Genomic DNA, 144,179 nt, shown 5'->3' with positions numbered 1-144,179 from the left:
AAAGTCAAACAGTTCCTCCTAGCTAACCGTATGTTTTTATGGTAGCTTGATTGAGCGGCTAAGTACACTTTCTTACTACCCTCAGTACGTGATTTCCTCAATTTTTTCTCCAGCTTTCTGCACCCCAGTTTCTCTGTTCTAAGCTGTTCTGAGTACCATACCTCTTGTTTTGCTCTGGGGTACTGTTTATGTAGTTTCAGAGGAGCCAGCAAATTAAGTGCCTCTACAAGAGAGTTGTTAAACTTAAATATTGCGGACAGCGTATTGTCTGTTACTGATATGACAGGTTTCTTCCACACTCTCTGTAACTCCTCTGCTGTTACCTTATGCCATTGGTGACGTAAGACTGGTGGGAGAGGGGCCTTATGGAGGGGCTTATCCAGACCTATCAGGGAAAAGTCGACCAAAAAATGGTCAGACCAGTTCACGTGAGTTGCAGGACAACACCGGATTTTGGAAAAGTTAGAAAAGACCAAGTCCAAAGTGTGACCCCCCTATATGTGTGGGGCCATTATTCTGTATCATAAGCCCTAAAGAAGATAGACCGGAAAGCAGGGATGTAGTATCGGGGTGTGTGGGAATATCCACATGAGTGTTAAAATCACCCAGGAGGATGAAATCTTCATTTGCCTTAAAATGAGGAGCCAGGAATTCCATGAGAGAAAGAGTAAAACCTGAATAAGGTCCGGGAGGGCGATAGACCAAAGCTCCCTTCCAGTAATTTTTAGAGGCTGAGTTGATCTTAAAAATCATGATTTCCATCGATAAACAACTCCTTTGCTCAAGCACGGAAATCTTCAGATCTTCTCTATATATAATAGTTATGCCACCCCCTACTTTGTCAGGGCGGTCCTGTTTTAAAATGTTATATCCCACAGGAACCCCCAACATTATTGCTGGGACTGTATGTGGTTTCAACCAGGTTTCCGTTAAAAACAGATATCTGGTTTTGCCGAATGGACAAGGTCCAAAAGTTCAACATAATGTTTGGGCAGGGAACGGATATTCAAAAGAAAGCTCTTCAGGCCGCAAGGTGGTATGACTTCCCTGGTAGTTCTGCCAGTGGAGATAGTAGTATGTGTGGTCTGAAAACGACAGTTGTAACAGGAGAAAGGGCCTTCCAGACATGGCCAAGGGCTCAGAACACATCTCGGCAGCGAGACTATCTGAAGATCTTTCAGTGCTCGGGCTGTATATCTAATAACATGTACCTTATCCATAGCTTGGTCCTTTTGGGTAGAGTCCATAGCCCCTAGCCCCGTCCTGTCGCGGACGGGCGCAGACGGGCCACTCTTTGGCTACTCTTCGGCGTAGCTTCGGCTACCCTGCGCCTTTACTAACCTAGTTACATTTTGAATCTTCACCTTGCCTGTTCGGCCAAATGGCTACTATTCCCCTATCATAATATCAGATAAGTTTGAAACCAAATGCTTCTCTGCAATTCATTTAACTATCTATTCATGAGGTATCAGGGGTAGAAGGGGAAAAATTAAGGAATCTTCCTTAAAGAAATGTCTTGGGCCTGATTACGATGAAGGCGGGCCTACTGCCATCCCACAACGTCAGCGGGAGTGAGTACTCCACCAAGCTCCAGGCCTTCCTGCCCACCTTATTAAGATGTTCCTGAAGGGCTGGCGGTCTCTTGGTGGCGGCGGCATGACGGAGTCACGTTTCGCTGCTAGAAACAAGCCAAAAGTCTTTATTGCATTCACTACATTGGAGTAGTCACAGACAAGCCTACTTCAGAATATGGCGACAACAGAGTTGCTGACCAACATGGCAGGGAGAGACAGCGCTAGAAGGTCCTGGAGTGGCGGGCAACAAGGATTTTGAGGTGGCATTGAGAAAATTGCAATTTCTTTAGCTCCTTCACTACCTTTCCACCGACTCAAGCACGGCGGTGACCACACCAGGAAAGGCGTTGCTGAAAGGCAGATCACAATTTTCAAGGCGAGAAGCATGACAGTACTCCCTCCATGACCTGCCTCTGGCTTTCCCACCATCGATGCAGGCGCAGGAGTATCGGTGGAGGTGGCGGCACTGCAGCGGTCTTGTAGCAGAGTTCCCACTAAATTACAAAACAGGCGGTCGTCCTCCGAAAAACCGACGGCGAGAATCATCCTGCCTACATTGTAATCAAAGAAAAAACAAAGGGGATGATGGACGGAGTGTTGAACATTGCAAGCAGTCACCCCCAGTCAACTGATCTGGGTTTAATCCATCATCATTCTTTAGCTCACTCCACCACCCCAGTTCAGACATAGCATATGCAAATCAGTCTGACCCTGTGCCTCATGGGAACAGTCCACCCTGAACTGCCAAGCCATGTCTTCCCTGGACCGGAAACAAGCATCCTGAGACTGGTTTCTGGCTACATTGTAATCAGGCCCTTAGTCTGTATTAGTTGAAGCGGGTAAGTGGTCATAGCAGTTCCCTCTTGTTAGAAATTGGGTCTCTAGTTGGCAGAGGTTTGCACCCAGTCCAAGTAGGGACCACAATCCTAGTCAGGGTAAGTCACAACACAATCTTTAATTACCCTGTGCGCACCCTCTTGTAGCTTGGCACATAGCATGGTAGGATTCACAGAAGGTAGAGTCCAGCAGCACCAGCCGAACTGCAGGAAGTCTTTTGTGTCCCTGAGACTTCAGAAAAAGGAGGTAAGCTAACAAAGGCAATGTGTAAAGTACTTATGCAATAACCTATACAACAGCACAGTAAATACACCACAAAAGACTCCACAGTTTAGAAAAGTAGAGAATATTAATCTGAGTAAAACAAGACTAAAATGATCAAAATCCATCAAGTAGAAGTCAAGATATTGAGTTTTGTAGAAATAAATGCAATGAAGCGCTTAGAAGCAGGTAATGCTAAAAAGGTTACTTCAGGTTGCAAGGGACTGTTGCAAATCCAAAGGGCAGGCCGACATCAATGGAGAGCGGGACGGCTACAGGGACCTACTTGGGGCCGCTGAACACAGTACCTTGGATCCTGGATGCAGTCTGCACGGTGAGGCTTTGCACCATCTGGCGTCAGTTCTGAGAGGCTGTGCGGCGAAGCTTTGTGAGCCTTCGCGTCATCTGGCGTTGGTTCCGAGAGCTGTCAGCTGTGCAGTGAGACTTTTGAGGCTTTGCATTGCTTCACGTTGGATTTGGCAGAAACTCAGCTGCAGAACCCATTTGGAGGGACACCTCAGGCAATGGTAGGACTCACAGAAGTCAGAGTCGAGCAGCACCAGCAGAACTCCAGGAAGTCTTTTGTATCCCTGAGACTTCAGAAACAGGAGGCGAGCTAACAAGCCCTTGGAGATCACTTTGGATGGAACGCAGAGTCCAGCTCTACTTCCAGCAGAGTCAGGGAGCAACAGGTAGCAGGGCAACAAGCCGAATAGCAGTCCTTTCAGAAAAGCAGTCCAGTTCAGTCAGTTGAGGAGCCTTGCAGTCCACTGACAGAGGTTCAGTTCAAGATCCAGAAGTGTCTGTTTTGATGGGCTCTGAGACCCAATACTTATACCCAAATGGGCTTCAATGTGAGGGAAACTTGAAAGAGTGGTTTTGAAGTGCACCTGTACCACTTTCAACTCAGCCCTCGCTTCAGACTAACAGCGTGGGGTTATCAGTCCTTTCTGTGGGGTCAGGCCACTACCCTTTGAAGTGCCAGCATGAGCCCCTTCCTCCCATCTGCCCAGGAAGACCCATCGAAATGCAGATGAATGCACATGGGTGCTAAATCACACCCAGCCCTTCCTGTTTCTGTGGCTGTCTAGAAGGATTGCACACACATGTATTAGAGCAGGCTGTAATGCACACAAAGCAGTAAGAGCAGAGAAACTTCTGAAATAGTAAATCTAAATCTGACTTTACTAGTAATGAGGATTCATCACTACCAAGATATTTAACATGAAAAAGCTACTCCTTTCTGATAAGGAATTACAGCTTAAAGGTATTTTAAGAAAGTCCCAATGCTAGCCTATGAGAGGAGAGGGCCTCACAGCAGTGAAAAACGAATTTAGCTGTTTGTCACTACCAGGACCGGTAAAACATTAAAGTACATGTCCTTCCTTTTAATTACATAGCACCCTGCCATTTGGGTTACCAAGGGCCTACCCTAGGGGTGACATAAGTAATAAAATGGGAGTTTAAGGCGTGGTAAGTAGTTTTAAATGCCAAGTTGAAGTGGCAGTAAACTACACACACAGGCCCTGCAATGGCGGCCTGAGGCACGATTAAGGGGCTTCTTATGTGGCTGACATCATCAGTGCTGCAGACACACTAGTGGCATTTCATTTATAGGCCCTGGTCACATGTAGTGCACTTTACAAGGGACTTATAGGTAAATTATATATGCCAATTGGGTTTGTGCCAATGTTACCATGTTTAATGGAGAGAGAACACGCACTTTAGCACTGGTTAGCAGTGGTAAAGTGAACAGTCCTAAAGCCAGCAAAAATGAGTACAGAAAAATGGAGAGAGGCAGGTAAAAAGTTGGGGAAAGACCAGACGTAGGGGCCCATTAGGATGTCGGGCGGATTGCCCCCGCCAGGCTGGCGGTGGCTACCGCCCGCCTGGCTGGGGCAATCCGCCCGACATCCGCATTCGAAAGCCCCCGCCATATTAGTATGGCGGACGGACCTCGGCGGACAGAAAGACCATCCGCCGCTTTTCCGCCCCGGTCGCCTTGCGGCCGGGGCGGAAAAGGATTAATATGGTGGCGGTGTCTATTAGACACCGCCAGCCATAATACAATGGTCTTAGGGAGATGCCTTTCCGTGGCGGGGATGCCACCACGGAAAGGCTTGCGGTCTTCACTCTGGGGGCCCCCTGCGGGCGCCCAGAGTGAAGGAGAGGTGCGGGTGCACACGGGGGGGTACCTGTGGTACCCCCCTGCATTTGCATTAACAAAGCGGCAGGCACCACGCGGTGCCTGCCGCTTTGTTTATGCAAATGTAAAAGTGCATTTTTAGCATTGTGGCGGGCGGTGCTAAGAGCACCGCCCGCCACAATGCTAAAAATACAGGATGCACCCGCCACAGTGGCGGAAGCATCCTAATACCCCCCGCGGGACCCCCGCCCTTATGGTGGGCGGTCCCGATTACCGATGCCGCCCGCCATCCTAATGGACCCCTAAGTCTTTCAGGTCTAACCCCTATTTTTCAATTCTCTTAGATTTGTCTCTTTGAAGTAATATTTCAAGGTTTTCTATTCCCACCTGCAAAAAGCTTTCCTAAAACTTTGAGTCAAATGTAATCTCCATGAGATGCACATTTGAAATGAGCAAATCAGATTAATGTGCCTCATTATGTGTCATATTCATATCACCACTGTGTATTACACCTATTCTACCTGCAACCTGTCCAATCTCACACACCCCATGAGAGTATTCAGTGGTATAAGAAGTGCTATCGCTTTTGTAAATTCAGTTGTGTAAACTGTGTAATCACTTACCAAACGTTTACATGTTCAATTAGGAGGATTAGGAAATATCACTCTGCCTATAGGACAGCATGCCACTCCTTAATCGCTTACAGCACAGCCACTTACAGTTTCTTTGGTTGAGATCCATTCAAGTATTCCACCCATCACTTTTTGTGCTACATGAGTCTTAGGGCCTGATTACGACTTTGGCGATGCAGCACCGGGTCTGCCCCGCTGCCATACCACCTAAGACGTGGTGGGGCTGCCTGCCAGATATGGAGTTTCCTCCTGTCTGATGGGCTTTTTTTTGCATTCCTACAGCGGTGCCTCTAAAAACGGTCTTCGCAATGGGAACGCCAACAACACCGCAGCTGTCCCACCTAGCATATGGATGCCTCTACACCGCCACAACACCACCTAGTAACGGCGGTTCCCTGGTGGCTGCGGCAGGGCTGTGGCGGTCCCACCACCCATCTCATAATAAGGGGATTGGGAGACCACCACTACCGCACCCCGCGAGTCCGGCGGTCCATGTGTGGTAAATAAATAAATAATACCCTATTTTTGAATGTATAAATGAATAACAGATAGCTCAATAAATAAGAGTCAAAATTCGAGGTAGTAGGAGTTTCGCAGGTTTATTACAGCATAAAGGACAGGAACAGGACAACCTGCATAGGAATAGGATGGCAGGGCCCAGCAGCGCTGCCGGGGTCAGGATCGGGACAAGGGAAAGGATGACTTTTTTAATAACAGTGCATGAGCATATATACATAACGCAAACACATAGCATTACATTGCAATAGGCGTAGCAGTGGGTGGAGCAAAAAGGCGTGACGTGTAGCAGTCGCGAAAGATAAGGGTGAAAAGAGGTGTAACGGGGCGTATACATAGACATGTGATGCAAACGTAACAGAATATGTCATGAATGGGGCGGAAACCATGGAGGGGGCTACCTGAGGAGCCGGGACCTCTAACCTGATGGTGCGCGCAAACTGGCAATGACGTGTTACTAGGAGAAGCTGGGGGCTATGAACTCTGTGCTAGGAGCAGAGACTGAAGTCTGGAGAGTCAGGGCGACATGTACCTAAGCAGTATCTAGTATCTGATGTTTAGAGAACATGTTGATATAAACATAAGAGAACATGTTGATATAAACTAGAAGTCAGGAGGGGAAAGGCTAACTTGATTCTAAGACTGGACCATGCATTATTCTACATATAGTGCGTGATGAAGAATATGAAATGACCATTAAATACAGTATTTCTCTTACATGGAGCCGGAAAGGCTAGACAATGACGGAAACTATTGATGCGGTTCAGTAGCTTAGGAATGCAGAGAAGGAGGACTGAACTGATAACTGGAACTATAACATACTTTTGGCAGACTCAGAGGCAGAGCCAGGCTGAACCGGGCACGGCGTGGCAGGAAGTAAGTGAAGGGTCGAGGATACAGGTGGGGGCTGTATCGCTCCTCAGCGAAGTTTCAAGAGACAGGAGCTGAATCTGGTGTCCAGGCCCTTTTGAGACCTAGAAACGGGGACTTTATAATGGAATAACGTGCACACTGAGAAACGTGGCAACGTAGCTTTACATAGACCTGATATTCGTAGTATTCACGAGAACTGGAAACTGGCATACTAGAGGTGGACACAACTATAATTGCGTCTTGAATCGAACATGGGGAATACATATGCATATTAATCATGCACACATAACATATGATGGAGGAGGCGTAGGGACACAGAACATGGCAAAATTTACTTTTCCACATTCCCTCCTTGTCACTACGTTTCCATCAGGAAACATCAATATTCATGATACCATCTATCATTTCATACAGTATCATTTGCTCGTCTCGAATTATCCTGGAACGGGATTTAGAACGGGGCTTGGGACTAGGAATACAAGAGGTAGCACAAATGCCGCAAATCGCAGGGCCACATTGTATACAGAGGCAGCAGCTGAATATGATCGCTACTGCAATACCTAGAAAGGACAAGACTTTCCATCCCCAGGCGGAAATTATATTCCAGAACCAACCGGACCATGTCCAGGTGCCTGGATCTTGGTGTATCAGATGGGCAATTTTATGGAGTCTGGTTATAGCTGAATAAACAGACGGCGCGTTATTTGGAATGAAAATGCAGCAACTAGATCCGATGACTCTACAGGCCCCGCCCCTATCGGCCAGTATGACGTCAAGGACGAGACGATTCTGTAAAACGACAAATCTCATAGCAGATTGCTCTTCTGTTAAGTTACCTAGAGCAGAGGCAGTCTCATTTACCACAGCTTCAAGAGTTCTTGTTAACCTACGGATTAGCTTACTATTCTGGATAGGTCCTATAAAGAAGAAGAAACCTCTATTGAAATCTGTATACTGTTCTAGGGCAGTTTCAGTATAATCGACAATGGGGGACTTCCTTCTATGTCTAATGTGTACTAGATGTGTATTTCTATGATAATCAGGTGGGGCTAGGAAAACTGGTGGCAGTAGGAAGGCAATGTAGCAGGTTCCCTCCCAATCGAGGGGCAGACGAACATATGCAGTTTGACCACAAATAAAATAAGAATGACGTGAAGCTTTGAAGATAGATTTCCCACTGTCACTATACTTGACAATAGTAGTACAATCACTATGTCCTACATGTACGGAACCATTATTTCGGACACATAATTCGCCTTTGACTGGTAGTACTGAAATAGCAGGTAGGTCTGGAGTAGAATCAGACTGGACATTCAGGACCATGAAATTCGACGAATAATTACCTAAATTATACACTTCATTTTCTAGATCTAAACCTGTTCTGTGGGGGAGACCTTGCTTGTCTGGGAAACATGTACTGTTAAGAAAAGACATATCTGTTGAGGATGACGTTAACGTGGACCATGCTCCACACGAACCATTATGTGAAAATGGATAAGGAAAAAGTGGCAGAACTCCCTTCGGTATCTGGAAAGGGGGGAGTCGACCACACACCCAACAATTAGTGGCATTGCTGGTCTGATGTGAGTAATGTAACATGCGGATAAAGGAATTATTTCGCATAGCGAGGCGGTAAGAGAGTTCATGAGGAGGCAGATCACTAAACATATGCTCTACTGTAGCATTAGAAGACATATTTACATGAGGAACTGGAAGATACAGGTAAAATGCATAACTGGTGCAGGAAATCATAATGCTGAGAAATAATATGAAACATAGAAAAATGATACATCGGATTGAGTTTTGACTAACTCTCTCACTATGGGGGTCTATTTTATACATGTCAGAAACAGTCTAACCGTTTCACCTAGGGGAAGACTTAGACAATCAAACTGGCTGACTTATTTTACTAGACCTTAACTTGAGTTTATACTCCTGTTGCGGAGTTTTCTCTAACAGGGGAGGGTTTGTAGCAATGTCTTTTGCGGGACAGTCCTTGAGAACAATATTTTGGCAATCCTTCAAATCCTGGGAAATGTTCTTTAAGACGGGTTTCAGTCTATTAAACTGTTTTACATGAGAAAGGTGCACCCAGCCTTTGCGACCTTCCAACTTCACGGCTGTACGGGTGGTGAGGAGGACCTGTCGGGGCTCTTTCCAGCGAGGCTCCAGCGGACTTGATCTGTCAAAATTCCTCACCATCACCATGGATCCTGGAACGATTTCATGCGGTGCCACCTCGGTATTGTCTGGAAATGCGGCGGCAACCTGTGAACGACATGAGTTGAGGGCAGACATCAAGGAAGCTAGGTAATCTGTCAGCATATTACTTGAAACATCGGTAATACTTCGGGGTCTAGGAGTACCCCACATGTTAGGGGGGCAGCCGAAAACGACCTCATACGGGGACAGACCTGATCTGGAATGTGCGACCATGCGCATATAAAATAAAGCGACTGGTAGAGCTACCAGCCAGTCCACACCTTTCTCTTTACATACTTTGGCGATTCGGATTTTCAGAGTCTGGTTATGTCTCTCTACGAGACCGGCTGCTTCAGGATGGCGTACACAATGAAACTTCCACTGGTACCCCAACAAAAGGGAAACATGCTTCATGAGTTCAGATGAGAATGGCTGACCGTTATCAGAATATACGACTCTAGGGAGTCCATAACGAGGGAAAAACTCACGAACCAACTGCTTGGCAGTGGTCGCGGCTGTGTAATCTGGGACTGGATATGCTTCTGTCCACCTGGACAAAGCGCATACAACTACAAGGACATACTTGAAACCTCGACATCGCTCCATCTGAATATAATCCATCTGGAGGACTTCAAAAGGGTGGTCAGGGGGCTGGAATCCACCTTGTTCCACCGGGACACTTTTACCTGGATTAAACTGACAACATATCATACAGGTACGGACTTTCTGCTTGGCTGCAGCTCGTAAATGTTTGTTGAACCAGATATTCTGGATACTGTCTAACATAGCTTTTTCTCCTAAATGTGCTGGACTATGTGCGGTATTAATAATGACTTGAACCATAGAGTCGGGGAGAAACCATGTGGCTCTACCCTTCGTTAACCATCCTTGATCTGTCTGGACCCCTCCTTGTTCGGACCATTTCTTGATTTCTTCGGGAGTAGCGTGTAACTGGATATCTATGACATCTTGTGTAGGGTCCTTAACTGTCATACATGTAGTCGGATCTGGAGTATGTGTCATGTTAACTGGAATGTCTGGAGTCTGTGCTGTAAGCTTGGCTGTGCGATCTGCTAGATCGTTACCTTGGGAAATAATGTCAGTAACTTTCGTATGTGCTTTGCACTTCATGATAGCGATAGATGTCGGTAAATGTATGGCATCTAACAGAGCTTGAATAAGGAGACCATGCTGAATCTTGGTTCCATGAGAAGTCATGAAACCTCTCTCCTGCCAGAGCACTCCGAAGTCGTGTACGACTCCAAATGCGTAGCGTGAATCTGTGTAAACATTAACTTTCAAGTTCTTGGCGTGTATGCAGGCTTGTGTCAGAGCAACTAGCTCTGCTGCTTGAGCGGACAGGGTGTCAATACGGTGTGTTTCAATAACTTCGGTGTCAGTAGTCACTGCATACGCGGCGACTAGTTCTCCTGTACTTGTTCTCATACATGAACCATCCACATAAAGTGTCAGGTCGGGGTCTGGTAACGGATTATCTGTCAGATCTTGTCTTGGCTTTGTCGTAATGTTAACTACTTCCACGCAATCATGTGTGGCTGGATTTGAATTAACTGATGGTAACAGTGTAGCAGGGTTCAGGATGTTGCAGCGTCTGATTTCTATGTGTGGCTGGAACAGTGTCAATTCATAACCTGTTAAACGTGCAATTGTCAAGTGCTGAGTTTGTGTTCGGTTTAACAGAACTTCCACGGAATGTGGAACTTGTACTGTCAAGGTATGTCCTAAGACTATGGAATCACTTTGCCTGATAGCTAGTGCTGTGGCTGCAACTGACTTGAGGCACGCAGGCAGAGCCTGGGCTACAGGATCTAATGTGCTCGAAAAATAAGCACAGGGCTTGTATTGTCCTGCTTGATCTTGTGTGAGAACAGATAATGCTGTACCTTCACGTTCAGTGACGAAAAGTGTAAAAGGCTTACTGTAGTTCGGTGTCGCTAGAACTGGAGCTTGGCATAGGGCTTTCTTTAACTCATTGAAACTAAGTGTATGTTCAGATGTCCAAGGGAGGACAGTCGATACGGCTGCCTCCTGTGTCGTTAACTGTATCAGTGGCTTGGCTAGAAATGCATACTGAGGAATCCATTGTCTGCAGTAAGAAGTGAGGCCGATAAAAGCACGTACCTCCTTCTGGGTCTTGGGCTGAGGAAGACTCGCTATTAACTGGATACGGTCTGGTGTCAACTGCCTACCCCTCTTGGACAGTAAGTGTCCTAAGTAGACCACTTGCTGGACACAGAATTGAAGCTTAGAAGGGGACACCTTGTGCCCCATCTCGGCTAGGAAATACAAGACTGTAAGGGATGCTTGCTCGCAAGCACGTTCAGAACGGGCTGTGATCAGGAGATCATCGACATACTGGAGCAGGGCAGTGTCAGTTGGCATGTGAATATTGTCTAGTTGTCTCTTGAGTGCTTGACTGTAAATACTAGGACTTTCTGTGAAACCTTGAGGAGCTCGTGTAAACATATAGCTCCTTCCATTTAAACAAAATCCGAAAAGGAACTGGCTGTCTGGATGAATAGGGACACTGAAAAACGCGTTCTTGAGGTCGATTATAGTAAAGAACGTGGCTTCGGAATCAATGGCTGTCAATAGGGAAGAGATATCTGGAACGACTGGGTACTGAGGAATAATACATTTATTAAGTTCTCGTAGGTCAATCACTAATCGATATACTGGGGGTGCATTTGGATCAGTACGTTTCATGACTGGAATGATCGGAGAATTACATACATTGGAGTCAGTTTCTACAACCACTCCTTGAGCCATGAGCTCGTCAATAATTTTGGATAAGGCTGCTACAGGCTCCCTATTCGGGCGCCATTATGTGGTAAATAAATAAATAATACCCTATTTTTGAATGTATAAATGAATAACAGATAGCTCAATAAATAAGAGTCAAAATTCGAGGTAGTAGGAGTTTCGCAGGTTTATTACAGCATAAAGGACAGGAACAGGACAACCTGCATAGGAATAGGATGGCAGGGCCCAGCAGCGCTGCCGGGGTCAGGATCGGGACAAGGGAAAGGATGACTTTTTTAATAACAGTGCATGAGCATATATACATAACGCAAACACATAGCATTACATTGCAATAGGCGTAGCAGTGGGTGGAGCAAAAAGGCGTGACGTGTAGCAGTCGCGAAAGATAAGGGTGAAAAGAGGTGTAACGGGGCGTATACATAGACATGTGATGCAAACGTAACAGAATATGTCATGAATGGGGCGGAAACCATGGAGGGGGCTACCTGAGGAGCCGGGACCTCTAACCTGATGGTGCGCGCAAACTGGCAATGACGTGTTACTAGGAGAAGCTGGGGGCTATGAACTCTGTGCTAGGAGCAGAGACTGAAGTCTGGAGAGTCAGGGCGACATGTACCTAAGCAGTATCTAGTATCTGATGTTTAGAGAACATGTTGATATAAACATAAGAGAACATGTTGATATAAACTAGAAGTCAGGAGGGGAAAGGCTAACTTGATTCTAAGACTGGACCATGCATTATTCTACATATAGTGCGTGATGAAGAATATGAAATGACCATTAAATACAGTATTTCTCTTACATGGAGCCGGAAAGGCTAGACAATGACGGAAACTATTGATGCGGTTCAGTAGCTTAGGAATGCAGAGAAGGAGGACTGAACTGATAACTGGAACTATAACATACTTTTGGCAGACTCAGAGGCAGAGCCAGGCTGAACCGGGCACGGCGTGGCAGGAAGTAAGTGAAGGGTCGAGGATACAGGTGGGGGCTGTATCGCTCCTCAGCGAAGTTTCAAGAGACAGGAGCTGAATCTGGTGTCCAGGCCCTTTTGAGGCCTAGAAACGGGGACTTTATAATGGAATAACGTGCACACTGAGAAACGTGGCAACGTAGCTTTACATAGACCTGATATTCGTAGTATTCACGAGAACTGGAAACTGGCATACTAGAGGTGGACACAACTATAATTGCGTCTTGAATCGAACATGGGGAATACATATGCATATTAATCATGCACACATAACATATGATGGAGGAGGCGTAGGGACACAGAACATGGCAAAATTTACTTTTCCACACATGGACTGTGAGACTCACAATTAAGCCTTTAGTGAATAGGAGGGGTATGCACAAACATTTGCCTTGAGCTAGATGCACTATATGTTTCAAGCAGGGCTGATACTGGTATGGGGTTAAACATTTTCCCATTCAGAATGGATGGGTCCAGCATGTCAGACTTATTTATGGTTAGTCCCCACCTGTAATGGCACAAACAAAAGACTGAAATGTGTCCCCGAGAGATCATCAGTGGCCGAGACTAATTCAACAATTCTACCCATAGTACATTGTGCAGCCAAGTGTGTCTAACTATAAAGGAGGGGTGTGGCTAGTTGTGGGACCTGAACTTACTGTGCTATAGGACTCAAGCTGCACTTTACTGCAGAGACACAAGAAGTTGAAACCATTCTAGAATTGTTTGTGCTTTTGCTTAAAGGGGCTGTGGCCTAGCAGTTCATGCTGGACTGTCTCTAGCGGTGCGAAGTCTAGAGGCTGAACCTGCTAAGAGGCTGTATGCTCGGTGTGTAAAAGATAGTATCCTGAGAATGCAGTTCTAGTCAAAGATAGAAAATATAGCTAGGACCCTCCGAGTTAGCGGTGGAAACCAGTTTTATAGAGAAAAGTTAATGGAAGAGATTGCATCACAAACAAGCATTTGCAATGCAATAGGTCTCGCAGCATTAAAGTTTGAGTTACTGGCATTGTAAATGACAATGCTTTGCATTAATTGTTTTTTTTAATTTGCAATTGGTATATAAACATTGTTTGTGAGTGGTTAGCTGTTGCTAACAGACACCCTCACAGACCTAGAGCACTGCACGGCTCATATAATCGAATATGCACTGAAATCGGAAGGCTGCAATGCTGATTGAATGCATAGGGCCCAGGGCCCATGCACACCTGATGTGCAGCCGAGGCCTACCTTACAGAGGGCCCCACAGAAATTAATCAGTGATGCCACAGGCCATGGTGCCAAGTAACCGGAGAGCAAACAATGTGTCACGTGAGTGGATGCCTGTCATCAGCTGTGGCCCAGCACCACACTGGCACGAAATACAGCACGCAGGCCTAGAATTCGGCATGGCCTCTTTTGAGAATCACTATGCATCCAATCAGCGGTGCTAAGAGGTACCTATGATTAAAGTCACAGGAAAGCAGCTTTGGCATGCCGGGGAAAAGCCCTATGAAGTTAAACTCACACTTTGTTTTGCTTTTTGCAGTTTTATATAGCACAAACTCGACCTGAAGGTGTTGCTAGGCACCGGGAGATTAAGTGACTTGCTCAGAATCACAGGATGTGGAGTCCAAGACCAGGCTCGAACCCGGTAACCCAGCTCCAAGGTCGGCAGCTCCGGCCGTTATGCCACATCCTGTTTGTTAGAACCGGGGTCTCTAGTTGGCAGGGGTATGCACCCTAGTCCAAGTAGGGACCACCGCTTCCGACCTGGTAGCTTGGCGCAGAGCAGCAAAGGCGTAACTTCAGAGGCAATGTGTAAAGTATTTGTGCAACACACGACGGCGATGACACAGTAAAAACACTCACAAAAGGAACACCACACCAGTTTTGTATAAGAATAAGAATTTCTTTATCTAAAAATTATGCGAGAACCAAAAGCAGGTAAATCCAGCTCCAGGCAAGATCAATAATAAAAAGGATTCCAGTTTCCAAGCAAGATCAATAACCAATAAGAATGAATCCAGTTCCCAGGCCTGATCAAATCACCAAAAGCTCATGTGTGCCAAGGGCTCCTGCTGGTAATGTCTTTCTCACAGTGTCCTTGGATGGCAAAAGTTCACTTGAGGTAGGTTCTTATGGTCAAAATTCACTGGGGGAAGGTTCTTAGGCAAAAGTTCCCTTGTAGCGTAATAAGTTTACCTCTCATAGAAATGATGCTCCCAGCCTAGGAAGTGCGGCTGCCCAGGTGCTGCTGGTAATGCTAAAAAATGCCCCAGTGTCAATTATCAAGTAACTATGCCCCCGTAGGCCGGTCATTGAAGGATGGTTCCCAGCCAAGCACAAAGCTCACACTCCAGGTACCCGGCCAACCCGCACCCCACCCCCTCGCAGTAGCCTGGTTGCACTGAGGCGTTACCTGGGGTGGTGGTTGCGGGCGCAGGTGCGAGGCTCCTCTCCCCCTGGGGCCTCGGGCTCAGCGGGCGCTGCACGGGTGGGGGTCACGGCCACACAGCGCTCCTTTAGCCCAGCGCTTAATAGTGCCTCCAAGTCCGGGGCAACGACGGAGCCTCCTGCCACACAGCGCTTCGCTTCTCAGCGCTACACAGCGCTCCGGTCCCAGTGGCGGTGACCTCAGGGCCAGTTTCAGTCGGCTTGCGCCAGAAGCAGAGGCAATCACAGAGCCCTCGGGAGGATCACGGGGCAAGCAGTGCTGAGGACAGGCACAGCGTTGCAGGGTAAATCTTGAGAGTGTTGTTGCTGTTCCAAAGGGGCAGTCTTTAAAACGCTGTGGTCCAAGGACAGGTAGTTTCCTTTAGCTTAAAAAGGGTGCAGTCCCAAAAAGGCAATCTTTAAAAGGTTGAAGACTCCTTAAAATGTGGTTCAAAGAAAAGTAGTTCCTTTGGGATGTTGTGGAGACACTCTGGTGGTGGTGTTGCAGTCTCCCATGCAGGGCAGGATCAGCAGACAGTAGGGCAGCTCAGCAGGTTGTGGGGCAGCAGTTCCTTGGAGCAGTCAGCCTCCTTCCCAGTGGCAATCCTCTTGCTCAGCAGTCCTCACTCCAGCAGGGATTCTTCCAGGTCCAGCAGTGTAACAAGAATGTGAGGCCAGGACCCTCCCTTATATATCTTTTTAGTCTAGGGGCTAGAAAGTGGTGGAAGTCTCTGGAAGGGTTTGGGGGGCAGGGGCTTCTGGAAGAGTCCAGGGAGTTCTGGTATGTTCCCTGCCTTCCCTGACCTAGCTGTCACAGTTGTGGTAAATAAATAAATAAATACCGGTACTATTTTTCTATGCATTAACTGAAAAGGATAGCTCAATAAATAAGAGGCAGAATCCGTGGTATCTGAGTCATACGGGCTTTAATCAGATGGCTCGAGCCAATGGACCATCGGGTTCCATCACCTGCAAAGGTTCAGGAAGGGAAAATCAGAAAAGAAGGGGACAGCTAATATCACATTAACATCATACAGTATATATAGTAAAACAGTACAATTGCATTGAATACAGTAGGCGTAACAAGTGACAAACGAAAGATAAGAACACATGGGCGTACAAAGAAGGCGTGCACAGGGCGTGCACGGAGACATGTGATATAAACGTCACAGAAGTGTCATTAATGGGTGGATATATGGAGGGGGCTACCTGGGCAGCTGGAACCTTTAACCTACTGGTGCGCGCAAACGGGTCATGACGTGTAACTGGGGAGAGCTGGGGGCTCTGACTTCTAGCACTAGAAGAGGAGACTAAAGTCTGGGATGTCAGGACGACATGTACCTATAGCATATCTGATATCTCGTGTTTGGAGTACATGTTGCTTGAATCTAAAAGTCATCAGGGCAAAGGCTACTTGTCACTAAGGCTGGTGCATGCATATATTTCTTTATGTATTGCGTGTGCTATGAATCTTCTATGGATACTAATTCAGTAATTCTCTTGCATGGAGACAGGAAGACTAGACTATAGATGAAGATGTTTATGCGGTTCGTTAGCTAGGAATGTGAAGCCGGGGAGCTGAACTGATAACTGTAAGCATAACATATTGTTGGCAGACAGGCAGGCAGGCCAGGCCGGGCACCGCGCTGCTTGGCAGGAAGTAAGTGAAGGGTCAGGGATGCGGGAGGGGCTGCATCGCTCCTCTGAGTGGTTTCAGGAGACTTGAGGCTTGAATCTGGTGTCCGGGCCCTGTGAGGCCTAGAAACGGGGACAACTCGATGATTTAACGTGCACAATGTAAAGACGTTGACAACATAGGCCTAGAAGCCTAATTCACGTTGCTTTCAGGGGAAACTGGATAACTGGCATACTAACGTTGGACACAACTACAAATGCGTCTTTATTCGGTCAAGGGGGTAAATATGCATATTAATCATGCACATATAACATATAATGGGGAACACGTAGGGACACATGACAGGGCAAAATTCAATTTTCCTCATTCCCTCCTTGTTCCCTACGTTTCCTTCAGGAAACATCAATTTTCATGATACCATCTATCTGTTCATACAGCATCATTTGCTCGTCTCTTATCTTCTGGGAATGGGACTTTGGACTTGGAATACAAGAGGTAGCGCACAAGCCGCAAATCGCAGGGCCACATTGTAAACAGAGACAGCAACTGAATATGATCATTACTACTATTCCTAGGAATGACAGTACTTTCCATCCCCAGGCAGATATTATATTCCAGAGCCAACCGGACCATGTCCAGGTGCCTGGATTCTGGTGTAGCTGATGGGCTATTTTATGAAGTCTTGTTATTGCTGAATATACAGACGGTGCGTTATTAGGAATGAAAATGCAACAACTAGATCCGATGACTCTACAAGCTCCGCCCCTATCGGCCAGTATGACGTCAAGAACAAGGCGGCTCTGAAGAACGACAAATCTCATAGCAGATTGCTCTTCTGTTAAGTTACCTAGAGCGGAAGTAGTCTCATTCACTACTGCTTGAAGGGTTCTGGTTAACCTACGTATTAGCTTACTATTCTGGATAGGTCCTATGAAGAAAAAGAAACCTTTATTGAAGTCTGTATACTGTTCTAATGCAGTTTCAGTTTGATCGACAATTGGGGACTCGATCTCCCTTCTATGTCTGACGTGTACTAGATGTGTATTTCTGTGATAATCGGATGGGGCTAGAAAAACTGGTGGCAGTAGGAAGGCAATGTAACATGTTCCATCCCAATCTAGGGGCAAACGTACAGATGCGGTCTGACCACATATAAAATACGAATGACGTGAGGCTTTGAAAGTAGATTTCCCACTGTCACTATACTCGACCACAGTAGTACAATCACTGTGTCCTCGATGTACTGAACCATTCTTTCGGACACATAACTCGCCTTTCACTGGTAGAACAGTAATAGCAGGTAAGTCTGGAGTAGTCTCGGACTGAACATTCAAAATCATGAAATTCGAGGAGTAATTACCTAGATCATATACTTCATTTTCTAGATCTAACCCTGTCCTATGGGAAAGACCTTCCTTGTCTGGGAAACATGTTCTATTCAGAAGGGACTTATCGTCTAAGGATGATGTTAACGTGAACCATGCTCCACACGAACCATTGTGTGAAAACGGATAGGGAAAGAGTGGCAGAACTCCCTTCGGTGTCTGGAAAGGGGGGAGTCGACCACACACCCAGCAATTAGTAGCATTGCTAGTCTGGTGTGAATAGTGTAACATACGTATAAAAGTATTGTTGCGCATGGCAAGTCGGTAGGATAACTCGTGAGGGGGTAGTTCACTAAAAGTGTGCTCTACTGTATCATTGGAGGAAAGATGTACATGTGAATCAATAGGAGGAAAAAATACATGTAAAACATAACTTATGCATGTAATCGTAAGACTCAGAAATAACATTAACAATAAAGTAACAATACATCTGCTGCGCAGATTCTTACAATAACGTATTTTCTTGGAGTTTCGTCTAACTCTCTCACTATGGGGGTCTATCTCATACATGTCAGGAACCTGTCTAACTGCTTCACCCGAGAGGGACTTAAACAATTAAACTGTCTGACTTGCTAGACCTTAATTTGAGTTTATACTCCTGCTGCGGAGTTTTCTCTAACAGGGGAAGTTTAGAGTCAGTATCGGGGCAGTCCTTGAGAAAAGTCTTTGGACGCAGTCCATGGAAACGCTTGATGTGGCTGGAGTGTAGCCAGCCCTTCCGGCCCTCCAGTTTCACGGCGGTCCTTGTGGTCATCAGAACAAGTTTCGGCTCTTTCCAGCGGGGCTCCAGCGGGCTTGAACGATCAAAATTCCTAACGAGGACGAGGTCGCCTGGAATGACCTCGTGCGGTTTCACTTGGGTGTTATCTGGAAAGGCAGCCGCGACCTGTGAACGACAAGAGAGTAGTGCAGACATCAAGGAAGCTAGGTAATCTGTCAGCATATTACTGTCAACATCGGTGATTTTACGTGGCATTGGTGTACCCCACATGTTCGGGGGACGACCAAATACAACTTCAAACGGTGACAGACCTGAACGGGAGTGAGCGACCATTCTCATATAGAAAAGGGCGACTGGCAAGGCTACCATCCAATCTACACCTTTCTCGGCACAGACCTTCGCAATACGTATTTTCAGAGTCTGATTGTGTCTCTCGACGAGGCCAGCTGCCTCGGGATGTCGCACACAGTGGAACTTCCACTGGTACCCAAACAGAAGAGATACTTGTTTCATGAGTTCGGATGAGAATGGCTGTCCGTTGTCTGAATACACGACCCTGGGCAAACCATAGCGTGGGAAGTACTCACGAACCAACTGCCTGGCAGTGGTCGCGGCAGTGTAATCTGGGACTGGATATGCTTCTGTCCATCTGGACAAAGCGCATACAACTACGAGGACATACTTGAAACCTCGGCATCGATCCATCTGAATATAATCCATCTGGAGGACTTCAAAAGGGTGGTCAGGAGGATGGAATGCACCTTGTTCCACCGGAACACCTTTACCTGGATTGAACTGACAACAGATCATGCAGGTACCCACTTTCTGCTTCGCTGCTGCTCGTAAATGCTTGTTAAACCAGAGGTTCTGGATGCTGTCTAACATGGCTTTTTCTCCTAAATGTGCTGGACTATGTGCGGTGTTAATAATGACTTGAACCATAGAGTCGGGGAGAAACCATGTGGCTTTTCCCTTCGTCAACCATCCCTGATCTGTCTGGACCCCTCCTTGTTCAGACCATTTCTTGATTTCGTCTGGCGTAGCATGTGTCTGTATGTCTAGTACGTCTTGTGTAGGGTCCTTAACTGTCATACAAATCGTCTGAACTGGAACATCTGTCTTTGCCGGGTTAACTGGAATGTCTGGAGTCTGAGCTGTAAGCTTGGCTGTTCGATCTGCTAGATCGTTACCTTGAGAAATGGTGTCAGTGGCTTTCGTATGTGCTTTGCACTTCATAATGGCAATGGCTGTCGGTAAATGTATGGCTTCTAACAGAGCTTGAATGAGGGGACCATGCTGAATCTTGGCTCCATGAGAGGTCATGAAACCTCTTTCTTGCCAGAGGACTCCAAAGTCGTGAACGACTCCGAATGCATAACGTGAATCTGTATATATGTTTACTTTCAGGTTCTTGGCTCGTATGCAGGCTTGGGTCAGAGCGATGAGCTCTGCTGCTTGAGCAGACAAGGTGTCAATACGATGTGTTTCTATAATTTCAGTTTCAGTAGTCACTGCATACGCGGCTACTAACTCTCCTGTACTTGTTCTCATACATGAACCATCCACGTAAAGTGTCAGGTCTGGATCAGGTAATGCAATGTCCGTCAAGTCTTGTCTTGGCTTTGTCATGATGTTAATAACTTCCACGCAGTCATGTGTGGCAGGATTTGATGTAATCGAAGGTAACAGTGTAGCAGGATTTAATATGTTGCAGCGTCTGATTTCTATGTGTGGCTGAAATAGTGTCAGTTCATATCCTATTAAACGTGCAATTGTCAAGTGCTGAGTCTGTGTTCGGTTTAAAAGAACTTCCACGGAGTGTGGAACCTGTACTGTCAGGGAGTGTCCTAACACTATGGAATCACTTTGTCTGATAGCTAGAGCTGTGGCTGCAACTGACTTGAGGCATGCAGGCAGAGTCTGGGCTACTGGATCTAATGTGCTAGAAAAATAAGCACAAGGCTTGTGTTGTCCTGCTTGATCTTGTGTGAGAACAGATAATGCTGTACCATCACGTTCAGTGACAAAAAGTGTAAAAGGCTTACTGTAGTTTGGTGTCGCTAACACAGGTGCATTACATAAAGCTTTCTTTAACTCATTAAAAACAAGTGTATGTTCCTGGGTCCAAGGGTGGACAGTCGATGTGGCTGCCTCCTGTGTTGTCAACTGTATCAGTGGTTTGGCTAGATATGCATACTGAGGAATCCATTGTCTGCAGTAAGAAGTGAGGCCGATAAAAGCTCGTACCTCCTTCTGTGTCTTGGGCTGTGGAAGATGTGCTATTAACTGGATACGGTCAGGTGTCAACTGTCTACCCCTCTTGGACAGTAAGTGTCCTAAGTATACCACTTGCTGGACACAGAATTGCAGTTTCGAAGGGGACACCTTGTGCCCCATTTCTGCCAGAAAATACAAGACTGTAAGTGACGCACGTTCGCAGTCACGTTCTGTACGGGCTGTGATCAATAGATCATCGACATACTGGAGCAGGGCAGTGTCAGTTGGCATGTGAATACTGTCTAGTTGTCTTTTAAGTGCTTGACTGTAAATACTAGGGCTTTCTGTGAAACCTTGAGGAGCACGTGTGAATTTATAGCTTCTTCCATTTAAACAGAATCCGAAAAGAAACTGGCTGTCTGGATGAATGGGGACACTAAAGAATGCGTTCTTGAGATCAATAACAGTAAAGAACGTAGCTTCAGAATCAATGGCAGTCAATAGGGAAGAGATATCTGGAACCACTGGGTACTGGGGTATGATACATTTATTAAGTTCTCGAAGGTCAATCACTAATCGATAAACTGGAGGTGCATTTGGGTCAGTACGTTTAAGAATTGGAATGATAGGAGAGTTACATACATTGGAGTCAGTTTCTACAACTACTCCTTGAGCAATGAGCTCGTCAATAATTTTCGATAAGGCTGCTACAGCCTCAGGTGGCAATTTGTACTGTCGGATTCGTGGTAATACAACACCTTGCTTCAGAGTGACACGATATGGTGTAATGTGCATACAACCTACATCAGTTGGACCTTGCGCCCATAAATGCTGTGGTACATTCAGTAATCTTGGATCAAAATCTCGTAATACATAATGACCTTTAAAATCACGTAAAAACAATCTCACTCCTTCCGGAGAACAGCAAATAACAGCTCCTAACTCTTTCAATGTTTTAATACCAAGTAAATTTTCAGGACATGATTTCGTAAGTAACAAGTCTGTAGTTCGGGACAATGGACCAACTTCTAGGGAAACTGGTTTCGATATTTCATTAACAATCGGCTTTCCTGAAAATCCCAGGGAAACATTTCTTGAGCCTGAGAGTGGAGCCCCTGGAACCTCGTCATGACTGATGGTAGTCCTACTTGCCCCTGTATCAATCAGAAACTTTCTGTCTTTCCCTAATACTTGACTGTGTACATAGGGACCCTCTTGATCTACAGGAATCTCGATGAGAGGCAAGCCAACCTCCCTCTCTAGGCTGTTTCATGAATACTGCTGATATTCTGGATAATCTGACTGTGCGTACTGGTACATCTGTTGTGTAACGTGTTGTGTGGCAGCTATAGGCTGCGGTACTGCAACTGTCTGTTGTGCATTCTGCGGTGGTTGCTGCAAATTTTGCGGAACATGTTCCTGTCTAGGAGGACGCGGTCTCTCTTTCGTCTTACCTATAGCTATGTTGTGTTTCAGAACTGCACATTCGTTTATATAATGACCTGGCTGTTTACAGTAATTGCATGTCCCTTTAACGGGAGCTGTAGAATGACTAGTTTGATTCGTACCCCTCTTCTGACTATCTGCTGGAACAGACTGTGCAATTAGTACTTTCATCTTCGTGTCTTTCATACGTCTCCTTTCGTGTTCTTGCTCTTCCCTAATTCGGTTCTGGTGATACTGTAGCATCTGTAGCATTTGGGACGGGGTATTAGCTTGCCATGTACTCTCGACTTTTAATACTCGATTTTTAACTTGTGGTAAAGAATTCTCAACTAGTTTGGTAACAAAAAGATGTGGATACGACTCACTACTTGTTTTCAAACCGCTATTAATAATGAAACATTTCTCAAATCTGGAATAAAAATCACTAGTGTCTTCGTCTTGTTTCTGTTTACAGGCTGAGATGGCATCCCAGTCTTCCTTTTTCGTGGCTAGTAATCTTGGCAAGACTTGTATTAATAGTTCGGGCAACTCTTTGGCTTTATCCCCAAGACCAGTACCTGGGACTCGTGTATTATCTTCGTTTTCTAACGCGGTCCAGTCAATCTTTTTCTCTCCCACCTCCCATTCTTTTTCTTTGAGTTTTTCATATATTCCCTCAGGCAACAGGACCTTTAACATTTTGATGATATCTGGATACGTGTATTCTCCCATACGGAGCATGTCTTTTAATTCACGGTGGAACCCTGCTGGATCTTTATCGTGACAGGGCACTAACTTTTTCATTTCTAGTAGTTCTATTTTCGTTATAGGGGTGTACACAAATGCTCGTTCGAGCGCACCCCCTGTTCCCTTAACAGGATGCACTTCTCGCAACGGATTCTGTCTGTCTATATAAAATGGGGGTGAAACAGGAACAAAGTGTGAAGTCAGGAACGTCCTGTATTTATGGCGTTGTTCTAAAATGACACTAATTAAATCGGTACCTAGACCTTTCCATCGGTTTAGGAGTAACTCGTTCAATACATTATATAAAGGACCTGGATCAGAATGCTGACTCTCGTACAGTGTAATGAGGTGCTGGATCATGTACATACCCCCCAGCCGCTGTTCGCCTGGGGGCAGTTTCAGAAACATTTGAGCCACTACTTCGTCTGAAAACGTGGTAGAATCACTAATCCATCGAACTGCTGATCGGGCTAGTTCTTGTTCATGCATGGTACTAAGCTCACTGTAACCTATTCGAAGTTTCAGAACTTTATCGGTAGCCTGGAATAATTGTTCAAGAGAACACTGTTCTGGTACGGGAGGAGGAAAAGCTTTCTTGTAGTCTATGCGTGTGTGTCTATCAGAAGGTCTCGTCCTACCTACATACGCTATTCTGGTGGGATTCTCGTTGTCTACCTCTTCGTCTGAAGAGTTGTTCTCTTTCTCGGCTACTCTCATTGCTTCCTCCTTTTCGTGTATACTTGTAATTTCTTTACGAATCTTTCTGTACATGGTTTCTATACAATTTTGTGTCCTGTGTTTTCCTTCTGCTATATTGTCACTCCATCTTGTCAGGACTTTCATATCTTCTTTGTTTTTATCAGGATAATCCTGTTCTCTTATTAAACAGTTTATTAAAAATTGCAAAATCATGCCTTGAGTCTCGACTTTCCTGTGTGCCATAGCTTTGTGAATACTTTCTGGTTTCTCCCCTGTACGAATGAAGTGATATATACTGTCTAAATGTTTTTCCATACCTGGTATGGTAACTAAAAAATTTGCAACTCGTCGTAAACGTACGGAATACAATATCATGCCATCTTCGCCTGGCACTGGGTCATATCTGCAATCAGTAAGATACTTTTTGAGGGCTTCGAACGTAGCCACTTTTGGCGTACGCTGTAACGCTGCATCTCTCAGCGTTAGTCGTTTTGTTTGAGGCGGGGTGATAGGAATACCTCCCCCTGCTCCTCCTGGACTAGAATCGCCAATTAATACTGAATGTGCGGCTGCTGGTAACGTGACTGGTAAAGCAGGTGTACGTAATGTGGGTTGGTCCTGGGGTACTGGCACATTAACGGGATTCCCGGGACCAACGACTGGAGGCACAGTAATTACATTATTAACAGGAGGTGGAAGTTGAACAGGCGGGGTAGGATTCGTATTAGCATATTCTGGGACCATGTCATCTAAATAGGAAGAAAGGAACATTTCTGCTGCGGTCGGTTTATGACGTAGCTTAGTCGGGACCAAGGGTGGCGGTAAATTACAGGGTGTTTCCGGGGTCGCCTTTGGCAAACCCTCGGCGAGAAGAGGATACATACCTTTAATAAGGGCATTTCTCTGTCTGTCTGATTGTTCTGCTCTAACTCATTCACCTTCTTCTAGTAATTCCCTTTCTTGGGCTTTTTCTGAGGATTCTCTACTTAGTTCTACTTTTCTGAACTCCTTTTCAGTTCTTTTATGTGATTCTTTACGCCACAATTCTATGGCGTCTTTCTGGGATTGTCTGGCTTTCTTTTTCCATAATGCTTCTTCTACTCTCATGATGCACTCGGCATCCCATGTTCCTGAAACAGGCCATCTATATTTCTCTTCGAGATCTTTGGTGTAGTCCACCCATAAATCTAGATACAGTATGGCATCTAGGCCATGCTTATGATACATGAAATGTCCAGGACTGTCCCTGGGAGGGACAGGAACTGATTCTTCGAGTAACCCTTTTCTGGTTTTTATCTGACGTAACTTAGAAAACAGCGGCATATTTGAACCGTACTTGAACTTGAACACAATACACAATGAACACAGTAATAAATAGCAAACAATCACTCATACCACGACATCAAGAACACATTAATAACAGTTCGAACAGATGCTACCTAATACATTGAAAACACAATACTTCGAAAACATAATACTGGAACTTCTCGAGAACAGACCTACTAGAATTACTGGATGCACTGCTAAAACAGTACAGAACATACCGGTCTCCTAAAGAGACACGTCATACCGTATCCACCTAAGTGAACACGTCGGACCGGATCTGTGTACCCAAACCCGTCGGACCGGGCACAAATTAATGAACCTGTCTAGATACGTTCCCAGCAACGGTACTCACCGGGAAGCAAAGCTGAAGGCCTCGGACTGGACTGCACTGCTACGACGTCTGGTTACTGCTACGCACTACGCATGCGCCTCGGGCTTCGGAAACAGGTGGGCCTCCGGATACCTCGGACCTTGCTCTCTCGGCTTGGGCTCTGGTCGGGACGATCCGCCTTCCTCACCGCCTCGTCTGGATGCCGGACCGCAGTCTCCGTCTCCTCCGTGGGCCTGAGGGAGACTTGAAGCAGAAATATCTGCACGTGCACAGTAGGGGTCCGTCACGGCTGTAGAAGGGTCAGGGGGCCTGCGTTACATCGCCGGCGCGTGGGGAAGGGGCTCGTCCCTGTTCGGGCGCCATTTATGTGGTAAATAAATAAATAAATACCGGTACTATTTTTCTATGCATTAACTGAAAAGGATAGCTCAATAAATAAGAGGCAGAATCCGTGGTATCTGAGTCATACGGGCTTTAATCAGATGGCTCGAGCCAATGGACCATCGGGTTCCATCACCTGCAAAGGTTCAGGAAGGGACAATCAGAAAAGAAGGGGACAGCTAATATCACATTAACATCATACAGTATATATAGTAAAACAGTACAATTGCATTGAATACAGTAGGCGTAACAAGTGACAAACGAAAGATAAGAACACATGGGCGTACAAAGAAGGCGTGCACAGGGCGTGCACGGAGACATGTGATATAAACGTCACAGAAGTGTCATAAATGGGTGGATACATGGAGGGGGCTACCTGGGCAGCTGGAACCTTTAACCTACTGGTGCGCGCAAACGGGTCATGACGTGTAACTGGGGAGAGCTGGGGGCTCTGACTTCTAGCACTAGAAGAGGAGACTAAAGTCTGGGATGTCAGGACGATATGTACCTATAGCATATCTGATATCTCGTGTTTGGAGTACATGTTGCTTGAATCTAAAAGTCATCAGGGCAAAGGCTACTTGTCACTAAGGCTGGTGCATGCATATATTTCTTTATGTATTGCGTGTGCTATGAATCTTCTATGGATACTAATTCAGTAATTCTCTTGCATGGAGACAGGAAGACTAGACTATAGATGAAGATGTTTATGCGGTTCGTTAGCTAGGAATGTGAAGCCGGGGAGCTGAACTGATAACTGTAAGCATAACATATTGTTGGCAGACAGGCAGGCAGGCCAGGCCGGGCACCGCGCTGCTTGGCAGGAAGTAAGTGAAGGGTCAGGGATGCGGGAGGGGCTGCATCGCTCCTCGGAGTGGTTTCAGGAGACTTGAGGCTTGAATCTGGTGTCCGGGCCCTGTGAGGCCTAGAAACGGGGACAACTCGATGATTTAACGTGCACAATGTAAAGACGTTGACAACATAGGCCTAGAAGCCTAATTCACGTTGCTTTCAGGGGAGACTGGATAACTGGCATACTAACGTTGGACACAACTACAAATGCGTCTTTATTCGGTCAAGGGGGTAAATATGCATATTAATCATGCACATATAACATATAATGGGGAACACGTAGGGACACATGACAGGGCAAAATTCAATTTTCCTCACAGTGACGAGAGACAGGCCGTTAAGGCTACAGTGGGCAGCCCATCACAGCTCATCCCAGGGAAGAAGGTGTGAATCACCACTCCCACCTCCCAACCCAGGCAGGCTATCAGTATGCAGAGGGGAGGGGGGAGTCTGCAGCCTAATCTAAGTGTAGGCAGGAAAAGGTCCCCTTTATAAAAGTGGGATCCCTAGCGAAGGAATGCCCAAACCCTATATATCATTGGAAAGGGTTCCCCGCCCCGAGTCCAACAAGACCAAACATGATAGACTTATTAGGTCCCTGTCAGAAGTTAGTCCATAAGGGGAGGTTCCCAATGTTAGCCTATGGAGGATTAAGCCTTACTGCGTTAGCAGTGGCTTGTGGCAGATATGCCAGCCTCACAAGGTTTTAGGGGAGAACACCCTCACCTCAGCACTGTTTAGCAGTGGTGAGGCGCCCAGAGTCCTAAGTCCAACAAAATATACAATAAAAATGGGAGGCAAAAAGGGCAAAAATTTAGGGGAGACCACCCTAAGGCTGACAGGTCTAACACGTGTCCCCCCCCAGCTGAGAGTGGGGAGAACTACCCAACCTCTAGGGAGTTCTCATCACTAAGGCGGAAAAACCTAGAGAGACCGTCAGCATTGGCGTGGTCTACTCCGGGTCTGTGTTCCACCCTGAAGCCAATCCCCTGTAGAGAAATGGACCACCTCAACAATTTGGGATTCTCGCCCCTCATTTGCATGAGCCACCTGAGGGGCCGGTGGTCAGTCTGAATCAGGAAGTGGGAGCCAAACAAGTATGGCCTCAGCTTCTTCACAGCCCAGACCACCGCAAATGCTTCCCTCTCTATCGCACTCCACCACTGTTCTCGGGGGAGTAGCCTCCTGGAGATGAAAGCAACTGGTTGGTCCCGTCCCTCCTCATTGAGTTGTGAAAGTACTGCCCCTATGCCATGCTCTGAGGCGTCCGTTTGGACAATGAACTCTCTGGAGAAGTCAGGGGCCCTGAGCACAGGAGCTGTGCACATGGCCTGCTTTAGAGAGTCAAAGGCTTTTTGGCAAGCCTCTGTCCAGATCACTTTCCTAGGGTGTTTCTTAGAGGTTAGCTCAGTCAAGGGGGCCACCATGGTGCCATAGCCCTTGACAAATCTGCGGTAGTAACCTGTGAGGCCCAGGAATGCCCTGACCTCAGTCTGTGTTTTGGGAGGCTCCCAGGCCAGGATGGTTTCTATCTTGGCCTGTAGGGGCTGCACCTTGCCCCCGCCTACCAAGTGTCCTACGTAGACTACCGACCCCTGCCCTATCTGGCATTTGCTAGCTTTTATAGTCAGGCCTGCCTGCTGCAGAGCCTGAAGCACATCCTGGAGGTGACCCAAATGGTCCTCCCAGCTGCTACTGAAGACAGCTATGTCGTTCAGGTAGGCAGCAGAGAAGTCCTCTAAACCGGAGGGGACCCGGTTCACCAGCCGCTGGAAGGTTGCAGGAGCGTTTTTCAGTCCAAAGGGCATCACTCTAAACTGGTAGTGGCCCTCTGGGGTGGAAAAAGCGGACCTCTCTTTAGCTCCATCTGTTAGGGCGATCTGCCAGTACCCTGAAGTGAGGTCAAAGGTACTCAGGTATCGGGCAGCCCCCAGCCTGTCAATGAGCTCATCCGCCCTCGGGATAGGATGAGCGTCAGTCTTGGTCACAGAGTTCAGTCCCCTGTAATCCACACAGAACCTAAGTTCTGGTGTGGTGCCCGGTGGGGCAGCTTTTGGTACCAGAACCACCGGACTGGACCAAGGGCTGTTGGAGGGCTCTATCACCCCCAACTCCAGCATCTTAGTGATCTCACTCTGGATGCTGGCCTTCACCTTATCTGACAACCTGTAAGACTTGGACTTGACAGGGGGGCTGTCTCCTGTGTCCACATCATGGGTACACAGGTGGGTAATCCCAGGGATAAGGGAGAACACTGAGGAGAACTGCCCCAGGACCTGGCGGAAGTCCCTCTGTTGCTCAGGAGTCAAGGATGGGGAGAGGACCACTCCCTCCACCGATCCATCCTTCTCTTTGGAAGTAAAGAGGTCCGGGAGAGGTTCACTTTCCTCTTCCTCGGCCCCATCAGTTACCATCAGTAAGGTAAGCTCAGACCTCTCATGGTGGGGTTTGAGGCGGTTAGCGTGTAGCACCCTGTGGGGCTGCCTGGGGGTCTTAAGGTCCACTAGGTAAGTGGCCTTGTCCTTCTTCTCCAATATCTCATAAGGGCCTGTCCAGCGATCCTGGAGGGCACTAAGCTCTCCAGGCTCCATGACCCACACCTTCTGACCAGGTTTTAGCTCCACAGGGTGAGAATTCTGGTCGTACCATTCCTTCATTACCGCCTGGCTGGCCTCTAAGTTGTCAGAAGCTTGTTTCCACAACTTAGCCATTTGGCTACGGAAGGCCAGCATGTAGCTCACTACATCCTGGGGAAGCCTCCTTGGAGTCTTCTCCCACCCATCCTTCACTAAACTGAGAGGTCCTCTAACAGGGTGACCGTACAAGAGCTCGAAGGGGCTGAAACCCACCCCCTTCTGCGGTACCTCCCTGTAGGAAAACAGCAAACAGGGCAAGAGGATGTCCCACATTTTCCTCAGGCCCTCAGGCAGACTCCTGATCATGCCCTTTAGGGTCTTGTTAAATCTCTCCACGAGACCATTGGTTTGTGGGTGGTAAGGGGTGGAGAACTTATAAGTAACCCCACACTCCTTCCACATGGCTTGCATGTAGGCAGACATAAAATTGGTACCCCTGTCGGACACCACCTCTTTGGGGAAACCCACTCTGGTAAAAATCCCCATCAGGGCCCGTGCCACTGCAGGTGCAGTGATGGTTCTCAGAGGAATAGCCTCTGGGTACCGGGTGGCGTGGTCCACCAGAACCAGGATAAACCTGTGACCAGAAGAAGTCGGTGGATCCATCGGCCCAACAATGTCGATGCCCACCCTCTCAAAGGGGGTGCTAACGACAGGTAGTGGTTCCAGGGGAGCCTTCAGCTTAGCCCCTATTTTCCCACTAGCTTGGCAGGTCAGACAGGTCCTGCAGAATGTATCTGAGGAGATCCTCATCTGCGGCCAATAAAAATGTGGGACAAGCCTAGCAAAGGTGTTGTCTTGGCCCAAGTGTCCTGCCAATGGGATCTCATGAGCCAATTCCAAAAGAAAGGCCCTGTAGCACTGGGGGACCACTAAGGCCCTTGATGACCCATGCACAGGAGCCTTGGGCTCACTGTAAAGGAGCCCATCCTCCCAGTAAACATGATACTTCGCGGAGGCATTGCCTGCTGCTTGGGCTTCGGCCTGTCGCCTCATGCCCTCAAGGGTAGGACACTCCTTCTGTGCCCGACAAAACTCCTCCCTGGTGGGCCCTCCTTCCACCTGCCACCCCGCAGGGGTAGGTAGGTCCCCCAAGGGAGCAACGTCCCCCTCCGTGGACTCCGGTGCGACCTCCTCAGGTGCCCCATCCATCTCACAGGGTGACTGCCCCGGGGTGGGCTTCCCACGCCCTCGGGCTCCTCCCTTCTTAGCAGCTGGCTGGGCCATTTTTCCAGGCTCTAGCCCTGGCTGACTCCCTTTCTGGGCAGCCATAGACCGTGTGGTAGCACAAATCCACTCCGGTAGCCCCAGCATCTCCATATGCGCTTTGAGCTCTACCTCCTTCCAGGCAGTATGCTCTAGGTCATTCCCTAACAGACAGTCCACTGGCATGGCAGGGCTCACAGCAACTCTTAAAAGGCCTGAAACCCCTCCCCACTCAAATGGAACCTGTGCTATGGGATAGTGACCCCCCCTGTTGTCAGCCATCACAACTGGATGGACTGCATCGGGAATTATTTGCTCTGGGGACACCAGCTGACTCCTTACCATAGTCATGCTGGCACCTGTGTCCCTCAGGGCCTCCACCCCCGACCATTGAGGGTGACCCACTGCCTATACTTGGTAGTATTTGAGGGCACATGGACCTTAGGAACCATCTCACTGCCTCCCAGAGACACTAGGACAAGCCCTGCCCCCTCACTCCCATCATCTAGGGACAGCTCCTCCCCAAGCGCTACACTAGCCACCCCGGGGTTTTTACCTCCAGTGGGCTGTGGTGCTCTCTTGCGACACTTGGGATCCCCCTTGTAGTGTCCAAGTTCACCACACTCGTAGCACCGGACAATTCTGGTCTGCTGACCTTTGTCAGGATAAGTGGGCTTCTGGTGGCCAGATTGGGGCTGGGACCCAGACCCTTTCCCTTGTGAATTATTTTGGGGGCCTTTGGAGAACTCTTTCTTTTTGTCTCCCCCCTCTTTCCTCTGGTGGGAACCCTGACCACCCCTTTGGGAGTCCCCCCCAGAACCCTTGTTGGACACCCTGGTACTGACCCAGGTGTCCGCCTCCTCCGCAAGCTTCCTAGGATTGGTCAACTTGCGGTCAACCAGGTGTTGGCGCAGCTCTGGAAAACATTTCTCTAGAAGGTGCTCTCTTAAAAACAAGTCATACAACCCTTCATAGTCATGCACATTGCTGCCCCTCACCCAACCATCTAAAGCTTTACTAGCGTAGTCCAGGAAGTCTACCCAGTTCTGTGTGGGAAGTTTGTGGCTATTCCTAAACCTCTGCCTATACCTCTCGGGGGTAAGACCGAACCTCTTAAGCAATGCAGCTTTCATGACAGAATAGTTAGTCTGGTCTTCCTTCTCTAGGTAAAGGAGGGTGTCCCTAACATCTGGCGGTAGGTACTTATACAAACCACCCCCCCAATAACTCTCTGATACCCCATGGGCTCTTAAAGACACCTCATAGGCGGCTAACCACTTATCAATATTATCCCCCACCTTAAAACTAGCCATCACATCTTTAGGCATAAAGACCATGGACTCACGTGAAGCTTCCATAGGTACGCTGCCACCATTCTTGTTGCTGTTGGCTCCTACTTCTAGGGCCCGGATTTCCAGTTCCTTCAGGCTGAGCTCATGGGCAAGTTCTTTTTCCCGCATAGCCAGTCGCTTGTTCTCGCGATCCTGCTCCATGGCCCACCTTTCTCTTTCCCGCTCTCTCTCCAGCTTGGCAAGCTCCAACTTGAGCTGTCTCTCCTCCCTCCTGTCCTCCAGGTCCTCTGAGGACAGGTTCTTCACTGACACACTACTGCCTGCCCTGGAAGGTACCCTTGTACCTGGTAACAAATTACCATTTCCCGCCAAGTGCAGTAGGTCAAGGTTTCCTGTGGCGTCGTGCTCTGGTCCTTGCCCGTCCCCATCTCCTTCTGGGTGGGCTGTTACCCATGCTCTCAAGGCTTTCTGAAGCTCTGTTTTCTTGGCGCTTCGCTTGAAGGGCACCCCTTTCTCCTCGCAGAATTCCTTGAGTTGTGCCACTGTGTAAACTTCCAGATTGGCCAGCTCGAATTCCATATTGCTAGGTAGGGCCTCAGACGTTTGTAGAGAGAACCAAATGGGACTTAGGCAAAAGGACTTTTAAAAAGAGCAGCAAAAATGCCAATTGGAGAGGGTAGACAAAAATTCAGTAGAGTCAGGTGTAGGGTTGCGGTGTACACTGCGTCGCTGCGTGGTGTTACACAAGCACAAGTCCTATCCCACCGCTCGATCACCAATGTTAGAACCGGGGTCTCTAGCTGGCAGGGGTATGCACCCTAGTCCAGGTAGGGACCACCGCTTCCGACCTGGTAGCTTGGCGCAGAGCAGCAAAGGCGTAACTTCAGAGGCAATGTGTAAAGTATTTGTGCAACACACGACGGCGATGACACAGTAAAAACACTCACAAAAGGAACACCACACCAGTTTTGTATAAGAATAAGAATTTCTTTATCTAAAAATTATGCGAGAACCAAAAGCAGGTAAATCCAGCTCCAGGCAAGATCAATAATAAAAAGGATTCCAGTTTCCAAGCAAGATCAATAACCAATAAGAATGAATCCAGTTCCCAGGCCTGATCAAATCGCCAAAAGCTCATGTGTGCCAAGTGCTCCTGCTGGTAATGTCTTTCTCACAGTGTCCTTGGATGGCAAAAGTTCACTTGAGGTAGGTTCTTATGGTCAAAATTCACTGGGGGAAGGTTCTTAGGCAAACGTTCCCTTGTAGCGTAATAAGTGTACCTCTCATAGAAATGATGCTCCCAGCCCAGGAAGTGCGCCTGCCCAGGCGCTGCTGGTAATGCTAAAAAATGCCCCAGTGTCAATTATCAAGTAATTATGCCCCCGTAGGCCGGTCATTGAAGGATGGTTCCCAGCCAAGCACAAAGCTCACACTCCAGGTACCCGGCCAACCCGCACCCCGCCCCCTCGCAGTAGCCTGGTTGCACTGAGGCGTTCTCAAACAATTAGTGCCTCGCCCATGTAGACATCCTTATTTAACGTAGACCGGGTAGGGATATAAATTCTCACTCCTACCTTGAATATGTCCAATAACATATAAAGTAAGGTCTGGATGTACTCTTTTCACTTAAAAACAATGCATCACACAGGACCAAATCATTCACCAACAGAAAAGTAGTGAAGAATAGAGAGAGTACCTCACGGTAGAACAACCCGAGGGGGTTCCCGGTCAATAATTCCCGGTTTACCCACTTCTCATCATCGGCGCCTCTCTCTATTTGTGAAAAAACAAACGTGCACTTGACAGAAAGATAGTGCAGACTTGAGAATAGTGAGAAAATATAACAAACAGACACAAATAGTGATTCAACAAAGAAGAGTGTCCACATACACGTCACGAAAACCCCAACAAACCACACCATAAACAAATAAGGTGAGTGGTGGTGCTTTGCTTGCTAGTACCGTTTTATTCTGATGCAGCAAAGCACTACCAAGTAAAATTGGTTATTTGTATACCAACACAGATTATCTCCTCAAGCCGACATGTTTCATCGCTCCTTCTTGTGGCGATTTCATCAGGGCAACTGAGGGGTTCGTTATTCTCAAGCTTTTCACTTTAAAAATGGACCTGTGTGAAACAAAAACACGCTCAGGGCGTGCTACCAATTCCTTATCCAAGGAATACTACTGATGCAGCAAGTCTCGACACACATTTTCAGACTATTTTACCTGGAGTGCGCTATGTCAGCACATACCAGCGTCACTCCTCAGGACACCGTGCCAATTGTCCACGTGTCCGTGACCGTGACCTGGACAATTCACAGTCACCTATGTAAGTTAAAAAGAAACAAAAGCAACATTTACAGCGTCCCCACAGATGTGTACATACAGATCATGTCTATCACCAACCAGGCATTCACGCCCTGTAATCTGAACACCAACCTATTCCGTTTCTATGGCTATGTCAATGCTGTATTGCGGTAAGGAAAACACACACAGCAGGCATCTCGCCCCTTGTTGTCAGAACCGTTCACCATCCCCCGCACTTTCATACAACTCACGTCGCATCTATTTTCGTGAGCTTCTCTGTACTCAAATATACCAGGAGTAATGTAGACCGAACTTCATCCCCACACATAAAGCCTTGCTCGCGGTAAATACCGCGTACGTGCCCAAGCTAGGAACACTTTGTCAAAGGATCTGTAGCGCGGTCTGCAGCCCCCGCACTCAATCATTCCAACACAACCACACTCTCACTTGTGCCGCGTCCCTCCGGCGCTTCCGACGGTCCACAACAGCGGACTGAATGCCGGGAAGGATATAAACAGCGAGGGCGGAACCCCGCCCCTCGCGCCTGTATATGGCGGCCATCTTGGAACGGGTTGGTTTACACTAAGTGCATATGCATTTCAATAACAAATCTGGCATCTTTAATGGCTACAGTTATTAAAGAGGTCGTAAAACTGTGCACAAAGGAAACCCAATCTGCACTGCACTGTGCATAAGATGGTAACTTGCAAAATGGAACTAGTGAACCACTAACCAATTGCAGAGCATGAAAGCACGAACACTAGGCAGGCTGAATGCAGACTACTTGCGTTAGGAAGGACACTAATATGTACATCTATATATGTGCCTGTAACTGTGTCACTACCCCAGCGGAAAAGACTGACACTTTCCATAGGAGGGCGGCCCAAGATGGAAGACTGCTATTCATAAAGTCTGGAATATCTATTACTGCAGTCCACGGCAATGTTACCGGGGGACTCGAGAATGAGGCAGGGGGCTATGACAGAGCCCTGTCAGCGCCTGCTGATCTTATTCCACTCGATATTTTCGTTGAGTCCCTCCCGATCTGCCCTTTCCAAATATATCCATTTGGCCTCTTTTTTCGCCAGGATGTTTTCTAAATTATACGAGTCGCCCACCACCTTTTCCAGGACAGTCCACCTCAGATCCCTCAGGTCATGTGACATGACATGTGAGAAGATTAGAATAAGATGCCCTTGCCACGTTTTGCCTTCAGGAGAGCTCCCAACCTACGGGATAAATTGGTTCACACACGTAACAGGGACGTTGTCAACACCAGCACTGTACCTACTGGACACTACCCCTGTGGAAACTGCTCGGTCTGTGGGCTCACAGAGGCAACCAAGACGGTTAATCTACGTGGTGGTAGGACATGGTTCCTCAATAGATTCAGCAACTGCAATACGACACATGTCATTTATAGATTGATGTGCAGTTGTGGTCTCTACTATATAGGCCTGACGACTCGGAAAATAAAAATACGTGTGCAGGAACATTTGAGCACCATCCGTGCCAAGAAGTTGACCACGCGTTTGGTGCAACACTTTAACACATCTGGACATGACCTGAGGGATCTGAGGTGGACTGTCCTGGAAAAGGTGGTGGGCGACTTGTATAATTTAGAAAACATCCTGGCGAAAAAAGAGGCCAAATGGATATATTTGGAAAGGGCAGATCGGGAGGGACTCAACGAAAATATCGAGTGGAATAAGATCAGCAGGCGCTGACAGGGCTCTGTCATAGCCCCCTGCCTCATTCTCGAGTCCCCCGGTAACACTGCCGTGGACTGCAGTAATAGATATTCCAGACTTTATGAATAGCAGTCTTCCATCTTGGGCCGCCCTCCTATGGAAAGTGTCAGTCTTTTCCGCTGGGGTAGTGACACAGTTACAGGCACATATATAGATGTACATATTAGTGTCCTTCCTAACGCAAGTAGTCTGCATTCAGCCTGCCTAGTGTTCGTGCTTTCATGCTCTGCAATTGGTTAGTGGTTCACTAGTTCCATTTTGCAAGTTACCATCTTATGCACAGTGCAGTGCAGATTGGGTTTCCTTTGTGCACAGTTTTACGACCTCTTTAATAACTGTAGCCATTAAAGATGCCAGATTTGTTATTGAAATGCATATGCACTTAGTGTAAACTAACCCGTTCCAAGATGGCCGCCATATACAGGCGCGAGGGGCGGGGTTCCGCCCTCGCTGTTTATATCCTTCCCGGCATTCAGTCCGCTGTTGTGGACCGTCGGAAGCGCCGGAGGGACGCGGCACAAGTGAGAGTGTGGTTGTGTTGGAATGATTGAGTGCGGGGACTGCAGACCGCGCTACAGATCCTTTGACAAAGTGTTCCTAGCTTGGGCACGAACGCGGTATTTACCGCGAGCAAGGCTTTATGTGTGGGGATGAAGTTCGGTCTACATTACTCCTGGTATATTTGAGTACAGAGAAGCTCACGAAAATAGATGCGACGTGAGTTGTATGAAAGTGCGGGGGATGGTGAACGGTTCTGACAACAAGGGGCGAGATGCCTGCTGTGTGTGTTTTCCTTACCGCAATACAGCATTGACATAGCCATAGAAACGGAATAGGTTGGTGTTCAGATTACAGGGCGTGAATGCCTGGTTGGTGATAGACATGATCTGTATGTACACATCTGTGGGGACGCTGTAAATGTTGCTTTTGTTTCTTTTTAACTTACATAGGTGACTGTGAATTGTCCAGGTCACGGTCACGGACACGTGGACAATTGGCACGGTGTCCTGAGGAGTGACGCTGGTATGTGCTGACATAGCGCACTCCAGGTAAAATAGTCTGAAAATGTGTGTCGAGACTTGCTGCATCAGTAGTATTCCTTGGATAAGGAATTGGTAGCACGCCCTGAGCGTGTTTTTGTTTCACACAGGTCCATTTTTAAAGTGAAAAGCTTGAGAATAACGAACCCCTCAGTTGCCCTGATGAAATCGCCACAAGAAGGAGCGATGAAACATGTCGGCTTGAGGAGATAATCTGTGTTGGTATACAAATAACCAATTTTACTTGGTAGTGCTTTGCTGCATCAGAATAAAACGGTACTAGCAAGCAAAGCACCACCACTCACCTTATTTGTTTATGGTGTGGTTTGTTGGGGTTTTCGTGACGTGTATGTGGACACTCTTCTTTGTTGAATCACTATTTGTGTCTGTTTGTTATATTTTCTCACTATTCTCAAGTCTGCACTATCTTTCTGTCAAGTGCACGTTTGTTTTTTCACAAATAGAGAGAGGCGCCGATGATGAGAAGTGGGTAAACCGGGAATTATTGACCGGGAACCCCCTCGGGTTGTTCTACCGTGAGGTACTCTCTCTATTCTTCACTACTTTTCTGTTGGTGAATGATTTGGTCCTGTGTGATGCATTGTTTTTAAGTGAAAAGAGTACATCCAGACCTTACTTTATATGTTATTGGACATATTCAAGGTAGGAGTGAGAATTTATATCCCTACCCGGTCTACGTTAAATAAGGATGTCTACATGGGCGAGGCACTAATTGTTTGAGGACTTTCTGAGTGGGGGGCTGCCTCGCACATCCCCATCCCCCTAAACCCCTCTTATTTATGTGCACTGAGGCGTTACCTGGGATGGTGGTTGCGGGCGCGGGTGCGAGGCTCCTCTCCCCCTGGGGCCTCGGGCTCAGCGGGCGCTGCACGGGTGGGGGTCACGGCCACACAGCGCTCCTTTAGCCCAGCGCTTAATAGTGCCTCCAACTCCGGGGCAACGACGGAGCCTCCTGCCACACAGCGCTTCGCTTCTCAGCACTACACAGCGCTCCGGTCCCAGTGGCGGTGACCTCAGGGCCAGTTTCAGTCGGCTTGCGCCAGAAGCAGAGGCAATCACAGAGCCCTCGGGAGGATCACGGGGCAAGCAATGCTGAGGACAGGCACAGCGTTGCAGGGCAAATCTTGAGAGTGTTGTTGCTGTTCCAAAGGGGCAGTCTTTAAAACGCTGTGGTCCAAGGACAGGTAGTTTCCTTTAGCTTAAAAAGGGTGCAGTCCCAAAAAGGCAATCTTTAAAATGTTGAAGACTCCTTAAAATGTGGTTCAAAGAAAAGTAGTTCCTTTGGGATGTTGTGGAGACACTCTGGTGGTGGTGTTGCAGTCTCCCATGCAGGGCAGGATCAGCAGACAGTAGGGCAGCTCAGCAGGTTGTGGGGCAGCAGTTCCTTGGAGCAGTCAGCCTCCTTCCCAGTGGCAATCCTCTTGCTCAGCCGTCCTCACTCCAGCAGGGATTCTTCCAGGTCCAGCAGTGTAACAAGAATGTGAGGCCAGGACCCTCCCATATATATCTTTTTAGTCTAGGGGCTAGAAAGTGGTGAAAGTCTCTGGAAGGGTCTGGGAGGCAGGGGCTTCTGGAAGAGTCCAGGGAGTTCTGGTATGTTCCCTGCCTTCCCTGACCTAGCTGTCACAGTGACGAGAGGCAGGCCGTTAAGGCTACAGTGGGCAGCCCATCACAGCTCATCCCAGGGAAGAAGGTGTGAATCACCACTCCCACCTCCCAACCCAGGCAGGCTATCAGTATGCAGAGGGGAGGGGGGAGTCTGCAGCCTAATCTAAGTGTAGGCAGGAAAAGGTCCCCTTTATAAAAGTGGGATCCCTAGCGAAGGAATGCCCAAACCCTATATATCATTGGAAAGGGTTCCCCGCCCCGAGTCCAACAAGACCAAACATGATAGACTTATTAGGTCCCTGTCAGAAGTTAGTCCATAAGGAGAGGTTCCCAATGTTAGCCTATGGAGGATTAAGCCTTACTGCATTAGCAATGGCTTGTGGCAGATATGCCAGCCTCACAAGGTTTTAGGGGAGAGCACCCTCACCTCAGCACTGTTTAGCAGTGGTGAGGCACCCAGAGTCCTAAGTCCAACAAAATATACGATAGAAATGGGAGGCAAAAAGGGCAAGAATTTAGGGGAGACCACCCTAAGGCTGACAGGTCTAACACTGTTTTTACTGCAGCGTCCACGCACACATTACAAGAAGCAACTAACTTCATGTACAAAACGCACATTGTATTTGGGAACGTGTGGGCTGGCGCCTTCGGCACTTACTTTTGTTGCCTCTGGTCTTCCTTTCTAGCTGCTGCTTCCACATCGGTCTGTTATTCCTCCTTTTAAGAGCCCCTGTTGGCGGCCGCTGTTACCATGACGAGGCCCTTCCCAGGGCCACGGGGTCGTTTGTCGGCGTGCTCAAGGACCACAGTGCGTGGACCAGACTTTCAACATGTGCTGATCTCTTCCTAGCCCCTTCTTCACTACATCGTCGTGCTGCCTGACCACACACATTCCCATCATGTCTGGCCGGTCATCATTTCATTTTAAATAGTGACATGTTCATATAGTGTCCTATGTTCCACTGGGTAAGCCTCTTTGTGAGACGCATACCATCTACGGGGCACGGTGGCTGGGATGCCACCACAGAAGCTTGGTCTCTTGGCGTGGACATCAATAGAGGGCATGGAGGGGGGGGGGCAGCTATTAAACCTGTCTAGTCCTGTGGTACTCCTGGCACTAGTCTCACTTAAAGGCCTGTTTACTCTCTGCATTTCACCCTCCGCCCCCATCTGTGAACAGAAAGGGTGAAGCTCTTCCAGGCCTAAGGGTGGGCATGGGGGTCAACCCTGTGATGTCATCGGTGGTGAAAGGTTTTTGATGGCGCTCCCGCCGCCCTTTGCGTCTCGGTGAATAGACTGCTCCGTCCTCTCGCAGAGGGAGCGCATCTCTGAGGCAGTGCAGTGAGGAGTCCTTAATCCAGGGCCGGGGCCGCAAGATGCGCGTAGAGATGGCATGTTCTAGGCGTCGGAGCACCCCTGTGTGGGGTGCAAGCACTTCCTGCTAGTCCCAGTGCCTGGCTCAGTCTTTCCGCCCTATCCTGGGGTGCCCTCTCTCTGAGGGGGAAGGATGGCGTCCGTGTGACAGGGACTCCAGTGCTAACATGGGAACGGGTCCACGCACCCTCTCACCACAGAGGATGTGCAGCTCTTACTCACGCCTCCATCAACATGCCGGCTCACCCTCCGTGCTGAGAACAGGTGCAGCTGCTGGGTCCCCACAGCCTCCCTCCCCGTGCCACAGCATGACCTGGCTCCTTACTGTACTCTTTGTTTGCACTGTCACGCATGTTCCCTCATACCTTTTTTCCCTTCAACCCCAGCTTCACAATTGGCCCAGAAGTGATCCTCTGTAGAGAGGCCAACACTTGAATGGGTGTGCCATCAGAAGTCCTGCGCATGCTTGAAGCATGAGGCCAGTTGGGGCTGTTGTAAATCCTGACTTGTCCCGTGTGCCTTCCCTAGGTGGATCCTAATTGAAGTCCTTGACCAGAAGATGTGTGTCCGTGGGTTAACCCCATTACTGCATTGAGGGATAAGCAAGTGATGTGCAGAGTGTGGATATTGCCCGGAGGGTTACTGTGTTATAGGACCGTACTGTCTGTGACCTGCTCTTACTCTGTCTCCGGGCGTTGTCCGCATTATAGAAACCCCTGTAATAAGTTAATAGAAGCGTGTGCCTCAGTGCCGGGTGTTCCAGCAGGTCCGGCCTGGTCCCGTCTGTGTGAACTCCGTCCCATAAAACAACCCGTACCTGCTGCGCCTTGGCACCTGTGCCCACCAAGAGAGCGGGTCGTTTATTTAGCACACACCTTGTTGCAGACTCCAGTCCCGCGTGGGACGGGTGGTGTTATGATCCACACCTGGGGCGCTGGGAATAGATCCCTTCCCTATAGTTCTCTGGCGAGAACGCGCTTCACGCGCTTCTAGCCGAGACCTAAAAAGGGCAATGAAGGGAAGGTTCCTCACACATTCTTTTACAGAGCATTCAGCTAGATGGCTACAGTTCTGATGATTTCTGCTTGTAGTCTGTTCTTCACTCTAGTGAAATACTTCATGTACTAGTCATGTGCTATTTCATGTGTGAGTGATGCTCTACTTTATATACATTTGCCTTTTCCCCTGCATCAATAAGGGTCAGGTTATATCCATTGTGGCCAGTAGGTTTTAGTCAGTGGCTGTTGTGATCCTGCCTGTGAGCTCTCTTGCATTTCCTAAGGGAATCAGAGGGGGATGGGTACATAGAATTTAGTCTAATAATTGCCTTCTGTGTTTCTTAGCATGTCATTGCATGATTCCCCTTTCATTCAATCAATCAAGGTTTGTAAAGCGCAGCTAATCACCCCCGAGGGCATCCAGGCCAGAGAGCCAGGCAGTTTGGGTGGCATCAAATGAATAGCCAGGTCTTGAGCCCCTTTCTGAATTCCTGTAGAGAGGGACAGGCCCAGAGATGGAAGGGGAGGCTGTTCTAGGACTTAGTGTTAGGAGAAGGAGCATTCTCCACTCCTCCTTTGTGGCACCTTTGCATGTGGTGGTAGCATGCTTTCCCGCCCCCCTGCTTCTTCTCATTACATTTAGGTGAGTTTGTATCATCTCTGGAAGTCTAACTGATCTGAGCTCAAAATGAGGATTTACAGGGTTAAACTGGGACAAAAAATAGGCCAAGGCACTGAAATAAAAGTGGCTCCTATTAGCGTATTATATATCTAAAAGTCCAGACAGATTAGGCTTATTTTTTGAATTTGCAAAGGCACACTGAATGCATTGGAAGCTCCTCTGTTAGAGCAGAGGAGCGTTCCCTCCCCCCACTGCGAGTGCCTCGAACATGAAAAATAAAATGGAAATAAAATGAATTTTTTTCCAGTTTATTTTTCATGCTGGCAGTTGAGTCTGAGGTGGGGCCATTGCCTCTGATTGGCAGCAGGGGAAGGAGTGGTGTGCACTTCAGTTTAAAGTGCCATTTCACTTTATCCAGCTGTCTTGCAATGGCCAGCCTGGCATGCACACTTTAAACCTCTCCAACCAAAGCTGTGATAGACAACTGTGTGGAAAGAAGGCACAGGCACCCAGTACTTGAAAGATTGCTGAGCCAGACCACTTTAATCCAATCCTGGTGCTTCTCTCGGGCTGCTTAATATCAGCAACATGACAGCAGAGTCTAGATTGGTCGAGGGGAGTTGGTTGAGGCTCTGGGAGCTTGTGGTGGAGCCAAGAACTGCCGAGATGTAGAGGAGCACTGAGGCAGTAGCTAAGTATACTTTTTATGTTATAATAAAAAGTAATTTTGTGTCACTGTGAGAAATTTGCACTGCCTTCAATCAATCAATCAATCAGGGGGTTGTAAAGCACAGCTACTCAACCCTGAGGGTCTCAAGGTGCTGTTGGGGGGAGGGGGAGGGTGTGCTGGTCTCTCTGGATTTAGGATCATTCAAAGAGCCAGGTCTTGAGGTCCTTGTTGAACTGGGTCAGTGACGCGGATTGCCTGAGGTGGGGGGGCAGGGTGTTCCAGGTCTTGGCGATGCAGTAGAAGAAAGAAATTCCACCGGTCCTGGTCTTGTGGATCCTGGGGACCGAGGCTAGGGTGAGTTGGGCGGAGCAGAGTTGTCTGGCGGGCACATGAATGAGAGGCTTTAGCTCAGGTGTGCTGGTCCAGCCTCAACTCCTTAGCTATCAATCGTGGACAGTTATAACCAGTGTTTAAAATGGACCAAGATTGAGAGCTTTGACGTTGAGACTAAGGGCACTGCTGGTTTTAAGCAGTGCCTGTCAGTGCATCAAAATATTCACCCCACCACTTAAATTTGTCCACAGCCTCCCCTGGCTGTATGGGTATTTTGCAAGGCATGGGAGATTGCATACTTTTGTGTTTGCTGCCGGCAATGCTTGTGGTAACCTGAAGTATATCAACAGTAACACGCATTTGCAATGCAATAGGTCTCGCATTTACGAGAGTTTGAGCTATTGGCATTATACATGCCAATAGCTTAACAGCGGCCAATCAGTTTAATAGCGACTGTGAACCTTTCCTTAGGCACTGCTCTTCTAAAGAATGGGCGCGGCCTTCAAGCATGTGAAAGTGCGGCATGGGGGCTTTGACAATCGAAAAAATATTTTCAATGCCATAGGTCTTGCATTTGCGAGAGTTTTAAGCTATTGGCATTTACAATGCCAATAGCTCAAACTCTTGTAAATGCGAGACGTTGGCATTGCATCGCCTGCAGTCCGTGCAGCTAACAGCGGTGGGGCGGTGGGGCCGGGTAAGAGGGGATTTCGAAGGATGTTGCTGAGGGGAAATGAAATAAATAATTCATTTTCCCTCTGCTTTGTCCCTCAAAATCTCCCTTTACCGGCCCCACCGCCCCACCGTTGTTACTTGCATGGACCGGGGTTGCATTGCATACAAGTGCTCGCTATTGTCCCCGCCGCTTTGAAAGTGAAAACATGCATGGCGAGCTGAATGTAAGGAAAGCATGTCGTGCCTGCAGTAGGGCAAAATCCTTTAAAGAAAATAGTGCTTACAGACGGACCAAAACATACCATGTCGCAACAGAAGTCAAAGGGCCAGTCGCCATGGGAGGTTTCAAATGAAATCATTTTGTCCACCATAGGCGTGGAAGGGTATACTCAGATGTGAGTCCCTTGCTCATTGCACCATCAGGATTCAAGCAAGCCGGGCCGACGACGGCTGAAATGCCAGAAACCGGTCCCCGGAAGCTTGTTTCCTTCCCAGTATAAGAATTGGCTTGGTAGTTTGGTTTGCCCTGTTCCCATCACGCACTGGGACAGGAACAGACTAATTTGCACGTAGCCAGGTTCTGAGCTGGGATGGTGCAGTGAGCTACAAAACGGTGATGGATCAAGTCCTGATCTTTGTACTGGGTAAGAGTGGTCTGCTTAATTCAGACACTCTGTTCATCACCACCCCCTTTTCTGAATCATTTTGTCCACCATAGGCGTGGAAGGGTATACTCAGATGTGAGTCCCTTGCTCATTGCACCATCAGGATTCAAGCAAGCCGGGCCGACGACGGCTGAAATGCCAGAACCGGTCCCCGGAAGCTTGTTTCCTTCCCAGTATAAGAATTGGCTTGGTAGTTTGGTTTGCCCTGTTCCCATCATGCACTGGGACAGGAACAGACTAATTTGCATGTAGCCAGGTTCTGAGCTGGGATGGTGCAGTGAGCTAAAAAACGGTGATGGATCAAGCCCTGATCTTTGGACTGGGTAAGAGTGGTCTGCTTAATTCAGACACTCTGTTCATCACCACCCCCTTTTCTGAATCAAATGAAAACAAGGCGGTACTAAGGAGGGACTAACAAGGCAATTAAGGAATCAGAAGTCAGCATTTACAATGGACAACGATACAAGCCAATGAAAAATATGGGCGGGGAGGGGGCGGGGCTTCAAATCCCTAACTCAATAAAGCATGGCTCACACCCGCCTAGCCATAAAACACGGCCCACAAACTGCTAAAAAAGGCCCACACTGTGATATTTCAAACCAGCCCACCGACCACTTCCTGCCTGCCCTATAGGCCAGTCCGACCCTGAGGATTTGTGGCAGGCAAGGTTCCATTTCCATCTGTTGCAGCTTCTTTTACAGGGGTCAGAGTCTGGGTCAACCTTGAGCTGCTCTTAGTCTGTGGTCGCAGGCTTTATTGCCCTTGACATGCCTGCTACAGTTTCTGTTAAAAGGGGTCAGCTGAAGTGGGCGTGCGTGCTGGGCGCATTGGTTTGTGGCGTGCTGTGGTATGATCGCAACTTTGCCGGCACTTTCATTTCGGAAAAGTGTTTTCTGGTTGAGTTTTTTTGCTTCTGCGGGTTTGCAGATCTATTTTGTTGTTGCCCAGCCTTGTTTTACTTTGATTACATGTTTTGGATTATTTCCTGTGCCTTGTTTGAGGCTCAATGGCATGGAATTGCATATTGGGTTAAATGTATGTGAGAATGCCTTTGTAAAAGTGCGATTTAGGTACAGAAGAACATGTCTGCATGTTATGCGTTTGAACGGGATTTTGGGTGTTTTGCATGTGGTTGTAAATTCACATTTCATTTTCTCAGTTGGGGGACTTCTCGTGGTTGTACTCCTGGCAACTGAGGTGTTAATCTCCAAACTTTTCCTCAGACTTGCTTTGCTGATTACTGCTAAGTATTTATTCCTCCATATATTCGCATTGTGATATCCGAAAACAAATGACGAATATACTCGGTTTTTTTTTTGGTTTTTTTTTACATCAATAAAGGGCATGTTTATTCAGTAAACTATCACTTAAATAAAAAAGTGCATAGAAAATAAACATGTTTTAAAACTCCTTTTTCTGTTGTTTTTACACCTATGTACAACTTATTATTTTTTTTTTCATTCAGTCTTTCCCATAGCTTTCACAATTGGTTTATAATGTTAACTTTTTTTTAAACTGTCACAAAGTTTTTCCTTTATTCCCATCAAGAGGGATTTAACACTGCTGGACCACAATGGGTTTCTTTGAATATACTCGTTTTTGCTCCACAGTGAACTTACTTTGTCACTGAGGCCTGCTTTACTCATTTGAGTCGTAAATGCCCGTGAATTTGAAGACTGTGTCCATCTGTAACGCAACAGGTGCTCATGTAAAGCGCTCTGATACCTTCGGGGCGAGTTCGCGCTATATAAAACTGTAAATAAAAAAAATAAAAAAGTGTTTTTGCATAAATGCTTAGGGACCCAGGGCCAAGATGTTGTAACCTGGAGGACAGAGTTCACCCCTGTATTCTTTTTTTCCCTTGGCCCGAGGATGAAAGATGCCATTTTGTGCCCAAGCACTTCTGCTGTTAAGCACTTACAAGCACGACACCGGGACTCATGATGTTTCTAACATTCCATCTCACTTTATTTGTGAGAACAGCCGAGGGGAGAAGGGACGGGAGGAATGTGTTTTAATTGTGTTATCTCTTTTTATAAGGAACAGAGAGCTTTGCACCGTCAATTTCAAACCTCTCCGGGCTCAATTACAGATTTATATGTGGAAAAATAGAAGTGATGTAACGCAAAAAAACAAACATTCAACGTTCCTTTAGGTCTAGGCTGAACTTAAAAAAATAAACCCTTTACCCTTTAACCAAGGATTGTAAGGACATCACACCACGTCATGTGAGTTACTTCTAGTGACTTAATTGTGCATTGCATACCTTAATTAGCCCACACAGTATTTTCCTTAGGACAAATGCCCTGATGCAAACACTACCTGCTTGGTAATAGCACACTTTATATGTATCGCATAATAAAGGCATAATGAGTAAAGCACGTCGGGGAAGCACCCCCGCCCACGGTGCAATTAATCGCTGCATTTTGTGGTTTTGATAAAAACAAAACTGAAATAGAGATGATTAATATGGGGGAAAATCCCAAAAAACAGTGGGACACTACTTTACGGAACCCATAAGCATTAAGCCATATGTATCAAGCAAATTCGCATTCGCAAAGGCCGAAATTCGCTGAATTTCGGCCTTTGTGAATGCGAATTTGCTAAATGGAATGTATTAAGCAAAATGTGGTGCAAAATAGGGAATCTCAAATTTTGCGATTCCTTAAATGCAATGTATGTAGCAAAAAAATTAGCAAAATGCCCTTAAGGAATCGCAAATTACCACCAACTTCTAGTTGGTGGTAAGTTGCCAATTCCTTGAAAAATGCACATTTTAGCATTTTTCAAAGTGCCATGTGACGCACATACATGCCCTTAGGGCATGTATGTGCGCCACATGTGCACCCATGCATATTTCAGGGGTGCAACCAGGGCCGGACTGGCTACCAGGCGGTTGTGTGTGCTGCCGAGCTGGGGGCTGATTTCGTTGATGGGGACCTGTGTGTGCTGAACAAAATTCGTTTTGCTTTTTTTATTTCAAAGCGCACGCAGGTCCCCATCAACGAAATAAGCCCCCACCGCAGAGAAATTAGCCCCTAGCTCGGCAGCACACAAAAACGCCCGGTAGCCAGTCCAGCCCTGGGTGCAACAGGGTGTCCTTTGGACACTCCTTCACCCTTGAAATTATTCTCAATTTACGAATCGCAATTAAGGAATTTTAAGTAATCGCAAAAAAAATGCGATTTTGTACATACATACCCATTTGCGATTCTCAAATAGCGATTTCTTAAAAATCGCTATTTGGAAATCGCAAATGGGTATCTTGATACATATGGCAAGTACATTTTCTACTGAAGTTTTACAAAAATGGCTTAAAACTTGATGCTTGAAGGGTTCAAAGTTTTTCTGTACTCACGCGCTTGCCATGTCTGTGCAACAGAAGCATCAATTTTCAGAAGTCTGATAAGATTTGCCAAGCCCTTGTTTCCTCCTGCACGGATATACCGTAACCGCCATTACAGTGACCCGACATGTTGCTTTAATTGCAGCTGGAGGAAGGCCGCCATTTTGTATTATAACGTTCCATAGCATAATTCTATGCCTACAAGACATAATTATGGTAAAGGAAGACACACTTGGGATGTCGGCTGGGGAAAAGCAGTACTTTGGAATTTCCACTTCAGACATCACTCATTACCAGGGCTATTTTGAGCTGCTTTCGGATTTAGCAGCACTGCCAGTCAGAGCCGCCATCTGTGATTAAAGTTTGAAAGACAGGAACAGAACGAGCTGTCAGACAACAGAATCCAGTCCCTCATTTGAGATAAAAAAATTCTGATGCGATCAAATGATGGAACATCATCATGAGCTATCATATCTTCTAAAAAAATGCGCATAAATGCGTACAAAATTCATCCTTTATCAGGCTTGTGCACTCACACTTAACTGGCAGTGATACTGCGTCTTTCCTCCTCCCAGATTAAATCAGTTTTCAAGCAGCTGGTAGATTGGGCAACTGAAGGCTGCCGTAAACCATGGAAATTTTCTTTTTTTAGCCTATAAGAATAAAACTCATTTTATCAGTATTATATTCCAGGCACAAATCATAAAAAACGTAAGTGGGAGAAATAACTAACATGAAGTGCACCATTTTCAATGACGTCACGGAAAATGACGTAATATAACATGGCATCACAACCCAGGGTGTCAATTTTTCAAGTCACATCAGTTTATTATTCTATATGTGCACCTAGGGAGGCCTCTGTGTAGTAACCTAGAAAGGGAATGGTTGATGCACTTCAATATTTAGTATTTTGTTTTTGCTTATGGCTTTAGACGTTATATCTTGGAATCAGCAACACACAAATATGATTTAGCCGCTTAACCGCGGCGTGAATTCCGCCGCGGTGCGGCGGTTTAAAGGAGTGGGCGGGGCCGCGTCAGCCAACGGATGTGCGCAGTACTACCGAAGTAGTGCTCGCGACAGCCGTTGGCCGACGGGCGCATCGAAGGGGTTAATAATGCTAATGCTAAATAGTCCCTGATTATATCTGCCTGTGATCATATAACATAGAGAGAGAGTAAGAGGTACTGCCAGGTTCACGCCTGCCTCAGAGAATCCATCCCAAACACAAAAACAGGTGTCACAACCGTTACTGGTGCGTGGAACAATTTTCCTAGGACACCTATAACTAATAGCAGTCTCACCACCTACTGCTACACTCCCGCCAGGAAAAAAATGCAATTCCAAGAATTGGACGAGGTGGGCTCACTCACGTAATCTGACATGCTTCATCATTTGCCACCTCGTCCCATCCTGGTAAGGTGGTTCTACTATCTGCCTGTGACCTATGGTTCGGCTCTAGACATGTTCATCCTAGTCTTTTGTCCTACCAAGGTCAATGAAATGTCTACTAAATGAAATTATGTAATAATAATAGAACATAAAAAGGCACTGTAAACAATAAATTATTAAAAAAAACAAAGTTTTATTCTCTTTGGTGAAAGGTTAATGATTTTGTTCCTGTGTGGATTTTTAAAGTAGTCAAACCATAAAAGGGCATCTCTCAATCAACTAGCGAGAGAGACTTATGTCTCGTACCGATGGTGGGTGCTCCCTCTTTAGACAATTGAGAGGTCCAATGGTGCCCCCAACCATGGCATTCTCAATGACACAGTGGGTGCTGACAGGGGTTAAAAAGCAACCCCTAGACCAGGGCTTAGGAGAGCTTGCATTCATTACACAAGCTAATAACCATGGTTCTAAGGGTACATGGTGGCACTATAGCACAACTCATATTAGAAGGATCCTGTCTTCTTCACCCACTGTCTCAGGGGCAGAATCTTTCTCATAAAAATAGTGGAAGGACACCATACACTCTCCCCTTCCGACTAGATTATATGCACAACTATACTGAGAGAATATAGAACATGTTGAATGAAAATAATTTAGTATCCATGCTAAGAATTTTTGCTATGTTCTTTGTAGGCACACATTTTCCTCACAACGGCAATATCCTGCATAATTACTGGCTTTTCGTTTTACGATTATTAAGCGATATTCCATAAATGACACCTTCGTGCCATGTAGCGTAGTTTGAAGTCTCTTCAAGAAAAAAATCCAATTTTGATTGCCTGGGAACAACCAAAAATAACAAAACTCAGTGGTTGTTTTTTGTGGTACTTGTGTTTTTGCTCTATTCTTTTAGTATGAAATGCAACTTCATGTTCAAAAATGGATGCAAGGATGCATTTCGAGGTAAAATATAGAGCTGGATACCTGGGTTGCATGTCCCATAATGCTCCAAAAATTCAAGTAATTACAGAAAGGAAAATTATGTGAATTTTGCACAGCCCTAGTTCTAGGTACCCAGTTTGCAAATGCACATAAAGCGAGGAGCCAATTTATACAGCTCTCTTCAGTCGTAAGTCGGATTTACACATGGCAAAATCCATATTCTTTATTAGCACACTGCATGTATGTATGTCTCACAAAGTGGGACTTACTTAACCTCATCTCTGCTTGCGATATTCCCCTGCTGTGCTGGACAGCAATAAAAACGGGTGTGGTCATGACGAGCTCAGCTCGTCATAAGCACATGAGCACTGTGCTGCATGACGAGCTGAGCTCGTCATGAGCATGGAAGGGATTACATCTTCTGTATAGGTGGAAGGAAGTAGCTTGTGCATGGTGTAAACAAGTCACGTGTTTCACAGTGTGCATCCATTTTTAGGTTTCGCCTGAACAGCACTTGCGCTGTGCTTGAGAAATCTATTGTTTTTAAGATAAACTCAAAAGGGACTTACATCCCACCTCCTCTCTTTCCTGGCTTCTCATTGGTTCCTGTTAATGCCACTTACCTTTGCTCCACTTCTATTGGCTTTAGCATATTTTCCTGCATTTACCAATGATTGTTCCTCATCAGCTTCGCTTATCAGTTTACCGCCATCAAAATATTGTTAACATCTGCTTTGGTGGAACTATATTTTCATAAAGTTGAGATTAAGTGATTTGCATAGAATCACAGGACGTTGCGCAGTGCCGCCGAGACTTGAACCAGGACTCCCGCCTCTCAAGTCAGCAGCTCTGCCTGCTGCGCCATCCCCACTCCAGTGTTATCTGTCAGGGAGTTCTTTCCTTCTCCCCAATGATGATTGGTGAAAACAGCTCTTTATTCATAATATAGGCGAAACCAATGTATTACCAATGCTTGTTTAACGCTAAACTGGGCCGGAGGAAGGGATGGATCAAGGAAATACATTTAGAATGTGCAAATACCACCACAGTGACGATTCATAGATGTTCTGCATTGCACTTCTCAGAATTATCCGAAGATCTGTCTTATAGCTGAACTGACAAGGCGTAAGTAATGCAGAAGGTGTGTCTAAGTGTATCAACATGCCTCATTGTCACACGATGTTGAAAGAAAAATCCACTGGAAAATTATATTTATTCAGTGGGAAAAGTATTTAAATAAAGCAATACTAAATTCTAAGACCCTTATTTACATTGGCGGATGGGGCACTCTGCCACAAACCTGCTGGATGTCCCATCTGCTGCATTACAGGTGCCTTTTGAGCTATGGCACTTGTAATAATGCGGATGGAAGTGCCTGCCATGTTTTGAAGGAATATCCTTTCCACCAAACTCTAAAGAATGTCCGAAGTCTTTACTCTATCTTCTCTTGGGTACTGAACGTATTGGATACAATATGCACACCCAGAGTTGCCACATTAGGCCTAAATCATGTCAGTGTTTAATTTGAGCAGGTGGTTTCCAGTGCTTGGCACCGGCACTTAATTGACAGCACCGGCTCTAGTGACACATGGTGGTGCTGTCTGTCAAATTTTGAGATAAGCCAAACAACAGTGTTAAATAAGGCATTATACATTAAAAATGAATAACATTTGTTTCTCACATTATTATAGCTTTGGTGGGACTGGAGTAGGCTGGATTGTCACACTTGTAGGAGTGCAATGGTTAGTACTTGAGTTTGTTCTGTCATTGGCAGCGCTGGCGGGGCAATGAGTGGTGCAGGCTACAGTGACCTCCAAGAAGGGCCCTGGAGCTTACTTTTTTTTACAAATGTCACATTTTGCAAATTTTATATATTTTACGAATTAAGCATTGATGAAGGTACAAACATACAATTTACTGATGCATATTCACAACATGTGTAATTTATCTGCCGTAGGTCATACATTTTGCTTACCCATCCAACAATGACCTTTTTTTATGTTCAGAATAATTTTATTGCATTTTTCAAAAGAATGACATAAATAGACAATCCAAAATACATGAAATAGCAATGAAATCCAATCAATTGAGTAAGACAAATTATTAACAAGTTATAGTAGATCAAAAGGTAACAATAAAAGAATAATCAATCAAGGGAAAAATAAAATCATGGATGGGAGAAGGGAAGGGGGAGAAGGAGGGTACATATTATATCATCTTATATGGAGTGTAGAGTTACTATTAACATATAAATTAGTTATATGCACACTGTGAAGATAAAAAACAGACTCATATTTACTTTTAATGGGAAATGTTTCAGTAATTGTATTAATGGTTATGATACATTTATCACTTCTGATCTTCAGAACACCACACTATGTGTAACATCACTTTAGATTTCATGAACAATCCTGTCAAATGCAAAGCTTTTAACAGCTGCTCTGCATTTTAAAAATCTACTAATAGGAAATATTACCCAAAGTAAAATTCCAACCAGGTGTTCGGCTGATCCTAATGAACAGGTCACAATGAATTTCATAGAAAGTTATTGTATTTTCTTTGATCGTTCCAAAACCGGGTTTTACTAATCCATGGAGCAGATGAACCCTAAAGTAAAAAAACACGTGTTTCCTCAATACTACACTTGAATGACGTGATTGTAGCAGGCCTGATGTCATCATATGAATGCCAGAAGAATCCGTCATGGTATTAAAAATATGTCTTGAAATGGTTTGGTCCAGGTTTTTAATTTTTAGGTCTCGCCTAGGGATGCAGCGCATGCGCTGGTCGCCTTGTTTCACCAGGCGTGCTTCGGTCCCTAAAAGACACAAAGAAAAATAAACAGTATTATAAAATGTGCAAACACCCTAAGTATGAGATTCTTGTTAATTAAATGGGAGGAGACCGTGGTCTGGGTTAACGCTTCAGGCTGTGTCTCCCCTCCAGTTACCTGGCATCATGTGTTGCCTGCTTTGGAATGGGGAATAACATGCCAACTCTGGAAATACCAGTTCCTTCATCATATGTGGTTTCTCCACATGCAGTTTCCTCCTGCTTTCAGCAATCTTTGTTTTTATAGATGCAGTCCTGCACTCAGTAAACTGGGATACTGCTTCGTCTGAGTTATAATGATGGCCTAGGAATCGAAGTATCCCAAGATGTGTTAACAAAGAGGAATCTGCACAGGAATATTGCATGGCCCGGAAACGTTTATGGCAGGCAGGGGCGTAACAAAGGCCCGTGGTGCGTGGGGGCTCCCAGGCTTACCCATAGTGAAGGGGGTGTCCTCTGCCCCTACTGATGTGAGTGTAAGGGGCACCTTCAGCATATCTTGAAAGGGGCCCTCTCATGTTTTGTTATGCCACTGATGGCAGGGTTCTCCAAAGTCAGTCCTGGAGTGCCAAATCTATGTCATAATTTTAGCATATTCCCATTTAGATAAATGTAGTTATCTTAAAAATCTGGTATGTATCCGGACCTCCAGGACCAACTTTCGAGAACCCCGGTTTAGGGAAAAAGACAGAAATCATTCCTTCTTAACTTTAGTAAAAATTACACTGTAAGAAGAAAAGATATAAAAAGAAAAGAGCACCAGTAGTGAACTCTAGGTACCAAGGACCCAATTCAGACCTACCCCAGGTACCTACCCTATTCATCTGCTTTTTGGAGGTTGAGGGACATTTTGGTATAACAGAAGGGAAAAAAATAGTTTTATGGTCCCCTTCTGTCATTTGAAATACACAGGCTCACATTTTGTGCTTATGCCATATGGGCATTACATGTGAGCTTTGTGCAATTATACACACTGGGTTGTCCTGTGCCCTGTGCTACATGATAAACCATGATTCTTGCGTAGAACATGCTAACCCTCTCCCTAAGACAAACCAGGCATTACTTCAGTGGTACACCTGAGGCCTCATTCAGAGTCTCTAAGGAAATTAAAATTCTCAGATTTATGGAGGAAATTCTACGTACGAAGTAGAATCCATCATCTGAATTTCCTACACCATGTGATTGATATTGTGGTGGAAATTCATCTGGTGGACTGTATTTAGAGTTTCCTCTAGAGATTGGAGATTTTCAAGTCCCCACCAAAATCTTAATGAAGCCCTTTCTTTTTTACTGAAGGCGCGAGCATGAGCTAATTGAGAGTTAGTGTATGTACTCTTGGTAGCCATTTCTAAGTTTGGTTCAACAGTGCAGCTGTTGCCAGACCATACGTAATCTACAGAAAAAAATTCAGAGCACTATTAAGGGATGGGTTTAGGCTCTATCCTCATGCTGTTGCCACTGATTACAAGATTTGATTGGGCTGAAGGTTTGTGCTTCCACTGAAAATTGTGCTTGTTTTGCACTTTTTGGTTAGTGCAAACTTGTGCTCATACAGCAGGACTGAGCTGGGTATAACGGCAAGCCACTGATCATGGTTAATGGCCTGACCTGTTTATTACGAAATGTTACCCTACCATGATTGGATTCAAATCTAGCCTCACCTACCATTCTAGACCAATGAGATCCTGCTCGACAATACCTGATGGTATATATATTCAGAGGTAGCAATACTCCACGGCAAGATGTATAAGTAATGGATGTTAAGCTACACTCGCAATATATACTACTGTACTGTTGTTCTTTTTTTGAAAATGCCAATAAAAATGATTTATTTAAAAAAAAGGCATTTGGCATGACTTATTTATTGTGAATACCACATCTTTACATCAATGCAGTTAGGGGCGGATTGTGATTACTCTTAGTGAAAGCATGCAGAGAAGAATTTTGTTACATGAATTCTCTCAGAGTACTGTAGTAGGCAAGGGTTTTGGTATTGGATACACCCTGTGACAAACTGTGAATACAGAAGATTTGCTCCGTAAGAATCCTTGCTAGGCCCTTTTAGAACAGATAGTTACATGGGTTAGCTACTATATGTCTAATTGCATGAATGTGTGACTGATATTTTCCTTGTGGGTAAGATTACACTCAAAACAGTAGGACTGAGTTCATTATGGTGGCAAGCTACAGTTCTGATTGCTGCAATCGGAAAAGTTATGACCGATGGCGTAGGCCTGGGTTGCTTATTATGTAAATTCTGACAAAGGCATTAGAGCTAGCTTATTTATTGTGAAAAGCATTTGTTAACGTACTAGGGCTTTTACAGTTTGTTGTTATCACATTGTGTTGCAGGCTTAGGACAGGTATTTGTTTACAAGTGACCTCACAGACTACTATAGTAGAAAAAGGTACTGGTGTTGGCCACCCTTCAACCCTGTGACAAACCCTGAGGTTTTTCAATGTGGTGATTCTCGAGAGGTGTTTTGTATAGTTTTGCAAACTGTATTCATCAACAAATTTGTACTTTTATATCTTTGTGAATGATGGGTGCCAGCTTATGCACACTTCAAAATGCCTGTGTAAGTTAATGTGTCAAGCCAACATTAAAGCTTATGAGTCTTCTCAGTTCATTGGGAAAAGTTATGCCAGATTCCTTAGGCTTCATCTGTTTTTTATGAAACATTTTGACCACTCCAGTAGGCCTGACTTAATTATTTTGAAAGGTATGTCTTAAAGGCAATTCACCTTTAAAGATAGATTGTTATTACACTGTGATAAACCCTGTTAGGCAGGTACATATTCCATGGAGCCTCACAGATTAGCATAGTAGGCTCTGGTTTTGGTGTTGGAGACCTAACAGAGGAAACTGAGTGGAAAGAAGATAAGCACTTGAATAATCCGTATTTAGCTCTCTTAGAATGGACTTTATATTGTTCTGTCAATTGTCTGTAATTTTGTACATATTTGTATTACAGTATACCTGATGGTTTACTGTAATACCCAACACAGCAGACTTGAGTTGGTTAAGCCAAAGTCTATTGGGCTTATTGTGACCTTGGCGGTCTAACCACCAGGGCGCAGTGTCGGGAGAATGCTGCCAAGCCTGTGGTATCCCGACTCACACATTTGGAGTTCATCACTGGGCTGGCAGTGTGGCGGCGGCAGTCTTGCAGCAACGGCATGCTTCTGATCACAGAGAGAGCCTGAAGTCATTGCTGCCGCACTGCAGTGCCTGCAGTGCCGTGTGTGAACTGTGCCATGCATCATGTCGTGCATGGCACACAGTTCGCGCATGACAGTGCAGGCATAGGGGGGCACGACATGTGCCTCCAGCCACAATGCCCAATGGGATAAGACGCCCAGTGGCCCTGTTTGGGGCCCCTTCCCTGCCTTTCCGAGGACCTTTTCATGGTGGGGTCTCCACCATGAAAAGGTTGGCGAAAATGCAGGTTGTGATTAGTACGGGGTGCCGGCAGTGGCACAGCCTCCATTACCTGCTGCAGCGGGATCCAGGATCTTGGCGGTGGTGGCAGTATTGTGGTGGTCCGACCACTAAGGTCGTAATCAGGCAGTCGGACCACCGTGGGTACCGTGGTCCTGGGGCCGCTGTACTCGTAATGAGGCCCTAAGTCTATAGCCCCAAAAGCTTCAAAATATATCAATTACCACTATTGCATGATGCAACCTCTAATGGCAATTAGATTATAAAAGATCCTTATATTCCTCAGGAAGGTAGTCTTCAAATATGTATGTGGCAGCACTTATAAAGGATAGGAAAAACAAAAGTTGTGAAAAAGTGCCTGTGTTTCCTCACTCCCAGGACAAACAAATCAAAAATGTGAACCTCAGGTTGATGGGCAGCTTGAGGGTCCTCGTGAATGTGCAAATTACCCCAATAGCAAAGTGGCAAAATGAAAATAAACAATCAGATTCTGCCACAAGGGATTCTACATAATCCAGATATCTTTTAAATGTTCTCATTCCATTTGACTGTAAGAAAGAGGTGCTTTACTCTGCCTGTTCTGCCATTAGAATGCCAGTCCTTCTTTTGGAATAAATCTGACGTTCCTGACTTTTTTAAAAGCCAGTTTGAGAGTGAGCCGATCTCCCTGTAATCAGTTCTGGGTGCATCCATAACTAGCACATTCAGATGTTAAAAAGCTTTCATGGATCCACTCAACCTTTCTCTGACTGCTATTTCCTTCCATTCCCAGAACCTCCCTGAGTGCCTCCCTGTAACACCTGGTTCTTGAGTTACTCATAGTCTCCTCCAGTATAGCGGGTTTGAGCTCTACCATCAATTCAATATTAATAAGACCAAGTTGATAACATTGGGACACATTTGGAGTACTTTCAGTAATCTGAAAAGATTTGTAAGGAACCGGTTTTCAACAGAAGCCAAGGTATTGACATTAACATACCCCCATAACACACACTGCTGCAGCATTTGTATGGCTATATATAGGGAACAAAAATATAATGACACAACAGTGTTGTGTCAAAAAAATTGTTAACAAAAACATTGGCTTGCGTACGTTCTATGTGAACTACCAAAATATCTTGTCACAAAAAGTTATGTTTATTTGAAAAGGGTTGAATTACTATTCTATCTCCAATCCAAGCAACAGTATGTAAAGGGGGGTTGGTTACATTTACTATTCCCACTCAAATGTAAGCAAAAGCACAGAAAGCAATGGATTTTAGAAGAGTTAGATTTTGTGTTCCCTCTCCAATTTTAGCAGTAGTAAGGAAATGTTGTATTTTCTTAGAGTGGTTAGATTTACCATTGAACTTCCTAAACGGGAAAAAAATAAACAAATAACAAAATAAAAAGATTCAAAGACTCAAAACAAAAAAATGATTAATTATGGATAAATAAAATTAAATTCCATATGAACACAAATTTCATATGACAAATTATTAATAAAAAAGAAAACAAAAAAAATTGAAAATAAATGCACTTGACTCTGCACTACCCATAAACACACCAGAATATTTTTTTTAAACTATAAATAAAATATAACTAATCTTCAACTTAAACAATATTAATCAAATTCAAACTTTTTATCACACATTACAAATGATACCAAAATAATTAAATCAACAATCAAATAAGAGGTATACAATTAATGACAAATTACTATTTTATTAACAAAATTAATTAAAAGTAAAAAGCAATGACTTATATTGTAAATAACGTCCCACCCTAATCCCCTAAAAATCCAACAGCCCATGACTAAATTAAAAAGTACTAATTACATTTCAAATTAAAAACTATACTCAAATAATGAAAATATCAGTGAATCAAATAAAAAGCTTACATATTTAATTACAGATTAACGATTTTATTTACCTACAAAAAGAATTAAAGATAAAGAACAATATTCTATATTTTAAATAACGTTCTATGCCACCCCTTTCCCATCCAAAAACCTGCTACTAAATTAAAAACTAGTAAATACATTTATACAAATTTGAATTTTACATAAAAAATTACAAACTACATTAAAAACAATCCTAACACTTACACTTAACTGTAATGCTTAACATGCATTAAATTAATTAAAATGTATATTTAATACAGCTAAATTAAACTAAGCAATCTTTCATACAATTATATTTCAAAATCACTATTATATACCTAAATAAGTATGGGGCTGATTACGACGGCACACAGACTTCAGTCCGTCCGACATCTCCTCGGGGAGTAGGACAGTCCGTCTACAAGGCGGCGGTCCCACAGGGGGTATTAGGATGCGACCCATACCGTGGCAGTCGCTCTTACCATACTTTGCATTGCAGCGGTTGGTGCTGGCTGCAGCACTCGCCGCAATTGAAAACGGCACTGTTTAAATTTTCCTGCACTACGTAGCAGGCACCATATGGTGCATGCCACATGGTGCAGGGAAATGCTGGGGCACTATAAGTGCCCCCCACCACCAAAAGAAAGGGCCCAGGGTGAAGGGGGACCCACTACAGACCCTCGATGTCCATCCCTGCCAGCCTTTTCATGGCGGGTGAACCGCCGTGGAAAGGCTGGCGGGGATTGACATCATAATCTGTCCGGCAGTGCCTAACAGGCACCACCACCATTCTGGGCTATGCGGGCGGTCCGACTGGTGGGTGGAAAACCACTGTACGAATACCGTGAACCCGCCACCGGCAGCCTGCCGGTGGCAGGTTCATCACCATCGTAATCAGCCCCAATATTCCTACCTTCTATATTCTGACCCACAATATTTTCGTGTTGATATTTTTGATATGCTGTGCCTGTATCACAATATTGTTCCCATGATACTTTGGTATTTTACTGCTGCAGCTTGGGCCTTGCTTCTATATAACTCAAATGGGGATGACATCTACCTTACACCTGGATTTTTGCAAATTGTAAAGTTCCCCTTAAACACTGCTCTAACAGACCAGTATATTTAATCATTTGTTGATCCCCCTTGTGATCATCATGTATCCTGATTCCTAAATACTGTATGAGACACACACTCTAAAATAGTGAATTTTCCAACCGGGGTGTACCTCTAAAAAATGTATACGGGTGGAAGGACATTACATTTGTACTCCAATTTACTGTGAGTTCATTGATCTTGCAAAAATTAGCAAATGTTCCCAATAAATTCTGCAGACCAAATAGGTTTCCTGAATCCATGAGGGTGCCATTTGTGAAAAGCAGGGTAAACGAAATTTCCCTGTCATCTTTAGAGCACCATTTACACAAGTTTATGACTAAGTCACAGCTTGATTTAGATAAAAAATGAGTAATGTAGGGGCAAGGACATATCCCAACTGTACCCTTTTGTAGCGAGGGAAGCTGGTGGTGGTCTCGACATGAGCCTCACATCTCAACTTAGCGCAATTGTACTTGTGAATACAGGATGGAATGTCAAACAGATCTAGTGGCACACTCATCTCTCTGATGACTGTACACCTTGTATGCCATAAAATGTTACCAACACAAGACTTTAAGCTCAAAAAGTCAAACTACATGGATCCCTTCTTGAATTGTATGTAGTTGCCTGAAGACTGGATCTGTCAAGCTGACTTAAAAGCCATTCTGAAATAACATTATTGTTTATTAGCAAAGTCTCCAGTCTCATTAATATCATTCAACCAAAGAGTTTTTGCCTGTTATCAGTAAGACTAATCGGTTCATAGTTCGTAGGTTTCGTACAGCTCTCTTTTTATGGGTAAGAACACACTCATCTTGCAACCAGATGAGGGTAATCTGGGCACCAAGCATGAATGATGTTGGCCAATTAGACAAAATAGCAGACCAATATTATTGGTTCGAATTTAAATAGATACACTGGTGTCTTGGCTGTCCAGGAGCCCATACATTCCTTTGACTTTGTCAAATGGTCTTCCCTGCTTTAGAGATTTGGTTTAATCTTCCGAAAATAAATATTTTTTTCACAAGGTGACATAAATCATGGCGAAATAGAAAACCACCACTGACCATGAGGAAGAGGACAAAGAAAAAGAAAGTAGTTTATTTTGACTCAGGAGCTCCACTTTCCAAACTGTCCTCTATTCCTAATGATATTTAATCCTGGCTGGCAGATAGTTGTCTCACGACACATTGACTAGGAGAGACACAGTGATCCTTTAAGTGGCAATACATGGTGTGAAGGGTATGTGTAATGTGCATAATGATGGTAATGCCCAAGGCCTACTGTGCAACCAGCTCAAAGCACCTATTTTATCATTGAAAACATATTGACAGGTTATGAATGCTCAACTCATTTTAGTTGGCCAACAGATTGTATTTCACACTGAGACAGTAAATGCCATAAAGACAAACTTGTGGTCCACAATGTGTCTCCCTAATGTGCTTAGGACTATTTTTAAATCCCAGATACCACTGGTTGTTCCTTGACTGGGGGTGAGTGTTTGATTTGCTCCAGCGTTCCGTCCATCATCCCCTTTGGTATTGCTTTGTTCGCCCTAAGTTGGCAGGGTATGCCCAGACGTGGGTCCCTTGCTCACTTTGCCACTGGATTCAAGCTAGCCTGGCTGATGACGGGTGATTAGCCAGAAACCGGTCCCAGGATGCTTGTTTCTGGTCCAGGGAAGACATGGCTTGGCAGTTCGGGCTGGACTGTTCCTATGAGGCACAGGGTCAGACTGATTTGCATATGACCATGTCTGAACTGGGGTGGTGGAGTGAGCTAAAGAATGATGATGGATTAAACCCAGATCAGTTGACTGGGGGTGAGTGTTTGATTTGCTCCAGCGTTCCGTCCATCATCCCCTTTGGTATCACTTTGTTTGCCCTAAGTTGGCAGGGTATGCCCAGACGTGGCTCCCTTGCTCACTTTGCCACTGTATTCAAGCTAGCCTGGCTGATGACGACTGATTAGCCAGAAACCGGTCCCAGGATGCTTGTTTCCAGTCCAGGGATGACATGGCTTGGCAGTTCGGGCTGGACTGTTACCATGAGACACAGGGTCAGACTGATTTGCATATGGCCATGTCTGAACTGGGGTGGTGGAGTGAGCTAAAGAATGATGATGGATTAAACCCAGATCAGTTGACTGGGGGTGAGTGTTTGATTTGCTCCAGTGCTCCGTCCATCATCCCCTTTGGTATCGCTTTGTTCCTTGTGATGGGAGCACATTTACCCTTTTCTTGGTGGGCTATAAGAGTACTACACACCATTTCCTGCTCTTCTCCTTTCCAAAGTTAATTTTTGTCTGTGTGCTACACCCATTGATTGCTAGCTTGAAGTCAAGTGCAGGAGATGAAAGAGGGTAGTGGATACTCCTCTGTTTGCTGGGTCCATGAGAGCCTATGCCCAAGAACAATAGCCCTTGTTTTATGCAAACTGATGCAGGCCAAGGCAAATAAGTGCTTGAAGTATAGAGGAATGCCAAAAGTATGAATACTGACTTCCACCTCAGTCTCCTATGAATACAACTAATTTCTGGAGGCATGACTCCATTTACCTAAGAATCCCAGCTATCAGTTCAGAGCCGTCGTCAAGTAGGAAGCCTGTCTTCCATCTGTGGAGCACGTAAATGGCACTGGCAGGGTGGGAGTCAGTGGCCGTCCCGTAGTTGGGAAGAGCAAAGCCTTGATCGGGCACACTTCCCCCTGGATTGCCTTTGTAGGCTATTTGGACAACATATCACATTTTAAATATTGATATACACCAGTAGCATGATACAGAAATATAATTGACAAAAATATCACTTCTTTAGGTAAGTAATATCGTTTACAAGAATATCTGTGGTTTTAATATAATTCTCAATAATATAAGGGCTGGTTTTGATACCGGTGGACACCACTGCGGACTGGATGTTCAGGGGGGCACCATAGGTTCCTCAGAGGCCCCATAGTCGAGTGCCAGGAGGGAAGGGGGCCCTGCTAGGGGCTCCAAAGTGACTTTCTGACAGTATTTTAATGTCGGAAAGGCCGACATGAAAGGCTGGGTGAAAGTGACATCATAATCCGGATGGCAAAGCCGAGGCAGGCTCTGCCGTCATTATAGGATTATGATGCCTGGAAGGGCAGAGGAATCCCCCTGCGGGTTTCCCTCTGATTGTTGTCATTGTAATTTGGCAGTTGGAGTGAAACCATCAATGTCGGGCAGAAAGCCTTCGACAAGCTGTTGTAACCAGGCCCATAGTTATTAAAAATATAATTTTCAAATTAGCTTTATGTGTTTTAGTTCATATTTTAATTGTATATGTTAAACATTGCTTGTATAATTGTTGACAATATTTTTTAATATAGTTTGAAATTTTAAGTTATTTATAATTTTAAATATAATTGTTAATTGCAATTCATACTGTCATAGTGGATTGTGAGGTTTGTAGGGGGTACAGGGTGGAAAGTTAATTAAGTATAATTAATAATACATTGTTTATTTAGTATTAACTATTTAATTGACAACTTCTATGAAAATTGTGCAATTATTATATTTCTTTAGTCATATTTTAGCTGTAGGTTGTTTTTTTTTGTTGGGGTATAGGGTGGTAAGTTAAGTTAAAATTGATTAATAATGAATTAATAATTTAATAATTATTTAATTAATTGTTAATTATTTAAATTGTTTGATTATATTTTTGTTATATTTTACGTGTGGGTTGTTGAGTATGTAGGGGTATTGGGTGGGAAGTTAATTAAGTAATACTTGATTAATAATTATTAATATATTATTATTTAATTGATTGTTAATTATGGAAATTGTTTAAATATTATATTTTTAAAGTTTTATTTAGGTGCTGGTTGTTGGGTTGTAGGGGTTTAGGATGGGAAGTAAATTAAATAGTAATTAATTAACATCAAGTATTAATTTATTAAATATTGAATACATTATTAGTTATGTAAATTGGTTAATAATTATATATTTTCTTTTGTATGTTATATTTTAGGTGTGGGCTGTTGTATTTGTGCAGCATAGGGTGGGAAGGTATTTAGGCTATAATTAATTAATTATTCATTTAGTAAAAACAAATTTATCATTAAATATGCTAATTGTGTTGTACTTTATTTTAGTTATATTTTACAAGTGGGCTGCTAGGTTTGGGTTTGTGGAAGTATCGTGATAATAATTGAGCAATTAGTTACTTTTTCATAATTCACAATTAATTATTAACATGTTTTGTAATCATGTACATTGTTCAATTATGTTTTTAATTTTATATATAATTTTTAAATTAAGAATGATATATTTCTGGGCAACTTATATGGTTATTAAAATATGTTATGTATTTGAAGTGAAGTACTTTCACTACTGTTGTACAGACTGGAGTGCGAATAGTAAATGTAACCCTTCCGGTCCAATGCTTACCTTACTGTTGCACAACTGAAGTTTGAATAGTAATTTTTACCCCTCTGAAGTCCAATGCTTTCCCTACTGTTGCACAGACTGGAGTGGGAATAGTTAAATGAACCCCTCTGAAATCCAAATCTTTCCCTTATGTTCCACAGGAGAAACCACCTCAGCCATTATGGCAGTGGTAATTTCCCCAGTGAAGAAGACATCTGTTTAAATTACACTTATAGAGGAAATTCCATTAACACTCCTGGTAGTTTCATAGGTAACTACCATTCGCTGAATCAGGCATTTAGTGATTTTCATTTCCATTTTTAAAATACAAGCAGTTAAAGCACTTGCAATACTTACATTTAAAGTCCCTGAATGAATTAGCCTTGCAGTAAGCTTGATCACTAAGGCCAGTGATGCGCCCAGGATGGACACGCTTGAGCAGACATCTACAATTTGTAGTACCAAGTGGTAAGGCTCATAGTGCAAAGGATCGATGCACACTGACATATATTTGCCATATGGAAAGGGAAATGTAATAGCATATCCAAGGTAGTTGGTTCCGGCTATTCCAGCAAATGAATAGTAGCAATACGGGCCAATGAGAGTTGACGCAATGGCAACCGCAAAATGTAGCGAGGATCCAACGATGCTCAGTAGACCAAAGGTGAAGCCGGCTTCCCACTGAAAAGGAGAAAGGGTGATATTAATGCATGTCACCTGAACAATATGTGCTATTATATTATATTCTGTAAAGACCACTTAGGACCAATTCACAAAATTGTTTTTAAGTAGTAGTAGTTCCTTACTTCTGACTTTTGTGTGATTTACTCCAGAACTTCTATGCTTGATTCCCAAAACCTTTTCTGTGAGTAACTTGACCTTTCATCATGCTGGCCCACATTATGAGGTGGCCATTTGTTGATTCAATAATTACGTTATAAATAGATTCTGACATAGATGGGCATATTTACAAACAGTTAACACCACCAAAACGTCACTTTTTCCGACATTCTGTTGATGTTAATTCCTTCACCTTATTTACAAGCCTTGTAAATAATGCCCCTGCCTGAAGCAGCACTTAGCGTGAAAGGGGCGTGCAATGGGCGTTGCAGTGGGTGTTCTGCCGCAACACCCATTGCTTTACAATGCTGCCCCATATTTACAAGGTATGGGGCTGCGCCTAAAATATTGCCAGGAAATACCTGGTCTTAAGCAGGCAATGCAAGAAGAAATATTTTATTTCTCCTCATATTTTGCTCTTTCCATATGTGCTGCATTTTGCAGCACACATAGAAACAGCGAATCACCTGTAAATATTGTTTATGTGCAGGTGTACCTTCCTGCACATAAACAATCCCACCTGCAGCACAGGCATCCTTTCAACATGGCGCAAGGGTGCCTGCTCTAGCGCTAGACAGCTTCTTTAGCACCGACGCTAGGTGAAATGCAGGGGTACACCGCATTCTTGTAAATACAGCGCATCCATGAGTTTTGAAACAAACGGAGGGCGGCGTTACCAATATTTGTGTAACACCAGGCTCTGCCAGTTTCTAGTAAATATGCCCCTCAGTTGTTTGTAATATTTCGGATTTGATAATTATCGCCAATGACAAATTGGGCTCCTGGAATGGAATATAAGACACGGATTTATCAACATTGTATCTGTAAAATATAGGGTATGTTTTTACCTACAAATTAATGAAGGTTTGACCTCCCGAAATTTAATAGAGGTTGAATTTTTTTTATCACACCCATCTTCTAGTGCCTTGAGTGGAGAAGTGTGGCTCAATGGTTAGAGCGGCAGACCCTGATGCAGAGGTCTGGCCCGGACCAGGGTTCAATTCCCACCTCGGTGGGTCTTGGGCTCAATTTCCCCGGACCTGATAATTCTCGCCTCAGTGCCTATTCTAATCATGGGTCCCACTCTGCAACTCTGGGCAATAGCTTGCTTAATCTCCACAATGGCCCCAACAGCGCTGGGATGCCTGGCTTCACCTTGGGGGTGCCCAGGAGTGGGCACTTCACAGGGAAAGGCCAGGAAGGGTTCCACAGCGGTATGTGCACAGCGCCTGAGAGACCCCGTCGGGGGTGATTCGGGCGCTATATAAATGCACTACATTTACATTTATTTACATTTACCAAATGCAAGAAAAAATGTAAAAGTCATAAATTAGGTTAATGACCATCTGATGCATAATAAGGGCACTGGGAGTGAAATTCTCATGAGTAGCAACATGGGTAACATGCTGAATTAAACGTTTTAGGACTCTGGTCTGTAAGTAAGCTTTTTTTGCAAATTGTTGTCATTCACACCTAAGGCAGGATGTGTGAGTGAGACAACTGTGAACAGGAAAATATTATTGTGAATCGGGGGCCTATAAGGCAAAATAACTGATATTGTGGATCCTGATTATAAGTTGTGACAAGTGGATCTCCCAAGCAGATTTCTGCTCCAGATCATTGTAAGAGGCCCAATTTCCCAGCACCTGGATTTTCCAGGTGCCGGAATACCTGATCCAATTTTATCAACTTCAAAATTCGGGCTACTGAAACCACATAAAGAAAAGGGTGCATCAAACCCCCCTTAAATAGGGAATACCATGTTGAATTCGGTCTATTAACTCCGGGTCTGCACAGTTAATGCTCATTCGAGGGTTAACCAGCAATTGCAGGAAATCCATGTGGACAGTCAGTCTAGTATGCGCTATTCAACAGGCCCAAAATTGCAGCATTGGAATTCCATAAAACAGGAATCTGGGCCCTTCGGATTAAATTGCTATCATGTCTGAATTTAAAGTGCGGTAATGTATAATGCTTGACAACGAGGAAATAATGATCGCTGCCCTTTTAAAGCTGAGTGTTTTGTTTCACAATCATTTTGAGGTGTCACTTAACAGAGAAACATAAAGTTCATTCAGGTTCTAGCAGTGTGTGTGAACACCTATCTGTGTCCTACTGTCTCCAGTCCTACTTTCCAGAACTGCAGCTCGTGACCTTTCAAACAGTGGGGACATACATACCGTCCCTAACTTGCAAGCATAGCAGGACCAACCCACTTAAGGTACTCTACGGACAAGGGATCTATCTCTACAGCATTTCTAACAGGCATTGGCAAAGGCGATAGGTTTCACCTATGGGAGAGCTATTGGTTTTTCAATTTCTTTTAGCCGTGTTGCAACATGACTGAAAGTTAGGAAAAAAAGCTCTGTGACAAGGTTAGCGCTCACCAGGATGGGCAGTGATCTATTTTCTTAGTATGGGATTATTCTCTACCTTCAGAAAAAAAGTTCATTATCTTACGTCAGAGCTGATGTTTGCCTTGTTGGCCCCATTAAGACAATGCCAGGAAGGCTATACAGAGAAGGGAACACAGAGCCGGTGCATCTTTATAGTATCTTCAAACCGATTGGTGCAACATTTGGGTGATTTATTTCTGGCAGGACAGGAGGGGGCAAGCAACAACTGGGAGGGGTGGGGGTGGACAAGCGACGGTGGACCAGACAAGCAACAATGCAGGAGACTGGCGAGGGGGAAGAGCAAACAAGCATGCAGGGGGGTGGAACAAGGCGGTGCAAGTAAAAGAAAAAGTACCTCTGAAAGCATCAAGCAGTGGAAGGACACTGGGCAAGGGAAGTAGTACTTCAGCTATTCTCCAGGGTAAGGACAAACACACAAAGAGGAAGTGAAGCCAGCACTTGCTGACCAAAAAGAAGCAAGGAAATGAAAGCGATGATGAAGCCAACCAATGGTGACCAATGGGCAGGCTCTAAGCCCCCTGTCAGTAAATGCAGTGCCTCCGGCGAGACCAAAGGTATACAAGGTGGGGTTGAGGGGGCAAACTGTCGAAGAGCCGTTAAATATACTGAAGGGCATAAAACAATTGAAAGAGCCACCAAAACATTTACGGGAACTAGGGAGAAGGCAGGCAAGTGTTTAATGAAGGACACAGATGTATCCTGCAAGAAACAGCATTTCCCATACAGACTTAACTTTTTATGTTTATTAAAAACAATTATGTTAGGGTTTAGGAGCGGCTAGAGGTAAGAGTGACTTTAGGGTTCTAGGGTGGGTAGAGATAAATGGAGATGATGGTGGCTTAAGGGTCCAGGGGTGGGTAGAGGTGAAGGGAGGCAGGATGACTTTAGGGTTCAAGATATTATAGAGGTAAAGGGAGGCAAAGGGTGACTTCAGGGTTCAGGAGTGGGTAGAAATAAAGGGGGGGTGAAGGTGAAAGTGATTTTATGGTTCGGGATGGATAGGTGTAAAGGTGAATTTAGGGTTCAGGGGTGGGTAGAGATAAAGGGAGGTAAGGGTGAATATAGGGTTCAGGTGTGGGTAGAGCAGTGGTTCCCAAACTCAGTGGCGTCTGCCACCAAAAAGTACAGGTGGAGCGGGGGCGGTGGGGTGGAAAAATCAATTAAATGACTTACCTGCAGGCTGGCCTCACCTTTGCCCTCTTCTGTTCCTGCCGGAAGCAGGAAGCACACAAAGGCTCCCCTAAGCCAATCAAGATGCTGCTGTCACCTTGACAGCAGTGTCGTGATTTGTCTGAGCGCTGTGGTTCGCGCTTAGACAGGGACTATGAACCAGTGATGTTCTCCACCCCGGCTGTACAATACAGCCGGTGGAGAACATACAAAGTGTGCATAACTGTTTGGCCTGCCCAAGACAGCCGGCCAAACCGTTATGCGCACTTCAGTGCTCCAACCACTTCCCCTGCTGGCTGTGATGACAGCCCATCACGCCCTGTAAACCTCCCTCGGTACGGAAAAATATAATTACAATAACATTGCATTCTTATTTTATTTTCCTTTTTCCACTGCTCAAAGAGCAGTTGTGTGGCGCACCTCCACCTTAGCAGAGGAGTCACCGCTGCCCAAATTGTATGTCGTGCACTGAGGTGCGTTGGTAGCACTTGCCAGCAGCACCTCACACTTCTTGGAAACGTGGGAAAGGTAGAAAGTTCTGACAGTACACCTCAGTTCTAAAACATGTTACTTAAGTATCTGAAATGTGCACTTGCGGGCCCTGACTAACAGCTCGTGCCTTGTGGGAATGACATTTGGGGGGAGTTTTGGAAGATGGACCTGTCAGCGTCCGGAACGGTTTGGACCAGCGTGTGACGTGTTGCAATCAAATAAAGAGCGTGCCTGCTTAGGCTGAGCGAGGCTCGAATGATCAGGACAGAGATGCTGAGCTTTATTGCTGATCCTGTCCTGCAGCAACTCTAGTAATCGCTTCTATAAGGAAAATCGGGTCATCTTTATACATTTTACATTGTTTGATTAAAAGGTCTTGTGATAACCCTGGGTGAAGCACTATGCTACGCTCGCATAGTTTGCGAAGTTTGCGCAACTTCGCACTACGCGAGCTGCACGTAGCACAGTGCGAACACGCGTAGTGCAGCGTAGTGTAGTGCAGCGGTCATTTTTTGCTTGTTCGCGGTCCTCAACGTCATGTTCGCGACCGCGAGCAAGCAAAATGACATCCCGGCGAGATTCTCAACGCGGGGAGGTCAGGTTTCTCATTGCAAGTGGTTGCGCATGCTGGCGACCGCTCGAAATGAGAAACTACCAGTTTGCGTTGAGAAAGCTGCCGCTCGAGTAAAAATCTACTCGAGCAACAGAAAACTACAGCTCGCACTGTGCAAGATGCCATTTTCAATGATTGCACAGTGCCGGATGCTTGTCCGCACTGTGCAATCATTGAAAACGCATCTTGCACAGTGCGAACATGCTACTACGCAGCTCGCGTAGTGCTACGTGAAGTTTGCGTTGTGCGAAGTGCACTTCGCATAGCTTCGCGTAGCGCTACTTCGCGAACTACGCCCACCCTTCGAATTTACCAGAACAGCAAATGTCTTCATCGCCCCTTCACTTCTTCATGTGTATTCAAAGGCATGCAGTGAGCAAAGGTGATTCACGTATTTATTTGAAAAGTTTTATATAGCGCTGGCTAAACCCGGCGGTATCTGAACGCTTTACATGAGGACGAGCACTGTTTCAGAGCATAGTTACAAGTTACATAGTTACAAGTTACACAGTTTCAGAGCATAGTTACAAGTTGCTGGAGCGTAGTTGCATGTATATGTATATATGTAAGGGAAAAAGCAGGCAAGGGGAGAGATTCAGGGGAGAGGGTATAGTATGCAAAGAATGTCGCTTGCAAGAAGAGGGGTACAGCTGCTCATTCTAATGAAACCTACCTCTGAATACATAGAACAATAATATCCCAATTATGTGTGCTGCTAATTTGCAGATCACTGCGCGGCTGTGTGTTGTAATTCACAGAGCGAGCGAAGTGGGGTTCATTCAGGTTCATGGCATGCAGTCTGCGCACCCCCCCCCCCCTCCCCCCACTGAAACCAAGCACCGGACCCGCCAATTTTAACCCAGGAAAGAAACAAAACACAATTAAATATTAATTAACTCTCTGCTCTGATAACAGCTGGAGAATAATGCCCTTTTTCTATCGTCTGGATCCAATAATCAGCTCAACAATAAAAGAAACCAAAATTATTGTGGTGCTAGAAGCCTTGAGCTGGTATGGCTGAGAAATTAGAGCTATGGGGGGATCATATCATGTTCAAATGTTAATGTTTTTGGAGGTTTGGGGGTGTTTGAGGTGAATGGAGAACTGTGTTATGTGTGTTGTAATCTTTCCTGCCAATACAAACAAAATACCATGTCTTCAGTTGGCTTATCTTTAAAAATGAATGGGCATATTTACAAGTAAGTGGTGGAGTGCGGAGATAGCCTCTTTGGATTAAAGTCGCGCTCCGCCACTTCTGAAACACAGGGCTGCATAATATTTAAAATGATACTGTGCAGCCCTGTGTTTCCACCTGTGCAGGCGCTAATGTAGCCGTCTGGAGCCAATGCAGATACCCTTGCACCATAGTGCAAGGTTGCCTGCGTTGCGGGGGAAGATTATTTATGTGCAGGAAGGTCTCCTTTCCTGGACATAAACAATCTGAAATGGCGTTTTGTAACTTCTATGTGTGCTGTTTAAATCAGCACACATAAAAGTTGCAAAACGTCTTTTTTAAATATTTGTTTATATGCAGGACACCTTTGTAAATATGGGGCAGCGTCAAAATCAATGGGTGTTGTGGTGGAGCAAAGAAAAACCAAAGGAAATGATGGACGGAGCGTTGACAATACAAGCACTCACCCCCAGTCAACTGATCTGGGTTTAATCCATCACCGTTCTTTAGCCCACTCTGCCACCCCAGTTCAGACATGGCCATATGCAAATCAGTCTGACCCTGTGCCTCATGGGAACAGTCCAGCCCGAACTGCCAAGCCATGCCTTCCCTGGACCGGAAACAAGCTACCGAGGACCGGTTTCTGGCATTTCAGCCATCTTCAGCCCGGCTTGCTTGAATCCAGTGGCAAAGTGAGCAAGGGACTCACGTCTGAGTATACCCTGCCAACTTATGGCGAACAAAGAAAAACCAAAGGAAATGATGGATGGAGCGTTGACAATACAAGCACTCACCCCCAGTCAACTGATCTAGGTTTAATCCATCACCGTTCTTTAGCCCACTCTGCCACCCCAGTTCAGACATGGCCATATGCAAATCAGTCTGACCCTGTGCCTCATGGTAACAGTCCAGCCCGAACTGCCAAGCCATGCCTTCCCTGGACCGGAAACAAGCTACCGAGGACCGGTTTCTGGCATTTCAGCCATCTTCAGCCCGGCTTGCTTGAATCCAGTGGCAAAGTGAGCAAGGGACTCACGTCTGAGCATACCCTGCCAACTTATGGCGAACAAAGAAAAACCAAAGGAAATGATGGATGGAGCGTTGACAATACAAGCACTCACCCTCAGTCAACTGATCTGGGTTTAATCCATCACCGTTCTTTAGCCCACTCTGCCACTCCAGTTCAGACATGGCCATATGCAAATCAGTCTGACCCTGTGCCTCATGGGAACAGTCCAGCCCGAACTGCCAAGCCATGCCTTCCCTGGACCGGAAACAAGCTATCGAGGACCGGTTTCTGGCATTTCAGCCGTCTTCAGCCCGGCTTGCTTGAATCCAGTGGCAAAGTGAGCAAGGGACTCACGTCTGAGCATACCCTGCCAACTTATGGCGAACAAAGAAAAACCAAAGGAAATGATGGACGGAGCGTTGACAATACAAGCACTCACCCCCAGTCAACTGATCTGGGTTTAATCCATCACCGTTCTTTAGCCCACTCTGCCACCCCAGTTCAGACATGGCCATATGCAAATCAGTCTGACCCTGTGCCTCATGGGAACAGTCGAGCCCGAACTGCCAAGCCATGCCTTCCCTGGTCCGGAAACAAGCTACCGAGGACCAGTTTCTGGCATTTCAGCCGTCTTCTGCCCGGCTTGCTTGAATCCAGTGGCAAAGTGAGCAAGGGACTCACATCTGAGCATACCCTGCCAACTTATGACGAACAAAGAAAAACCAAAGGAAATGATGGACGGAGCGTTGACAATACAAGCACTCACCCCAGTCAACTGATCTGGGTTTAATCCATCACTGTTCTTTAGCCCACTCTGCCACCCCAGTTCAGACATGGCCATATGCAAATCAGTCTGACCCTGTGCCTCATGGGAACAGTCCAGCCCGAACTGCCAAGCCATGCCTTCCCTGGACCGGAAACAAGCTACCGAGGACCGGTTTCTGGCATTTCAGCCGTCTTCAGCCCGGCTTGCTTGAATCCAGTGGCAAAGTGAGCAAGGGACTCACGTCTGAGCATACCCTGCCAACTTATGACGAACAAAGAAAAACCAAAGGAAATGATGGACGGAGCGTTGACAATACAAGCACTCACCCCAGTCAACTGATCTGGGTTTAATCCATCACTGTTCTTTAGCCCACTCTGCCACCCCAGTTCAGACATGGCCATATGCAAATCAGTCTGACCCTGTGCCTCATGGGAACAGTCAAGCCCGAACTGCCAAGCCATGCCTTCCCTGGACCGGAAACAAGCTACCGAGGACCGGTTTCTGGCATTTCAGCCGTCTTCAGCCCGGCTTGCTTGAATCCAGTGGCAAATTGAGCAAGGGACTCACGTCTGAGCATGGATGTATGACGGTACCACGCGTACTTTTACAACGCGTACCGTTACAACGCTACTTTTACCACGCAAGTCGTTACAACGACTTGCGTGGAGGGGCGCTGGATAGTAAATTTTTTAATTTACTATTCCAACTCCAGTCCCCGTGGACTCTAGGGAAAGGAGTTGGATAGTAAATTAAACTATTTACTATCCTGGAGCGCCCCCCAGCGCAAGTCGTTGTATCGACTTGCGTGGTAAAAGTAGCGTGGTAACAGTACCGCATTGTAAAAAATGCGTGCTAACCGTTGTATACCCTGAGCATACCCTGCCAACTTATGGCGAACAAAGAAAAACCAAAGGAAATGATGCGCCACCACAACACCCATTGCCCGCCCTTTTCATGCTAAGTATAGCGTGAAAGGGGGAGTTATTTACCAGGCAGTGTTAAGCTTAACGCTGCATTGCAAATAAGGCGAAGCCCTATTACCAACACAACATCAGAAAAACTGCTGAGGCTCCCTCCCCATTCTTTCAAATATTCACCACTCTGTAAAAGTGTTGGAATGTGGTGGCACAACCATATTCATAAACACCCACTCACCTATAGTAAAACACGCTTACACCTGTGACACACGTCCGTTCGGAGGTGAGCGCACAGAGCTGGTTGTTTCACTGTTCACACTGGGAATATTCGTGACCAAGGCCTACTGCAGTGTCAGCTACAGGGCTCAACAGACAGCAGCACTTTGCATGATGGTGCTTACTTCACTTGTGAGTCACGGATCATTAACACATCTCTAGAATATATTTAAAAGTTATCTAAAGTTATATTTTTTGTTTGAGGTATGTACAGATCATAAGGGCTATTAATATACCGGCTTTGGGTGGGCTTGTTTATTTTGGGACCATCCGGGACATCAAAATAAGGGTGGTGCCTGTAGAAAACCGGTCAGGTGGCAACCCTAGCTGGCTCATTTATTTATTTACTGTTTGGGTTTTTGTGTACCTGCCACTTTAACACAATCGGTCTGTGACACCGAAACCTCCTGTGTTTTTTGCCCATCTTTTGGATGTCTTGACATGCAAGTGGCCAACTGCCCGAAAAAAGAGGAGAAAAATTGAAGTATTTCCAAGGCTGGGCTTGCATCCTCCCACACGAAAAAAGTAACATATTGAGGAGCCGCAGGCAACGGGCAATAGATAAAGGGAGCCACGGGTTGAAAAAGTCTGGGAACCACTAGGGTAGGGGTAAAGCGAGGTAAAGGGTGATTTTAGGGTATACGGGTGGGTAGAAGTGAAAAGAGGTTAGGATGATTTTAGGGGTTGGGATGGGTAGAGATAAAGGTGAAACATAAACCTTTTGAAATCACCATGTGTTGGACAATGAATAAAACATCCTCTAAATTATAAATGAGGTAACCATCAATTAAGTAAAGGTGACACAGCGGCAAAGGGTTAATTCAGAAAAACACATAACCTGTTGCAATAAACTTAAAAGAAGAGAGTATGGTTAAAGTTTCATTATAAATAAAAGTACAGGCGGCCAAAAGCTATGTTTCAGAAATATTTCGCATGCCACAAAGTTTTGTTACTGCTAGTTGTTTGCGTTCAGCTCTGGGAAATACTGTGAAGTGTGAGTTTCAACTATGATGGTTTTTGTGTTGTATTGCAAGCAAAAGTAACAAAAAAAGTACCTCAATCCGAGCACAAACAGAGGGCTCTGAGAAATATTTTCCTCTTTTTCTGATGTCCTGCATCTAGTCTACATTGGATTAATTCTGAATACTTAGGACTGTCCACATATCTGAAACACTCCATGCAGTTGGTCCAGAGTACAGCCACTCAATTGTTTCTGCGTTCGGATCTCAGAGATAGTACACCAGTTATCTGGCTTACCGTAATTGGCTGCCTGTCAAGAAGCACATTTCCTTCAAGGCTTTATGTTTCTTTCACAGGGCCATCTTTAACAGTGATCCCAGTTTTATTTGCTTCCCTTTTTACAGGTACACCCCTACCTGCTGCTTCAGATCCTGCTCAAACACATTTTTAGTGCTTCGTCCCATTGTTGGAGCCAGGCTTGCAGGCCACCATTTTCATACACCACTCTACAATGTTTGCATTCCTTCCATCAGAGCTGAGCTCCATGACTTCATACCTTGCATGTTGTAAGGTTCTTAAAATCTGACACTCTACATCCACATAGTAGTCTGTCTTGCTAGAAGTCTTGCATTCCTTCTTAAGTGACAGCATATCTTGTTAAGGTCACTACTTCACACTCTATAAAGTGTTCTCATTCATTCATACCCATGGAGGTTTCCCAGTTTTGGGGAACATCTGCAGGCCTAAGCGTCTGCAGATTGTGTTTTATTGAAGCAGGACCTGCCATTTATAGGCACAGAATGCACTATTTCTGCATTTACATAAAATCTGGGGCACAAAATATTTTGAGAGTCCACCCGATAATGAATATTCCCACAAAATATCAGTAAAACGATTTGAGTGATCAGGGCAAATTAGAAATGTCTTAATTTCCAAAGATATCATGCTCATTGTGCAAGATCTATTTCACTGGTGAACTGTTGGATTTCTGGCCAATATGGCCTATTGTTGAGGACCATAGACCTCACTGCCAGAGTGTGCACATGGCTAAATTATAAGGATCTATCTTATGGGATTTGTTCTCAGAACATCAACCCCTGCACTGGGGCACAAACAAATGCACACACTTGCACAACATGACAATGTCTACGTCCAGCCCAGCACAGCTGCTGGTGAACAGGAAAAGGCTATCATGGTCAGAATTTACTCTGATAGGCATTGCCAGTGGTGCTGAGACAATCAGCGGGCACATCTCAAATGCTCATCTTTAGGTGGAATTTACAACTGCAGCCATTGTGAATAAGGGATATTCCCCTATGGCCAATGCCTCTATCACACGGCATGGCATTTTCTTGCTTGACCACCCCATCTACAATAATGGCCCATTGCCCTAGCTGACCTAAGCTTGATTAAGTTCATAGAGAATCTATGTGCAAGAAAAGGCATAGATGTACCAATTCTAATCACTTTGACCACAAAGTGTAAATCCCTCAAACAGAATATCCGGAAGAGAATGTCGGAGGTACCAAATAGACCTACCTCATCCTAGGCAACAATACATAACATAACATAACATGTTTATTTGTAAAGTGCACAATTACCCCTGGGAGCCTAGCACTGAAAAACAGATGTTTATTGTTACCTAACTCTGTGGTACCCATTTTATCGACCTCAGACGGATTAAAGGCTGAGTGGACCCTATGGATTTGAACCTGTGACCATGAGGTCAAACACAGGCCCCCTACAGTGGACACATTAGTTCACTAACCCACCAGGTCACAAAAGTCATAAATGTGACCAACATGAACTCTGAAAGATGAGCTGCTCTGTAACCAGACTGAATGCGTCCAGGATCTTGTTCTTTTTCAGAAGGTAATGGAATTGTACAGTGTCTGTGATGTCACGTGCATTTCCTACTGCAGATAAATTGGATATTGTTTATCCTGAGACTTTACCTGGTGACCCAAGTATGAATTCTCACGTAAAATATCACATAGGTAGTTCTAGGATCAATGCAAACATTTAGGGTGAATTATCTGCCCCCTTTCCCTGCTATCATTATTGTCATAAAGAGCCCTTAAGGGTACATTTCCACTACTCACACTCTCCCTTTATTGAACCCTTTCCATACCCTCTTCCCACACCCTCTTCCAAGGTCTTGATGCACTCCCAAAAGGACTAAAGGCAGAATTTCATTTGTAAAAACATAAGTACCAGGGCTCTCATCAGGAGGCCACTGCAGCTTGCACCACAGATTGCCCCTGCCATGCTGCAAATGATAGTAAAAACACAGCTACTAAACATCACCCTCCTACAAGTGTCTCATTTCAGACTATTCCAGGCCCCAAAGCTATAAGAATGGCTTGGGCATCAGGTAGTAGTAATTTTCAATGTACATTGAATTAACAATTGAGACAGCGCCACCTTGTGGCAGACTGTCACAAGCAGCGGTGTTAACAATTAAGTGCCAGTGCCGAGCTCCGGAAACCACCGGCTCAAATTAAGCACTCCCTAAAGGAATATTACAGAGCTTTAGAAAAGACATATAAAATGATTAAACCCCCCTAGGTAAACTACTGTGCTCATTAATCCAAATCTCTCCCCTATACTCCCAAAACATCTCTAACATGTTCTCTGTCCACCATCTGTGGAATATACAAAAGCCTTGAACACTTAACATTTTATCAAACAGTACTGCACTTTGTTTCAAACATAACCTTATTACATAACGTATTAAATGACAGTTAATATAAACAATACAAATATGTAGTTCACCAAATTAATGTTTTTAATATTAACTAATTCCATAAAATTAAATACAACTTTTTGACATTTTGTATTGGAAGCCTAAAATTATTGAGGATTTCTTGCTCGCTTTTTAAAAATGTCTGCGTGTGCAGACAACAGGTATGCTTCTAACGTCGATAAAACACAAAATAAAAAAAATTAAAAGCTTACTGAGCAGCAAAGTAAGAATAATGGTAATCTTTAGGCTGGTACAACATTAAGGGCATGGTAGGCAGCAGCATTGTAGAGCCATCCGAAGTGACCACAAGAGGGTGCCAGTTTACCAGCTTTCAACACATGCCCATAAAATAGCCTTGCAATGGGGGTATTTTTCCCATAAAATAACAACTCGCTTTTTAAATCATGAAGGTTCTTGTATCTTAACCTTCATTGGAAATGCACAGCATGATAAATGTATACACGCTGAGGGGCCCATTTGGATCATGCTTATTTAATAACAATAATAAGAGTGTAGTGTCTTACTGAAGTCTTTTCTGAGCTTACAATTCACATCATTCGTAGAATGGTCAGTCCTATTTTATTCTGAGATATGTGGTAAAAATAAGCAATTGTTTTGTTAATTGCTTTACATGTTTTCAACAAATGAAATCTCTTACATATAAACTTCAAATTACACATACAATTGCAATAAACAATAATATTACCATATGGGGAAATGCAACAGAAGTCAAATTAGGTATGCTTATTTTTGTGTTATAGTCTTTGGATATTTTGAATATTTACCAGTGATCTTTGTGTCCACTCTCTGTACGCCAAGAGAATAAGCACTCCAACAATAACTGCCTGTGGGAAACAAAGTACTAATTCAGGATTTTCACCTTAAATATACATGGTAAACAACAGTTATTTTATTTGCTAGATATGTGGAAACAGACACACACATGTGCTTGTATATATATCCACAGTTTCCACCAACTTCAAGTTGGTGGTAAATCATTCGCAAGCGGGAAGGGGTCCCCAAGGGACCCCTTCCCCTTTGTGAATGTGGGAGCCAACATTTTTTAAGATCTCTCAAAAAATGAAAAGTTTACTTTTCTTTTTTATTTTTGAAATATATCCTGTTTTCTTTTAAGGAAAAAGGGCTGCATTATAAAAATACATAGCTTTATTTAAAAAACAATTACATGGTGGTCTGCTTACCCCAGCAGGCCACCATCCCTGTGATTGTAGCCATTCATAATGGCACAATTCACAAAAGTAAAATGAGATGAAAGTCTAACTTTATGACTTTCGTTATTCACAAAGGGCATTTACTACTTGTAAATGCCCTTTGTGAATACCAAAAGTTGAACTTTACGACTTTTGGTATTCACAAAGGGTATTTACAAGTAGTAAATTCCCTATGAGAATACTGAAAGTCGTAAAGTTAGACTCTCATCTCATTTTACCTTTGTGAATCGGGCCCTATATCTTTATTTTGGCCAAAATGACATAAATGCACATCGCACACATAACAGTCAATACTTCGTAAAATATTCACATCAAATTCATTCACATAACAATAAAATAAGTCTGATATAAAATTACAAATATAAAAATACAAATAGTTAAAACAGGTAAAAAAAAGAGTAAAACAGTTGTCCCCCATCCAACTATGGTCATGGGACAAAAAGAACAAGCATTTACAATGCAATGGTCTCGGCATTATTAAAGGTAGAGCTATTGGCATTGCTCATAACTTTTTTTGGGGTGTTTTTTTTTTTAAATCATAAATAAATGGCATTGTCATTTACATTGCCAATAGCGTAATCGTTAAATAAATGGCATGGTCATTTGCAATGCCAACAGCTTAATCGCTTGCAATGCATGACCTATTGCATTTACACTCACACAGAGCCACACATACAGAGCCACCCACGCACTCTGCACTCTGCTTGGCATGCTGTAGCTCCTAGAAGCTCTGAGAGCACTCGCACGCAAGTGCAGTTGCTGTTTATACACACTGTGTACATGAAACGGCCGATCACACTGATTGCCCACACATGGAAACTGATGCATTTTTATAGTGGTGAGTCCGTCCGTGCAACCTGCCGTTAAAGTGAGTGCAGGTGTGAAGCTACAAGCTCGCAACGCCCGGGCAAATGCGTTCCTCTGATCATCAATTAAATCAACATGCCTTTAAAATAAATAAGTTATACACGATACCTGTACCACTATGTGTTTTTTTCACAATGATTAAAGCTGGGAAACCTGTCTCTGAGCCCGGGCATCAAGGGGGACTGGGCTATAGGGAGATGAAGTTATTTGCCCAGGGTCAACCGTTATTGTGTAGCGAAGACGCCAGGATTAGCTGAGATGCAAGGTCACAATCGAGCTTCTGAAGCACGTCTCCTCCACACCTCACTTGCTTACAAACTGCTCTCATGGCTGACTCAGCGCCACGCTGTTTTGGCAGACCTCGATGCGCTGGGCAGCTGCCTCGGTGCCCGCAGCACTTCTGAGACTGCCCGAGTCCAGGAGTCTCGTGGAGACCGGCTCCAGCAGCAGCAAAAGTGCACAATCCGCGGTCTGGAAATGAAACGGCTTTAAAATGAAAAGAAGAGAGTTGAACACCTACCTTTTCCTGCAGGAGGTCGGACCTGGGAGCTCTGCCACCCGCGCCCTGCCCGCTGATGCCAGCGTCTGCGGCTCTGTGCCCACCCAGCCAGCGAGGAGGTGACGAGGGCTGGTGCATGCGGAGAGGAAAGCGATCAGAGCGTCAGAGACGCGGTCTCGCACTCACGGAGGAGGGCCGAGGCTTCCCCGCACAGCGCGCTCCAGAAAGCTCCCAGGTATTTCACCCACTGAATCGAAACCACTGCGCACTGCAGGATCGCAGGGCTACCAGCTGCAACATCAGTACTGCTGTATACGCATTTAAATGTAGCGCCTACGGTGGGCAGCAGTGCTCCAGGCGCATAATGCCACTCATAAATATCTCAACTAAATGGCACCAGTTATAACGATCTGAAAATGTTGAAAAGCGGAGCTGACGGCGCTGGCATTCAAACCTGTGCAGCAGCTATGAATGTTGTGTTCTGAGTAGCTCGGCTTTCTGTGGCTGAAAACGGATGTAAGGAAATAAACGTAAAAGATCTCGGCTATGCCACATGACTATTTACTGACCGGATGATAAGAAGCAGAGCACTCTCTCGAAATGCGCTGCCTCATACATTTGCTTACATATACACCTGTCCCTTTAGTCTAACTAAATATAATCTCTGATACCAATATGCCCGTGGTTATTATATATGTTTAAAGCCGCATTGCGTGTTGCTTGTCGGTCCATTAAACCAGCACGGCACTCCACTCTCTGCAATGGCCATGGCTGCGCTCGACAAACTTTTAAAATCAACTGTTTTACCATTTTAAAAAAAAAGTAATATTACTGCCAGTTTGGTCGTGATTGGGAAAACAAAAGCCGGTGCGCCCCCGACCCGCAGCAAGCGGCGTGACGTGAGTCTGATAAATACACTGCAAAACACATTCTCCTTTTCAGCAAGTAAAAATATGTGATAAAATATGTGTTTAGCTCCATAATGCTGACGGGTGCACTATTAACAAACAAGCTTTCCCTTTTGCAGTAAGTAAAACATTTATGATAAAAAATGTGTTTAGTACGAGGATACAAACCGAGCCGACACCGGCCCAGCAGACAGACGAGCTGCATGCGAAACCTATTGTGGGGCGGGACTGACAAAACGAAACCTATCGTGGGGCGGGACTTCCGTTTTGTGAAGCCCGCGCCCACGGACTGCCTGGAGGAGCACCGAGGGAGAGCCCCGCGGTCGGAGGCTGCACAAGTCCGGAGGGCCTTTGACCGGTGAGCGGAGCGGAGCGGGGCGGGGGGGGAGAGAATGCCTGTATGTCTGCGTGTCCGGAGGGCCTTTGACCGGTGAGCGGGGCGGGGGGGGGGAGAGAATGCCTGTATGTCTGCGTGTGTGTGTGCGACGGCGGAGGCGACGGTGACGGCGGGGGAGGGGGGGGCCTCGGTGCACTTGTGTGTGTGCGTATGTGTCAGGGGGGAGTCTCTGTATGTATGTATGTATGTATGTATGTATGTATGTGCGTGCATGGGCGCTTGTGTGTGTGTATGCGCATGCGTGTGTGGTGCTTTAGCTTCCCAGGAGACAGCGCCTGGCCACAGCGCGCGTTCCCGTTTCAAATCGGCTCCAGGGATGCGCGCGCCCCAAACTGTCTCCTGGGAAGCACACTCCCTAACATAAGATCTCGGCGGAGACGCGCTTCCGCGCGTCTTTAGCCGAGACCTAAAAAGGAAACAAATTGCAGTGATCATACCCCGCGTATGAGCCAAAGAAAGTCATTTTGAGGCAATCTAATTTACTCTATAAAAGACTGGGACAATTTGTTCGGGTAGTATGTCTTAAGCATACACAATGGAGACTTTTACTCTCAGTTTCCATGCTCAGAAGAAAACTTTAGATAACGTAAACACAATCAGTTCACTCATATTCATTTTTAAAATTCTCAAAGTATTCCAGTAGTTACTGACCCACAATGTCTTGCATAGTGGGATTATCCATTTTTTACAAGGCATGTTGTATTTTGCACATAAAAAGAGAAAATGTGCTTCCGTCTCTTTTTGGGATGGACAATGTGGGCAATAATTTGTTACCCGGCCTGTTTTTCCCCATTTGGCTGTAACAGTGTTCATGGCCAGAATTCCCATTCTAAATTTCACATACAGGTGCTTTGCCTGGGGCGGATAAATTCTGTCCAAGTTCTCCTCATATCAAGGAGAGCACTTGTGATTAAGGAAGGCAAACAACCTTTACAACATGGTTGTTACACCGCAATACATTTACATCGCGGTCATTACAACGCAGGTCGGTACAACTACTTGGGCTGGATGGCACTCTACACTAAGGAATAGTATGATTTACTATTCCAGCACTTCCCTACTGTTACACACACTGGAGTTGGAATAGTAAATCATACTATTCCTAAGTCCAGCATCTCTAGCGCAAGTCGTAACAACTACCGTTGTAATAACCACAGTGTAACGTACCGCGATGTAAATTATCACGTTGTAATGTCACATATATCCTCAAACTGGTCATTCTAGATCTTTAGTTACATGAATTTCCAGTAACTTGACTTGATTTTCTGGATATCACCCTTCCATTCCAATCTCCATGAACTTGTTTTTAACATAGCTGAGCCACGGGAATATCCAATATCCAATGAAATCAGTTCTACTAAAGCGTCCCTACAAGGCTTTAGCTCCTCTGACATCCAGAGACTTACCTATTATAATAAGGGTCTTATGGATGTCACCTGGTGGATGTTCTTATGAGCCATTTCAAATCTAAGTGGTATGAGAGGTGTGCTTGTGGGTAAGTTGAGCAGAAATCCTAATGAATTTATTTTCAACCAGCGTAAGTATTTGACAATTGATAGACCCCCAAAGTTTAGCACCATATGCTGCTGCTGCCACTGCTGTGGCTTTGTAGACCGGGAGGGCTGGGGAAATAGGTTCCTCTGAGGAGCCCTTGTACTTTCTGGCAAGAACTGAGGCCCTTTGGTGGAGGGTGATTTTACTTTTCCCAATTTGTGGAGCCCAGATTATGGGGTCGATTAGGATCGCAGATTTTCCGCATCCTCCGGGCCGGCGGAAGCCACCGCCGGCCCGGAGGATGCGGAAAATCCGCTGCGGACCCACCAAAGACCCACCGCCAAATTAGGATGGCTGGTGGGTCTTGGTTACAGTCCGCCGCTTTCCCGCCGCGGTCGGCTTACAACCGCGGCGTAAAAGCTCTAATATGGTGGCGGTGTCTCCCAGACACCGCCAGACATATTAGGATGGCTTCCCAGACATGATTTTCCACGGCGGGTTCTCTGCCGTGCAAAAGCATACGGATCTTCACTTCGGGGGCCCGTTTCGGGCCCCCTGGGTGAAGGGAGGTGGGGGGTGCACATGGGGGGTACCTATGGTACCCCCTGCATTTACATGCAGAAAGCGGCAGGCACCGCACTGTGCCTGCCGCTTTGTGCATGTAAATGCAATGCATGCGTTTTTAACATTGCGGCGGGCGCAGCTTGAAGCCGCAATGTTAAAAATAGAGGATGTGACCGCCAGGGTGGCGGTCACATCCTAATTGCACAGGAGGGAACGCCGCAGCACATGCGGACGTTCCCTCCTACTCAGGGCTCGTGGGCGGACGCAAGTCCGTCCGCGATCGTAATGTGCCCCTAAGTTATCCGTCATTCTTACCTCCAGATAATCAAAGGGCTTCACCTGCTCTGACAACACCCCTTGATACCATTTTGTCTCGGAAAGATTTGTGTAGATTTATTTAGAGGGATTTATTTTGTGTCCCCTAGTTCCATAAAGGTCTACAAAGGAATCCAGCTCAGCTTACAGAACCATCAGGGTTCTTGATATAAGGTGGGTATCGTCCACAAACATTAAAATTGGGATTGTAAAACCACATAGTTTGGGTGCATCATCATTGCTCTGTGCAAGACAATATACTGCTCAATTTATATAGATGCAAAACAGAGTGGGAGCCAGTACACAACCTTGTCTGCGAACATGCTTTATAGGGATCAGGGTTGTGAGATTCCCCCCGATTCCACCTCACTTTAGCATAATTGTCAGTTTGTATGCATCTCAGCATCTGGAGCAAGTCATCTTGGAACTAATTTGATTCAATAACCTTCCACAGCTCCTCTCTCGGGACCAGGTCAAATGCCGCCCTTAAATCAATACGGGTGATATAGAGATAGTCTTGCTTCAAAGTAATGTATTTCCAACACAAAATTTAGTAGCGGAATACTTGATCAAGAAGGCTGACCCCTCTAAGGTGGGCCTATACCTAACCTAGTGAGAAGAGAGGGGAAGGAGTACTGGAGGAGAGAATCCCATAATATAAATCTCTGTATGCTTGAAAGTAACAATCATTTGTAATAATGTTATATTCAATGTGTAAAGACTCACCTGTTGAGACTTTGGCTGATAATTAAAAACAAAAACAGTTTAAAAAAACAAGAGTGCTTGTCCCTTTCCTAAAACCAGCTTGGGAGTCAGCAAGGATATGACATTCAGTTAGCCATGATTTTAGGCAGGCAAAAATTTGTCTGCTAAATATCTTTTGGCTGATATCAATTAGACTTATTGGTGTAAAGTTGGCAGGTGAATCTCTGCTCCCCTTCTTGTAAATCGGTGGTATAATGGCACCGCGCAATGTTGGGGGGACCTTCTCACCCCTCGCAACAGTATTGCTTAACATGTTAAGACAGGGCAACCAGACCTTAGGGTGCGAGAACTACGTATCCCTTAAGATGCCATTTAATCCGTGGGCCTTTACTTTTTTAATAGCTTCAATGCCTGCGTTGTTTCCTCAATACTAAATGTGAGGTGTTCTCTTCTAGGTGCACCTGGATTTTTAACCACAAAAGGAGGAGAAGTGCCCATCTCTGTGCTTATAGAATGTTGGTCATTCCTTCTAAAGCTCCTCAAATTGATTTACCCATGCCTCTGGTTGAATTGTTGGATGTAGAGAGCTCTCCACTGCTGAAGTGCTGTCTGCAGCCAGCTTCCAGAATAACTTAATATTGCCCACCTGCAGGTCTTCTCTTGGTGACACTCATTGATCAGCTTCCCAAGCCGTTTTAGACTCCCTTAATATTGCTTTTAAGGACCCTCTTGCTTCCTTTACCTCAAGGCTATTCCCCTTCTTGATTGCTATTAGAAGTCTGTCTTTAGCTGCCTGGCATGATTTAGTATACCATTTGTGAGTTTTTTTGGCCCATTCCCCCACCCTTCCCTCTTTCTTCCATATAAAGGGGCCTCAGTTGCTCCATCAACTTACAGTGCAAAGCCACAACATTAGTCTGACCTGAGTCATTACTTTCCTCCAGCACTGGGGTCATTCCATCTATCAACATATTGTAGATTTGGCCTGAATGATAATATTATTTGCCACAACAGACCATTTGACATTTATTTTATTATTTGTAGGCACAATGGTATTAGTCACGATGTTTGGGGGAAAACTATCACATTTGAGTAGGCTGAGATCAAAATCAGTGCTTAGCGCTTGATGATCACTGGCAGGTCTTGCGACTACTAGCATATCCTGAAGATAGGGCCGGTGGGCTTGATTAAGGAAAATATAGTCAAGGTGGCTGTTTTATATTCCGCTTTCGAAGGTGGGTTGGGGTGGGGTATCGCACTTAGTGTTCCCATTCACTAGCCTCAAACCCAAACTCCCAGCCAGCTCCACTAATTGAGCTGCTACCCTAGTAGTTGGCTTCCCTTTGTCGTAGGCAGCACAAGACCTAGTCATTCCACCCAATCCAGAATCTTTAATCAGTCCAGGATTTGAATCAAATGATACCTGTGACTACACTATAGTTGGAAGCACGTGGGATGTGTGTGTGTTTACACTGCTTGTTGTATTGATTACATAGAAGTTAAATGGTACCTGCGACTATACCGTGGTTGGTAGTATGCAGGATGTGTGTGTGTTTACACTGCCTGTTGTGATGATTAATTAGAAGTCAGGACAGATGTAAGTACCTTTGGTAAGAATATTTTAATATAAGCGATTAGAAACAACATTATTGTCGTTCTAGAAATTCCATGATGTGTTACTACAACTGGCAAGTATAGTAACTTAAACCTTCCACACACAAAAAGTATTGGGAGGCACTTTTAAGGGATCTCTATCCTGAGGAAGGCCAGTGACCCTTGGTGGGCGAATCTAATGGCTGAAACATGTCAATAAAAGCAGAGAGGGTGACTGGGACTTAAATCCCTTAGTAGACCCCTGAGATTTTTTATCCTGTCGGGGGGACCAGGAATACAATTATGAACGTACCCTCCTAGATAGTTTTAACTTTTTCTTCTACAAAGTGGATCCCTAGATTTTTAAAAAAATAACAGTGCTCCACCCTGTAAGTTGGTCTGCATCAGGGTATATTTGCGGTCCTTTGATGAAGCATGCCAATTTCTAGTGGGTGAGGGCAGTGATAAAAACCCTTTTTTCAATTGTGGCTTCTACTGAAGAATTATGAATAGTTCACAGTACATACTTTCTCTTTTTTCGGTGTATATGTATAGTTCACCAAAATATGAGACTACACTCTATTCACACTGAAGTAATTCAATTATTCTTGCAGAGAATACGGCAGGGCTATTCTTAGACCTGATTGGTAATTGTATAAAACTAAATTGTATTCTGCATATTTAAAGGGATGTAAATAATACAATTCTGATACTAAACTTTGTTTGAAAAAAAATGATGTACTTAATGTAGTCTTATATTTCTTGTGTGTTAGTTGCATCATTAATCCACAACCATCAGCATTCTAGCCCACATATGTTTTATAAGGCAAGTTCAATTTGAAAAGGTATCATATAATTCCCAAAGACTTAACAGGCTTTAAAATTGTTTAAACCGGGGAGTTCATCATTGACATCCCCGGAATAACGATCCTCGGTTACTGTAATTCATTTATTTGAGATAATTTTGAGATTGTGCTTTACCAGAGGTTGCTCCTGAGCCTGTCATTTATCCTTTCAAAAAAATCACATGAAGTAAAATTTGGAAATCTTTTGTTTTCTACACTGGTTTTTTACTGGAGTTTTTCTGGTTTCACCTGAGTGTCTATACCCATGGAGACATAAACTTGAGATATTATGTTTGTTAGCTCCACATGGGTCCCATGCACACTGTCACTGAAACCAATCTGTACCTGACTGATGAACCCATAACTGGGGCTAAACCGGTCCTCAGTTGCTAATATTCTGGTTCAGGGAGCACTAGGCTTGGCAGTTTGGGCTGGCCGGTTCTGATTGGAGCAGGGTCAAGATTAATTTGTAAATAGCTAGGTCCAAACTGAGGTGACCTGTGTGCAAAAAATCCATGGATTGGGATGCGGCCTGAGTAATTACCAGTGGCTGAGATTAACTCAAGAATTCCATCCATCACTTTACTGTATCCCCCTGCACGGCTAGCCAATCTCCTTCCCTCTTTGAGCACCTTGCAGACAGGCAAGGTAGCAATGATGCCTACTCTGAGCAATAGTATCAAAAGCAAGTGGACAATGAAGTGTGAGATCATTCCACCAGGCTATGATCAGCCTTCTTGAAGCAGGAATCAGGGACTGAGAAAAAGGTGGAGCCCTTCCTGAAGACTTCCTCACCTTGAAGAAAGAAACTACTGTACCACGCCTACCATCCCCAATATGACAGTGCTGAGAAAGATCTAATCAGCAGTCTTTTACCAGCTAGGAATATTTCAGGGTGGCACTACATCCATCCTCCCTCACATCAGTGTCTGAGTCTCCATTCTCCAATCACAGGAATGCAATCAATATATTTCCACTGCCTGGGGATGCTTTTTTGACCCACAATATTGTTCCATTCTACACCAGGGGCTATCCAAAATGTATCCCACTGGTGTCAGTACTCTGTTCTAACCATACACAGAGTCATACTATACATGTGCACATACACTCACACACGTTCTGGACCTTGCATTAGCATGGAGAAACCTATGAATATGCACATACATTATAATAGCAGATTCAGGACCTGATAAAGTGTTCGGCAGATGGGTTACTCCTGCAAACATGGCTATTCCATATACTGTATTACAAATGCATTAAATACATTGTCACTTGTAATATGGCAGTCAGGATATCCGTCACGTTTGTGATGGAGTAAACTATCTGCCGAACTCTAAATCAAGCCCTCAAAGGGCAAACAAAAAGAAAGGATACCAGTGTCACATGCAGTCGAACTCTCAGGTCTGGGGCACCTGCCTTTTATGAATCAGAGGTCATTCCCACCCTAATAAGCACTTCAATAAATAAAAACATTCACCCACCAAAATATGTTAATGGATGTTGACATTATAATTCCTAGTTCAAACATACTAATAGTTACAATAGTCCTGTCAACACACAAAGTCCTAATACCAAAGGTGCTGCACATCGACTGCAATTTTAGACACTGTGCATGCACACTGAACGTCATCGCAAGGGTCAGGGTATCACCCTCAAGTAGAAATCTACACAAGTGCGTCCAGTAGACCACACACTCCTCTGACAATGAAAAAGGGCTGGTCAAAACTAATCATCTACAATATTCATTGTGCTGTCACTGCTGCTTTATGTGACTACCTCAGAACATGGATAGTGCTTCTAATCCAGCTATGACGGCTTGATTAGAATGCTCCTCCAGGTCACAGAACAGGTAGTGGACTTCATATTCCCTTGGACATGCTTATGCCTCTGAGCATGTTATATTAGCTCATTCACAGGGCCCAACTAGAAGTCACAATACCAGTTTCACATGCGATCAGGCACTCACAGCAGGTGTATATACCTGTTTACAATGCAGTGGACAGTTTCATCCCAATAACTACTTCAATCAATAGAAATGTTCATGCATCAAAATACTTTAAATTATGTAGATATCATAACCCCTAGCACAATCATACTCATTATCACAGTATGACCTGTCATAACATAAATGGAATATCCCATCCTCCCATCTAAATACGATACCCCTATCAACACCTATGATATGCAGTGTGGTATATCCTGCTTTTGTATTCATGCATCTTCCCTGTTATCTTGGTTCCTAGCTTCTCAGCCAGTGTGAGTGTTCTGAGTGGAATGTTGGTGTGATGGAGATGCATGGAATGTTTGGGTGTTGTGTGATGAGATGTGACAGTTGAAGCTGGACTGAGCAGCAGGCAGGCTGCTCCTGGCGGGGGTGTTGTACTTGAATACCATCCTGCAACTAAAACTAATATATATTCTTCAAAGATACTCCTCGGCTACTTGTCACACATCACACCACAGTGCATCCAAGTACTATTCATAAAACAACTGTCTTGCATTCACTCATAGTAGCACAGAACTGTAATTCAGTAATATACATCATAAATATGAATTCAGCTTCTTGTCATGATAAGATTCTTATTGATGGGGCTTCTTGCTCAATGGATTTGTCTAGCCTCTTATACATGTACATATTAAATCTGAAGTGAACCCAATCCAAGCATCTATTATCTCTCCCAATGTGACTTATCTGTCATACTAACACATTTTTAATTTGTCACTCATACACTGATGCACGCACATTATATGATCTGGATCCAGATCAGAATTTATGACCCAATATAGTTTAGCAAAAAACTTGGAAAATGTTGTTTGTTTGATTAATTAAAATTGCATCCTATTTCATGTAAGTAATTTTTATTCATACAATGTTTACTCTGGGTATCAAAAACTTTGAAAACTTTGCAAGAAAAGAAAAAAATACATTGTAGAAATCGTAAATCCTGGTAAAAGATTAAACATTAAAGAACACCCAAACCATATAAGGATGGTTGAAGTACTTCAAGCATTAATAAACGCCTACAATAGATAATAAATACAATACCCTGCAATACAGCAAGAATAAATCTTCTCTTAATGAGAGAATCCAAAAGGGGAGGAGCATGGAAATTACATTTGAAGGGGACACAACCCAAGCTAGTTCAGTAGTATGATATAATGGATCCTTAGCTCGTGTCTGGAAAATGTGTATAAAAGTAGGAACCAAACCGCACCACTTCTTTCAAGTTCTTCATGACCAAGAAATTGAGTGTTCCCAGAGTAACTGAATAATTGCTGTGTGACTAGGGCTGGTGTCTGCCTGACAGCCAGTTGCCCTAAAATGAAATATTTTGTAATGCTTTTTAATGCTGGTAGAGTAAAGGGTCTCGATAGTCCATGGAAGCCTGCCTGTCACAGGAGAGAGGAAAGAGGTCTTCTTGGCCATGTAGGGGGAAAGACTGTCAAAGAAGAGAAGGCCAACATGTTCATGGCATGATGAACAACTAGAAAAAGTGATTAGATCACTAACAAATAGCCAGGAGACAGAAGGTGCACACTGCCTATGTGATCACATCAAATCATTATATCCACTGAATCCTAGTTTTTGCAGAGGATGGGAGTGGCTACCAATCCCTGTTCAGTGGAATAGCTCCCAAATAATTCAACAGTGGTTATCTCAGTCATCAAATAAAATCAATGTATCAATCTCTATAGATATTCTAGATTCTTCTTTAATAATTTCTCCAAACTTGCTAACACGGGTTTTGTCATTGTTGACTTCATCAGGGCTAAAAAACCATATAGTACATATTAAACCAGAATTTTTTTAAGTAAAATTTTCCATACTCCCAAACACCACGTGATATACTCAGAAACAAGGAAAGAAGAGCAGAAGAACCTTTCAGTCAGGTGCTCTGCCAGTAAGGCTATCGTCAAAACAATAGAAGCAAAGATCTTAATATGCTCCCTCCCCCTTTGTGTTTAAAAGGCTGCCTTTAGCCAACAAGCTGATACGCTCTCCTGGGATGCACCTGTGTGTCTGTTGAGTAGTATGGTGACTTGTGAAGACTTGGGCAGTATGCCAGCCACCCCTGATGACTTTTCTCTGTTCTCTACTACTTCAGCTCTCTACTGATGGAGAGCAAAACCCAGAAACACGTGTTTAGAGATAACAGCACTACCTGCACGAACGTTGGTGAAACACTACAGCAAATTTGAAGTAAAAATATTGCATTTACCAGAATGCCCTGTGGTGAACTGTGCTCGGATGAGTGGCAGGGTGCTCCCTTCTTCCTTGCATCCTTGCTGACCAATTGGCCTCGTGGGGGCTGCAACTACCTTGCAGTAGGGTCAATATGCTTCGGACATTGGAGGGTCACCACAGTCAAAGCCAGTGTGACTGCGACGATTGATGCATTTGTTTGACAAATGCTACTCCACAGGGAGGCTGTTGCGTACGCTATAGACATGGGCTGCGCCTAATCTTAACCCTTCTCGACCACTGCAGAAACAACAAGCAGGTAACATAGGTCTCCACCTGCTATCATAATAGGGAAATTGTAAAATGCTGAAGACTCAAACGTGAGGACTTGAGACTTTTCTACCCACATCAGCGAGGGGTAGAAATAAATTATTCATGTGTATCTGTGGGCTCAGCATAAAGTAATCTGCACCTGATTCATGCCTCTGCCACAGAATACTAGAGACTATAATTGATACTGTTGTCCATGCTGGTGAAAGTATTGGATTGGTGAGGTGTAGCGTCCATGGGAGCTTGTAAACAGGGTTACCAACCAGTATTCACTACTAAAATTGCACTGTATGATATTAAGTTCTGCTGTGCAATGAAAACGACTTTCTTTCTCATAAAAATAAAAATTAGGTTGGACATTAACTCATTGTATCTGTTAATTGGCCATTGAGTTCTCAATTTGTGCTCGCACACCACCAATCTGGGAAGCCTGTGACTGCTCACCTTCACTATCCTAAGAGTCAAGTGTGGAAATGGTTGTGTTTGGCCCAGGTTGTATTGACATAGTACAATGGGTCCCAGGACACCAGTGGCAAATAATTGCAACCCTCTTAGTTGGGGCACAGTAGTCCCTGTCGGCACTTTGTCCCCCTGAATGTGGTCAGACATGGCCTATATTTTTTTTATGCTTTTTAGCTTATTTGATGATTTTCTGGTTGAACGTGCCCTGACTTTGCCATGCCGGGCTATTCAATACTAATGTACCGACTATGTCATACTGAAAATTAATCTGATCTAGTCAGCAGCCAATAGAACGCGTTCAAAAATTTTTCCCTAGTCATCCAGTTGAGCTTGTTCGCTTTGCTCATCCACTTACACTTGAAATTTGGGGCTGGAGTTATGCCCCACAACTTTCAAAGATCCCCAGTCACCACTGTTCTTCGGTCTGCTTCAACAATTAAATAAACTGGCATTGTGCACAAGCAAAATTTAAAACATCAAGACTGATAACTCAATCAACCATTGACTGCTGAATACCAGCTGATAATAACCAATGGTCTTTAGGGTGGGAGCTTCCATTTAGCCCCTTTTTCTATGTTGAGCACAAAATTCCGAGAGAGAGGGGCAGCTAAAGTGAAATCACTGAAATCACTGAGGTTTACTACTTTTCAAAGAAGTAAGATGGGAAAAAAGGAGGGTACCTTCTTTGGAACTGAAGGGAGGCAGAAAGGCCTGCCCTACAAGTTGGCCCATATTTCCGGTTGGTAATAATGAGCAGTGAATACCAATACTGGTGATGATGGTAATGCTGGGGCCCAGTATTTCATGTAAATTAAGAATTATCATCCATAGGGAAATGTGGAATGTTTTTCCGTTCCGTATTCCAATAACATATCCACTTGATTTTTTGCAGTTATGTATCCGTCTGGAATAACCACACAACCTGTAAATCCCATTCCAACAAAAAATTTGTAATGAGTGCCTAATTATGTGAATAATATAGAGCAACTTGAAGCTTATTGTTAAATTACATGGTCCATCTCATAGCCACAGGGGCTTGTTTGTCAGAAATGATTTCCAGAGCTGAAAAGCCACCAGAGGCCATATTATAAATCACCCACTACTTGCGGTGGTGATACAACATCTGGTAAATTCCACACTAAAAGGTGGCATATTTTCTTCCCATTTCGAGTTATGCACCTCAGAATGTGGCATACACAGCTGCAATCTTGAATGTGGCAATGCTCCCCAGCACACATTCCACATGGTTTAGCCTGGTGAAATTTGTGTGAGAGAAAAATTGGTGGTAGTTTCCTACCACCTGTAGGCCCATTTGCACCTAAATCTGGATAACCATGACCTGCAGAACAAGGCCAAGAGGTACACATTTTAATGACAATCACTGTATGTGGTTTGATAAATAGTGGTAGCTGACCAATCCTTATACAGATTACTTTAGAAAGGCCCTAAAATGCACGCTACACACTGCAAAGAGAATTTGTGTTTTCTCCTGGTTATAAAATGTAAATCATTCTACTTAAACTGGTATTGGACTTTGTTTGGAATGGAATAGGAATGCTCTATAGATGCTGGGTCCAGTTCACAAATTGCATTTTGTAGTATGTAAGTAGTACCCAAGTAGTTCTCCTCATTATGTAGTGCAAATTGCATTTCACAATCCTACAGCCAGAGACCTCTGCCTCCAGGGCCGGACTGGGAACCAAAACCGACCCTGGCAAAGAGCTTGGCCGGCCCTGTTTTTGGAGGGTGAGGGTGCGACCTGTCTCCTTGCCAGGGCCGGTTTTCGGACAATTTTATTACAGGGCCGATTTTGCAGCTATGCTGCAAAAAACAAAAACGGCCCCCAGGGGCCCAAATCCAGCCCCCACCCGTGCGGCGCACCGGGGGATTGCCCGGTGCCCGCAACGGCCAGTCCGGGTCTGGCTGCCTGCACCACTCCTGTCTTTTCTGTTCAAAGATCTCTGTTGCTGTGGTACAGATCTCCACACGAGTAGGTGCAGGCAATCACTGTCACTGCCTCAATTCAGGAAGGACCTCAAGACATGGCTCTTCAACTGAACCGCAGATCCCGCCACCCCCACCCACAGCGCCTTGAGACCCTAATGGGTGAGTTGTCACACTTTACTAGAACCTGATTGATTGACTGAGGTGTAAGTTTTGGGGGTGTAGCTGGAAAATGGGAAATGCTTACTGCTAAATTGGAGGGTATTAGGGCAATGTAAGGAGGGGCTTGGCTAATACAAATCGAACCCCCACAAAAAGTAAAAACATTGCTATTCATAAAAAAACGTACAAAATTAATGCAGCCTTAAAGGAGTCAAAAAGAATGTCAATGTTTTCCAGCACAGCCTTGAAGTAAGATGAGCATTTTAATTCTTACAAGAACATTTTAATAATTACATTACCACTCAGGCACTAACATACTAAGGAAGTCATTTGTTTACTGTTCTACTTGTCAAGAAAGCTAGAAAAAGGGGTATAACCTGATCCTGGTTAGCAGCCAAAACGTATACCTCTTTAACCTCCGTTCTTCATTTAATTGGAAATCTTTTTGGAAAACAATTGAAGACCTTTTATTCTCCCAATATACTGCATAGGTCTATGTACCACTTATTCATCCTCTGTTTTATCATTTTATTACATCTTTTTGTTTACTGGATTACGCCTTCACAGACTCCTACCAAGACACACATTTGGATTACATGTTTTTCGCTTTATAAATGCTTAAATCAATCAATCTATCAATTAATCAAATCAATCAAAAGCACTACACATAGCCAACAAATGGTAATGTAACACACTAAAGTTAAATGAATTAAAGTACCTCAACATTTAATATTTTATATAAAAAAAGACTGGCAGTATCCAGAAGAAGTAATGAAAATGCTGCTGGATATTCTGCCATATTTCGAGAGCTGCAGGAAAAAATATGCAATATATGATCATGTGATTTCCATAATTGTCTGCCGACTACTTTCCATTTAATGACCACGAGCATTTTGTCTGACAAAATGACGTATGATTTCTGTATGTGTTATAAGGTTTTTACTTTTTCATACCACTGATATAGTAGAACAACATCCATTACAGTGGACATACAAAAATTGTGGCAATTAGGGTTCCACCTTTCCCTGTAGAACTAGGTTAATATGATGCTCTAAATAAGCATGATAGATCATATGCACATAAGGTTATTACTTACATCTGTTATTATCTATGATGTTGGGCAGAGGGCTCCATGACCTGAATGGAGTGTGTGGTACTTACAGCTTTAGAGATATCAAACACATGAAGTTGCCTATCTACAGCACATTGTTTACTAGCGCCTCATTACAAGTGCCACTCTAATTCTGATGGTGCCTGCAACATGAGTTACCAGCCCCAACATGCATTTTGCCAGGAATTTCGACTGCTAGAAGCATCCAAAATCTCCAGGTGAGTCTCTTGCGAGAGATAGGGTTTGACAAGAACCGGTTGTGGTATTCCAACTTCCCCCAGAAATTCCATTTCTCGGGTACCCTCAGGGTCCACCTTGTAATCCCCCGGTATTCCCTCACCCTCCACAGTTAGTGGTATCCCATGATCTGTAACTTGGAGGGAAGGGGGTACCAGGACAAAAAACATAATAATGAGTCCCCTATTGGTTGCTTAACTCTTCTCGCGATTGTCACTCAAAGGATTGCAGAGAAGAAAGGTTCTTCAAGAGTAAAGTCAACTCAAAATCATGTCATGTGTATTGTATGGCGATAGGAGAATCGCTGTTTGCCTCCTTTTGTTGAATGGGACTGATGACCCTTCTAATTCCCCATTTGATTAAAGCTGAGATGTGCGTATTAGGGGTGTGGCTATCACTAGACGCGGTGTTAAGAGGTCTGGAAATTTTTGGGTCCCCCCTTCACACTAGTTACTACCCAAATGCGGATAACAAGCAGCCCATTTTCATTGCTTAGCTTAGGGCTATGGCGGTAATGGTGGACATGAACCACCAAATATATATTAATTTCTTTTGAATACTGGAGCACATATTTCACCCACTTGGAAGTTGTGCATTTGCAATTATTTTTCAATAATGTGCTTTAATTGGGTATTTAGCTAGACAACTATTCTACGCCCAGCTTTCTTTTGCCACTGGGATTCATTAACATTATATTTCAGTCTTTTCGCCATTAAACACTTTCATTGCTCTCTCTTAAATCCACAAGAGTCGTATTTCTGACCATGTGTTCATGCACCACAGCAGGATAAATCCGGCTTTAAAATTACATAGGTTTAGCAATGTTCCCGAAGGAAAGGGAGGAGGACCAAATGTCTCTGTTGTCCGTCCAATACTGTAACTCTCTTTCACACATTGTTAATCTGTGAAATAACATAAATTAATTGCAATACAATCGTGCCAAAACATGTAGAACTGAGTTGTGAATTGAGCTTATCCCAGTTCCCACAGTTTCAAGTAAGATGTTGCTAAATATATTTGCAAATGACACATTTTTAGAAATGCACATGTTGGTAAGTGAAGAAAAAAAAAAATAATTGTATTATTTTACTTTATCTAAACGCAAAGTAACTAGCTTAACAAAATGAATGAGTTTATTTGTATTTGATTAATTCAGTTAATGCAATGAATGTTAGCTTATTTCAATGCTATGAAGAAAAAATGTGAATTTGTATATATATATATATATATATATATATTCACAGAAAAAACCATAGGTTATAGACCATATATAGTTAGGAATTAGCATTTACAAAACCTTGAAAATTCACTGAAAAAACCATAGGTTATAGACCATATATAGTTAGGAATTAGCATTTAGAAAACCTTATTTTACTCACACAAAACCATTGAAATTCCATATATAGTTAGTTGCACTAACTATATATCGCGCACCCGCAATCCACTGCTGATGATGTCACATATTACATCATTCATGACATGGTCAGTGACATCACTGATGACATCACTGATGACATCTCAAATGACATCACTGATGACATCACTGATGACATCTCAAATGACATCACTGATGACATCATGACACACCAATACCAGTTACTACATACGCACTCACTGATTCCTACGTCTACACACACATTCACTCATTCACCCATACAATCACTCATACATACAGTCACTCATTATTACAACACTATCATATGCAATCATACACCTATGCAGACAGTCACACACTGCCACTCATCCATGGAGTTACTCACACACCAAGTCAGTCCTGTAAAGAATCAATCACACTTCCATTTCTTCATCTATACAGTTAAACACAGAACACCATACTTCAGTGACATCACTGATGACATCACTGATGACATCTCAAATGACATCACTGATGACATCTCAAATGACATCACTGATGACATCATGACACACCAATACCAGTTACTACATACGCACTCACTGATTCGTACGTCTACACACACATTCACTCATTCACCCATACAATTACTCATACATACAGTCAGTTATTATTAGAACACTATCATATGCACTCATACACCTAGTCAGTCCTGTGAAGAATCAATCACACTTCGATTTCCTCATCTATAGTTAAACACAGAACACCATACTTTTCACACATATACTAACACATACTTACTCTCTTATACAATCACTGATACAAGTACACATTGATATGCACAGAGTCACACACCTCCCAGCCAGCCACACACACACTCAGTCTTCCATACATCCACTCATTCTTCAATATGTAAAACGTATTTAAACTTTACAAAAACACACAGACACTAGATGATGTCATCAGTGATGTCATTTGAGATGTCATCAGTGATGTCATCAGTGATGTCACTGACCATGTCATGAATGATGTAATATGTGACATCATCAGCAGTGGATTGCGGGTGCGCGATATATAGTTAGTGCAACTAACTATATATGGAATTTCAATGGTTTTGTGTGAGTAAAATAAGGTTTTCTAAATGCTAATTCCTAACTATATATGGTCTATAACCTATGGTTTTTTCAGTGAATTTTCAAGGTTTTGTAAATGCTAATTCCTAACTATATATGGTCTATAACCTATGGTTTTTTCTGTGAATTTCATTGGTTTTTTAACAGCTAATATCTGTAGCTGTAAAATGTATTCTTTAGGTAGTGCTTTTCTTCATGAGGTCTGGTCGCTTCCATACACATACAGATGTTTCAAAGATGATCAAGAAGTTTATCTGAATGGAGAGGAATGCACTGAGACGCCAGATCATTCACTAATGTGTAGGCACATACAGTTACACGGTTCATGCAACAAACACCGACCAAATATGGCTTGCGTGTTGCAAGGCACGCCAGTTCCTGCTATCATCCCCACGTTCAAGTTGTTGGAAAATGGTAGTTATTTGATGCTCAATAATGAAGATTGTTCTGAGTTAATTAAAAGTATTCCTTTTATCGTAACAGTAAGTGAACGGGTTATTTGCTGCAGAAATGTTCTATTTCCTCCCACACATGAACATAGGGAGTTTTCAATCTGGCCACAAATACCAACCTTGGGACACGTTTCAACGGCATGGCAAGAATAAGAGCTCTTTTGTCTCAGAGAGAGGTGGCCTTGAGTTCGGCCCGTGAAACTTTCGTACTTCACATAGCGAACACCCGTACAGAGGTGCACACCCTTTTAAATTAAGATTTGCCTTTCAATTTCAGCAACATGTTTCCGACTATCTTTAACGCATCCTCCACAAAGTCCCTGGCGCACTTTTTTAAAGTTGTTACCAGTGGTCTCGTGACTTCATTTGAGAAAATCTTTGGAGTCATCCCTGCTTCCTTTCATTCCATTTTCTCCACTCTGGTTCGTGGATTGGCATTTTTACTTGCATTACCAGCGGACGCTCTTGTGCTTTTTTACATTTTTAAATATGGATGTCCCTCCTATGCAACCTCACACCCTGCAGCTGCTGACACTGTTCCGCAATCGCATGCTAGAATATTATGGCACAATGCCGTTGGCGATATTAAGCACGGCATATGGATTATCTTTTCGATTCTCCTACTTCACCTGTGTCCAGCCTGTATTTCACTGCCTGACCTCGATTGGGCCATTGATTTGTGTCTCTGCGGACTGGTTTCTCCTGACGTCGACTTTAATCAGCTGATGACTCCTATCATTACTCACGAGTTGGTTTGTCCTGGCGAAAGGATTATGGCTGTGGCATTGATGCATGGACTACTTGGTCCCTGGAATTTACTGGCGGCAGCACAGTCTTTCTTGGAACAGAGCTTTCTTGAAAACCCACCGAGCTGTCCTCTGATGGTGATAGAGGATCCGGTGCTGGGAGAGCACGTATGTTCTTTTCCGCTTTTAAATTGGATGGCTGAACTGTTTTCGGATGAAGACGGTGACTTCCTATTGGAGGCTGTTGCAGCTTATTTTGCATACACAGTTATGTCATAGACCTTTTTCATGTTTGATATGCTGAGTACTAGCATTTCATTGACAATTCATTGACTTATTTGTCAAGTTTTTATTATTTACCTTGCCTATTGGCTTAAGACTCGATAAAGTACTTGGCTGTTTTATTTTTCTTTAGCATTAAATTTTCCTAGTTTTTAATGCTTTACCTTGCGGACCGTCCACATATAAACTTGCAATCTGCTCTCATGAGATGGCACTTCTATTATCTTATTCAGTTTGTTTACGGATCATGGGGAGGTGTCATCTAGGTCCTGGATATCTTTACACCGTGTTAAGTTAGCATGGGCTCATTACCGGTTTAAACGCCATTTTTCCTTTTTTGCAACTTCTGCACAAGACACTTAGTTGTTGCTTTAGCTTTCCACCTAGTAGTTCATCGTGGTTTACATGAGAATAATATGTTATTGGTCTACTATCTGCTTTACTTGTTAAACTATATCTGTACAGCGAGTGCTAAAGTTTCAAGAACAACACGATACAGAATTGTTATGAGGTCTGATCTCCACGACTTCATACTCATAACATAAGTGCAACTTCTGCCAATTCTGGGCATGAGGCGGGTTTTATATTGCTTTGCCGAACACACATACACAACAGTTGATGCGGTTCACATGAAGAGAGAGCTGGTGTATGCTGATGTGATTCCTTCAAATCTAAGACACTAAAGTATGGGCACGCCCTAAACCAACACAAAGAGACCTTCTTAGCAAATAATATAATATGTGTATTAGGGAGGGTGAGATATAAGCAGCAGCGGGCCGTGGAGGGAGTTACGATGGGGCAGGGAGGCGGGGAGGGGGAGAAGCAGGGTGGAGCCCTCTCTACCTTGCCCCTCCCCCTCCCCACCTCCCTGCCCCACCGTAACTCCCTCCACGGCCCGCGGCTGCTTATAAGTGTTGCTAACTCTTATTCATTTACAGCATGTTAACATACTGTCACCATTCACTTTTTATGTACTAGTAACTATGCTGGTAATTTTGCTACTGATAATATGTGTACTTGTATTCTCCACCCTGCTTCTCCCCCTCCCCGCCTCCCTGCCTCACCGTAACTCCCTCCACGGCCCGCGGCTGCTTATAAGTGTTGCTAACTCTTATTCATTTACAGCATGTTAACATACTATCACCATTCACTTTTTATGTACTAGTAACTATGCTGGTAATTTTGCTACTGATAATATGTGTACTTTTATTATCTAAGGTACTACGCCTGAGAAGACGGCATTAGTAAATAAACATTTCAAATACACATCTGTTCTTCTTAACTCCATGTTCTGGTTTCTAAGAAATCTATAACGACCGACTGTTCATGAGTTCCACGTATCCTGAGGTACTATAAGTTCATATTCTGGATTGTCTAAACATTGAGAGTTTGTTATATCCAATGTGACACTGTACCTAGCTTGCTAAGGAGTTTTTGATTACTAACGTGAGTTTTGGGACACCCTAATTCGCCGAGGTTTAAATCCTCTGTCCACAGTTCTGTGTGAGAACAGAAACCCTGCGACAGGGGCACCCCCGACCCTTGCTGGAGCTTCATCACACTTGCGATACAACTCCAGCAATGCATTCGCCGAGGTTCCAATCCTCTGCCCACAGTTCTGTGTGAGAACAGAAACCCTGCGACAGGGGCACCCCCGATCCTTGCTGGAGCTTCATCACACTTGCGATACAACTCCAGCAATGCGCCACCTTTACGGCACAGATACATCACGCATCTGTGCTGTTTTTGCCCCATGATGCGCCGCATTGTAAATGCAGCACACCATAGGTGACGGAACAGCGGCACAGAATGACTAACACATCCCTGGTGATGCGCCAGTCATCATAAATGTATCCCTATGCTTCTTATCTTGTTAGAGATGAACCGCCATATGTATCATCAAAGTTTTTTGCATTTCCTAAATAGCGAACTTTAAGGAATAAATAGCGATTCTTTACCATTCCTAGTTTGCGATGAGCTATTTGCTAATTAGCCGAATGTAGCCCAATGAAGCCCAATGTAGCCCAATGTAGCCCAAAGATGGCCGCCAGACACACAAAAAAACAAATGTAGCCCAAATATCAGCCAGATGTAGCCCAACTATAGCCCAGTGACAGAATGACCAATCAGCTTCGCAAACCTCCGTTACGCGAAGCGGAGCGCTGTTACAGATATATATCTTTTTTTGAACGTTAATTTCTCAAAATCCACTGGAGCACATATATTGAGACCTAGCAAAGGCACATCGGGCTACCAGTCCCTAATATTTTGCCAAGTTTCGTGCAAATCCATTCAGCCGTTCGATTATTATTATTATTTTTTTTTTTTGCCCCGCGGGCCCTTTTAAAACCTCCACATCAAACCTAGGGGGTCAGCGAGGATCTACTATGCCCCCTTATAGTTATTTCCCCCTTTGTTTTGACCTCCTCTTGTCTCTCGATCCTACCGAGAGACAAGATGGCGGCCGCTACGGACTGTTTGGAATGTTGACAGACGCCGGAGAACCAATCAGCTTCTCTTCACAAAGCTCCGTTGCGCGAAAAGTCCGCGTCCTGGGCCGCTGCCCAGTCCGCTGTTACAGATATATATCTTTTTTTAAACGTTAATTTCTCAAAATGCACTGCAGCACATATATTGAGACCTACAAAAGGCACATCGGGCTACCAGTCCCTACAATTTTGCCAAGTTTCGTGCAAATCCATTCAGCCGTTCGGGCTAAAAGTGAGGCCAACCGCCCTATGGAAATTAACATGGGAAAAACGCGTTTTGGGACCCCCCTTTTTTCTCGGCCCCCCCTTGACGAACCCCCCCAAAATTTTCAGGGGCTGCTCAGAAACAAAATGTGCCATTTTCCTGAAAATTTCAGCCAATTCCGTCCACAAACGCCAAAGTTATTAGACATAGAATTTTCAAAAAACCCATAGAGAAAAAATCCTAACTATATATACCTACTGGCGACCGCCAGTAGGTAATATATATATATATATATATATATATATATATATATATATGTGTGTATATATATATATTCACTTAAAAAACCATAGGTTTCAGGCCTTATATAGTTAGGAATTAGCATTTAAAAAAACATTGAAATTGCTCCTATATACTTAGCTGTACTAACTATATTTCGCGCATCCGCAATCCACTGCTGATGATGTCACATATTACATCATTCATGACATGGTCAGTGACATGGTCAGTGACATCACTGATGACATCACTGATGACATCTCAAATGACATCACTGATGACATCACTGATGACATCTCATTTGACATCACTGATGACATCATCCAGTGACTGTGTTTCTGTAAAGTTTAAATATGTTTTACATATTGAAGAATGAGTGGATGTATAAGTGTCTGGATGAAGGATTTAGTACGTGCGAGACTAACTGTATGAGTGAGTGATTAAATGTGTCTTACTAAATGCATGGGTTAGTGACTAAACTGTCTGAATGTGTGCATCAGTATGTCTGTTGTTGTGTAAGCTGCTGCATGTGTTGATCAGTAGCTATATGAGTGGCTATATGGGTTATTGATTGGTTGCCAAGTATTTGAATGGGAGACTGAGTGTGTGTGGGGGTGGCTGGGAGGTGTGTGACTCTGTGCATAGATGTGTGAGCAGTTGATTTACTAGGTGTATGAGTTCAAGAGTGCATGTAGAAACAGCTATATGGGCGGTTGACTGTGTGCATGGGTGTGTTGGTGAGTGAATGGATATCTCAGTGCTACATGTCCAAGTAAGTACATATGTAAAACACAGTGCATGTGAGAGTTGGCATATATAAATGACTATACATGAGAGCCAGTGAATGTGCAAGTGGCTGTATGGATCATTGAGTACTCGTATCAGTGATTGTATAAGAAAGTAAGTATGTGTTAGTATATGTTTGAATAAGTAAGGTGTTGTGTGTATAACTGTATAGTTGAGGAAATGGAAGTGTGATTGATTCTTTGCATGACTGACTAGGTGTGTGAGTAACTCCATGGATGAGTGGCAGTGTGTGAGTGTCTGTATAGGTGTATGAGTGCATATGATAGTGTTGTATTGATGAGTGAATGCATGTATGAGTGATTCTGTGGGTGAATGAGTGAATGTGTGTGTAGACCTAGGAATCAGTGAGTGCGTATGTAGTAACTGGTATTGGTGTGTCAATGGTTTCAAGAATGGTAGTCTGTATTTAACACTGGGTGTATTAAAGGTTATATTAGAGTGTGAGGAGGTGCATCGTATTATCACATGAATGATATCATCAGTGATGTGATCAGTGATGTCAAATGAGATGTCATCAGTGATGTCATCAGTGATGTCATTTGAGATGTCATCAGTGATGTCATCAGTGATGTCACTGACCATGTCATGAATGATGTAATATGTGACATCATCAGCAGTGGATTGCGGGTGCGCGAAATATAGTTAGTACAACTAACTATATAGGAGCAATTTCAATGTTTTTTTAAATGCTAATTCCTAACTATATAAGGCCTGAAACCTATGGTTTTTTTAAGTGAATTTGCGAGGTTTTTAAAATGCTAATTCCTAACTATATAAGGCCTGAAACCTATGGTTTTTTAAGTGACTTTGCAAGGTTTTTTAAATGCTAATTCCTAACTATATAAGGCCTGAAACCTATGGTTTTTTAAGTGAATTTGCAAGGTTTTTTAAATGCTAATTCCTAACTATATAAGGCCTGAAACCTATGTTTTTTTCAGTGAATTTGCAAGGTTTTTTAAATGCTAACTCCTAACTATATCAAGCGTGAAACCTATATTTTTTTTCAATAAATTTCAAAGGTTTTGTAAATGCTAATTCTATTAGCGGATAACGTTTATATATGTTATTATCCTTGTGGGACCACCTGAGCAGCCATCTTGCTTCTCAAGAGATGTGAGGCACAGGAGAGCACAAAACAAGAGTGGAAAATGCGAAAAGGGGGCAGGGTAGAGACTCCCTGACCCCCTAGCCCTTCTCAGAGGGTCCTAGAAGGACAACCAAGTGCAATTTTGTTTTGAAATCGTGGCGTACGCGCACGGTACACGTACCCCGCGATTTCTTTTTTTTGTAATTTCTTTTTTTGCCCTTGGGGGTCCTTTTGGGACCCCCTGAGAAGGGCTAGAGTGTTGGGGGGTCTCTACCCTGCCCCCTTTTCATGTTTTCCACTCTTGGTTTGGGCTCTCTTGTGCCTCAGTTCTCCTTAAAAACAAGATGGTGGCCAACACTTCCTGGTTTGGACAGTTTAGAATGTTGACAGTTGACTGCCAGCCAATTAGAAACTCGCTCGCGCACGTAAGGGTACGCGCACATACGCGTACGGTGCGCGTACGGTGAGCGCATATAGATATATAATTTGCTCAAATTCAATTTTCTCAACAACTACTGGAGGGATTTTCACCAAATATAGAAAAGGCACTACTGCATACCTGTCCCTATCATTTTCAAAGACCGGGGACATCAGTGGCCTCCAAACTCCACTACTAAAAGGTGCAACAGTCGATACCCACACAACACAGAGCCTAGTAGGCCCATCTAACTGCTCAAGTGACTTTTCTTCACCTAGCAGCGGGGTAGCTATACTCGCGTCAACACCACCACAATTAACACCAACTGACCCAGGGGACATGGCTATATTTAATTCTACAACTAGTCATGCTTACACTACCACCTCTAACTTTCCGGGAAACGGGTCAGTCAGGAAAAACCATATGGTTGTGCAGAGTACTGCAAACGAAGCGGAAATAATTGAGTCAATATGTGTGCAGACCTTATCCACCCCTAACTTGACTCAACCGAGTAAGTACGGTTTATCTTCCTTGAGGAGCCAGGAGAGGTCTCAGGAAACCAAGGCTGTGGTTCATAGGGAAGTGGGAAGAGAAGTCTCGCCTGGTCCCCATCGAGTTAGTAGTTCCCCAACCCGTGAAACCACTGGCATGGTTACTCGAGGTGCATGTACGGAGCCACCAATGAAGCCACCAATGGCTTTAATAAGAGAAGAAAGCGGGTATCCCTTGCCACAATCACTAGGACTTCCTTTGACCCCCGTAAAAAAATCCCAAGGCAACCTGAGCAGAATCATCGAACAACTAACTCCAACCATTGGACCAACGGTGTCAACAGCATCTGAACGACGCACATTGATGCAGTTTAACGACTCTCAATCTACAAATAATTCCATAAACAATGATATGTCTTCTATTTCTGTACAAGAGTGGGAGGAACTAGTCGCGGCTTACAATGCCAAACCCCCCGAAGAGAAGCCGATGATCAATGCCTCCCCGAGATCGGTAGGGGATACTAACTTAGGCAACTCAGTCCCGGATACCCTATGGTCCACAATCTTAGGTACTTTGCAACAGTCGGCCACTGCCCTGGACTTTCAGTCACAAAAAATGGACTTACAGCTTACCATCTTGCAGTCAATGGCCGAGTCAATTTCAGGGATTGACTGGAAAATCTCGGAACTAAATGGACTCATAAGGAGGGGCCAAGACGCAGTTCTCGCAGATCACTCAGTTACCATCCGACCCCCCTCCCTTATGATCCCCTTTTAGATAAACTATCATCGTTACCATCTATGCTAGGGGACCTGATAAGCGACTTAAAAGCATCAGCCCTCCAACCATTAAGCAACACACCGTCGACCCCCCTGCAGGTCCTTTGGTAACTGTCTCAAGGCAAGAGATCAAGTTGCCAAGTAACCCGAGCCTAGCCACTACCTTGCCGCCCCAAGCTCCACCCACTAAATTATCGGAAATAGAGGAAGCGATCACTATCGCGAGTACACCTGAACCTCCGACTCAAACCAACGCTAAGTCCCACAGAAAGAACAAAAGGAAAGGTAGGAACCGCACCCTAATAGGAGCAAGGCTTAATACAGAAGAATTATCACCTTCCACCGCGGTTTCAGACACTGATGCCCGGAGCCCGTCACCTTGTGTCCATCGGCCTCCCTTGTCCGAAGCCCGAGACAGTGCGCCAACAGAGTCTCCATCACAGTGCTTAAAATTAACACATAATCTCAGAAAGAAGATGACATCAAAAAAATGCACCAAACAGAAACTTTTACAATTTAAAATAATCCAGCCAGGCCAGACTCCGGACAACAGTAAAATTAAATCGGGTGAAGAAGCCACAAAAAACAGGCGGAACGCCACCCCTCCGGTGACGACCTCAGAGACATGTTCGGAGTCTAAGCCGAAAACAACCAGTACCACGTCTATGACCTCGGAAATTTGTCCTGGCCCCCAGCCGAAAACACACAGTGCCCTCTGGGCCATGAAGCTAGATAATGACCAAGGCGGAGCCTCACTCGGTGTATCACCCTTTAGCCACGCCCTTGAGCAACCTTCTCAGGCCATCAAGAGCCCACCGATGGTTCCAACAAAATCGCTATGTCAGAGCATTCCAAACTCAATTCTGTTTATCCCAGAATATATATCCAGAGGGAAGGAAGACACATTGAATAGGGGGAACATCCTAAAACTCCTGCACTTTTCAACAAATCTAGCAAACATCAGCACGAAAGACCTTTTATAAGTAGGGTTCGAATCCAACACCTCGACCCATCAGCCTGATATCACCAAAACTACCTGGATTTCGCAGGACATAGCTAACAAAATCTTGGAAGAGGAGCCAATGTTCCAGCAATGGGGAATCGCCTTGAAGCTGGAAAGGCAACCCCGCTATCCAACTCTGCTTTTACCCTCCATTCAACCCCAGCTTAAAAAAACTCCACTTCAATATTAAAGGGAGCTAGGAGCTGCTCACCGGGGCAACGTGACCGACACACTATAAGTCCCCAACGGGGTCAATATCGCAATCAAGAAACGAACTTGTCGTTATCGACAGACCCCAATTGGAGATGTATTCAGCGTACTATCGCGACAACGACTGCTGACGTTTGACAGAATGGGCAAGTGCCCGCTAACTTCATGGTGGTATGGAGGGTCATAAGAATCTGCTCATGGAACATCAATGGCTTAGTTAATAAAAAGCACGACCCGGAGCTCATACAATACTTAACCTCATTCGATCTCCTGTTAATACAAGAAACTTGGGAAGATAAAGTATTTGATCTACAGGGATTCACGTCACTCTGTACGCCAGCAACCAAAACTTCAACCTTCGGCCGTAGTTCAGGAGGATTGATGGTATTCGCCTCTATAACGACAATAGGCGAAATTAGGGCTCTGGACTTTCATATAACCCCCCCAAGTGTCATACAGGTGGTAAAGCTTTCACTCCCTCTAACAAAGCAGCACCAGGAAGTTATTATTATAAACACATACATTCACCCCAAATGGAAAAAAAAACGGTGGAAGAGCTGGGCACGTTCTACAAAAAATAAGGGACTCTGGGGAGTCAGACACCTTCATCCTGGCTGGTGACTTTAACATGCTTCTCATCAGCAATGAGCAAGGCACTGACCTCTCTTATGAGTTAGACACAGCATGGGGCGTGCCGCTGCAAGGTCGAACAAAAAATAACAACCTAACGAAACACTCAAAAAACCTTCTTCGGCAATTGAACACCCATAACTTAAGGCCCTAAACGGACGCTATGCTGAAGACGATCCACCGGCAGTCACTTTCCACTCTAGCACACAATCCTCGCATTTGGATTACATGTTCATGTCGTTGGACATGTTCAGCTGGATAACTTCATTTAAAATAGACGTGAGTGATTTCAGCGACCACCTGCCCTTAGTGGCTGAGATAAAATCCAATTCGGTAGAGAAAAAAGAACGCTACATTGGCCCAGAAACAGAAGTCAGTGCAAATTTAAAACGGATACGGTGTAGTCTTGATAACATCGACCTTATTGGTTCAAGTGCGAAAACCCTCTTCCACCAAATTCACTGCTCATCCAAGTTGGGGAATGTCTGGCATGACTTCATCATCACCGTCGGGGAACAACTGGGTAGTACCAGGCCCTCCAATTCTCGCCTTGTGAGGGGACCCTCAAGCACAAGACAGATGTAGTTGGACATGAAAACACAAAAACGCCTGATCAATCAAACTCTGAGGCAGATACGAAAGGATCAGGGAAACCCTAGTTTGCAAGTAGTGCTGAGGGAAGGAAAAAAGAAACTCAAACTGCTCAAATGGTTAAGTCAAAAACAAAGGAATGAAGAACTTTGGGGGAAACTTGTTCACGAAGGAAAGCAAAAAACCAGTTCTAGGTTCTGGCAAATGGTGAAAAGAATCCAGAACCCTGACCATTTGGGGCAAAATTCGCACATAGCAGAGGAAGTATAGACTTAATACTTATTGTCACACTTTAATAATGACAACATAGGAGATACGACAACAAAGTCCCCCTGCATGGAAATCACAAAGCTTGGTCGTGATGGTAACTCCAGCAATCAAAGCGGGACAAGCATGTGTGGATTGGGGGAGTTTAAGGGTATGACCTTACCACAACTAGAACTCTTAGAAGGGGAAGGCAGACCTATAAGGATCATGGAGACAGGGCTCACGGAATACACCCCAGCAGACATCGGGCGGCGAATCACCAAGGGACGACCGAATGGGGCCCCGGGACCGAATGGAATCCCCCCCATGTTGTACAAATCTGACGTAGCCTTTTGGAGTGCATCCTTGGGTCAGGGCTTTAACGAGGCCAGACTTACTTTATCCCTTCCGGACTCTTGGCATGGGTCCATCATTAGTCCAATATACAAACATGGGAGTAAGAGTAATCCGAACAGCTACCGTCTCATTGCTTTGCTTGATATAGAAGCAAAATATTTCAGCGGTCTCATTCTGGAAGAACTATCGGCGTGGGCGTCCGAAAAAGCCATTATCCCTCCCAATCAAACAGGTTTCCGTAAAGGCCAAGGGACAACAACCAACATCATGGCCCTGTCCTTACTGATGGGCGAAGCAAAAACCACCAAGCTACCGCTATTTCTCTCATTTATTGATTACACTGCGGCCTTCGACCATGTGGACCGGAATAAACTTTGGGAAAAACTATTTAATTGGGGCATTCCGAAACATCTCCTAGATGCCCTAATACTTCTCCACTCTAACACCTGGGTTAAAATTAAACTTGGAACTGGCCAGCACCTCTCGAAGCAGATAAGGACAACTAAAGGACTAAAGCAGGTGTGCTTATTAGCGCCAATTCTCTTCAATCTGTTTATTTCGGACTTACTGGAAGAACTTGACAAATGCCGCAATCATGCGCCCAAGCTAGGAAAAGTCACCCTCCCTAGTCTGTTATATGCGGACGATTTAGTGCTGATAAGCCGGTCGCCAATAGGCCTTCAGCATCTTCTGAATTGTACCCATGCCTTCTCGGTAAAGAATGCCCTAGAAATAAACCTCAACAAATCTAAGGTCATGACAGTGAACTACAGGAAGAAAAGGATTCCTTGTTGGTACCTGAATGGAGTAAAACTTGAACGGGTAGCCACATACAAGTACCTTGGCGTCATGTTGGATTCTAAAAATACGTCTAGGCCTCAGCTCCAGTCTATTCGAGGGAAGGCAACAATGACCCACCTCGCATTGAAATCTCTAAAGACTAAACTCCTTGACCTCACCCTTAAACCCTTCCTTGAAATCCTCCGAGCGAAACTTCAACCAACGCTCACCTATGGGAGTGAATCGTTGCATGGGAAGGACGCTGCATTGCTAGACACAGTCATAGCCAATTGTTACAGGGCCATCTTCAATCTTCCCAAATACGTGTCTCCGGCCCAAATTCGTTTAGAATTTGGGGTGGTCAAACAAACACTAGAAAGACGGAGTGCACATGCAACTAACTGGCGCAAGATTCGCGATGCAGATCCTGACTCCTTAAATGCCAGCGTTTGGGAAGAGCTACTTAGATGTCGCACTTCACTGCCGAGGGACTACCTATTTGGATCTCTTGACGTGCTAGGATTATCCGATATTTGGGAATCCGCCATAGATCACCAGTCCTTCAAAAAGTTGGCAAAAAAATCTGCCCGAATAATTTCTGCAATAGAAGATAAGAAAGATCTATCCAACAGGGCGCATGGATGGATAACGGTGGGAGACTACGGCAAAATACAGCCACAGGCATATCTTAATATCGGGATGAAAATAAAAATCAAAGAAAAGTTCCTGAAACTGCGCCTTGGAGCTATCCCGATATTGCCGCACCTGCCGCCATGGGAGAGAACTCATGCCTCAGCTCTATGTCGCCTGTGTTATTCTGGCAAGGAGGACATCATCCACGTGATATGCATCTGCCCGAGACTAATGGACTTGAGGCACAAGCTGTTGCTACCTTTTTTTAGATCACATGCCGTTCGGACTTGCAGGCAGGCAGTTAAACTGTGTTTTTCCTCCAGTGACATTAAACTGAACTGTCACGTTGTGAAGTTCTTTGATTTAATGAAGGAAAGACTCAAGCACACCTGAAAGACTCATCGGAACTTAATAACAACCTTGAACTGACAATAGTAACTGCTGTATTTTAAATCATTTGTACTGTCATATGGCGTTTTATATTTTTGTAAAGATTTTAATTAATCATATACAAATAAAACATTACTTACTTACTTACGCTCGCGCACGTAAGGGTACGCGCACATACGCGTACGGTACGCGTATGGTGCGCGTACGGTGAGCGCATATAGATATATAATTTGCTCAAATTCAATTTTCTCAACAACTACTGGAGGGATTTTCACCAAATATAGAAAAGGCACTACTGCATACCTGTCCCTATCATGTTGCCAAGTTTGGTGTAATTCCGTTCAGCCGTTCAGGCTGTAGCCATGTCTAAAGGTCCCATAGAAAATGCCATTTGAAAAATTTCAAATTCAATTTTCTTAAGAACTACTGGAGGGATTCTCACCAAACATAGCAAAGGCACATCTGCATACCAGGCCCTACCATGTTGCCAAGTTTGGTGTAATTCCATTCAGCCGTTCGGGCTGTAGCCGTGTCTAAAGGTCCCTATGGAAATTAACATGGGGAAACCAAGTTTTGGGACCCCCCTTTCGGCCCCCGCTTGACGAATCCCCCCGAAACTTTCACGGAAGGAGTGGAGCGGCGCTGGCCAAAATTCTGGAAAATTACACGCAGATTCCTCAATCGGCGCCAAAGTTATTCCCAATAGAATGTTGAGCGCATACAGATATATAATTTGCTCAAATTCAATTTTCTCAACAACTACTGGAGGGATTTTCACCAAATATAGAAAAGGCACTACTGCATACCTGTCCCTACCATTTTGCCAAGTTTGGTGTAATTCCGTTCAGCCGTTCGGGCTGTAGCTGTGTCTAAAGGTCCCATAGAAAATGCAATTTAAAAATTTCAAATGAAATTTTCTCAAAAACTACTGGAGGGATTTACACCAAACATACAAAAGGCACTGCTGCATACCAGTCCCTACCATTTTGACAAATCTGGTGTAATTCCGTTCAGCCGTTCGAGCTGTAGCCGTGTCAGAATGTCCCTAAGGAAATTAACATGGGGAAAACACGTTTTGGGACCCCCCTTTTTTCTCGGCCCCCGCTTGATGAATCCCCCCGAAACTTTCAGGGAAGGAGCGGAACGGAGCGAGGCAAATTTAAGGAAAATTACAAACAGATCCCTCAATCGGTGCCAAAGTTATTCCCAATAGAATGTTCGGAATTTCCTATGGTAACTAGGTCCTAACTATATATACCTACTGGCGATCGCCAGTAGGTAATATATATATATATATTTAGGTTTACCCACACTTCTTGAGTATATATATGTAGACAAACTCTTCCCCAATCGCCCGGTTTACCTCGGCAAGAAAGAGCACAGAGCACCGTGGCTTCGTCAGTTGCACTTTATTTAGGTTCCATAGTAAGCGCAGTAGCAGCCATGACGCGTTTCGGCCCTCACGGGGGACTTGATTACCATCAAATGGTAAAAGACTTTGTCCCTTTCTATCTCAGGGTGGATGGCACTGTGCTAATCCTACATTGTAAACATCAAGGACCCCCTGTTTTAGAATAGATCATTCTTAGGACAGGGACATAAGCTGTGTGAATATCGCAACACAATATTGATTATATAATCATTGCCACTAAATACTGCTTTTTAAATTTTATGTGAATGTATTGTATTGAAATTGTTTAATTTCTTCGTTATTGATTATTTTATTTTATGGTTTAGCAATATGTATAATGGCTGCTTTTTAATATGATTCTTTATTAAATGAATTAGAGTTCCTTTTAATTTTGTTGTTCCTTCATGAATTCACCTTCCCTTATATTTTGTCAATATTGTGTTGCGATATTCACACAACTGTGCTAATCCTACGCTTAAAGACTTTGATAGAACAGCAGATACTTGAGGTGAGCTAAATTAGAATGTCGCTGGTGTTGAGAGTGCTCTATAATGGAGCTGCTTTCCACGTAAATTTGAGAACTGCCCAGAGTTCTCTACATATATATATATATATATATATATATATATATATATATATATATATATATATATATATATATATATACATAATTTCCAATCCCGCTCACACACGTAGAAGCAGGCGCCGACACCTAGCATACTAACAGTGATTGTAGGATTGGTCTGTAAGCATATTGTAACCGCTAGCCCTCAGCTGATGTCTTGAGCAATACAAAAAGACCTTAAATAATCCTATTGACTTATGTCAATATGTATATCAGTGCCTAACAAGTGAGAGTAGATGACTGCAATAAGAGACCAGCTGTATATTTTGACGAGGCCTTTGAATTCTGGGTCTGGGAGGCTGGCCCTACAATAGAGACGTATCCAAGGCTTTCCCTCTAAGCCATCCCTGGCATCTTAGTTATTAAAGTAATCTTCCATGGATAGATGCAGTGGCTGCTGCTGTTATCAGCTAAGGCTTGAGCTGTGCAGTCACACACCAGCAAGTAAGGAATCTGACGAGAAAGGGCGACTGCAACAATCCTCCTAGTCTGAAATATCTTGCTTTCCTAGATCACCCATCAATATGTGACTGGTTTTGTCTCCATTGAGTTGCACCGGGCCACACCTGCACAAGTGATGGAAGCATCTCCTCAGTCTTCTGTCTGTGGCAATCCCATGACAACTAATAGAGAAAGAAGACTTATTGACAGGTCTTCTTCTCCCCTCCTCCTCACAGGGGAAGACTAAGCATAGTAAACAGTTCCAGGAAATGATGGCTATTGCAGGTCAATGGGGCTTGGAGCACTCCATTGTGCTCCTGCTCTCTATGAGGAAGCTTTTTTTAGTACTGGAGAGATCCCACAAGGTGATCAGGCCACCGGAGCCTCTTATCCAATGAGCAACAAGCAGCCATTCCATCATCCATGACCATCTTTTATTACTGGGTCCTCCATGAAATGTGTACTTCCTTTGACTGCACAACCCATCCAGAGAACCACCCTGTGACCTAAAGTTTATAAGGCCCGACTCCATTTTAAGTAGACCTAGACCCCATTTCCTGTACTTTCTCAAAATCATCTACATGTCTGCCTTAAAGTTGAGTCATTTAGATATAGACATCACCAAAACACCTGATGCACCATCTGTCTGGACAAGTGCCCTGTTATCTCAATTTCAAGGTCGAATAAACAGCGTAGTCTGAATTTTCAATTTAATGTTTAAGGGAATGCGTCTTAGACTGTCATCTTAATGCTTGTTGACCAAGGTGATGTTAGAAATTACATCTTAGATAAGATACACTATAAAAAGGATTGCCACTTGACCACCTGTTAGGAGAGGTCCAGCGCCCCAGATTATCGTGAGCAAGATACTGCCAGAAGATGACCCTGCCTGCCATAGATGCTGCTGTATCGCACTTTCTACTGAAAGCTGATACCAAGCCATATGTGTCTTATCTAAGGGTTCAAGGGATACAGTTGACTGTCACTTGCATAATCTCCTCCTTATAGTCCAGGGTGAGGTTCAATTATTATGTCAGCTAAACATGTGCCTCCGGCTGATTCAGAATCTAGGCTTCCTAAGAAACACAGATAAATCTTCAAACACTCTCCAAACCCAAGTTGTATTCTTGAGTTTTCTCATAGACACAGAGAAATCAATTCTGCAGTTACCTCAGCAGAAAGTCCTATTACTAAAGAAAGTGATTAAGCACACATTAGAGTCCTCTCCCCTCCCTAAGGTCTTTAGCATGTTTGGTAAGCATTCTTGTCTCATCAGTTCAGACATTTTTCCAAATCCACTTCACTATTGAGCTCTACAGAGATAAATCATTCAACATTTTACAGAGGCCTCTCCTATTCAGACCCAATAAAAATAAATCAAGAATCTCATGCAGCGCTCCAGTGACTGTTGGATAACATAGATGCTCGGAACATCAGAGCGATTTTTGCTACTGCCCCGATCTTGCTTTAGAATCCAATGCAAGCCTAACAGGTTGTGGTCAGTGTTTCACAGGGGGTACAGTAGTCATTTCTGCATATTAACTATTTAGAGATGCGTATAGCCTCATTTTTGATCCAAATGTTAAAACAGAGCAAGCTGTTCTATACTTCTTGGAATCAACAATCTCTCAGCTGTAAGGGTCATCCGTCAACTGGGGGAAGGGGTGGTGGCAATCTAAATCCTTGGCAGAACTAGCCACAAGTTTTTGGGAGTTTTGCCTTCAACAAAAACTTTAAGTCCAAGCGGAGTACCTCCTGGGAAATCTAAACTTGAATGCAGATTGGTGTTCCAGATATCTATAGTTTTCTTGCAGTTGGCATCGTCATCCTTTCATATTCAAAAATATTTCCTTTTTTTATTCGGTCCAATGTCAATAGATCTATTAGCTTCATATTTGAATACTCACCTTCCTTCATTATACAGCTGGAGCCCTGATCCACATCCTCTAGCAGCAGTCGCCTTCCTTTAGAACTGGTCGCATCATCTCAAATACGCCTTTCCACCATTTATGATTGCCAGATTCCTGGCTTAAATACATTGTTTGTAGGTTCAATCAGTCTTGGTAACCCCTTTTTGGCAGGGTCATCCTTGGTTACCTACAGCCATGGAACATTCAATAGATACCCAATTCTAATGACATCCTTTCACAGCCTTCTTTAGAAACCTGCAACTCACAGTATGACTCTCAACCAATTGCTTCTTTTGGTAGCCTGGGAAGTTTTGGATTGTCCTGGATTGTCCAGGATTGGTTGATGCATTTTGGCAGAGGCTGCTCTATGCATCAACCAATCCTGAGCACCAGTAAACACAGACTTTACAAATTCACTTGAAAGTTAGGGAATAGCTGCTCTCTTGAAAGGGATTCAGATCCCCTTTCACAGGATGTTATTTTGATAATAAACTTACTAGCCTCCCTTACTTCCCAGGATAAAGTGTATCGAATAGTGAGTACTTACAGATCTATAATATATCTGTGGAGTACATCACAGTTGATGGAAAACCTTTATAAAACATCTATAAATTTGTTGACTTTTGAAGGAAGTAAGATTTTCTTAATCTCCTTTACCCAAGTATAACAAAATGTGGGATGTTGAATTTGTTGATTTATTGAAATGATAACATTGACCTTTCTTTGAAGTATTTGTCAGCAAAGTTACTTATGCTCACATTTTTTATTTCTCAGAAACAGATCTCTGATGCCAAGGCTTTAGGCGTTTCTTCTGCTCAATGTACCCCTAAGGTCTTTAATAAAGGGTTCATAGGAGAACAAACAATGAATTGAAGTGTGTGCATTATCCATGCTTTCTTTTTCAGCATAAACTTTCTGAGCATAAACTTTGTGTTGGAAGTTATTTAAAAGTGCATATGGCTAGAACTGCAAATCTAAGAGCATTCTCTTCTGTTCAATTCTTAATTTCATTTCACAACCTTTTCAACTACCCTACCTGGCTGGATCAAATGGATTTTACATTTGGCAGTCATTGGTACCATTGCTTTTAGTGCACCCTGTACCAGAGGCTCCAAGGCACCTAAAGCCTTATGGGCTGGTGCATGCCCAGTGTTTCTACTTTTAAAACCTTCTACTGTAAACTGGTTTCTAATGTAAGTAATACTTTTGTTTCTATGCTTTGAACAAGCAATTATAAGACTCCAATGTTGTCATAAAATGAAGATTTCTCTAGCATTTGTGAAGGAAAGTCTAGATTGCATTAAAAACACTGCAGTGAATATTATCCAACCACTGTTATTCTAACCTTCCCTTTTTCTTTTTTCTTGACCTGATGATACATCTGAACTTGCATTAAACCCTTCCAATCTTCTGTCTAATTCATAAAAATAATTTTTTGCCTTGGATGAACCTTCCTTTCTTCTTTCTCCTATGGCTGTACTGCACTTGGCCAAAGACTTTTTCTCTCTTTTGATGGCTGTCATGATTATAGCGGTTACATTTCCCATGTTGCGTGACCCTTAACCACTCTCTTAAGAAAAGAGGCCTTGATTTTCTTGTTTTACAGAGGTTTATATAGCGCAAACTTGACCTGTATCAGGTATCAGAGCGCTTTACATAGCACCAGTTGCATTACATGAGGACACATTCATTTTCTTATTTTTATTTTAGGCACAGGGAGATTAAGTGATTTGCCCAGAATCACAGGATGTTCAGCGTTATTGCCAAGACTCAAACCCAGTTCTCCAGATTCGAGGTTGACAGCCCTAGCCGTTTGGGCCAACTCCTCTTGATGCTCAAAGTGAAGTCTATTATTGTTGCTAGTTACTACAGATTGGCTGGTCTTTTACTTCATCAGATGACAGTTGTTTTCCTGGTGCTATCTGGGAAATGTAGATTGTTTTATCTTGGCTGCTATTCAAGGAAATGACTGCATAATACTCACCTCCGTGTCTTTAATAAAACCAAGACCATCCTTTACTAAAGCTAGAGAAATCTACATTGACGAATAGAAATATTGTGTTCTAAATATTGTTTGAAAAAATATTTTTCAATTACGAATAGATTTTCTATTATGATGTTCAATGGGAAGACATTTTTTAAAACAATGGATAGGAAATAAATATTATGTCAGGCGATATACTGTCACCGATATTCTCAGACCATATGACTGTATCCTGCTTTCAGAAAGGATTTGTGTCTGACTCAAAGCACCTCTAGTAATGGGTTAGGCTACCATAGCCTGCATCAGGAATTTAACAATTGCAGCATTTTGTTTACTTCAGTCTCATATCTTTGGAGGTGGAAGAGTATGTAAAATATGAACAAGCATTTCCAAAGCTGATAAGTCTGACCTGAGTTTTGGCAGCTTGCCTAGTGATGCAATAATTTAATATCATATCCTCCCGTCTTACTAATGCCCAACTAACCATATTGCTTTCCTTTATGTCATTTTACAAGAATCCTATATTCATGTTTTACAGGAACCCTAAAATAGACATATCACTCTAGTCACCTTGGTGTTTCTAGGTCATTAATATGAAATGTTATGTTATATAAACTTCTAAAGCGCAAACAAATACGCAGAGGTGTCAAGGCGCTAGTTCTGTTAAGTGGGCACAGGAAATTGTCCTCAGTTGGTGAACAGCCATGTTTTTAATTCTTTCCTAAAGGATAGCAGGTTATGCCTAGTTCTAATGTGATTAGGAACCTGGTTCCATTCTTTGGAAGTGGAGGTCACAAAACGTCTTCCTCCCCAGTTCGTCCATTTGACCCTGGGAACCACAAGTTTCATGGCACCCGAAGAGCGCAGGTTTCTCCATGGAATATACCACTTGAAGGATTGTTTCAGAAAATCTGGGCCTACACCACGGAGAGCCTTATGTGCAAGACAGAGGGATTTAAACCATATTCTGGCCTGATAGGGAGCCAATGTACCTTTCTTTTGTCTTGAGAAGCATATTTGGATTTGGGAATGCCAGCAGTAATCTGGCTGCCGCATTCTGCAGGACTTGTAGCTTGCTAAGATCTTGAAGTTGCATATTTAGCTACAAGCCATTGCAGTAGACTATCTTTGATAGTACTAATGCAGTTACCGCCATCTTTTCGGTATCCAATGGGATGAAAGGAGGAATTTTGTTTTGCTTCCTCAGGATCAAATGAACATGGAAGGCAGGAGATTATAAAGACATGTTGGATCTAAGAAATACAGTTGCAACCTTTATGGAAAGAAGTACTCAAAAGAAGTGGCTTGATAACAAATTGTGAAATTAATCAGCCCTGTGGAAACATAACTTTTAAACCGGTTTCGGAGTGACATAATACAAATCACAGCTCTGCTTTATGAATAGAGAAAGCAACAGCAGTAGTTGAAGTTTAAATTCTAACTTACGGGAAGCGCACAAACAACATCAACAATGAGGATTGTGTTAATGGGCTTAAACAAGCATTGGCAAAGCCAATAGGTCGAAGCAATGCCCGAGCTATTGGCCTTGTCACTGTGAATGTCTACCATCACACCGTCTGTTAAGCATTGCTGTAAGTAACAGAAAGCCCAGAATCACAGGATGTTGAGCCAATGCCAAGTCCCTATGCCCCCCATGTTGAGTTTATTGACCTGCCCGTCCTAACACAAAAAAGCTGTATGACATGGCCTGTGCTGGGCGCATCAAAGCTCTTTTTTAAGTGACTTTCAGTCATACTGAACAGCAGATGTGCTGCTAGACAACATTGCTAAAAGACATTCACATTGAACAGGCCAATAGCTCGGGCATTGCTGGGATCTATTGGCTTTGCCAGTGCTTGTTTGGTGTTGACAGTGTCTTGCTGAACAAATGTGGAAATGATAATAAGAAACATTTGAGGAGCTTTGACGTGAAGCAAGGTGTTGCGTAACGGCCAGAGATGCCAACAGGGGAACTGAGAAATCAGGTTCAAATCTCAGGGTCAGTGAACAGTTTATGATTTTGTGAGAATCACTTAAGCTTCCCCCTGCCTACGACAATGAATGTGTCATCGTGTAATGTAACTGGTGAGCACTTAAAGTGCTCCAATACTGTTGGCTGGTGTTATGATGCAAGATGGTGGACGGAACAAGTGCTCCAATATGATCGGATCATACAAGAAAAAAGGGGACGGGTGAAGCAGAGAAGCAGGAGAGGATGGGGAAATGGGCAAGCAACAACAGGAAAAGAGAACTTTAATTGAAGCAGGATCAGTGACAAAAATGAATGTGTCACTGTGTAATATAACTGGTGAGCACTTAAAAGTACTCCAATACTATCGGCTTGTGTTCATGCTATGGCAAGACGGATGACAAAGTGAGCGCTCAAATACCACTGGAACATGAAAAAAATAAAAAAATTGTGTTTGTGTTTTAACAACTTTTCAAGAAACAAGAAATGCATTAATGTATTTACACTCACATGCATTTTAGTGTTATGTGTGTATGTGTACAAGGGAAACGGCCTGAAAACACAAGGAGTCCAATGGAGTGCTTGAAAGCAAGGAAGAAAATTGCTCCGCAAACTGGGAGTGGTGTAAGGAGACATGTACTTGGTCCATGCGCTATGGGAGGGCTAAACACAAGAAGAGGGCACGACACCCGCATGCCATGACAAACGACATCAAAGAAATTAAGAGTGACGCTGAAGTTTACCAATGGTAAGAGATAGGCAGCCTGTAATCCCACTGATAGAATACGTCTCTTCGAGACTGCGTATTTGTTGTCTAGCCGAGACACAAAAATTAGCCACAATTAAGAGAGTTACTTTCCCAGAGAGGAATAGAAGGGGGAATTTATGAGTGAGTTCTGGCATTCCTTCTAAGTATTCCTGATGATATTTGTTACTGATGTCTATGTGCCAATGATTAGTTAAGCTACTGTGCTTATATTGAAAATACACAACAAATATAAACAAAAAAAAACACATATTCTGTTTTTAACGTAAATATAATTTTTTTGTACAGCAAATAGTATTCCTTTGCAGTCACTTCGAGGCACAGACAGGGGAGGGCAAGGAAGAGATGCTCTACTGAAATAAAGAAGGACAGCCAAGTGATAACAGCCAAGCAGAGAAGACATGATGAAACAGGCTGAAGCACAATCAGGGCCATCTAACTATGTTCCTAGTGCCTGCACTGCCCTTTTTCTCTGAAACATTGTCTTACAGGGAACGTACCAAGGGGCATAATTATGGGGATTTGGCATAGGGCAGCACAGCCAGCCACTTTGCTGCACTGCCATACGTCAAAGTGAAAGGGCATGAATGCACAGTATTTATCCAATACGGTGCATTCCTGTTCTTTTTCCCTGGCGCTGGTGCAGTTTCACCTGCCTAGCCGCAACACAGGGACCCTTACACCATGGTTTAAGGGTGCCTGTGTATTCGTCAGGATTGTTTGCAGGAAGGGGCACCTTTCTGCACAGAAACAATCTATTGGGATGGTTTTCTCCTTCTACGTGTGCTGCAGAATTCAGCACACATAGAAAGAGTAATCAAGAAGAAGAAATAAAGTTATTTCTCCTCGCTACGCTTCACCTCTGGAGGCGTAGGTTTTTTGCACATTCCCAGGTTTACATAGTCTTGTAAATCTGGGCGAGCATCACAATCCATGGGTGTCGCATGGGAATTCCCACTGCAACGCCCGTGGAACACCACCCCAGCGCAGAGTAATGCAACGCACTGATTTGCTTTGTCTTGCCTTACTGCATTTCTATGATTTGTTGGTTTGCCCTGATGAAGCATCACAAAAAGTGACACTACAGCGGCTCAAAGTGCTCATAAATATGCTTCCAGGTGTCTCAATAGCACTTTGCTGGAACACCTAAAGGAACCAAATCTATCAAACTATTTTAACATGACCAAATAGATTCTCATTGGCATCATTTTGGCCTTAACTCTTAGGGGCAGATGTATCAAGCCTTTTGCGAATCGCAAAGGCCGAAATTTGCAGAATTTCGGCCTTTGCGAGTCGCAAACGGTATTTTTGCATGTTTTGGCATGCATCAAAAATTCGCAAAATAAGGAATCGCAAAAATTTGTGATTCCTTATTTTGCCATAGCATTTAAGGAATCGCAAGTTTTGCGATTCCTTAAATGCTATGTATGTAGCATTTTTAAATTGCGAATTTTGTTTAAGAAGTCGCAAATTACCACCAACTTGTAGTTGATGTTAATTTGCGAATTCTTTTAAAAATGCACAATTTGGCATTGTTGAAGGTGGCATGTGACGCACACACATGCCCATAGGGCATGTATGTGCGCCATATGCACACACATGTACATTTCAGGGGTGCAACAGGGTGTCTTTGAGACACCCCTGCACTCTTGAAATAATTCTCAAATTGCGATTAGCAAATTGCGAATTCGCAATTTGAGAATTATTTCACAATCATTCCTATGGGCCTGGCCCATATGAATGCATGGGAAATTATTCCTTATTTGCGAATTCGCAAAATGCGAATTCGCAAATAAAGAAGATTAAGGAATCGCAAAAAAATTAGCGATTTTTTACACACATTCCATTTTGCGAATTCTAAATAGTGATTCGCTAAAAATCGCTATTTAGGATTCGCAAAATGGAATCTTGATACATCTGCCCCTTACTCTTTTTGTTATAGCTGCCCTCAGCTTTATGCTTGACACCTACAGCGCAGCGTTTGCAGCGCCAACATGTCGCTCCTTCTCCTGGACGCAGTATTTCAGACAGTCAATACTGTTTTCACACAGCTGCGGGGCCAAGGATGGCAAATTTCCATCACTGGTTCCTGAATTTGCATATTAGCATAATATGTAACCACAATTGCAGCAACACAATTGTTTTTGATTTTGCTCTGTGCTCTTCATTGCCCAGATTTTCATTAAAAAACAGTTAGCTTCCTGTACTAAATCTCAAGAGACTGCCTTATGCAAGAACTGGAATTTGAATAAACCTTGAAAAACATAACATGAGCAATTTCGATGCATGAGAAACCCCAGCACCTGGGGTAGTGTGACTGTGGTTTCCTATTAGTCTTAAAGGATTGGGATGTCCAGGTTTTGACAGGTTTAATATACTTTTGCCTACATTGTCGTTCCAGAGCATTCTCTTTAGTTTAGTTTTAGAAATACATGAAATATTCGCATGAAGTAGAGACTGAAATTGGAATCTTGGCATATTGCAGTAATAAAATTGTCATGGATAAAAGCAGAAACATCTGGAGCTTTAAGTGACTACTGGCTGATTCAACAAAATGAAAGTCTGTGAAGAGCTCGAGAGAATTTAAAAACAGAAAGAGACAACAGCATAGAAGTAAAAATGCTCAAAATATCGGTGCATAGGGACAGAAATCAGCTCTGCCTTAATGCTTTAGCACAGCACAGTAAAAGCTGCTTATGTGTGTTAAGTTACATTATGATGTGTGATATGGTCTGTTATGTTATGTTGTTATATTATACTGTTTGTTATGTTACAATATGCTGTATGTTATTTTGTAATGTTATGCTGTTTGTTATATTACTTCATATGATTTAATGGTGCCTTATTAGGAGTCACAGTATCCTTTTCACTAGACTAATGTTGGTTTACCTTGTTATGTGTTGTTGTGGAGTAGTATATATGTGAAGAGCTGGGTGCTTTTAACTACAGCTGGTCTCTGGGTTTTGTTGCTTGCTAATATTTCAGAGCGAAAATGTGTTTTATGTGACATTAAATTATGCATGCCTTTTATCATCAATATAGTCAAGTTGAGCACACACGTTGAAATAATGCAAATTCTTAATCCATAGGAAACACAATTTTAAATGTAAACATCAAACTCAAGCTTCTGTAATTCAATTTTAAAACAAGCATGAAAAAGCTAATAGGCCTCATCTTTAAAGGCGAACACTGACCTACTGGCTTTGTTATGTGCTTGACTGCGCAGGGTGCTATGAGTAATGCATGTGCACACATGGGTGCACATTCCACAGATCCTCGAATAGTAAGAAAAAACAGTCCAAGATGGTTGCCATGGGTGTGCATGTAGGTGAATGCTTTGTGACACATGCACATAACGCACCAGTAGCCATTTTTCCATTTTAGGTCGAAGCCTACTAGGCAGCGCAGCTGTCTGATTTGATAAAGGTATCTTGGGGCTATTCAGAAAACGTTCCCGGGAATGCATTCTGCCCATTACTTACCACTGGCTTAGCGGTTTGTAGCTCAAATTTGCTTGCTTATCATTTGCTGACTTTATTTGTTTAAGGCTGTCCAGGGTGAGTTTGTCCCTTCCGTGGAGCATAGCCTGTTTAATGTATTTTTCAGAGTGCTTGCTTTCTGTAAACACGCCTTTAACCCCTTGGCTGCTGGGGCTATTCCCCTGCTGTGCTGGGGGGTGCGCACAGCACCCCCATGCTCATGAGCTCAGCTCGTCATGAGCCACGGTGCTCTGGTGCTCATGACGAGCTGAGCTCGTCATGACCACGCCCGTTTAATGGAACGCTCAGCACAGCAGGGGAATTAGCCCAGCGTGCGAGCGTTCCACGGGCCATGACGAGCTCAGCTCGTCATGAGCACCGGAGCACCGTGGCTCATGACGAGCTAAGCTCTTCATGAGCATGGGAGGGGTTAAATCTTGTTCCTGTTTTGTAACATTTGCTGTGTATTCAAAGACAGAGGTCAAATGTCAGACTCTCTCTTCCAAGGCAGGCTGGTGTTTACTTTTCTTTCTCTGACTTTAAAGTGAGAGGATGAATGTGACAATCTTGCTGTGAGAGAAAAGATTTTTTTCTAGCATACAACAAAATGTAAATGTTTGTAAATGAACTGTGCAGATGTTTCAAAATATATCAGAATTCGGAAAGCAGAAATGTAGCTCATTTTCTTGTAATTCTGAAGTATGATGGAAACCGATATTTTAATGTGAACAAAATAAATCAATACCAAGGTAATGACAATTCCACACATTATCATTTGTGCACTGTGTATTTTTTCAGTAAAACTGTGTGTCTGTGCAAATGTAATGGTACTTTCAATTAAAAATGTGTTGTCTGTAATGGCAGTATGCTACCACTCCGTGCAAACTCCACTTTATGCCGCTCCCCTCTACTCTGCACCACCCGATGCCACTGGACTGTACTCGGCACTACGCCACTCCACTCTGCATCACTGCACTCTACTCTGCACCATTCCATTCTATGCCACTGCACTCTGTACCACTTCACTCTATGCCCCTCTACTCTACTGTGCACCACACTACTTTATGTAATGCACTCTACGGCACTCTAGTCTACTCTGCACCACTGCATTCTTCGTCAGGTCACTCTACACCACTCTGGTCTAACCACTCCACTCTACCCCACTCTATTCGGCAACACTGCACACTATGTCATTGCAATCTACGTAAGTGCACTCTATGAAATACACTCTAAAACAATGCTCTATACTCAGGTGGTGACTAACAGTGCTTAGTTTGTAAATGAAAAAGTGCTAGGACACATTGTTTTCTTCAGAAGCCTGGGCTTGCACTATTGAATGTTGGGGTGCCGAATACTAATGATCCATAATATTGATTCCACTTCATGTTGCTTTTATCCACCATCAGCTTCTCCCTGCCCCTTTATTTCACTATGTCGGGTTATTTTTCATCTCTGCTTTATTTCTTTGTCAATGTTTTCCTGTATTTCTCTTCCTCTTTCTTTCCTCCTTTCCTGTTTTTCCTGTCTCTTGCTCTGCATCAAAGTCTGACAAGGAAACATAAGTGCTGGTCCCCAGAAAGGAGTGAGGTTGGACCCCACCTGCAACCACTGGCTTCAGTGGTTGCATTGGCCTTTTATTCCACCGGGCAATCCCACTGTGGCAGGGCAGGACTAGCTAACTGCCATTTTGGTGGGCTGACGGGGTGGAGGCGAGTTTTGTTGCTGGGGACCAGCTGGCCTGCCACATTCCTACTTTATGCGCTTCTAAGGAAACATTTTTAAAGTGTGCATTAAAGCGTACTTTAAAACCATTTGATTAAGTAGGAACATGGCTGACAGGTCACCAGCAACAAATCCAGCACACACAGAAGTGAAACAGGCCCCCACACTGCCAGCCCATTGGTACTCCACGTGCCCGGTGGGCCAGTCCGGCCCTGCGAGTCCCGATGGTGGTCCCCCATCTTCTTGAGAGATCAAAACATCGTTGACTACCAAAACGGGCCCTAGATATATTATACAATTAGGGCTCCCAGTTTCATTTTCTTTTTATTTTTTTACATTTCGATCTGTATTTATCCATATTTATTTTTGGGCCATTTTAAGTGTATTTATCCATATTTATTTTGTGTTTTGTCTATAAATGAAGTTGTAAAACTGTACATTTCCATATTTATTTAACTGATAGACATGCACTCATACTTTGATGCGTATAGTGATTTAGCTATTTCAGCTGCCAAATATTACGCAACAATACATTCCCTAAATATTAGCAGTATACCACAAATGTATGTTAACATATGCCATTATTTATAGAAATTTCATCCTGTTTTTTAATTTCCCATGCTGTCCATCTGCTCAGCTGTTGGGCTACAATTCATGAAAGACAACACAGAGAGTCACTTAAAAGAAGCACCATTTTCTATATTTATCCACTTTTAAAAATAAATGCAGACAGAAAACAAATCATTTTCTGTCTGTATTTATCTGTAAAAATGGAAAACAGGGAGTCTTATATATAATATATGAATTAGCCAATATTTTTGTTTTTAAGATACACAACTATGATCACTGAATTAGTTTACATCTGTGTATCACTTTAATGAGAGTACCGAGCACATTTGTCACTACACACCCACTACGCCGTCACAAAGTAAACGTTTTTTAAAAATAAAAGATTCATTACATATGATTTAAAATAGCTGATGATTAAATTAACAATTTGGTCCATTTGCATTGATTGTATTGTTTTCAACCCTGTGGCCAGTGTTTCTTGTACATGTACTTACCCAAAGTCCCCAATGATCCTCGTGTTCCCTTGTCAACTGCAACTCCAATGAAATTATATGGCAAAACATTACAACATTATGTACTTTGTTCTTAAGATACGCTCTAAAGCCAAGAAGGGACCGTCTTATCAGTTTGGTTCACTCGTTGCATGTCTTCCTCCCCCTACAGGTTCAGTAGGAAATCTTGGAGCCATCCTTAACATTGAGCTGTCATTCACTAGGCAAGTTAATATTATGACAAAGAACGTGTTTTTCTATTTCTGTCACATCTGCGGGACACCCCCTCTAATATTGACTAATAATCGGGGTAGATAGAACTCATGGAAATTGACACTGTGGAATCCCACAGAGTTACATAAAAATCACCGCAAGATTCAGTAGAGTTCTGCCACTGGCAGAAATAGGCACGTCGCTCCGCATGTGCTGTGATTTAGCGCAGGAGGGCATTTTGCGCTGAAAAATCTGCACAAACGGCACCACTCATCATGCCAGATAGCGCAGCTACTCAAGTTGATTTTGCTGCCTCTCAAGTTGATTTTCTAATTGAGCGGGAGCAACCACCCACGACTGCCCGCATTAGAAACATTTTGCAGAATGTCTTCCTAGTGTTTGGAAATTGCGCTCACTTGCACTCACCAACTTATAGTTCTGGAGCTGTGTGCAAGAAAAATTTCCATCACGTGGCGATTGGTAGAATTTGGCTGGAACTCAGCGTTACAAGAGTAATGCAGAGTCAACAAAAATCTGCCAATTTGGCTCACAGAACAGAATATTTCACCCATCATTAGTTAATAGCCATATTGCCCTAGTCTTAGTGGAGATCCTTTCTCACATGGACTATGTAAACAGTCAAAAAATACCTACATCAAGACAAGAACGAGGGGCATATTACCAAGCAATAGCGATAATTATCGCTATTGCTTGGTTAGAGACAAAAATTTACCGCTGAGCTGCGGCGATTTTTATCGCAGATAAACCTTGGTATTACCAAGGTTTATCGCAAATGCGATAAAAAACGGCCGCAATGCATGAATATCGCTGAAAAGTCAGCGATATTCATGCATTACCGAGCTAATGCTCTTAGCCATGTTATCCACCTCCCATTGGATAACATGGCTAAGAACTGCTCAGGGCAGGTGTTAGCTTTTGGAGATATTCGCGCTTAGCGTGAATATCTCCAAAAGTTGGTAATAGGAGATAGCGATGTTAGCAACTGTTTCCAGTCGCTAACATCTTGGCACGCCCACTTTGCATGTCATTAGTGATAAATATCACTGACATGCAAAGTGGGGCCCAAGATGGTCGCTATCTCCTACTAGCTGTCGCTAACTGGTGTTAGCGACAGCTAGGTAATAGGGAGATAATTTTATCTCCGCTTTCTTGGCTTTTAAAGCCAACAAAGCGGAGATAAACCCCCTTGATAATAGCTCTCAAGGTTTCAGAATGCACTAAAGCTGTGTGAAGAATCCAGTGGAAGATGTGTAATGTTCATTTGTCTCTGTCTCTACCAGTGACCACATACACATATGAAGGCCAATGATAGAAAGAGTGAAAGGGGAAGACCAGAAAACAGAGATACCAGACTCTTCTATTCTGACTCGTCACTCATGTTATTCAAGGATGTTTGCAGGTTGTAGTGGATACCTATGAAGCAAAGCAAGATCTTAAGTAACTTGTCATAGTAAGTTCTAGGCCTAACTGTAATGGTAAGTAGCTATACCTTACAAGATTTCTATGTAACTGCACTTGGATGCAGAACTTGTAATTTCTGAAAACAAAACACAAACAATGAAAAACACAAATATATGCTCACTAACACTTCTCTTTAGGACGTGAATAACTATATCAAGCTTGGTCACTAAGCACTGGCTGTGGTAGATGATTTATAGTTTCTTCCTGACTCTTGTAGAACAGCAACATAATCAAATTGATTAATATTATGGTGTTCTCTAGTCCTGATATTATGCATGCTCATACTAGATCTATAAAAATGTATACGTTGGCATTTGCACATAACATGAGCAATATAGTACAGTCTAAGAATCCTCCTGTTCCATTGCAGCATAACGTTCAGGAAAGTTAACAACCTACAGTCTTAGAATATTTTGTATAACTATGCAGAAAATAGTGACACGTTTGTTTTCATCACAACAGAGCATTCCGAACACAGCTCTGTATTCCCACTATCCTTCAATACATAATCATAGTAAAACAGTGAGTTTTGGCAAGCAAAGCCAAGATCACTGTAGCAAGATTTTCACTGCAGCAACATTGTATCATGATTGCCTAGCAAGGACATAGTGGACCATGAGGGAGTTTTTTCCCATATATCCAAGATATCACTGCTTTTCCAGAATACTGAGGAGAGCACAGCCTGTCAGGAATGATAACTCGTTGTTGGAAGGCTGCCTCATATTTAACCACGGCCTGTGCAGGTAAAAGCAGTGTTGTCCGGTGGCGGGGATTTCGATGGACGATGACGAGGGAAAATTAATTATTTATTTAATTTTCCCTCATCATCATCATCATCAGTCGAAATCCTCCCCCACCGCTCTTACCTGCACAGGCTGTGGCTGCTCATATTGCTTTTGCCATTTACTTGCACCCTGAGTCCTGACATCATCAGCAATCAGGTGCGTCAGGTATATTGTATGCAGGGTGGTCATTCCCCCGCAAAAAGCCTACTAGAAGTGGCGCAGTGAAATCTATCAGATTTCACTGCACCACTTCTTGGACACCACTGAGTCAAAATCTTACGCCTGTCTCACAGCAGGCATAAGACTGACGCAGGCACATTTAACATGGGACTTGCCCATGTGTGATGAACCATTGCTGGATTTGCATCACTTTTCCGACACACTCCAGCAATGCGTCATTACTGCTCCTACAGATACTTCGGAAATACTGACATATCTGTAACTCCTTGCGATATGGAGGGCCGTACAGTAAATAAGGCGCATCCATGGTGTCGCAAGGAGGGCACAATGAAAAGTGTTGCATGTCTGTTTTCACGCAGCGATGCAACACTTTTCATAAATGATGCCCTGGCATCCTAATGAAATAAAATGCTGGACTAAGTGGTTGTAAAGTTGAAAGGGTTGGGAGCAAAGCCCACTATTCATGCTATTTTGCACTGGGTTACAAAGGAAAAAGAAAATCATCTGTTTAAGCTGCATGGGATCAATAGTTACACAGATGCAATAGCATTATGCCACCAGGCAGATGCAGTATATTTAGTTTTCTTTCTGTTGCAGTTTATATAGCATCTGTATAAAAGCTAAGCTTCCAGGTACAAGCCTGAATAAAGTTAGTAGTTGTCTTTTTGTTGAAATCCTTTATTCCTTAGATTTTAAACTTTTCAATTATGTACCTGTGTGTCCATATTTTTTTTATCGATAAATAGTTGAAGGTTTTTACATTTGATAATAGTATGGCATTTAGCTCAAATAATATAGTTAATTTTACGTGAAGAAACTAACAGGCATATAATGCACCCAAATGTCTAAACTGATGTTAATATGAGCAAGACACAGCTATTTTATCAACTCCAAGCATTACTGCTAGTATGAGTTAAAACCTGGGCTGCTGGAATTATGTGGCTCTGTGCCTGTGCATTTTCCACATGATAATGGATTTACCACACTTGCAGCATAATCCACCATATGCACTTAGATTTCATAAAAAATTTCATTTCTAGCTTCACTGATCACAAGCACCAGAGAAAGGGCCGATGTATACAAAGAGGTTTTTGGGTCACAAACGGCCCCATTCTTATAATGGGGCTGTTTGTGACCAGAAAAATGCTTTCCAAAAATGAATTCCATTTGCAAAACAGTAATACTTTACCACAGTTATAACAATAGTAGTAACCCATTCGCAAATGGGAAGAGGTCCCCTTGAGACCCCTTCGCCTTTGAAAATATTGAAAAAATATATTTTACGGACCACTGCCTTCTCTTAAAAAATGAAACTTCAAAGTTTCATTTTTAGCTTTCTAAATGCATGCTGTTTTCCTTTAAGAAAATGGGCTGAATTAAAAATGTATATATTATTTTTTATTTAAAAAACAATCACAAACATGGTGGTGTGCTGCCCTCAGCAAGCCACCATCCTTCTGATGGCTGTAAGTCTTAATGAGCTACAAATTGTGATCTACCCCATAAATATTCGTGAGCTAGGTTTATTTGCGCACTACTAGCAATCAATATTTAGGAATAAAACATTTCATCCATTAGGAATTCTGGTTTCCTAATTGCGATTCTTGATAATCACAATTAGGAAATAGGTATTCCTATTGTCACATCTGCTCCTAAGTTCCATGCAGTGGCAGAGACGTTGCAAAGGTTACCTTGCCACCTTCCTGTTGCTTATGGCTATTTTCGAATGTTAAAAAAGTATTAATGTGGTGAACCTTTTGAATAAACAGTAGTAATGGATATATGACGGTACCACGCGTACTTTTACAACGCGTACCGTTACAACGCTACTTTTACCACGCAAATCGTTACAACGACTTGCGTGGAGGGGCGCTGGATAGTAAATTTTTTAATTTACTATTCCAACTCCAGTCCCCGTGGACTCTAGGGAAAGGAGTTGGATAGTAAATTAATCTATTTACTATCCTGGAGCGCCCCCCAGCGCAAGTCGTTGTATCGACTTGCGTGGTAAAAGTAGCGTGGTAACGGTACCGCGTTGTAAAAAATGCGTGGTTACCGTTGTATACCGTAGTAATATGTGTTAAAAATGATAAAATAGTGAAGCAAATACTGTCATAGAACAGAATGAACCGCAACATGCTCCCCAACTTTATCAAACTTGACGAATAATTTGGTCCTTTTTTACCACATAATTCCAGTAGCCTTGGTTAAAACTAATACACCGTGCAAGATTAGAAAATGAAGAAAAAACTCTTTGGCTCGGGCCACTGGAATTATCCTCACTAAATTATGCAGATGGGTTGATAAAATTATGCAGTAAACAAAAGGCAAATCCATCCGGTATAATGCAGCACATTTGTATAATGCAGCACATTTTGTGATAGTATTGTGTCATATTTTGTAATTCTTTTTTATACATTACTGTCATAGAACAGAATGAACCGCAACATGCTCCTTAACTTTATCAAACTTGACAAATAATTTGGTCCTTTTTTTGCCACATAATTCCAGTGGCCTTGGTTAAAACTAATCCACAGTGCAAGATTAGAAAATGAAGAAAACACTCTTTGGCTCGTGCCACTGGAATTATCCTTACTAAATTATGCAGAAGGGTTTATAAAATTATGCAGCAAACAAAAGGCAAATCCATCCGGTATAATGCAGCACATTTTATGATAGTATTACGTCATATTTTGTCATTCTTTTTGCAAGTTAGCACTGTTTAACCTATATTTCACCTAATTAATACGACTTTAAACACCCAAATGTTGCAACAGGCAGCTGAAAGGGGGCCAGTCAGCCTTTGCGAAGGGCCTTCCACTGCGTGACAAAACGACTCACTGCTTTTTAGCAACTTTTCACCCGTTTGTACTGAAAGTAATTTTGTGGGTAACATTTCTGGGTAACATTTTCATTTCATTTTGGGTAACATTTTCATTTCATTTCATTTCATTTCATTTTTCATTTCATTTCATTTCATTTCACATTTCTAAATTATGAAGCAGATGATGGATTATGTGGTCTATGCATCAAATCCATAATTATGCGGAAAACGTTGCAGAATACCAGAATTCCAAGTAAACTCCGCCTTTAGCAATAGACAGTGCAGAGGGCTACCAAGTTACAAAACCGTGTCCGTGTACCTAAACTTAGAACATAACATCTGTCTTTATTTCGGACTGATTGCTAGGGAGGTGGTTTCTCCAAAATGCCGCATAATCCCCTACCAGAGCGCCATTCCAGATCGGGCAGGCAATGCGCACACTCCAGCCAGCGAACCAGGGCTCGTAGGTGAACACCGGGAAGAAGGCGATGACCCCGGACAAAATGCTGACACTCCCGAAGGCAAGCAGCGTCCCCCCCGCGCACTTGTACAGGCTCGGCATTTTCTCTTTCCTTCCAGACAGCTACATTCCCATGGACTTTCTGTAACCAAAACATAAGCCCGGTCTTTTTTTTTTGGGTAAACAAATGCTCCTTGGCGACTGTAGTCATGATACACACTCCTTGTTTACTGATAAAGTAAGGCTAGGTTTACCCAGAGAGACTTCCTCAGAGTGTAAGTGTAAGATAAATCATCCTTACAAACATGCACTCTGTCCTACTGTGTCGAGTTGTGATTCCCTTGCCAGCTGCAAAGAGAAAAGTAGTTGTAAGTCTGTGAGTTTTGTTTCTCTAATTTTTTCACGCCCTCATTCACCAGCAGCGGCCGGTGCAGGTAAGCATGGTGGGGCAGTGGGACGCCGCGGGGTGGATGTTGGCAGACGATGGAATAGGAGTTATTTAATTTGCCCTATTCCGTCATCTGTCCACATCCCCCTCGCTCCGCCCCACCGCGTGTACCTGCACTGCCCGCTGCGTCATTTATGTTTATGTTATGTTATCCACACTTTTGCGACATGCTTCTTCAGCGGTAACCTCATTCCACCCTTAACCCCTTGGCAGCGGCGGTAATTCCGCCGCGGCGCTGGGGGGGAGGGGGGGAGGTGCGGCGCCGACATGCTGGGGACGGAACCACTCCGTCAACAGCCACGTGAGCTGTGCTAATGGCGGAGTGGTTCGGTCACGAGCCAGCCGGCCTGATAGAACGCGCCGCGCAGGCGCGAAATGAAAGCCGCGCAGGCGCGGCGGCCCAGCTGTGACGGAACCACTCCGTCATTAGCACAGCCCACCCGTGGCTGGTGACGGAGTGGTTCCGTCACCAGCATAGAAGGGGTTAATAGATTATGCATGTGTATTTGTAAAGCACTTTCAGCCAGAGGTCTCTTGGCGTGGAATAAAGGATGTTTATTGTTACCCGACACAGTGGTACTCATTATTGACCTCAGATGGATAAAAGGCTGAGTGGACCCACCAGGATGTGAACCTGTGACCATGAGGTCAAACACAGGCCCCTGCAATGGACGCATTAGTCCACTGAGCCACCAAACTTGGATGAGGCTTCCACATTTAATGTAATAAATACTGTCTTTCTTGTGACCGGGTCTTTGCAGTCTATTTATTGATCTCTAATATTATCACATTTTGGTGTGGTTTAATGCTACGTTTAAGGAGGATATGTGATAATTGAAGCATCTCTTGGTTTCTTTTTGTGGTACACACACTTATTTTTAAACATCCCGCTTTGACCCAAAGCAAGAGAGAGAAAGGCAGGAAAGGGGAAAAGAAGGGAGAACATGCATTTTGGAAAAAAGTACAAAGGGAGAAGCGAGAGATTACAAAAAAACTGAATGAGTGAGATAAAGAGGAAGTGTAGGGTGGTGGTGTGTTGTACAGTGTAGTTTAAACAGACTTAGTGGGAAAATGGCTGAAGTTATGTCAATGAAATTTGGCAGGAATTTAGATTTTGGTATGAGATCTAAACTGACAAGAGGTGAATTCAGCAGCACTGATGGCGAGCCACTCAGAAAATATTTGGGTCCCTCCACTTATTTCCTTTTCACAAATTAAGCAATAGCTGTGAGTGGCAGACACGCAGAGAGGTCATTGGGAGAAGCAGATGAGCAAGCCTACAACCAGTTTGCTATCATTGACATCAAAGGATACAAGCAAAACTCAAAACATTATGGCAAGAAATTAGGTTCTTACAAAACAGCCATTCAGGGCCTTGGGGAGACTTGGAGTGAGGGCAGAAAGAGGGACTTTAGCAATAGCATTAGAGATGACAATCCTAGTACATGTTATTCAATCGTGCACTTCAGAAGCAAAACATAGATGCTTGATCCAAAAGGCCTGTCAAATGGAAATCTAAGCATTATTATTTCATAAGTGGCTATCGGCCCTACCTGCATTTCTTCAATAAACTCTCAATGTGTGATGTCGTATACATCTGACACCTGGCCACCCCGTTATCATCAAAACATACAACACAGTAGTTCAGTTAATTTAGTTTTTATTTCGACAATTACAAATCATCATAAAAATACATAATATCAATACATTTTAACAATACGCCTAAAATATCATAAAACTCCATTTCTGAACTTTGCAATAGTATTTTAAACTACAGTTGAATAATAATAGATAAAATTGACCCCCAGCAGCGGGACATATGAATAAGAGGTAGAGATGGGCGTTCGTTTAAATCACAGTTAGATCAGTTTCTTGTGTTTCTCAGTCTAACCGCTACTTTTAAAAAACTTGAAATGGCACACAAAGTGTACATATCACTTGCTTTCTGTAGGAATAACAGGGCAGCTTTCGCATGACGTAATTTCTGTTTCCTCAGGATGTTAACCAAGAATCGGCGCCTAGGCAATTGATAAAATGAACATAAAAGTACAAAATGAAGGGTGTCCTGCGGAGACCTATTGTCGCAGCCGCAGGCACCCTTCTGCTCAATCGTTAAGGTAAAACCAGAAGGATAGGATAAAATGTTAGGTAAAAGATTGAGCCTAAAACAAAACATTAAAAATCTCGCTTGTTGGTTATGCATCAAGAACAAATAAGGTTCCATGCCTATCCCGTTGGCTACTAGACCATATGCCATTACTGTCGTTTTAGCCTTTGCCGCACTAGCTCTAGATGTTTCATACTTTTCTAGAAGCACCTTCTTAATAGTAAATTTACAATTAATCATAATTTGCGAGACATCAAAGAACAAGTGTGACTGGTCAATGTCTGTCAGAGTATTTTTAACGTATATTAGCCAAGGGATTTGCATCGCATTGTCCCTTTACAGACAGTCTTTGACAATTTCCCTTGTTAATTCAGCCTCAGGGTTAGTCCATATTCTGATCTAGGCTGTGATTGGCTTAATGTTCACTTGATCCGAAATGTATTGGATCCCCAGTTCTGAATGGGCAATATCAGCAGCCGTGGAGGGGGGGCTTTAAGAATTCTCCGGAGAAACTTATCTTCTTCGATTTGTAGTTTTTTCGCATCCCTGAATCCCCACACCTCTGCACCATATAGTGCCTTTGGCATCGTGACTGATCTATACAGGGTCATTATTTGTTCAGGGCACCACCGACCCAGTCTATGCGCAAAACTTAGGATAGCTCCGTTTGAAGACACCAATTTGGAACAGTGTGCCTCCAATAAGGGATTAACCCCTTCGACGCTCATGACGAGCCCAGCTCGTCATGGAGTTTCCATTGGTTTCAATGGAAATTACATGAAGGAGAAAAAATAGACTTAGCATCCAAGTGGTTAAAATGCATATCGCCATCCAACAAGAGGCCCAGATAGGGAAAGGTGTTCACTATTTCCAGCTTGTGTGTCCCAATTTTAAACATAGGCTTCTTTGTTGGTTTCTTGCCGGCCATCATAACAAATGATTTTTTTAAATTTACAGACAAATCCAGGTCGGCCATAAACTTCACAAACCCATTCACCAGATGTTGTAGGCTGTTCGGTGTACGGGACAGGAGGACCGCGTCGTCCGCATATAACAATACTGGAATCTGGCGCGGTCCTACTCTCGGGCAGTCCAAGGCAAGGGAAGTAAGATTACTTTCTAGGTCATTGATATATAATGAGAAAAGAAAAGGCGCAAGGATGCATGCTTGCCTTACGCCCTTTGAACAGGGGAATGGTTCGGTTCGCCCCCCCTCGAGGTTGTAACGCACCCTAGCCGAGGTGTTCCAATGGAGCTCCTTTAAGATATTTATGAGCTCCACCTCGATTCCCATATTATACATCATAGCCCATAGTTTATTTCTGTTGACATTGTCAAAAGCAGCAGCCAGATCCATAAATCCCATGTATATCATGCCGCTGCTAGCTTTCGTGTATTTAGCCGTTAAAAGATACAGATTCAAACACTGATCACTAGTGGATCTGCCCATTCTGAAGCCGTACTGTGTCTCCGCTATGGTGCTATGTTCCTCTGTCCAGTTCATTAGTCGTTTTAAGATCACACGCCCTAGTATTTTCGCAGAGACATCAATTAAAGAGATCGGTCTGTAACATTTGGGATCTTCTCTGCTCCCTTTCTTGAATATGGGCACAATCAGAGCGGTGGACCAAGAGCGTGGTAGGCCTGACCTGATGGCTGCATTAAGGGCCATTGTTAAAATTGGTGCCCAGAGGTCTATGTTACTTCTGTAAAGGTCTGGGGGTGTACCATCGGGTCCTGGTGCTTTATTGGGGGTGAGACCTTGGATCGCTGTTTTTATCTCTTCATATGTAAAGGTTACTTCTGTACTCCTGCCTCCCTCCCATTCTCCCTCCTGCATACCCGTGCTAGTGTTATTATACAGGCCCTCAAAGTGCGTAACCCAATCATCTGGGAGGATTGTAGATGCAATGGTTGGTGCTGTATTGTCGTGAAAACAAGGTCTATTCACAATTCTCCAGAATTCCGAATAATCCCTGTTTTCACCTGCCTCTCTTAGATCTGCCCAGACTTGTGCCTGCAGTGCTGCTTTCCTTGCCCTAACACAAGACTTGTAGCTTTGCCTACAGTTGGCTACTAGTGTCGTGTTCCTTGGTTTAGATTTGAGGGATTTTTTTTAATTCCTCAATGCCTTGGAACAGGTGGAATCAAACCAACTTGGGTGGTTCATTTTTGGCTTGGCAGAGTCTTTCACTTCCAGTAGTTTATCTGCTAATTTTGTTAGGGCTTCAAATGCTGCTACTACCTCTGTGGCTTCTATTTGGGGATTCAGGCATTGATCTACATATTTCTCCCCTTTTTGGACTAAGGCTTTATAAAATTCCTGGGGGTTTATTTTTGACCATTTTAAACCAGTGGCGGCTGGTGACATTTGACAGTGGTAGGGCAGAAAAGTCGTGGATGAGTGCTACGTCGCAATACATTTTTAAAATAGAATGGGCAAATAGAGCATTTCAAGCAACATTGAGAGTGCAAGAAGGTTTAGAAAACAATTGTGAATCTGTAGACTTGAAATAGTTAAACACATAACAAAATACCCCATATCCTTCTGCATTAAATATGTTCAACAGTTAGGTTACTGTGGTGTGCAAATCTGCTTTATTAGCTGTAATTAACAAGTGAGTCCTTTATCATCTAAATAGGTGAATATGTCCATGTGTAATGTAACTACTTGCTCATGAAAAGTGCTCTAATACTTTCGAGTCAAATATACGCTTTATAAAAGTGCAAAAATAATTATATATATCTTTTCAATAGTTTGACTTCATGTGTTTACCCCATGCAGTCCTGGTTGACACGTGGTGCACTATTGCATTGGCATCTGTAGCAGAGCGACTGCAATAGAAACAGGAGTCCAACAGCTACTACAATCAGATCTATTCTATAAAAGCGCCAATTTCGAAATGCAGACAGTGCATTGTGAGGTAAACACATGCCCAACCTCGGACAACTATGACATTTTTTCGACTATCGAAAGCTCACTAAATCAGCTTTTTAAACAGTAATTGAGCATTACAGCGCTGCCACAGGCTTTCTCCTCACACATCATATAAGCGCCACAGCCCAGTACTACCTACGTACCAAGTAAGTCATAATCATGTAATTTCGGGCAAATTGCTTTCCCTCTATGCTTAAAAAGATAAAAATGTACTGTAGCCTTTGCGCTGTGACTAAGTCGTGGAGGGTTTCAAGAGCCAAATGTTTACTTTGCTACACGTGCTGACAACCGGTATTGTAATTTACAATGCAGGCCATTCCTCCAGAGTGTTACATAACATCTCTAGGGCCTCACGAGCAGGGCTCTATCATCATGATCACTGACTGCCTGGGCCACCGCCACGCACACCACACGCACTTGTACACAGTCACTGACTGGTGATACTATTACAAAAAAAACTTACGTTACGGTTATATGAGGAATTGTGTTTTTGTTTGCTCACGATTGTCACTTTCGCCTCATGTAATGTAACTTTTGCTTTTGTAATTTGTTCACTTGTAACGTTCTCACTTCTCATGTTTCAGTTCTGATCCTATTGTGAAGCGCTCTGAGTCTGACACCCTCGGGTAAAGTCCGCGGCCTGTTTTGAAACGAGCAGCATTGCCTGGTAGCAATTGATGACTGTGACTGCCCTGACGGGGACTGTGGAGCTGCCTGAACACAAGGGCTGGGCCAAGCCTGCTGTGCGCGAACCACGAGGCAGAGAGATGTGGAGGCCGGATTGTTTATCTACGTGGCCTTGGAGTGGCGGCACTGAGGTGGAGGACCCGACTCCGCGCAATATTTAAAAACGCATAAATAATAAATAAATAACCCCAACCCAGGAGTCAGGAGCGGCCGCGCTGTCGTCGGCGCTGCAGATATCGGGGTGACACTGAAAATGAGGGGGGTGGGGGGAGGTGCCGGCAGCCGGGGCTCTGGGGCGCCTCCTCCGAGGCCTAGATAACGGGCTGGCTGTGGCTTCAGCAGTTGCGCATAAAATTAAATCTGTGTCAAGACAGTGCCCACTGCCAGCCAGTTCATCAATCTACTAATATCCTCATGATCACTGACTGCCTGGGCGACTGCCTGGGCCACCGCCACGCACATCGCACACCACACGCCCTTCTTAGTATTAGTATTGACTGGTCAACTCAATACTACTATTACAAAAAAACTTACGTTACGGTCGGTTATATGAGGAGGGCTACTACCAGTGCAGTGTCTGTATAATGCACACTCTCCCTCGCCTCGTGACTCTGCCTCGTCGTGTTGTTGTGGTACGCCAGGCGCAGTGACGTCACGTGCAAATGTGAATACTTAGCCAATCCTGCCGCAGCTTAACAGCGCCACTGCGCCAGGATTGGAGAAAGAGCAGGGTGAATACTGCCCTTATGAGACCCGGGGGACCCGGGTCCCTGCCTGTCTGCGACCTAGAGGGGAGGAGGAGGCGGGAAGGGACTACCGCGTGTGCGCATGTGTGGGCCAGTCGTAAAAAATGACTAGTCCAAAATGCGCACACACGGTGCTGCCTGCTGCGCAGCGCTCCTATTTCTGCTCAGCTGGCCCTGAGGCTGTCACTCACTGTCCCGCAGCCCCGCCCCCACACCCTTCCGCGATGTACGATTCTGTCGGGCTTGTCCCTTTACAGCTGGCTCTCAACGCACGCAAACTGTGAGTGCGCTTCTTAGGATAATTTATTTTTGAATCACTGCAGCGCTGCACATACTTAATTGAATGCGTGACCTGACGACGGTGGCTAGTGGGGCAACGCCCCAACGCCCCCAATGGACCCACCGCCACTGTTTTAAACGCCTCCCCTGGTCTACCAACTGCAACCTACCCTCCATTTTTTTAATCTTTCTCCTGGAACCCATGTACCTTAGTTCTAACACTAGTGGGTTATGATCACTAAAGGGACTCCACTTTGTAGTAACCTTTGTGATGCGGGGTGTCGCAAAAGCTGATATGAATATATAATCAATTATTGATGAACACCCTCTCCCCTTGAATGTAGGGACAAGCGTACCCCCCTTCTCCTGTCCTGCCATATCAACAGTGTGGACTAGTGCATGAGTCTCTATTATTGTAGATAGGCTTGTTCCTTCCTGGGTGTGCTCAAAATGCGGCCCCTTTTGTAATGGGCAAGCATCCCAGTCTGGTAGTATAGTGGGAAGGTTTGGGCAGAGGTGAGAGTTAAAGTCACCCATCAACAGTGTTATTGGGGTCCCCCCCTCTTTTCTCTGGTCAACCTTTTCACTTAATCTATTGCTTAGCTCTAATATAGTAGCGTTCTCCCCTTGTGAGGACCCTGGATTATAGATGTTGAAGAGTTCTAATTTCAGTCCTCTACTTTGGAGTGTTACTAACTGCAGGGTGTGTGACGCCCATAATGGAACTGCCCATTTCCCTTCTATGGATAGGTGAACATAGACAGATAAACCTCCTTTCGCTCTCCCTGCTCTACTTTCCTGTGCTGGGACAGCAAAGCACTTATAACCCTCTAGCTGGTACAATGCAGGGTTCAATGCCCATGTCTCTTGAAAGGCAAGTATCTGATAGCCTTCAAGTTCCTTCCTCCATTCTGGATTTTCAAACTTAGCGGCTAGCCCTGCTACATTCCAGGATATAATGTTTATCTTTCCCTCCTTCTCTTCTTCTTCACTGGGGACCTGGGGCAGTGGCTTACGCTTGATCACTTGATTGTTCCTTTCCTCCTTTTTTCCACTATCCCTAGGTGGGGAGGAATGTATCTCCATAGGGAGGGAGCAATCTACTTCAGTGGGTGAGGTGCAATCTCTCTCCCTATCCTTGGAAGGTTCTATAGCTAGGATTCCTTGTCCCTTGGTATGCTCACTCGCTGCCAGATCCTTATTCGGGGCCCTGCTCCTCTTGACCAGTTCAGTCTTAGCTAGTACTGCTAGTCATTCATTGCTGTCTAGGGTCAGTAAGGGGCTAAATCTATTGGTCCACTGAGGGTGTAGCTGCTGTTGGTAATACTGGGTCGTGAGATCATTGTGCCTAACCCAATGGTCATCTACTATTCTGCCTCTGGTGCCCTGTTTGGGGTTTGGGGGGTATGTATCAAATGTTCTAGGGTAAAAGTAGCCTAAAGGGGTTGTCCTAATTGTGCTTGTGGTGTTTCTATTTTGATTTTCTAGAATGTATTGCACTAAGTTTGGGTTTTTGAATTTTGCGATAATGCAATTGCCTTCTCTGTCTTTTCTCCTCCTTCCTACCCAACTTACCCTTCTTACATTTAGAATTTCCCCCCGTTCACCCCCCTGCAATGGTCTATGAATATTTAGCCAATTGACAATCTTGCCTTTTAGTTCAATTTGCGATTCTCTCTGTCCTATTCTAAGTTCAGGAACCCCCGTGAATATAACTGGAAAAGGACTAGCTTCTGGCGGTAGGTTTACATATGGTAAGTGAGCTTGATGTCTATCATACTGCTCAATACCTGGTTGCGGGTCGAACTGTTTGGAGCTAACAGATAATCCTCTATTCTGGCATTCAGAGTCTCCCTGTCCCGGTCCTTTAGTATTTTCCCTAGTTCCCTGATGTTTCATAGTGCCTTCATGGCCCCTATTAACAGTAGGCGTTGGTTCGGGATGCACCTCAACGATCCTGTATTGTTCATTACTCACACAGTTGTTGTTAGCTAGGCGAGTTAGTTGGGGCGGAGCAGCAGTTTCAGCATTAGCGTTCCCTTGTTGGTTGACAGTTTGCGCCTCCTTAGCCTTACCCTGCTTCGAAATTTCATGCGCTATTTTATCCAGTCTACTGGTCAGTGGTTTGATTTGGTTTGTGATGAAAGTTTCTAGATGCTTTTGGAGATCTAAAATTATCTCATTCACCCATCCTGGTGGTATACAACGGCCTCTCGTTTCTGTTGTATAAACATCTTCTCCCCTATCTACTGGTTTTTCACTCCTAGTGGGTTTCTTCCAGTTTTGTGTTTGTGGGTATTTCCGCCCCATTTTTCTACTTCTTTTGTTAGATCTTACAGTTTCCCCTGCCGCTCTCAGGGGTTCATCTTCTATCACTATCTGAGCACATGGGACGTCATTGATGGAATCATTCTGGGTAACGTTTAGAGACGACAAACTACCATTGGCATTCTCAGTTGGAGTGGGCGAGAGCGGCACAGTAGTTAGTGTCATTGAAATACGTCTTTCAGTCCGTTCTATCTCGCCCGCCACCTTTTGGAGCATTAAATCTATTGCAGTTGGGGTATTTTTATGAGGTGCCGTGATAGTAGTCAGTGTTCCTAGCTTTTTTGCTGGCTGTGGCGTGTCTGGTTTACTTTTAGTGGAACGAGTTTTAGGTCTTGTAGCCATGATATTTGTGTGGATTTTTACTATTCGTTCCTCTTCAGGCCCAGACGCCTTAATCCACTTTGGTGTAGTACTATTCAGCTCCCTTGTGGGCTTTTAATCGGCGCACTTTTTATAACGTCTACTACTTAATAACCAAAGAAATAGTACCTTATCATGCAGCCAAGATTTGTTGCCCGTCCTGTCCCTGGTCGTCCCCGGACGGCCACAGACGGCCCGCCCTCTGCCCGGGCTCAGCCGGCGACACCCGCGCGCGTCCCGCGACGCGGGGCTCTGCAGTGTTCTTATCTCGCCTCCTGGCGCGAGATTAGCGTCAGCTGGTGAAGCCGCTGGGGATTCTGGGGAGTGTGGTTCGACCCCTCCGCTCGGCGGCCACTCTGGTGTCGTGGCGGGAGGGGGAGCCGGTTAGTCCCAGTAGAGAAGCCCAAGCAGGTAAGGGCAGCAACGACCCCCAAACAGCGCAAGAGAGCCTCCGCTCCTGCGGGGCTCTGCAGTGTTCTTATCTCGCCTCCTGGCGCGAGATTAGCGTCAGCTGGTGAAGCTGCTGGGGATTCTGGGGAGTGTGGTTCGACCCCTCTGCTCGGCGGCCGCTCTGGTGTCGTGGCGGCAGCGGGAGGGGGAGCCGGTTAGTCCCAGTAGAGAAGCCCAAGCAGGTAAGGGAAAGCAACGACCCCCAAACAGCGCAAGAGAGCCTCCGCTCCTGCGGGCCTCTGCAGTGTTCTTATCTCGCCTCCTGGCGCGAGATTAGCGTCAGCTGGTGAAGCCGCTGGGGATTCTGGGGAGTGTGGTTCGACCCCTCCGCTCGGCGGCCGCTCTGGTGTCGTGGCGGGAGGGGGAGCCAGTTAGTCCCAGTAGAGAAGCCCAAGCAGGTAAGGGCAGCAACGACCCCCAAACAGCTCAAGAGAGCCTCCGCTCCTGCGGGGCTCTGCAGTGTTCTTATCTCACCTCCTGGCGCGAGATTAGCGTCAGCTGGTGAAGCCGCTGGGGATTCTGGGGAGTGTGGTTCGACCCCTCTGCTCGGCGGCCGCTCTGGTGTCGTGGCGGCAGCGGGAGGGGGAGCCGGTTAGTCCCAGTAGAGAAGCCCAAGCAGGTAAGGGCAGCAACGACCCCCAAACAGCGCAAGAGAGCATGCTTGTTGGGAAAACATGAAGACAAATTTCATTGAATATGTAAAGGGTTGTGTGGTGTGCAAAAGCCAGTGCATCCTTTCCCTGTGACTTCACTTATGTCTTGTTGTCAATGGTTATCCAGTTATATGAGTAATTATGCATATAATAGCCAAATGTTGCTGTATTATTATCCAACTCTCAGACATCTGGATATTTTTCTGGTCACAACATCTTCCACCTCCATGAATCTTCAGTTGTGATTGGATCCAATTGTGGATCACAGTGTCATGTTTTTGGAAAGTCTTTAATTCACTGGCGGGAGTAGATCTACGCTATCCATCTGCTTCTCATCCCAAAGTGAACGGCAAGCAGAAAGTATCAACCAGAGAAAAGACCAGCACCTGCTGCTACTCTGATTCACAGGGAGACAAATTTGCAAAACATCTGGTCCTTGGTGAATTCACTGACAACAGTGCATAGTATTTGGCCAAAAAGATGTCATTATTCTTCTATATGTAAGACACAGGTCTTAAAGTATTATCTGCTGCCATGTTCAAACAGGAATAGGTGGCTTGGGGAGAATGGCACACATACTTAGTGTAGACACAAATCAGAAAGTCCCATTAGTAAAAGGAATAACGTAATTGGTGCTCAAGAAGGGAGAACAGCCATGACTCCTTCTTCTGTAGGATCAGATCCAAATCATGCGCAAAGCTTCAAGCACTTCCCAATAATTCAACGTAGAGTTCCTTAGTAAAAGTTCCAACAACAGCCTTTATTTTCTCAGAAGCATCTTTTAAATCATTGCCATGCCAACACGTGTTACTTCTATGCCTAGGATGGGACAGCAGACTTCATCAGGACTACAATGACAAACGTACACAACTTTAATGTCGTCCCAGGAACAGGAATTACTAAATAGCCATCACACTAACCAGTAGTTACAAGGGAGGCAAAGTTATATTACATTATAATTAAAGTGTATCTGATCGTCATTCGCACTCACCAATAAATTACCCGAGAGGACAGTAGAGTCAGTATAAAATAAGAGTGTCCAAAGGTTGATAATAGAAATAGTTGATGTTTTAGGTCTACCACCATTAAGCTAGTAACCAATGAAATATCTGCTTACCTAAACAAGAATATATCAAGACTAAATATGTATTAAGAAGTACTTGTAGTTTGATCTGTCATCTTTTTGATTTATTTTGCTAGGCGCCTTGATACCTTAGGGTTTTAGTTGCGCGATATAAATTATTTTCAAATCAAGTTCTCCAAGTATCTAGCTATCCAATTCTGAAAACATATATCAAACCCCCACTTCCTACTTTGTACTATGGTAGTTTTCTAATAATTCACAAGCTCGAATTAATAGAAGTAATATCAGCTCACCTTTTGTGCAATCAAGAACTTTGGGTGCAAAGTTGTCAGTCTAAAGTCAGTTGTCCAGTCACTGAAAGGCAATATACTATATGCATATAAAATCACTCAAAATACCCATCTTCAGTCATGTGCATATACAGAAGCCTTCATCAAAGCCATCCATTACCTCACAATGTGCTTCCTTGCATCTCAAAATCATTTGTTCGTAATGATGTCTGCATTGGCATATTCTACATTCCATTCTAAAGGTATACTAAACTATGGGTAAGTTTAAACCCCCTTGCATCTTGAAATCATTTGCTCATAATGTTGTCCTTATTGGCATTTTCAAAATGCCCATAAGATATGCTTAATCAGTGTGTAAGGGTAACCATTAGGAACAGCGCGTCATGAGCCAGTAAATTAGTGCAGTGTGCAAACCGTATTATGTCGTTAATCATGCACCCCCAATCTGTTGGTCATTAATTACCTGTTGCCATAT

The 144,179-nt window shown here is 44.0% G+C and overlaps 1 protein-coding gene across 1 annotated transcript; it reads right to left on the bottom strand.

The window, feature by feature from the left end:
• Positions 1-51,706: 51,706 nt before the first annotated feature.
• Positions 51,707-131,462, bottom strand: TMEM212 (transmembrane protein 212). The gene is made up of 4 exons (XM_078665723.1): positions 131,278-131,462; positions 77,597-77,656; positions 63,789-64,112; positions 51,707-52,631 (listed from the first exon to the last, which is right to left on the bottom strand). The coding sequence occupies exons 1-4, from the start codon at positions 131,434-131,436 to the stop codon at positions 52,611-52,613; spliced, it is 564 nt and encodes a 187-aa protein (XP_078521849.1). The 5' UTR covers positions 131,437-131,462; the 3' UTR covers positions 51,707-52,610.
• Between the last annotated feature and the right edge of the window lie 12,717 nt (positions 131,463-144,179).

Source organism: Lissotriton helveticus, chromosome 11 (genome assembly GCF_964261635.1).
Source record: "Lissotriton helveticus chromosome 11, aLisHel1.1, whole genome shotgun sequence".
Lineage (NCBI taxonomy): Eukaryota > Metazoa > Chordata > Amphibia > Caudata > Salamandridae > Lissotriton > Lissotriton helveticus.
The sequence above is the reverse complement of the archived record's forward strand: the minus strand, read 5'-3'. Positions and strand labels throughout refer to the sequence as shown.

Bases quoted from the DNA above. Each gene is read 5' to 3' on its own strand.
- TMEM212 (XM_078665723.1), bottom strand. From the start codon at position 131,436: ATGCCGAGCCTGTACAAGTGCGCGGGGGGGACGCTGCTTGCCTTCGGG. The intron at 77,657-131,277 runs GTAGGGGATTAT...TGTTTCCCACAG, and splicing joins CGATCTGGAATGGCGCTCTG to GCAGTTATTGTTGGAGTGCT. The intron at 64,113-77,596 runs GTAAATATTCAA...TCTCCTTTTCAG, and splicing joins AGTGGACACAAAGATCACTG to TGGGAAGCCGGCTTCACCTT.